This window comes from Tasmannia lanceolata, unplaced genomic scaffold, assembly GCF_043159265.1.
Source record: "Tasmannia lanceolata isolate RefF3 unplaced genomic scaffold, GAP_Taslan_0.1 ptg000006l, whole genome shotgun sequence".
NCBI classification, from domain to species: Eukaryota; Viridiplantae; Streptophyta; class Magnoliopsida; order Canellales; family Winteraceae; genus Tasmannia; species Tasmannia lanceolata.
The window spans coordinates 33,703,841-33,848,019 of NW_027518683.1; the positions used below are offsets into that span (position 1 = coordinate 33,703,841).

Below are 144,179 nucleotides of genomic sequence, written 5' to 3' on the forward strand. Positions count from 1 at the left end.
TTCTTGGATGATTTACATTAAGCACGAGGAGAGTTTTTATAGAACACTCATAAAAATAGAAAGGAGATCAACATAAGTATAGAAGAAAATAATCCTAATCCAATCTACTTTCCTAATCTCTTTTGGTTGCCTCTTCTAATCCACATGTCTAATTTATCCACGTGCCTCATTTAGCTTACTTACTCAATCTACCTCCAAGATGATCCAACGGTGAGATCTTATCCCAATCCAACCGTTGAATCCCACATATTCTAACATGTATAGTTTTCTGCTATAAGAGATCTAATTATCTAAAGCAAGGGCTATAAGATAAATGAGGAATGATAAAATGAAGGGCGCCCTTGCCAAAACAAGCTACAAGGTTGCCTCCATTGGTCCATCTCCACAAAGTGGGCACAGAGGATCCACAAGATGCAATTATTGCCCCGCCATTTCATAATTTTCTATGCCCACTTTATGAAGATGGACCAATGGAGGTGTCCTTGTAGCTTCTTTTTGCAAGGCGCCCTTCATTTTATCATTCCTCAAGATAAAGAGGCCGTTTCACATCCGTCACGACTGAGTGCATGGTCAAGAAATCTTTTTTTTTTTTTGTGAAGGGATCTTCTTTTGTAATCTCAGCCCTTGACAAAAAGTGAAACGCTGATTTGTATGCAAACACACGGTCCTAAATCTGAGATTTTATATGGTGTAAGCCCTTATTCGTATTTTTCAAAAAGTACTGTTTGGACCACACTAGAGGATGATCCAAACCGTCCATGTGATGGACCATAATGTAAATAGGTTGTGCCCCAAAATTCATTTCCATAGGATGATCCTAGCCGTCCGATCTATAAAGTTTGATAATATGGAGTTCTTCTGTAGATCGGTGGGTTGGGATCATCCTATAGAATGATTTTTGGGGCACAACCTATTTACGTTATGGTCCATCACATGGACGGTTTGGATCATCCTCTAGTGTGGTCGGTACAGAACTCTTTGAAAAATACGGGACTATAGGGCGCCACCCACTTAGGTGGCGCCCTACCGAAGGTATTTTTTTATTGGTAGCTGTTGTTAAACATATTTCTATCGATTTTGGTCAAAGAAGTAGAAACAGAACACACGACTCTTCTCCTAATGCCTAGTTTTACCGTTGCCTGCGGAAGACTGGAAGCAAGGAGAGAAAAAATGAGAAAGGAAAACAGGGAGTCGGGTCGTCATCTAAATGAGACTTTTTCAGCCACGAAAAGCACTAGGAAAGTAGGCTGGTATATGATAAGGGTTAAAGAGGAGAGTTTTAGATCTAAACCGTTCATTTTTTGGGCCCCTGAGATTTTATACGGTGTAAGTCCTTATATTCCTGTATTTTTTCAAAAGATACTGTTGGGCATATCATAGGATGATCCAAACCAGTCCATGCGATGGAACACACTGTAAATAGGTTGTGCCCCAAAAATCATTTCCATAGGATAATCCCCTCTGATCTATGACATTGTAGGATGATCCAAATCATCCATGTTGTGGAACACAGCGTAAATAGGTTGTGCCCCAAAAATCAATTCTATAGATTTTTTGAAAAATAAGGGACTACAAGGGCTTACAGCATATAATTTCTCTGCTTATAGATGTTAGAGGAATTAGGTCAAGCAAGAGGTTGCTTGAAGCATTACACCCAATATATCTAATTTGGAATACCAAGTTTGTTGCCTCCAGCCCTTATATATAGAGATACACTAGGGTTAATGACTGGTTAATGGACTCTAGCCCATGTAAGCCCACTACACCAGTCCATTATCTTATTGGGCTTATATTAGAACATACATGGGTTATATCATATACCCAACAATAGATAGGCCGTGACCCAAAATATGCATAATAGTGGGCCCTACATTTCTACATTTCATTGATTGGGACCGTCCATATGATGAGAGCTTCATTGTTTTTCAAGCGGACCATAAATGAGACAATATTAATATCCAAATAAATCCACTTCTTTGCATATGTGCCGTCGACAAGTAGGTACTATCTGACACGTATTTATTGGCTCATATAAACCAAAATACCTGATAAAATCAGATGATAATAACAATGGTTTTTATTATCTAACTGATAATAGAATAATTAGTGAGATTAAACACTTTTAAAACTTTTTAGCAAAACTTCCTGCCCGTTTTTGTAGGTTTGCCATATAACACTTAAATACCTTTTACAACCAATAAACACCATTTTTAAAGAAAAAGTTTGAAACGTGTTTAAAACGTATTAAATGCACTTTTTTGACCAAATTCCCAATTTCACCCAGTCAATATTACGTAACAGGAAAAAAATTTAAACGTACTTTTTTATGTTTTCTGTACCATTTTTTGGGCTATCACGTTTTGCTGACTATGGTCTAGACTAGCACATCTTCCACGATAAGGACCAGGCAAACAAACAACTTTTGGGTCCGAGGAAAGGGCTTTGTATGTAATCTTGTAAATCGTTCGGTGACCTACATAATCTTTTCTCGGTGAAACTCAAACAAAAAAAACAAAGACGTGATGAATCAAGGTCAAGTCAATGGGCCCCCTTGTAATTACTAATCGAATACAATGGATCTTATCAGATCACACAACCGTGGCACAGAGTGTGGCCCCCAAAGAGGCTGTTAGGAAAAAGCTAACAGCAAGACTTCTTAGCACCTACCAAAGAAAAGAGAAGAGAAAATATAAGATATAACAATCAATCTTCTCTTCACTTTAGCCAGAAATCAAGAGTTAAATTATTTATAAAAGTGTATTCATTTTCCTTCAATTCAATGTATACTCTTTTCCTCATGTTTGTTTTGTTAGTGCTCACCAAATTCAAGAACAGGTGAGATAATTACTCAGATCAAACACCCCCCTCACCTAATAATCCAAAAACAGAAGAACCCTGCCTTCCTATACACTCACTAATCAACAAAAAATAAACAACAAAAAATAGACATAATAATCAAATCCAATTCCATGTTTGATCTTGTATTTTGATGATTTTCTGTTAGTTTAATGAATCAAATCAATCTGAAACAAGAGACAGAGTAGCACTGGATATAGAAATGCTACCATGACTATCATCACAGAGTGCAAGGGCTCTCTCTAGATTGGCAACGATGTCAGTCATGGTAGGCCTATCCTTCCCCTCCAAATTCACACAATGCACGGCCGTGTAAGCCATTAGCTCCACAGCCTCTGCCTCATTCAAACCAGGCAAACCAACCCTCCTGTCCAGCACTCCCGCCAACTCCCCTGCTAAAATCTTCGGCACTGCATAGTCCACCACGCTAGTGGGCCCTCCTCCCTCCTCTTCCTCACTCTTGAAGATAGCTCTCTTCCCTGTCAATACCTCCAAAAGAACCACTCCTAGCCCATAAACATCGCTCTTCGCAGTCAAATGATGCAGCCCATAGTACTCTGGATCCATATACCCAACAGTTCCTGCCGCCTTTACCTCCACTAACCCACCCTCTAATTCAGGCCCCATCAAAGATAGGCCGAAATCCGATACCCTCGCAGTCCAATTGGAGTCAAGTAGAATGTTGGATGATTTGATATCCCTATGAATTATGGGTGGAACTGCATAATTGTGCAGGTATTCTATCCCTCTCGCCGCATCCAGCGAGATTTTGATCCTCATCTTCCACGAATTCAATACTCCGCCACTTCCCCCACTGCTATTATTGCTCTCCTTCAAGTGTAGATGATCATAGAGTGCTCCGTTCTTCATGAATTCATAGACTAAAAGCCTTTCTTCCCTTTCTTCACAAAACCCAACTAGTCCCACCAAGTGTTTGTGGTGGAGCCGAGAGAGAAAGGCCAATTCAGACTGAAACGCATTCTCTTTCTCCTGGAATTTCTTCGTCCTCTGCCCTGTATCCCCCCTCTTAATCGCCACCTCTCGCCCATCCGAAAGCTTTCCCTTATATACAGTCCCAAAGCTCCCCGAGCCAATCTTGGTTTCCACTGAGAAGTTGTTTGTGGCAGCAGCAAGTTCTGATAGGGTGAACTCTTCAGCCCTGTCCGCGTGTTTAGACGAGGTTCCGCTCCTCTGTCTCCTCATTGCTCGGGAGCTCTGGCGTCGGATTGTGGAAGATCTCGAAATCACGCCGAAAGGAGTACCAGTTGGGGTTGCCATTCCAGAATTTTCTACAGCAGCAGTGATAGTTGGCTGAACAGAATTGTGAACTTTCTTATGTCTACAAATTCCAGACCATAACCAATATATAACACTGCAAATTCCCAAAAAAGCTCCCACTGATCCCACAATGGCAAACGCAAGGAGTCCCCTGTTCATCCGATTGCGTCCCGGCGGAGAAGGAGATGCTGGTGGTGATGGAACTGGTTGCAATGGTGGTGGTGATTGTTGAGTGCCATTACCATTACCATTAACACACTGTCTACAAATAATACCAGAACCAGAACACAGATTTGCAGAATCAGGATAAATCCCACAACTACACTCACTTTGAGCATCAATACATGGCCCAGGAGCAATCTTTGGAAGAGAAAGAACAGTCCCCGGATTAAAAACACTCAATCCCCAGCACATAAGTGTCAAATTCCTAGTCATCAATCCACAACTAAAATTCCCACCTGCCACAATAGATTCAAAGTTCGTATCATTCTCCAGACTACCCAAAACCCCTCCTCCTCCCCAGCAAACCAAAGTCCCATCAGACTGTCTAATCGCGCAACTCCGGTTCACCTCCAAAGCCAGACCGGAGAACTCGAAAGCAGGACCGGACGGCGAATTACACTGCCCAGAATCATTCCTCCCTCTACAAACCACAAACCCAGAAGTATTAACCCCACACACGTGCAAATCACCTGCTACTAGGGTTAACATAGAATCATTCCTAAACAAATTCTCTATTCGTTGCCCAATCCCATCCCTCCCCCAACAATGAACGTTACTACTATTTCTACCAATCCCACAAGAAAACCCTCTACCGGAGGTAACTGACTGGAGCCGTACGGTCTCCGTAAAATTAATTCCTCCTCTCCAACACCTAACAATCCCTGTACCGTTCTCAAGAGCGCATATATGGTCATCCCCCACGCTGAGATTGGACAAAATGATGGATCCGTTATAGATCCGTTTAGGCTGAAAGGATCCGGTATCCCAACAAAGAAGAGGGGATCCACCGGACCTTAGACCGCAAAAGAAATTCCGGCCGCCGGAGATTGAGTCAAAGGATACGTTTGGGGAAATCGGTATCCGTACGCCTCGCCGGACGCATTCAATGCTTTGAGGGATTTTGCCGGCGAGTATACCGCAGACGGTCGCGGAGCCATAGCTGACGGCGACCGTACCGCCGGAGCCAAGACCGTGTACGACCGCCGGTAAGAAAAGGATGAAGAAAAAAGTAATTATCGTCATCTGAATTGGGGTTTTAGAGTCGCCCTTTTTTCCTTCATTATTATTCTCATTGGATTGTTATTATTGGGAAGGAGGGGGAAAAGGGAGGTGGTGGAGATAACAAATGCAGAGGCGAACAGAGAAAGAAAGAGGCAGGAGGAACGCGTGGATTCAAATAGAAAAAGAAAATGGGGTTTGGTACTGTTGTTGGTGCATTTAAAAGTTTTAGTAACGAAAGAAGAAAAGAGTAATAAAATTAGAAACACGAGGAAGGAGAGGAGGGGGCGGTCAAGGAGTCAGAAATTCAGAGGAGCCTCGTCTTCCTTGAATTTCAGTCTTCTGTTTCTAATCTCGGCGGCTACGGAAATAATAATTAAAAAATAAATAAAAAAAAGCCAAGCGCCGGATTCTTATTTTTCTTGCTTTCTTTAGTAGTCAACAAACCGTGTATCTAAATTACCCCGTCAATTTCAAGGAAGCTTCTGAATGTTTTGTCTAACTTTTGAATCTCTTTTTGAGATTTAATATGGGCAGTTAAGTAAATAGAGAGAAGGTGTTCGAGGAGAAATTCACCACCTTCTTTTGTTAAAAGCGATCACAATTAAAAGCTTTTGGCCAATTTCAAACCGAAGCTTCTGCTTGATTACCAAAATTCAATGTGGGGTAATCAAGGGTGAGTTCGGTCACCAAGAAGTAGATCATAGTCACTTCGGAAAATCTCATTGTTCTGATGTACTACAGTGTGAAAAAAATCGGAATTGCAAAAAATTGAGCCTAGCGGGGCATTTTACTAAACTACATGAAACATGGGTTTCAGGATTTCTCATTCGCTGCACCAAATAATGCCGGCGGAGACTAGGGGCACTGCTGGCACAAGGCTTAGGACCATGCAGCCAACCTCCGATCTAGGTCCTGCCTAGGCCACAACCCCCATCCCCCCCCCACACCCCCCCCAAAAAAAAATAAAAAATAAAAACAGACCCCGGTGGACTTGAACCTACGACCTTGCTCTGATGCCAATTGTAGGATCGCATCGCTTACCAACTCTCCCAAAAGCAATTGATGATGGGAAAGGCACTACCATTATCTTTATTAAGAATCCAGATCAGGGGGCATTGCTAGCACAAGGCCTAGGACCACGCGGCCAACCTCCAATCTGGGTCCAGTACCTGCCTAGGCTAACAGTTCAATTGGTCAAGAGGGACAAAGTCCTTACATGATAATCCAGTAGGGCTAGGGTCAAAGGAGTGACAAGTTAAATGTTACTTGATGGAAGGTGGGGTGACGACCACCTGGATGCAAGGAGGGCATGCAAGTAATGAAGACTGAGATAGGCAGTTTTCAAAAATTCCCTCCTTAAGAATGTAGGGTAATGGGGATCGATTACCTACATAAAGCTATATAAGGAGACGTTGGCCTCCGATTACCCACATAATCAAAATCAAACATGTCTTACCATTTATCTTTTTACCATTTACTTATCTGTATAGTCTTTTACTTTTCATAGCTGTAGAAACCCGGATTAAGAAAGCAATGAATTTATCTTCCCAGGTGAGACTTTTTCTTTAACTATCCTTCGCACTAGGGTTTGCTTCCGTTGTTTTGTTGGTTAGTTGGATCGGACGGCTTGTTGATCCAAAAAGTCATTTGCATTTTACGTGCATCGGCGGCATCGTTCACGTTTTGCGTGCGTCAATGTTCTACCCGGCAAGTTATTCATATTCTGCGTGTGTCAACATCCCCACCTTTGACGTCACGCTTGTACTATAAATCCTTTTCCATCCGTGTCGACATCCCCAAGAAAGAAGTGCCGTTCCCCTCTTTTCCTCAGTCGCCTGAAATCCAATATGAGGAGATGGAAATGTTTCAGTCGCCGTTGAGTTTCCGATCTTGCCTGACATGAGGACGCCTGCGCATCACTCACACACACCCGACACCCAACCACGTTGGTGCCTTAACCGACCGAGGCATTTTAGACCGGACAATATGGAACAATTGTACAAACATATTAATAATCACTTGCATTTATAAAAGTTTAAATATTCAAATGTACATAGTGTTTGGTTGTTAATGACTAGTAAGACATAGGTGTCTATAACTAAAAAGTTATCAAACCTAATATAAATTCTTTGCCCAAGCATAGCATAGGCATTATTACTAGACGTAGGAATAACTCAAAACCCCATCTAAAGATACTGGGGTTGATCCTCTACCTCAATGGTAAAGGCTTTGCCTTTCGATCTTGAGGTTGGAATTAAAGTTCTATCCCAGGTTACCTAAAATAAAAGATACTGAAACTGGATGCCTTTCAATCGTGTGCCATAAAGAAAAAGCACTACCTTTATTCGAATATACACGGAAAAACACCTTTTTCTACTATGAGAATTTTAATAATGAAAAACATAACCTTCACCTAATCATTGATCGAAATATCATGAAAACATTCTTCATCGCTGTCAATCACTTACCCAAGGAGTCGTTTGGATGCACCAAAAAGTGGAAAATTAAAGGCAAAAGTGCAGATTTTTTTATTTCCAAGCTTTATTTGGTTGTCATATTATATACCTTTGCCATTCACATGGCCATCCTGTGGACTGTAAGTTTTCTAAATGTAACCCATTTCGCACTTTTCAACTTTCCTCTCAAATCTAGAAAAGAAGAGAAAGTAAAGAACCAGGAATCCACATTCCTTTCTTTTGTTTTTTTCAACCACTGTATTACGAGCGTCCAAACATAGGAACTCCCTCCACTCACTAATAACTATACCCCACATGTTGTGGGGAATAAGGAAAAAATGTGTATAGGCAAAAGTCAGGGTAAAAATGTGTTTGGTTGCCATTTTGTTAGTAGAAAGTATATTAGCCTCATGTGTCAATATCAAAAGACTTACTTTCAGATGTGGATATTATTATTATTATTATGGGATTTGCTAGCATCCATCTCATAGCATCCATCGCAGATGGTCCGTTGCATGTCACATGAGCCACCTCATGAATGAAGACAAAAGCTGAGCCTGTGTGGCTGGTCTGACATGCAACAGACCATCTACGATGGATGCTATGCGATGGATGCTAGCAAATTCCTATTATTATTAGTAGAAGATATTTTCAAGGAGATGATTTTTTCGCCCGTGTAGGATAATGTGCCCCCCTTTTAACTTGAATTGTGGGCGGACTTTAACGCTTTTCGACATTAAATCACGTTAAAAGTGGGGCGCATTATACTAGTTGAGGTGAAAAAATTATCGCCCTATTTTTAATTTTGATTTTTAATCTCTCTAGGAGATATCAACATGCAATCCTAACCGTTGAACATATAGAGCATCATTGGATGACCCAAGTGGTCTTGGTCCCATGCCAAATAGACATTAATCACGAAAATCAACAGTTACAGTTTCTCTTGCCCTTTCCTATTCAAGATGCAACCTCGGCCGAAATAGAATACCATCGACAAGTAAAATGAGGTGGATTGGAAAAGCCGTAAAATGAAAACCAAATAACTCATGGGAAAGAAAACGACACCATACTACTTTCCAAGAAATCATATGGTCAATTCCCGTGAAGGTGAAGGTGAAGGTGGTACGATGGAAGTACCATCTCTGATATTTGATCAAACAGCAGCCTCTTAATAAGTGTGCTGCTGTTGGATCAAATATCGAGGGTGGTACCGATTTGACGGTACTTGATGGTCTGACATCATATAAAAACTACTACTTAACAAATTTTTTACGCATTTCTGTGTCAAATATAGTTAGTGAAACTTCATTTTAAACCGCATTTGTTTAGAAGAAGAATGTATTTTGCCATTTAATACATCGTTTAAATCTTTTATAACAAAAACCTCTGTTTCTACCAAAACATTTAAAACACATTTTAAATGTATTAAACGTAGTTTTTGAGGAACTTTACACTTTTGTCATCAGTATATGTGGTAAATGACAAAATTTTAAACGTATTGGTTCAGTGAAAGACCTAAAATGTGGGCCCGGGCGGGGTATGATGCAGATTTTCATACCAAATATTGTCTAAGGGTGAACTCCTACTATATCTCTGCCATTGCTCTCTACTAAGGTAAGGCTGATTAGAAGCTCTCCCGCTCCAAAGGTGAGGATTTGACTTTAGATTGTTTCAGTGATAACTATATAAGGTTCTACCCTCAGCACTAAACTAAGGTTGACCCCTACTCTTCCAAGTTTCGCATCTTGACCTAATTCTTTTCGTTTATTTGACTGTTTTTACTATGTTTTTATGAGTTTTTATATGGTGTAAGGCCTTACTACCCCCTTGATATTTGATCCAACATCAGCTCACTTTTTGATAAGCTGTTGTTGGATCAAATATCAAGGTTGGTACTTCCACCGTACAAGGGCCTTATTGTTGTAAGGCCTTGCACCATATAATTTCTCTGTTTTTATAAACCAATACCATACTAAACCACAAATTTTCCAAGGGAAATGTTGTCAGCACTACTATATTTTGATGATGGCACTCCTCACTTTATTAAGAGTACGGTATGGCCCGCACCACAGGATGATCCAAACCGTCCATTAGATGGGCCACAGCCTAAATAGGTTGTGCCCCAAAAATCATTTCCATAGGTTGATCCTAACCCTCCGATCTGTATCATCCTATGGTGCGGGCCATACCGTACTTTTAATAAAGTAAGGAATGCCATCATCAAAATACAGTAGTGCTGATAACATTTCCCATTTTCCAACGATGTCCTGTTTTTTTTGTTTTTTTATGTACCGTGTTTTGTTAACTATGGTAGCAACCAAATGCACACCAAAGGAAATATTTTATTTTTCCTTAATAAACTTTAAGGAATGATATATGCAAGGGACCCATAAAGAACCAGAAAAGAGCCCTTCATTGGATTCACGTCTTTAAGTGTGCAACCGAATTTACTTTTTCAACCGATTTTAAAAGGTTGCACTTAATGACATGGATCCAATCAAAGGCCCTTTTCCAGATCTTTATGCAAAGGCGCCCTTGCATCTATCATTCCTCATAAATTTTTCAGTGAAAATATTTCCTGGGAATAAAAAAATGGGATTAGGCTTCATGAATTGCTTCTTTTCAAGGGTTTTTCATGATAAAGTCTTACAAAAAAAAAAAAAAAAAATCGTTACCAAAATAGAAGAGTTATCAAAGATTCAGTTTCATGGAATCTAATTTTTTAAGAAAAATATTTCAGCAAAGCCATACATGCCCTAAATGTTAGTTTATTAATTTACTTATTTTGGATTTATAGAATGGATTGTGATTGCCAAACCGATTATTGGACTCAAAATTACGCTTAATTTTGAGTCGAATAATCAGTTAGTGATAATTTTGAGTCAAATAATCAGTTAGCGATAATTTGGAGTTGAGTAATCAGTTGGGGAGAGGCAATCTGTTCTCAAAATCCAAAACAAACATGGCCTAAATATTACATGGTTGAAATTATCTTAAGAGAGCGACTAACAAAGAGGAACTCCATTTTGGTTAAAAAAAACCGAAGGGGTTAATTTGTTGAAGTATAAATGATTGACTAACCCCGAATAAAGCTTTTGGAGTAGTTGGTGGTTTCACATGGTATCCTCAGGGCAAATACTAGATTCTATACCCAACAAATCTTAAAAATCTAGGTGTACGGCCAACACAAAAGAGGGGCCACATGTACTTATATATCCGTCCAAACCAAAAAACAAGGCCACATGAGGGGAGCGTTGAAGTAAAAGTAAAATAAGTGATTAAATAACACCAACTCTAGAGTTGGTGCTACTTAATCATTTATACTTCAAAATTATGATAGCAATAGCACCACGTACAACCAAAGCAGGCCGGGTATCTCAACCCGGAGAGTAAGGCGATGGAGGAAAGTCCACTGATAGCTTTGGCATTTGAGAGAAAAATTTAACCCTTTAAAAAGGGTAGAGCCACATTTTGAAAGCGATTTTAAGCATGCTTACACTATCTACGTACCAAAAGTTCTTACTCCATTTTCACTTGAGCAGATGTAAACCTGTATCTTTTACTTGCAGTTTTCTCTCCATCTAGAATTTTGTAGACTATGGTAGAAAGACATGGATTCCCACAAGTCAATTTATTCTTTCCACCACATAATCTTGACACTCATCTTAGGTCTAATGACAGCTTCCTCAACAATTATTTTCCTTCTAAACAATATGCAGTTATGAACCCACTTCCACAAACATCGGCGGAAGGGAAGGGAAGGCTATTATTCAGTCAATCAACCCAAATAAATAAAATAATGTTCAATCAATCCAATTAAACAAAATAATGTTTTGTGTCATTTCTAGTTTCTCTAGAGCTTTCTAAAATTATCAGAAACTTGGAAATCTTTTTCTTAGTCGTTTTTCTTCAACCTTGTTCATCCAATCGGAAAGCCAGAAGAGACCCTTATAACCATAATGCACGACTGTGATTATGGCTCCTACTATGAGAATAAGGACAAGGCATCTCCAAATGGCTGCTCTAATTACCTGTGCAAGTGAAGCATTAGCAATAATCATTAGCAATAATCATTAGAATAAAATGAGGTACTATATACTACACAATGCTGCTTCAGTGCTTCAGAGTCATAAATCTCCGAGTTTTTCAAAATGTCACGATTTTATTGCACCATTTTGATAAAATGACAACCCAAAATAATCCAGAGATTTAAAAAAATATGGCAATATTTTCATTTTTATCATTTTATCTTGAAAAATATCTATTTTCATTTTTATCATTTATCTTGAAAAATATCATGATAATTTACCAATATTTTACTTTATATTTTCTTAAATTATATATTTTTATGTTTTTATAAACACTCTGGTTTTCTAGTCTTTTCCAATATAAAATCCGAGGGTAACAATTTTTTTTTAAAAATCTCCCGAGATACACTTACTGACAAAATCTCAAGTTAAAAGAAACGAACCTGCAGTTTTGAAATCTGCCTGGATTCTTTTTGTACCCGCTCGCGTTTCTTTCTTCGCTTAGGCATGTCTCCAGCATCGGTCTCCTTACCCTTAGGAAAAGTAGAAGAAAGGTACGTTTTAGCTAGTATGTCTACTACCAATACCAAATCCTATCGTAGTGTATGCCAGCATGATCATGTCAATGTTTACGAATACAACAAGTGCAGATATATCAGAATAGCACACATATGGATAGAACTACATCGAAATATAGCTCTATAAAATTGCACACAAGCCCCATAAATTAATTGTACATCATCAGACCATAGAGTAAATAGTTCTATAAAATTGTACACAAATTCCATAAATTAATTGTAGATGACCAGAACATACAGTAAAGATTCTTTGATGGTGCTTTGATGTCGCACATGTATTGTTGACATTATGGGATATCTAATACGATGTAAGAGAATGCTAACTACAAATATTTATATAAACGAATAATAGTGCCCCTAATGATTAAGGTGTGTCCAACACTAGCCCGCAATGCATGAATAGTCATACAAATGTTTCAAAAATGAACTTTAAACACTCTTTTCAAGCAACCTTGTAGAAGACATCTGTAAAGTAATCTTTAGTTTTACATGCACTATCATAATTAATTTGTCCATCCATTTCCTTCTCTCTTGCATAAGGATCACTCATTTATGCTTGTTGCATTCATGAAAAGTCATATTAGTTGTTTAAACAAAGAATATAAAGTTAGAATAGAGAATTATACAACGAAGATAAAAAGGTAGATGGGAGAGAGGCCACAAAGTTCCTGTGGGAGGCTTCTATTTAATAATAATGAAATACACACATTACATCATATATCAATGGAACGAAAAATAACATATATGCCCTTCAGCAAGTTGCACCATTTGTCGTGTTATGGGGTGCATGGAATGGATGAAATGAAAGATCTTTGATGGTAGTCATAAGGCAGTAGTTTGTCAACATTGGATACAAAGTAGCCTGCCATTAAGTGGGTAGTGGTAAGGAAAAAAAATATGAAATCTTACAGTTGGGGTGGGGGCAGGAAATTGATTGCGCATGCAGTGTTCATATGGCAGAATTTTAGCTAGGTGGAATCCCACTCCACTAAACTTCATCAAGCTAAACTTTAACGGAAGCTTTTAAGGTAATTGGGCCCAATTGGCTTTTTTTTTTTTGGCCAAAGGCAGATCAAGGTGTGTATTCCAGGCCCATCGGTGTCAGAGATCCAAATGCAGAAACAGATGGGAACTACTTACTAGCTTTTGCATATTCAAGGTGGATCTTTTGATATCTTTAATGGTGAAGTCAAATATTTGAATGTATTAATTGAGCAAAGAGATCAAGCTTGGGACCAGTGAGACTAGAAATCAGCTCGCTACTTCTACCACATTTTGAGGAGCACCAAAGATGTGACATTTTATCAAAAAGATTGGATTAATGGAACATTGTCGTGGGCACTCTGCCCCTATGGTAGTTCTGTTGATACTTGTAGCCTTTTGGCCTCTTCTGCCTTCTTTTTCCGATAAGGCCATCTGGGCATCTTCTTGTTTCTCTTTCTTTTTATAGCATCGATGATCATTATCTTTTGAAAAAAAACAAGTATCACAAAAGACATGGCTTAATGTATCATGACATCTTCTGAATGGGGTGCAGGAACAGAATACGGTGGAAGCCAAGATTACCAAGTCATGACACGACAATCATTTTGAATACTTGTAAGAAAGGCATGTAGATCTACCATATAAGTACAAATCCTCTTCAAAGCTCAACGGCTGAAATTCAGTAAAAATAAATGAAACAAATGAAGACTTACGAGCACTAAAGTAGCAGACACTCGGTAGAAAATGTCTGGGGAAAAATAGAAACCATTACCTCTACCACGTTAGTTTTCCGCAAGTGTATCTCTGAATCAACAACCTTTAATTTACTAGCACAACCTGAATTGCATGGAATAAGTCCAAGCCCAAACTGGGTTTTCGAGATATCTTTGGGATCGCGACCAGCATTGCAGTATGCAGCTTGAACATCTTTACATGGCCACTCCTTTTTCAGGTTTTGGCATGCACAACGTACAGTAACCTTGCAAGATAAAGATAACAAAAATAAATATAGATACATGAAATGAAGAATTTCTTTTGAAACTTTTAAGTTTTATAAAACAATCGGATATAGAACCCTGATTAACAAGAAATTATAATGCAATGGAATTCTTATTCATAGGCATCATCGCAATGCCACACTGTATGTCGGAACTTCAAATTACTCACGCCAATAGCACCTCTAGATACAGGCCCAGCTATTTACGTTCTACCTGCTAGAACTATGAATCGCTAGAAGAAAAAGATAAAGGAGGAAGAAGTGGAGAAGTCATGCAATAAATGGAGAGAAACAGTGAGTACTTCCCATATTGGGAATCCTCAATGATGAAATTACAAAAATACCATTACAGAGGGAAAAGGACAGCGAGATAAAATAATTAATGAAAAAAACAATGAGGCAAGGGGATGAGCCCATCTCTTACGTCACTTATTTGACTACATGTGATGAGGCTCGTCAAATATTATTTGCAATCTATAAAAGAGGAGAGAATTCGTGGGATTCCATTAATAAAAGCTATAAACTTTGAGAGAAGTGGGTTTTCATTAAGAAAAACAACAAACTTCTCAGTACTTTCTCCCCTCCTCTCCTCTCTATTTTCTTCGTTCTACACTACATGGTAACAAAGCAAAAGAACTAAACCTGATCTTCTCTTTGTTTTTTCGCTGCTTCTCCTTTCTATTCCTCCACCTTTTTTTTAAAGAAAATCTTCACAAGTTGCAATCTATGCAAAATTCTCCTCTAGGGTTTTTTTTTTTTTTGAAAGAGTAACAGATTTCATTCCTCATAAAACAAGGGTTACAACGAAGGGGACAAGTTGTCCACAAAAGCAAAATACAAATTAAACATCGCCGCACCAAGCAAAGCTGCAGCCAAAAATATAAATCCCAAAGCCAAATGATTTTCAAGAGCACCAGGGTATTAACCGACGCCCTCCTGTAGAAGATGAAGGATTACATCCATCGAAGCCAAATCGACACCATCCTTGGCCAATTGATCCGCCTTCTCATTGGCCGACCTTCTCATATGTTGAATTTTAGGACAAATTAAACACATCAAATCCCGAATCTCTGCGATGGTATTTTCAAGCTTCCAAAGTCCTCTACTTTTGCGCGACGCCCACGGTAACGCATTTGACGAATCACCTTCAATAATGAGAGGACCCAGGTTATGCTTAGAAAACCATCTTAAACCTAAAAGTAGAGCTTTTGCTTCAGCTTCATTAGCATCACAAAAGCCAGCCGGACCCGAGTATGACATCAAAACTACACCATTGGCATTGTGAATCAAACCCCCAATGCCGGCAAGACCCGGGTTACCAATAGAGCTTATATCAAAATTCAACTTGACCCAACCCACCTGAGGAGCCTTCCACAGGAGAAATTCTCACTATAATTTTTTTCCCATAACACCGCATGCCAATTTCTTAAAATTTCCCCCACACTATAAATAATACCAACCTTTGCCCTAGTCCAAGATATTGTTGCAAGCTTGATGTCAAGAGCAATTTGGTTTCACCTTTTCTCCTTATCTTCAAATATCCTATTATTGCGCTCATTCCAAATATTCCATATTAGAACATAATGAATTAGCTTCCACATTTATTGTCCCGTGCAACCAAAAGGTCCGCTAGCCCAGTGAAGTAAACCATGTCAATGTTCTTTGGAAATACCCATGCCAAACCAAAAGGTTTTATCGCATCCATCCAGAGACTATAGGAGAAAGGGCAATGCAATTGTTAGCCCAAGGGTTCTCATGGGTTCAACTAATCACCTTTACCTTATTGTTTTGATGCTAGAAAACTCAAATTGATTACCTTTATGGACTAATGTGTTGCCTTGGAGTGTTGTGCCTTAGACAAGAACTTCACATGTCATATCGCCATTAGCACATTAGCACAATAAAACACAACATATGGCTTGAGGGTCAACATGTACAAAGGAACTAAGTGAGCTTGCACACATTGGAGGCATCATGCCAAGAGGTGCTTGAAGTTGAACAAAGTGTGGTGACCTTCTCATGTCCCAAAGTGAAGAATCCATTCAAGAGGGAGAGTTGCATGGACCAAGCATTCAAAAAAGTTCACCTACAAGTTCAAGAGCATAAAGAAGATATTTGAAACCAAGACAATCAAGGGAGTTCAAGCACCTTGTATTTTCTAGATTGTATTGAAGATCTCATTTATGTGGTTTTGCATTTCAAAGCATTTTTAAACCATCTCCAAAACCAACTTTGGACCCAATTGTTTTTCGTGAAAAATCTTTTAAAAAAATCTCAAATATCTTCAAAACAAAAGGATATATTCTAAGGACCCATAGTCCAAGGACCCATACCCAGTTTTCAAGTTTAAAATTGAAAAGACAATGAATTAGCACTTGAATAGTGAATTCCAGACCTTTAATCCTAGCTTATCTCATCCTAAACATTTTCGAACATTTTTGAAAATATTTTTAACAGAAATATCTCATCATTTCCGTTCAATCGAGTATAAGAACGTCAAAATCGATAAGAAGAGAGAGAGAGAGAGAGAGAGAGAGAGAAATTTTACAAAATTGGCTGAAAATCTGTTTTTTATGAAATTCCAGCCCTATGGTGGGGGGCTACCGCCCCACCGCACCGCTACCACCCTTGGGCGAAAAACTAGCCATTGGAGCATAACGACTAGTTATTTTTTGATCGTTTTTGTTCTTTTCTTGCCTAAACTACCCCCAAACGGTCATGAATCATTGTGGGCTATAAATATGTTGTTTTATCATGGATTAAAGGACTTTTGGAACCATTGAAAATCATAGCTTTAACCTTCAAATCCATTAGTTTTCTTCAAATGCTTTGAACTTGCACATCTATTTGAAGATGATCTCCATAGGGCTATATTATTGTAATCTTTTGGAGAGTTTGTGAGCTATCATCTTTGTATCAAGCCTAATCAAGAGGTTAAGTAAGTTCTGCATTCGTCTTCTTCATTATAATCGAGGGTCTATGATTCCGCCCGTTAAGAAAGGTGAATCAGGAGTTGCGAAAATGAGTTATTCCCTTAGAGGCGGTTTGCAAAGAGGGTTAATCTCCTTGAGGCGGTTTGCAAAGAGGATTTGTTCCCTTGGAGGCACCGACTTTAGTGGAGATCCACCATAGTAAAGTAAATCCCAAGGAGACAAAACTTGGGTAGTGAAGTAGGTCCTTGCGGTTGAAGGGTTGAACCACTCTATATCGTTGTGTCATCTCCTACCTCTTACTCTCTCTTTCATTTGGTGATTGGTAATATCTCTTCCTTTACTTTCTACTAAGCATATTTGAACAAGGGTTAGAATAATCTATGATTAATCACACACACCCTTTCTTATTTAGGTAAATTTTTTTAAACTACCCAATTCACCCCCTCTTGGGGTGCCCTTTGGGATTTCAATTGGTATCAGAGCCCAAGGCTCTTACATAGGTTTTCACTTGAAAATCTTGAAGAGAAAAGATCTAAAAACCTAATGGATTCTAGATTTCCATATTTTGATGGAACCGACTATGGATCTTGGTCGATCCATATGAGGTCTTATCTTAAGGGTCTAGATAATGATTTGTTAAAAGTGATTGAAAATGGATTCACATTATGCAAATCTAAAAGAATTAACGAATATGATAAAAGACTATTTCCCTTAAACTCTGAAGCTATGAATGCAATATGTTGTGCTTTACCTCCATGCTTATTTGATACAATCTCTACTTGTAAGAATGCAAAAGAAATATGGACCTCACTTGAAAATAATTTCAAAGTAACATGTCTTATGGCTTTAGAAGTTAATAAAGATAATGATGATGAGAGGGAAGATCCACCCATTGATGAACTTTTAAGCAGGATTGAAACACTAAATGAAGCTTGAGAAGTTAAAGTTTCTAAGAATCAAAACCTAAAGGATTCACTCACCTCACTCTAAAAAATATGAAGAATCAGAAAAGGATTATCAAAAGTTACTAAATGAAGAAATGAAGTTGATTGAAATAACAAAAAATTAGAAAAAGAAATAGAACTAAAGTTGAATTCATCTCATGAATTAAATGTATTAAAGGAAGAGATCAACAAGATCAAAACTAAAAATGAAGAGTTGTTTTTTAAATCATCAACTACAAGAAGAAAATAAAAACAAGTGTGATCATAAATCTTGTAGTTCTAGATTAGGACACCATAAATCTAGATGTAGGTTTAGATTGTGAAATTTTACAAGTTTGTGTGGGTTAGAAAAGATACTCTATAGAACAAACTTAGTTAGACCCAAGTTGGTTTGGGTTCCAAAACCCCTCACTTGAATCTTAATCATAATTGTATTTTTGATTTAGGGGTTTGTGCTTAAATGTTAAATCATTTGAAAATTGATTGCTAGATACAACTTACAAATCTTGATTGATCATCTTGTATCTAGGTTGTGCATGCATAGGTATATCTTTTATAATTTTGTATGCTAGATGCTATATTTTTAAAGTAGATTGATCTCTTTGCATCTAGTTATTTGTGCCTCATTGCTCATATTTTCAAGATGAATTATAGATACAAATATGCAAATCATGCTTGATCTTTAAATATCTATAATGTAGTGTTCATACCATTTGTGACATGAGACACTATCTTTGATTAATCTTATAAACTCGTGTCATTGTACTTAGAAGATTACTCACTTATAATGGTATGACCATGTACTTAGGTCTACGTATTTTGTATCTCACTTGAAAGTTATTCATGCACATAGTACCCTTATTGACCCATAGGATCAGCCTAGTTGGTTGAAGATAGCTTTCTAAGTTTAGATATCTTTGAAACTTGAATCCAAATAGGTTAGATTTAGTGTTTGCTAGGCCCTAGGATGTTCACCTAGTTTATCATACTTTGTCTAGGAAAACCGAAACAAATGTAGAATTTGGAAATTAAGCTCCTAATAAATCACTTTTAAAATTCTTAAAGAACTGAATATTTTTTAGGTAAAATAAGAGAATCTAGATAAAGAAGATGAAAACTGTAAACATGTAAATTGAAATCTACTCTTCTTAAAAAAATCTAGATAAACAAAGTTGAGTCTTAATAATTTTTATAACATTTGGTTAAAATCCTAAAGAAATTCATAAGCTAAAATGAATTGATTCATTTTCCCAAGGACTAACTCTCTAATGATCACTTTTCAAGATCCTTGGATTTTAAGAACTTCCCTTTAAACTTGGAGTATAATTATTAAGGGAAGCTGCAAATGTATCCTTAAGCTTGAAAGAAAATCACTTGTTGTAAAGAACCGTAAGATGAAATTTGAATGTATTAAATATATGTGAAGTGCTAAGATTGTTTGACCATCTTACACCCTTCTCAACTAGTATAAGTGCACTAGAGCAAGGAAAACATGATAAATTTAGATAAGTGTGCATATTAGAATCAAATACATTGTCACTATGGAGTGTCTTATGTCAAATCATTAAATTCCATATGGCTTTGATAAGTTCACAAGATTAATTGAACTTGAAAGATATAAACAACTGTGAACTTCAAACTTAGGAGGGTTCATTAATTGCAATGATCATTAAAATCCCCTTAATGAATGGCATGTGATTTAAAGTGATATATATACACATTATGCCTATATGTGTGATTTGAATCTCAAAACACTCAAACTTGTATCTCAAAAAGGCCTAAATTGTGCTTAAAATTGAGATATGTGCATAATTAGCTTGTAATGAAATGTGTTGTGTTGACAAAGTTTAATCCATCAAAACACATGGAACATCTTAATAAGGGATAAGAAAATGAAAATGGAAACAAGAATTCCCTAAAAGATGAAAACTAGTTTGCTTCTTTATGAAAATTGAATACAACTAGTTGTCTTAGAGTTGCTTGTCCTAGGATAGTATGCATTACCAAACTTACTTGTCTTGTGCCTATCCTTGATGTGTTTATAACTTTCTATTCATATAACACTCTATGTATATTATATCACCCCTTGTATGGTATTAGCTGCATGGTAAAGATGTTAAAACTTAATGTTAAAAGCTGCTCAAATCGGTGCTCATGCCTTCTTATGAAGGAAAGGTACCATCACCCTAATTAAGACATCTAACTAATTGGCTAAATGACAGCATCTAAACCATAGGCAGTCTAATGTGCTTTAACTTGTTATGTGTGTCTATATATCTATATATGCAATTATTCAAGGGGAGCATGTCTTGCTAGGTTATCCCATCATTTCATTTGATTACCCCTAGCAAAAATTGTAGCCTAAGGGTTGTTCTTCAACTAATCACTTAATAAACCCTTGGTAACTCTGTGTTGGACAGCCCTTTGGATTCATACACTGTATGAATTTCTAACAAACGGGAAGCTACGTGTCATATCCATCCAATATGGGCTTATCATATGAGTTATTCTATGTAGATATAGCATATATGATAAGTACCCTCATTTGGAGCCTCATTGCTCCATCTGTGTTGTAGTTGGGCTTGTCTTTGTATTCTCACTCAGAGATTATCTCTCAATTCTGACAAAAGCCCTTAGGATGAGCCTCAGTTTCAAATCTTTCTTAGTCTTTGGACTTATCATTGGATGACCCCAATGAGAAGTACCTCGTTCCATGTGCCTTATCCTGTAAAGCTACTAGAATTCCCTTCATAGGATCATGTGTTACAAGAATTATTTCATTTCCTATGAATTGACTCTCTTATCATGTGCTTTTAAAGCTATTTGGATAAATCACCATAATAAGATTCATTGGGTGAGAGCATTCACAGTCATATCCTTAGCAATTTTGCTTTGTCATGCCTTGCCTCATAGGTGTTACCTAAGGCCAATGACGAATACTTAGGGGGAGAGCCAAACTGTCTTATTCTCACGTTTATATGAACCATAATGATATGCTTACATTGTCCATTCCAACATTGCCCCACTAGCTGTGCTTAAAATTGCAAATCTTAACAAAAAACTGCTTATTAGGACTGTGTTGGATTTTATCTGTTAAATCTTTTATGATAAGCATTAGGAGAGCTTGAAATGTCATACCATTTGTATTTTCATGGGCCACAGGATTAGTTTGCAGTATCTTGATCCCCTTTGCCCGTGCCCAATCATTATAGAATGAGATGTAATATCAAACATAGGAATGCTTTGCACTGTTCATTCTATCTCTATGTTTCTCGATTCTAATCATGTGTATTTCAAGTTGATTATTCTATATTCATGATAAGTTTCCTAGTAGAACTTTCAATGTCATCTTTTCATTCACTTTCCTTGTTATGCCATGCTTTTATTGATCTATGCGTATGCATAACAAGAACTTAGGAGGAATGCTTAGTTGTAAAATCTTTTGTGTTTATATGCTTCATAGGATTGTATTTGGAATGCTTATAGTGATAAACACCCTTAAGTTGTGCTTAAACTGTAAATCTCCACATACCAAAAAAAAGGGTGATTGCTTAAGTTTTCATGGTTGCCTTACTCTTATCATGTATTTTTCACCTTGAGCATCTTATATGCATAATAAGTAGATGGGGGGAGTGCTCCTTGCACATCTTGGCATCCTATCTTGAACTTTCCTGTTAAAACCTTCCTTTTTGCTACTTCCAAAAAGGGAAGAATTTTGGAATTGATTAGGCAATCCATATTCTATATGCCTTTCTTGCTTTATATTGACATATTATACTTGTGCATATAGTGAGGAATAAAATTTCATTATTTATATTTGATGCTTATTTGTCTATTATTTTGATATCGCCTCCTAATCAATTTGATTTGCCATAATAAAAAAGGGGGAGGTTGTTAGCTCAAGGGTTCCCATGGGTTCAACTAATCACCTTTACCTTATTGTTTTGATGCTAGCAAACTCAAATTGATTAGTCTTTATGAGCTAATGTGTTGCCTTGGAGTGTTGTGCCTTAGACAAGAACTTCACATGTCATATTGCCATTAGCACATTACAACAATACAACACAACACATGGCTTGAAGATCAACATGCACAAAGGAACTAAGTGAGCTTGCACACATTGGAGGCATCATCCTTGGAAGATGTCCAAGCATAGAGCTCAAGTTGAGGATCCCACAAGCAAGCCTAGCATATGCCAAGAGGAGCTTGAAGTTGAAGAAAGTGTTGGTGACCTTCTCATGTCTCAAAGTGAAGAATCCATTCAAGAGGGGGAGTTACATGGACTAAGCATTCAAAAGAGTTCGCCTACAAGTTCAAGAGCATAAAGAAGATGTTTGAAGCCAAGACAATCAAGGGAGTTCAAGAACCTTACATTTTCTATATTGTATTGGAGATCGCATTCATGTGATTTTGCATTTCAATGCATTTTTCAAACCATCTTCAAAACCACCTTTGGACCCAATTGTTTTTCATGGAAAATCTTTTTAAAAGGTCTCAAATATCTTCAAAACAAAAGGATATAGTCCAAGGACCAATAGCCCTAGTGTTAGGTTAAGTTTAAAATTGAAAAGATATTGTATTAGCACTTGAATAGTGAATTCTAGACCTTTAATCTTAGCTTATCCGGTCCTAAACATTTTCAAATATTTTTGAAAATATTTTTAACAGAAATATCTCAACATTTCCGTTCAAATCGAGTATAAGAACGTCAAAATCCAATAAGAAATATGAATTTTACAAAAACGGCAGAAAATATGTTTTTTTATGAAATTCTAGCAGCCCTATGGCGGGCAACTGCCCCTGGGAGAAAAACTAGCCATTGGGGCATAACGACTAGTTGATTTTTACCCGTTTTTGTTCTTTTCTTACCCAAACTACCCCCAAACGGTCATGAATCATTGTCGGCTATAAATATGTTGGTTTATCATGGATTAAAAGACTTTTGGAACCATTGAAAATCATCTTTTAACCTTTAAATCCATTAGTTTTTTTCAAATGCTTTGAACATGCACATCTATTTGAAGAAGATCTGCAAAGGGCTTTATTATTCTCTTTTGGAGAGTTTGTGAGCTATCATCTTTGTACCAAGCCTAATTAAGAGGCTAAATAAGTTCTTCATTCATCTTCTTCATTGTAATCGAGGGTCTACAATTCAGCCCGTTAAGAAAGGTGAATCAGGAGTTGCAAAGAGGAGTTATTCCCTTATAGGTGGTTTGCAAAGAGGGTTAATCTCTTTGGAGGCGGTTTGTAGAGAGAGTTTGCTCCCTTGGAGGCGGTAGAGGTTGGTAAGGCTTGGGATCCGGCTTTAGTGGAGACCCACCATAGTGAAGAAAATCCCACGGAGACAAAACTTGAGTAGTGGAGTAGGTCCTTGTGGTTGAAGGGCCGAACCACTCTATATCGTTGTGTGGTCTCCTACCTCTTACTCTCTCTTTCATTTGGTGATTGGTGATATCTCCTCCTTCACTTTCTACTAAGCATATTTGAACAAGGGTTAGAATAATCTAGGATTAATCTCACACACCCTTTCTTATTTAGGTAAAAAAATTTAAATTACCCATTTCACCCCCCCTTGGGTTGCCCTTTGGGATTTCAGCAATAATAGGTGATTCAAGGATTCCTCCTCCCTTCTACAAAGTATTCACCAACTTGCAACTTTGAATTTTCTTTTCTTGATGTGATCACATGTTTTGATGCATCTATGAAAAAACGTCAACGCAAAAGCCACTACCCTCGGAGGGGCAATGGATTTCATATTCTTGCTCGGCTTGAGGCTTCCATACATCCATCATTCAACCTGTAGAAAAAAGATTTAACCGAGAAACCACCTTGAGGATCATGTGTCCACACTCTATGGTCACTAAAACGGGGAACAACAACAAGAATTTAAGAGACCAAGAATAGAAGAGAAACTGACATTTTCCTCATCTTTAAGGTGTCTCCTAAGCCTAATATACCTCTAGGGTTTCTTCTGGTTGTGCAATAACCTTATTTGTTTGCTGCGATAGATGTTGATGTGAAAGTTTTTAAAGGAGTTCCTTCTCCTTTTCATGGGCATCAATGTTGCTACCCTATGTTGATGGAAGGATGATTCATGTGGTGTGCTCCTCAGATTTGGTGTCCGTGTTGTGTGTGGACATATCTTTGTGGTGTTATGTGTCCATTCATATTATGTGTTAGAGCCTCACTTTGTTGAGACATCCTGTTAGTTGTGGCGTCTTGCAAGTTTGTGTGAGGATTGTCGTGTAGACTATTGCAAGTGTATGCACTGCTGCAAATAAGGTTATTTATTGATTTTGGTTATACAATTCCTTTCTAGATATTGGATTTCTAAGATCCCATCTATCATGGAGAGTAAGGGTAAAGGTAAAAGCAGGGTTAGTGAATCCTTCAGATTTCTACCATGTTTACTTCCATTAAGCCGAATGGATGTAATTATATCCTATGGTATATGTTTGTACAAGTTTTCCTTATTGCTAGAGGAAAGAATGCTAAGATCATGACTTGTAGGTGGGTACGGGGAGTGGATTCAAACCAAAGCAGGATGCTAGTGGGTACGGCTAGTGGATTCAAAAGAATGCTAAGATCATGATTTGTAGGTGGAACAATATGGATCCAACAATTAGTGTTAATTTTATATTGAAGGCATTACAAGAGAGATAGAGAATACACAGAGTAATGCATTATGGGGTAAAAATAGTAGTATCAGGACCTAGCAACTACTTTTGGAGTTTGTTTTTGTTGCGGCAAGATGAGAGCCTCAAAGAGTATCACGCATCGCTATAAAGAAGTGCAACCTTACGTAGATCTGGACATGGTACTCATGGTGTCGTAGTGGTAGAGGTCGTGGTGGTGTGGCAAAGATTTAGGCATGGTTTTAAATTTCGACCGACGGGACTGACACGAAAGGGGTACGAAACCGAAATTTCCGAAATTACGAAATTTCGGCCGAAATTTCGGCGAAATAAAAGCTTAATTTTTATTATTTTATTACTTTACCAAATTTCAACCGAAATTACCGAAATTTCGGTTGGAAAAAACAGTATTTTGTGGGCCAGTACCCAATTTCGACCGAAATTTCGTGATTTCGGCGGAAATTTCAGTTTCTGGAAACACCGAAATTTCGGCCGAAATCAAAATTTAAAACCTTGGATTTAGGGGGAGGTCATGGTCGAGACTACAGACCTCAGAAGTGTACTCACTGTGACTGTGAGGGCCATATTCTAAATACTTGCTACAATTTACGTGGTTAACCAACACGGGCTAATCATGCATCGTATACTGGTGATGGAGGTACAGCTCAAATTTTCCTAGATCCTCCACAACAGCATGTTGCCACTTTGATGTGACTACCATATCCACAGATGAGTACTCCAAGTTAATGAAGGCACTAGTCTGGTACTTCCTCCAACTCTATTGCTACTCTTGCTCACTTGGGTAAAGATTGTCTTGTGTCTAAGATTCCTCAAGTCATTGCTTCTAGAGACTAAGATCAAATGACTGGCACTCCAGGTGTGTTTTCTTCTGTTGATCACTCTGTTTCTTCTCAACATGTTACTCTTGTCGATGGCACTACCGTTAAAGGGTTCGAATTAGGTATTAGCCATGATAATCCATCCCTTTTCTTGCCTTTCGTGATGTTCCCAAATTTCCTTTTTATTTGATGTTTGTTTATTGGATGGTCCGGCACAGACTACAACACTTTTGGGTACTCTCTCTCTCTCTCTCTCTCTCTCTCTCTCTCTCTCTCTCTCTCTCCACATCCCAGTTATTGTCAACTTGGCCATCCTTAAAGAGTTCAAAGAGTCGTGTTCCTTCTTTGACTCGTGTCAGTTTTATATTGTGAAAGAATTTGCACACAGATAAATAACCAAGAAATGACATTTTTATATATTTAATCGTATAATAATAGGGTAAATATATTTCCAAAGGAAATGTTACAACTTGGGAGTTTTTTTTTTTTTTTTTGAATGGTAAACTATGGAAGTTAGGTTCTATTTTTTTTATACATAAGAGTTATCATTTAATTTAATTTATTTTTGTTAGACGCTTTTTAATAGTTTTTTTAGCTGATGTTAAACCGTTATGGACGATTGTCAAGCTTATATGATGGCTTCTAAGTGTATATTTATTATAGCATTTTCTGAAGGTTACTCTTAAATTTCCATCATTTGCATAAGTTTCCATACACTTCCGTAATTGCATAGGACATGTTTCTGGTTCCATAGAAATCGATATGCATAAAGGAACAGACATTTAAAAAATTGTTCCTTTGTTTCTTTGTTTTTTTTAATGGTAACATTGTTGCTTTGTGTTTTAATGGTAACACACAAGGTTAGATCGAATTAAAAATGAAGACACAAGTAAAAAGGTGAGGGTGGCACCAATTGAGGAGAAGACGAGAGAGCACCGCTTAAGATGGTTTGGACATATCCAACGTAGGCCTTTGGATTCTCCAGTGAGAAGAAGTGACTTGTGCCAAGTTGATGGAGTAAAAAGAGTTAGGGGAAGACCGAGAATAACTTGGGTAGAAACAGTGAGGAAAGACTTGAGGGCTAGGAACATAACAGAGAACATGACCTTGGATAAGAGAGAATGGAAGAAAATGATCCATGTAGATGAACCAAACTAGTGTCAAGATTAGACTTAGTCATTTTGAGCCGGGTAGATCCTTTCACCTTCTTCATGAAAATTTTCTAAAGGATTCATTAGCCGACCCCAACTAGTTTGGGACAAAGGCTTAGTTGAGTTGAGTAGAATGGTAACATTGTTGCTTTGTTACCTCCTCCTGTTAAGCCTTATTATTCTTCTGCAGCTCATACTACTACATCTCCTACTAAATATATCTAAGTCACCACTTCAAGTTTATGGTCGTCGCGGGAAGAGCACTTCCGACGATGAGCCAGCCGCTCAATCTTCTTTTCAATCAAGATATCATCCTCCTTTGCCATCGGTACATGATCTTGTCTTCTTGTCCTTCATCCTCATCTTTGTTTTTCTCCATTTATATTTGTTGTGTCTCATGTCTTTTGTCTTCCTCTCCAAAGTGCCCACCAAGTGTTTGATAAAATGCCTCAAAGAGGTTTTGTGCCTTGAAAGCCTTCTTTTCGTTTCAAGTTGAAGGCCTTCGGCCTCAACTTGAGTGGGAGTGTTGTCTTGTATTGTTTTCTTGTTGTCTTGCATTGTTTCTTGTGGTTTTTTTTTGACGTCATCTCTTTCTTTACATTATCTTATATGTATTGTTTTCTATGTCTTTTATATAGTTCTTCAAGACGCACAAGAAGTGTTTGCTCAAATGTTTAAGAGAGGTGTAGTGCCTTGCTTCTCTTCGTTTCTCTATCTTCTTCAAGGCGCACACCAAGTGTTCGATGAAATGTTCGAGAGAGGTGTGGTGCCTTGTTCGTCTTCATTTTTTTTTCCCGTTACAAGTTGAAGGTATTTGACCTTCAACTTGAGGGGGAGTGTTCTCCTGTTGTTCTCATGTGGTTCCTTATGTCTTTTCTTAGTGGAGTGTTGCTATATTGTTATGTTGTCTTCTTGAGGGAGTGTTGGTATGTTGTTATGTTGTCTTTTCTTGAGGGAGAGTGTTATCGTCTTCTCTTTATGTTATTCGTTCATCCCCTTGGTGATTATTATCGTCTTTCTTGTTTTCATGTCTTGTTTTCACGTCTCTTCGTGTTGTCTGGCTTCATGCCTTATCTCTTCGTTTGTCTTGATATTGTTCTCCTTGTCTTGTCATCTCCGGGCTTATGCAGTTTCACTCGAGGGGGGGTGTTGTTGTGCTCCCTAGTTAGTCTTTGTCTTCTCGGCTTTATGCCTTATCCCCACTTTTCCGAGTGATGGCTTCCATATCCATCATTGGTCGGCTCTCTTATAGGCGACGGTCTTTTCCCGTCGACCATTCTTTTCCGGGCGATGGTGTCTCCATCGTTGGTCGGCTCCTTTTTAGGCAACGATGTTCATGCCGTCGACCTTGTCTCGAGACGATGGTTTCCCATCGATGGTTGGTTATCTTCTCCCTCCTTTTCCAGGCGATGGCTTCCATATCCATCGTTGGTCAGCTCTCTTACAGGCGACAGTCTTTTCTTGTCGACCTCTCTTTTCCAGACAATGGTTTCTCCATCGTTGGTCGGCTCTTTTCAGGCAACGATGTTCATGCCGTTGACCTAGTCTCCAGACGATGGTGTCCCCATCATTGGTTGGTTTATCTTTTCCCTCCTTTTCTTCTTGTCTTCAGGCGACGATGTTCATACCGTCAACCTTATCACCAGACGATGGTTTCCCCATCGTTGGTTGGTTATCTTTCTCCTTCTTTTCTTCTTATCTCTAGGCGACGGTTTCCCGTCGACCTTGTCTCTGATGGTTTCCCAATCGGTGGTTATCTTCTCTTGGCGTTGTACTACTTCGCCGATGTTCGTTGTGCGTGCCTTTGGTGTGCCTTTTTCTCGATGGATCGCTACTATTTCCCTGCAGAGGTGCTTCTGTTCGATCCTTCGTGGTTTGCAGCTTTATTCGTCAGGCTCTCATTCAGGGGGAGGTTGTTTTGTTCACTCTCGTCATAGTGCTGCTTCAGGCGGAGCTGTTCCTTTTTAGTGGACGCTGATCTCGTCTATTGTACTCTCATAGTGACCATTATCTTTTATTATGCTTTCATTATATATTCACCACACCAGCTTGAGGAGTGTTATACCAAGCTGGATGTGTGTATGAGCTTATTGCACGTTTTGTTATCTTTAGTTGTTTGTTGTAGTTTCTTTGTAGCAAGCTGGAGTTCCATAGTAAATACACTCCAGCTTGAGGGGGAGTGTTGAAGAGTATGTAAGGGTAGTTTAGGTATTACTTGTAGGAGTGAGGGTATTATAGTCTTTGTACTCACATTGCCCTAGATGGCCTATATATACATCATTTTTACATGAGGAGCTCCCTAGTGGAGACTCTCCATCTCTCTACTCCTCTTTTTCTTCCTCTCTCTAAGCCTAATCCCATTTCCAACACTCAATTTGCTTTGCTTGATAATTTGTCTCCTTCATTTCGTAATTGTGTTGCTTCACATCTTCTCTATCCTTTAATTCTGCCTCGGTGCCATTTCCGTTCCTCTAATTTTGTTCATTTTTTGAACAAAACGCTAGAATCAGGCAGAATCGGAATAAGATGTCGATTCCAACACCTGATTTCGACAATCCAAACGCACCCTTAGTGGCATCTAGGTGGGTTTATACAATAAAATATTTACATGATAGATCCATGGAATGATTTAAGGCATATCGGTGACCGAGGGATACACTCAAACATATGGTGTTGATTATTTAGATACATTTTCTCTTCCTGCAAAGATTTGGTCCATACGAGTTGTAATGTCTGTGGCAGGCTGGCAGCTAATCAGAGTTGGCCTCATTACCAACTTGATATTAAGAATGACTTCTTGCATGGTGATATGCAAGAAAAAAAAGTGTATAAGGAGCAACTACCTAGTTTTGCTCTTGTGGGGAGTCAAGGAAAGTGTGCATATTGAAGAAATCTATTTATGGTCTTAATCAACCACCCCATAAATGGTGTGGTGAGTTTAGCAAAGTTATGATGAGGTTTGGATTAAAGAGGTATCAAATTGATCATTTAGTGCTCAGCAAAAACACTAAGATTACATAAAATTGTGTCGGCGGTTTACACCAATGATACTGTGATCACGGGTAGTGACAACAAAGATATTGAGTAGGGGTGCAACTCGGGTCGATTTTTTGGAGTTCAGGTTGAGCTTTTACCTTAAAATCGGGTCGGGTTCAAGTTGATTCCAATTCATTTTTTACCAAAAGCCCAACCCGACCCCACTCAAGTTGCACCCCTAATATTGAGGACTTCCAAGGATTTCTTCATCGACACTTCTAAACTAAGGATCTCATGAAATATCGAGTATTGAGGTGGCTTGATCAATTCTTAGTATTAATGTTTCCCAAAGGAAGTAGGTACTAGATTTGCTTCAAGAGACAAATCTCTTCGAGGGAAGACCAGTAGACATGCCTAAGGATCCAAATAACGAGCTCTTGGTTGATTAAGGAGAACCATTTGAGGATCCTGAAAGAGACATGGGCTTGGTTGGTAGACACATCTAGTTAACCATTACAGGAAAGGATAACACATCCGTAGTTAGTGTGGTAAGCCAGTGTCCATGTGTTCCACATTGGGAAGCTGTGATTGCATGTTGAGATACCTTAAAGGTGCTCCATTTTTTTTTTTTTCTGAACCCACTATTTGCGCTGAGTCCGCGGGCGGACCTGAAAACTTTATTAATATTTAAAAGGGAATTACACAGGACTCAGAAAGCACCGAGACTCTTGGTCTTGGGAGAAAAGTCTAATAAAAAAAACCAACAACAAAATAAGCAACACAACAAAGGAAAAACAATGATCGTGAGGTCGGGGATACCCAATCTATCGGCTCTGTTCACTCCTCTACTTTCTCTAGGAAGGACACTCCAATTTCGATACTTCTTATTTTCCCGAATCTTACATGCCTCACTAGCCAAGGCATCTATTGTGTAGTTCGGTTCCCTATAAATGTGGCGAATGAACAGGGAGATTTCTTGCACTGGCTTCTTGATCTCAAACTTAAAGTACCTTATCTTCCACGGAATTTGAGATTTAGAGTGTACCATAACAACAATTGTCTCGTTATCCGATTCAATGGTGATATGTTGCATATCCAGGTCTTTTCAAATTCTGAGGACATCTAAAAGAGCTCTACATTCAGCTTGAGTATTCAATCTATTTCCGTAGAAGTGGGGAAGGCTATAACTAAAGCATTTTCTTCTCTAATTAACCTTCCCCTCCTGATCGCCTCGGGTTCCTCTTTTCTGCTCCATCTATGTTGACTTTCAAGGTTCATGGGCTAGGGAGATTCCAGAAGACCGTTGAGATTCCACACCCCTCTGTAGCTATGCTTTCAAGACTATACCAGAGTAAAATCTACCATACCTCCCTATTTGTCTCAACTTTAGATTTTGCTTTCCTAGAGTATGATCTGATCCAGCTATTAACCTTCCATTCCAGAACCTTTTTTTTTTTAAAGGTTCCATTCCAGAACCTTGGGATGGGTATTCTTTCCATGCATCCTTTTATTGCACTGTTCTAGCCATATCTCCCAAAGAGAGGAGCTATGATTTGTTGACACGGACATGTGTCGCAAGGATTAAAACATAGTATCGACACCGACTAAAACAATGTATATATAATCATGATTTGTGGGCACAGATTCGTGAGTCGAGTTCCGCAATCTAATCAATGATTGCACGGTCTTTAAAACAATATCAAAAAGTTATTAGGGATGGCAACGTCCAACGCAGAGGAAGATATGGCTACGTCCAATATCATAATATTAGGTTATGGCCTTAACTATAGCAGAACTCACTTGGTTGGGGGCACCTCTTGTGAAGACTTCATTTGAGATCACATACACATGTTCCCTACTTCAATAATTGGAGTACCACGCATCTGTCTCAAATCACAATGTAATCAACTATCACTTTCTTCACGAGAACCTTTAAGATGGTGAAATTCATCCTATTTTCATTATTAGTCTAGATCAGCTTGCAGACATCTTCATAAAGGTCTTGCTTTGAACCATCACAAGAACATAGTAGACAAGGTGACCATCTTCTAAGGAACACGTTATCTTGAGGGGAGTGTTAGAATTGGTCATGGTTATTTTAATCATTATGCTATTTATGTGTATGTGTATATCAGTATACATCGCATTTTCAATGAAAAATTGGGGGTTATCTCCTCCCATACGAACTCCATTCTCTGTCCTTCAATCCCTATACAAATCTAGATATTGCTTACATGCCGATTCCACTGGGAAAAATCTTTTACCAACTTTATGGATGGGATTCATGAATCAAGACAAAACTAGGAAAGAGGAGAAACCGTGAAGGATTAATCATCATCTTCACCCTCAATTTGGAACTTTAATAAGCACTCGGTGTGTAATCACATACATTGACATCAGATTAGAAGCACATAATAAGATCAAAACATAAGAAGTATTACCTTTTTACAACACTTCTCAGGTGATGGGCATCCCCCGGGATGGCATGTCTCAGGGCATAGGTGGGCACAGTTTGGTAGCTTCCTGCAAATATAGCATGCTAGCTATAAATTTCCATTAAAAAGTAGAAAAATCATACCATACCAAGTTACCAACATGAGCAACATATAAAGATCATTTTTTTTAAATGGAGCAAAATATAAACTCATTACAACCACTACAGTACAAAACACTATGTATGCAATCTCTATAAGAATCCTACAAGTGCACTAAATGCAAAGCAAGCAATTTCAGCAAATCAACAAATACATCATACACAAGGAACCTTCGATAGTTCTGATACTCAAACTAAATGCATAGACATTAATAAAAAGAAATTAAAGAAATAGACTGTGAATTGCATTTGGGAACTTAATGCGGAAAAGAGTACCTAGACGAGAATAACAGTGTCTGCATTGAACGTGCAACAATCACTTATTTTATTCTGTGTGCGTGTGAGACCGTGTGTGTATAACCATGTAATCTTGTGTTTTTTGCTTTGTGTGTTAGTGTTTCTTGCATCTCATTTTGTTGTTGGATTCACATCGGGTAAGATGTTGTGTAGGGGAGATCAGAGATTTTCGTATTATCAACATGTAGGTTATGCCAATATTTGACATTTGAGGAGTGTTATGGTCATGAGAAATTATGGCATATAAAGTATAAACAAATTGGAGGGGTTAGTTGTCAATTGACATTGTTATTTATACACTAAAGCTATCAAGGTATCAGGATCACATAAGCACCTTTGGGTTTTGAAATTTGATTCGCTATGCTTTTTAGTATAATACAAACATGATCAAGGAATATAAAAGCGCGTGGGTAATCAACAAACAAACCCCCATACTCCTTTCTCACACTGCTACCTCATCCCATGAACAAAACCTATGACATGGGTAATTTGTTTCACATGACAATGCCTTCCTCCAAACATTTTCCAAAGAAGATTGTCCATCATCCGTTTATGCTTTGAGAGATGTGATTAAAGGTAGGATCAAGAGCACTAAGAATCACCCTAATCTCCAATATGATATTAGCAAACATCTAAGGACCTTGGCTCAAGTTCGAAGCCCACAAAATATTGTTTGATGAATATTCTTTGACAAACAAACCCGAGAAGTGATCTCCGAACTGTCCATGCTCACCGAGGGACACATCTTCCACCTAGAAAGCATCCTTAATGCCAATATGGCCAGAGAGAATGCTTTTATCACCTCTCCACATAGTCTCATCACACCCACCAATGCAGTAAATCCCAAATCACAAAATGAGCTAATGCCAAAATTGAATTTCAAATTGTTAGGCAGCAATCCATCTAACAACTGTCCATGCTCATCGAGGGACAAATCTTCCACCTAGAAAGCATCCTTGATGCCAATATGGCCAGAGAGAAGGCTTTTACCACCTCTCCACAGAGTCTCATCACACCCACGAATGCAGCAAGTCCCAAATCACAAAATGAGCTAATGTCAAAAATGAATTTCAAATTGTTAGGCAACAATCCATCTAACAACAATTTTTCCACAGATGACTCGACAACCAGCACTTACCAATTCTCAAGCATGCAACCCAATCCTAGCATAAAAAACTCTTTCCCATACTGAGCCAATAGTACCAAAGAAACCTTAATCAACAATTAGGTCCCAACAGAAGAATGGTCGCCAAAGAATATTTTCTTTCTCTTGGTCCAAAGTCCAAACACAACAAAAAAGAAAGGGAAATGTGTAAATTCCAAAGTAGACAGCCATTGTCACTAATAGAATACTAGCAAAGATATTGGTGGCACTAGTCGTGAACACCCTCGCAATGTCAAAGCGCTTGAAAATAGTCACATGGATCAAGTGGACGACCCTAAGACGGACAAGATGATTGTTTGACTCCTCCGCCTTTCTACAAATACCACGCCTCGGGCCTTTTTCCATCTTCATTCCCCTCCCAAAGGATTTCTTTATTAAAGTTTCCCCAACCTTTGGCAATCGAGCCAGGTATTTTGTAAAGTAAGAAACATAAAACATACATGGAGATTGGAATGTGAGGCATTAATGGTTGCGATCCTTTGAAAAAGAGACTTTTTTCTAAAAAGATAGCTTCTCCTCCCCACCAGCCTCCAAGTGACCAAAGGAAGCTTACCAATACTGTAACGACCCGACTTCCGCAAACCGGATCGCTACAAGACGACAAACCTGAAACCTGAAACCTGAAAATTTTTGAACCTCTATAAAAGCACATAATTTTTTTTAAAACCACACATAAATCAAACCATACTAATTCCCTTTCCATTAAAATATCCAAGTAAAAATCACCAACCAACTAATTCATCCACATTTTTGTTCCAAATTCAAGTATTAAACCCAAACTCAATACTTGACAAAAGTATCAAACTAACTACTGATAAAACTGTCAAATTTCCAAAAGGCAGGAAGTTGACGAGACCATCGCCTCCCTTCATACTTCCCTTCCCATTCGTTTTCAAGGAGCGCATTTAGATATACTCATTAGCGAACGCTAGTCCTATAGTGAAACTGGATTAGAAGCAGGTTGACAGAATACCAACATACATAAAGTCCAAATACAAATAACGGATCTAGGCATAAATACCAGTGACAAAAAACATAGAGAATAGCTGACAGAATAATTTTCAGAAATCTACTAGTTAGAAACAAAATTCAAAACAGAAGCCAAAACGAATCCAAAGCACAGAAAAATGACAGAATAGGCAAAGTCGGTTCGATTTCTCGAATTTTCATATTATCTTTCCCACCTATTACACTTTGGCTATCTTTCAAGCTTTTTCTTGTATCGGCTCTTCCCACCTTACACTTTGCCTATCTTTCAAATTTTTCGTGTTTGGCTCTTTGATGATCGTCCCTTCTTCTGTACTTTGGTTATCTTTCAAGCTTTTTCGTAATTCAGAAAGACGTAACATCTTATTCATTTTTTAGAAATATATTTCGTGGATTTAATAAAGACAGGAGCAACATGATTTCAGAAATCAATCAAGAACTTGATACTCAATAGCAGAACGAGTCATAGAAACCGGATCTAAAATATGATGAACCGATTCCAACTAAGTAACAAAATTGCATCATCACCATCCCATGTACTGAAATTCATATAGTCGAGTTAGCTATCACATGCCTTATCAAATCTGTGATGTGTGAGAGAATTTAAAGGGCCTCTGAGTGAGAAGGGGGGTAATGATAAGCCTAGAAATATAGAAATCAAACACTAAGTTTTTCATTTATTTTATAATTCAAGACATATCCAACGGTAGGTCATGGAAACCACTTAGATCTATGAGCTCTTACCCCAAAACATGGTATTACAAGGAATAGGATACCTACTTGCAAGGGCCGGAAGCTAAGAAGAGATCGTCAATCCTACTTTGTCCACTTCTACCTCTCTCAAATGGCCACAATCCTCCCTTTCTTCTTCTTCTTTTTCCTTTCTATTCTTTTTTTTCCTCCTCTCACTGGGCGTGTGAGAGAGGGAGAGTGACATTTTCTCTTCTTAAAAGCCACTATGGCTTTATTTTTATAGTTTCCTTTTTTTTTGTTGAGCAATTCATATCCCTTTTTTTTATTGAGGTTTCCTATTGGTTGATAACTTTTTCAAGGTTACTTTTAGATCTCATTAATTAATAGGTTTTTTCTATTTAATTGCTTTAGTTATATCACATAAGATAAGTGGGCCTACCAAAAAAGTGCAGGATTTCGACCACAAGGAAAATCGTGCACTCCATGATGAGTTGGAAGTTTTAACTTCCCTATTAATTCTCTAATCTCCCTTATCTAAAATCTTAGATTTAGATATTAATTTAAATGATTCTCTTTTGATATGGGCACCCCAAAAAATACATATGCCAAAAAGGCACGCCTACTTAAGTAGGAGTCGTGCACTGCTATAAAAGCTGGGAAGAAGAAATCTCTTCCCCTAAATTTTAGGGATTTGCATTTTTATCCTTTATTTTATGCATATATATACCCAACTTACCCATTTTTATGTTATTAAGTGGAAATAATTTCTTATCATTATGGTTTTTCATACATTAATACGCCCCTAAGTGGGCCCTACTTAACTTTAGTTTAAGTTTTCTAATTAATTTTAATTCCGTAATTAAGGTGGTCATTAGATTCTACCCCCCTTACAGAAATTTCGTCCCCAAATTCCTCCTTCTATATCTCATATAAAGCAGTAAGTCAACAACCATAATGAACATGATATAATAATATGTACATACCTCCCAATCATTGTCACTGACATAATCGCCATCCACGTACTTGTCCACTACGTTTCCAAATACCGATATTCTTCTGCATTTACTAGTCACATCCTCTTCAGAATACAGTGGTGTTTGATCGTCAATTGAATTAGAGGATATACTTATAATTTCCTGCTCTTGTTTCACGGGTTCTTCCTCTGGATCCTCTTCCAATTTTTCTTCCGGGTTCTCCTCAGGATCTTCCTCTAAGTCTTATCTTTGATTCCAAATGGGGTTCTTGCTTGATCACTTGGTCGGATTCTTCCGAATCATTGATGATAATTTCAACTCGTCTGGCTCTCTCTCTTCTTTCTTGCTCTTGCTCCCTGTTCAGCAAGCATTTCTTAGCAGTACTCTTTCTAGTTGTATGAATTATTTGAGTCATCCTAAGGATCCAAAAGTCACAACAATCTGTCAGTATGGCATACATATAATCCAAATAAATCCAGGAAAAGAAAAACATCACCATCATGCCAGCATGCACAAAATATATTCAAAGATATCATCAAATTTTATAATTTAAGGATTTTCTCAGTCAAATAATATGTATGTGAGTATTTCTTTTTCTTTCATTCTTTCTCCTTTTTTTAAAAATAGTTGCATACATATAAAAGGTTCCATCAAATATCTTCCGAAAAACAATTGAGGACTTGTCCAAGATCTTCTCGATCAATTCTCGAATCCTCTATCTACTCGTAATATATGTCCACTTTATTGACATCTTCCAAACAACTTTCAAACTATCCATGTCTCTCATAAAGTGTCCTATACTCGCTCTCTATCCTTAAAATGATGATTGTGTTCCTAGTTTTCAATCCACTCATACTCTCTAAAGACATTTCTCTGCATGCCTTCACTAGGTCGGTTGTCGATTATCCTTGTCACCTTCCGATCCTTCCAGAAATAGTACTAATTCTAATAACTTTACCTTCACTTCTAAAAAAATAAGGAGAAAGAATGAAAGAAAAAAAATACACATACATATAATTTTGACTGAGAAAATCCTTGAATTATAAAATTTGATGACAACTTTGGATATATTTTGTGCATGCTGGCATGATGGTGATGTTTTTCTTTTCTTGGATTTAGTTGGATTATATGTATATCATACTGACAGATTGCTGTGACTTTTGGATCCTTACGAATGGCTCGAATAATTCATACAGCTAGAAAGATTACTGATAAGAAATGCGTGTTGAACAGGGAGCAAAAACGGGAAAGAAGAGAGAGGGTCAGACGAGTTGATATTATCATCAGTGATTCGGAAGACTCCGACCAAGTGATCGAGCAAGAACCCCATTTGGAACCAAAGATAGACTTAGAGGAAAATCCCGAGGAGGAACCGGAAGAACAACCGAAAGAAGATCCGAGGATGATCCAGAAGAACCAGTGAAACAAGAGCAGAAAATTATAAGTATATCCTCTTATTCAATTGGCGATCACACGCCACTGTATTATGAGGAGGTGACTTGTAAACGCAGAAGAATATCGGTATTTGGAAACTTACTGGACAAGTACGTGGATGACGATTATGTCAGTGACAGTGACTGAGAGATATGTACATATTATTATGCCATGTTCATTATGGTTGTTGACTTACTGCTTTATACGTGATATGTAAGGAGGAATTTCGGGAAGGAAATTCCTTTAAGGGGGGTAGAATGTAACGACCACCTAAATTACGGAATTAAAATTAAGTAGAAAACTTAAACTAAAGTTAAGTAGGTCCCACTTAGGGACGTATTAATGTATGCAAAACCATAATGAGAAGAAATTATTTCCACTTAACATAAAAAGGGTAAGCTAGAAATATATACATAAAATAGAGGGTAAAAATGGAAATCCCCAAAATTTAGGGGAATAGATTTCTTCCCAAGTTTTATAGCAGTGCACGACTTCTACTTAAGTAGGTGGGGTGCCCATATCAAAAGAGAATCACTTAAATTAATATATAAATCTAAGATTTTAGATAAGGGAGATTAAAGAATTAATAGGGAAGTTAAAACTTCCAACTCATCATAGAGTACACGATTTTCCTTGGGGAAATCGTGCACTTGCTTGGTGGGCCTTACTTATCTTACGTGATATAACTAAAGCAATTAAATAGAAGAAACCTATTAATTAATGAGACTAAAGATAACCTTGAAAAAGTTATCAACCAATAGGAAGCCACAATCAAAAGAGGGATAAGAATTGCTTAACAAATAAAAAGCAAACTATAAAAAAAGCCACGAGAATACGTCAGACTCACCCTCTATCTCACGCCCAACTTTCTCTCTCTTACACGCCCAGTGAGAGGAGGAAAAAATAAATAAAACAAAAGAGAAAAGAAAACGACGAAGAAGAAAAGGAGGAGGATTGTGGCCATTCGAGAGAGGTAGAAGTGGAGAATATAGGACTTGGCGATCTCTCGTGCCTTCTGGCCCTTGCAAGTAGGTATGTTATTCCTTATATTACCATGTTTTGGGGTAAGATCCCATGGATCTAAATGGCTTCCATGACATACCGTTGGATAGGTCTTGAATTATAAAATAAACGAAAAACTTAGTATTTGATTTCCGTGTTTCCAGGCTTGTCATTACTCCTCTCACTTAGAGGTCCTTCAAATTCTCGAACACATCACAGGTTTGATAAGGCACGTGATAGGTAGCTCGAGTATATGAATTTCAGTACATGTGATGGAGATGATGCAATTTTATTACTTATTTGGAATTTGTTCCTCATATTTTAGAACCGATATATATATATATATATATATATATAGAGGAAAATGATTGTGAGCTTGAAGCTCATATAGCTTATATGAGCTTGAGGGCCCAAACACATGGGTCCCACATTGTTTGTGGTGATCCAAACCATTCATTTGCAAGGCCCCATCATAGATAGGGTGTGTACCAAAAATCGGCTCCATTGGATCATCCTAACCCCTCCAAAAGTGGAGGGCAAAAATGGGCAGATTTGTGGCAAACGGTGTCTGTCCATTTTGCCCTCCACTTTTGGATGGGTTAGGATGATCCTATGGAGCCAATTTTTTGTACACACCCTATCTATGTAAGGGCCTTTCAAATGAATGGTTTGGATCATCCTAACAATGTGGGCCCACATGTGTTTGGGCCCTCAAGCTCATATAAGCTATATGAGCTTCAAGCTCACAATCATTTTCCTCATATATATATATATATATATATATGACCCGTTCTGCTCCTTAGTATCAACTTCTTGATGGATTTCTGAAATCATGTTGCTCCTGTCTTCATTAAATCCACAAAATATATTTCTAAAAGATGAATAAGATGTTACGTCCTTCCGAAGTACGAAAAAGTTGAAAGATAGGCAAAGTACAGAAAAAGGGACGATCTGTGATCAAAGAGCCAAACTCGAAAAAGCTTGAAAGATAGCCAAAGTGTAGGGGTGGTAAGAGCCGATACACGAAAAAGCTTAAAGATAGCCTAAGTGTAAAAGGTGGGAAAGATAAAATGAAAATCCGAAAAACCGAACCGACTTTGCCTATTCCGTTGTTTTTTCTGTGCATTGGATTCGTTTTGCTTCTATTTTGAATTCTGTTTCTAATCGGTAGATTTCTGAAAATTATTCTGTCAGCTATTCTCTATGTTTTTTGTCACTTATATTTCTGCCTAGATCCGTAATTTGTATTTGGACTTTATGTATGTTGGTTTTCTGTCAACCTGCACCTAATCCAGTTTCTCTACAGGACTAGAAGACATGAGTATGAGCGCATTCGCTAATGAGGATATCTAAAGGCGCTCCTTGAAAACGGATGGGAAGGGAATAGTGAAGGGAGGCGACGATCTCGTCAACTTTATGTCTTTTAGAAATTTGACAGTTTTATCAGTAGTTAGTTTGATACTTTAGTCAAGTTTTGAGTTTGGGTTTAATAGTTGAATTTGGAACACAGTTATTGGCTGAGCTTTTATTGAACCAGACCCAAATACATAACACGAATTAGACGACCCTGCAAAATGTGATGGTTGCAAATCAAACCACCCTGCAGGCCATCGTAGCCATTCTGGCACCGTGCAACGAACCAGCGGCACGAGTTGAAGCACTCCCAATGCACCGACAATTCCAAGATTACCATTCTCCTGACTTTGACGGAAGAGGAGACACATTGGAGGCAGAACGATGGCTGGTGGCTGTGGAACAAATTTTCTCGGTATTAGAGTGCACTGATGCACAGAAGATTCGCCTCGCCTCTTTCTTGTTTAAGAGTGAAGCCGGTATCTGGTGGCGGACGGTGGAGAGAGCCTACACTAAAATATGAAATGAAACGTGGGAGCAGTTTAAAGAACGTTTCAATGAACAGTATTTCCCCGATCATGTCAAAGATCGTCTTGCTGAAGAATTCGCAAGCCTAAAGCATGGTAACTTGACAGTGGCCCAATATGGAGCAAAATTCTGAGAATTACTTCGTTATGCACCTGGATATGCACATACGGAACGGGACTGGGCCAACAGATTTCTTGATGGCCATTGTCCCTCGATTATGACCCAGATTCTAAACTTTGATACCACAATTGTAATGACCCGACTTCTGCAAGCCGGATCGCTACAAGACAACAAACCTAAAACCTAAAAAATTTTGAACTTGTATAAAAGCATATAATTTTTTTTAAACTATACATAAGTCAAATCATACTAATTCCATTTCCATTCAAATATCCAAGTAAAAATCACCAACCAATTAATCCATCCACATTTGTGTTCCAAATTCAACTATTAAACCCAAACTCAAAACTTGACTAAAGTATCAAACTAACTACTGATAAAACTGTCAAATTTCTAAAACACATGAAGTTGACGAGACCGTCACCTCCCTTCATTATTCCCTTCCCATCAGTTTACAAGGAGCGCCTTTAGATATCCTCATTAGCGAACTCGCTCATACTCATGCCTTCTAGTCTTGTAGACAGGTTGATTGAACGCGCTCATAGTAGCGAGTCAATTATTGAAATGGTAAATTTTTCATTAACTCAGGTGGGCACAAGAGTTTTGATTGACTTGGTAGAGAAAACTAGGATTCATAAGAGAACTTGGCCAGGGTAAACAGGAATCAAACCAAGCGAATCAACTAATGAATCAGACAGCTTTTAAATACCGGCCTTCACTCCTCCACATGATTAAGAACAAGAGTAACCACCTCATCAACCAAACTGAAGAGGAAAGGCAACAAAGGATCTCCTTCTCGAATCCCCCATCACTTTTGAAAAAATAATTTAGCTTCCATTAATAAGAACAAAAAAGAAAGATGAAAAAATATACCCCAAAATAAATATCCACTTCACCCCAAACCCATCCTCACCACTACTTCAGAAATTCTGAATCCATGTGATTTGTTTTTACTAAATGAATCTTCTATCAACTATGTTGTCTTCCTTCACCATGTTCCAACTCAAAACATCCATTAGCAATATATATTCCTTCAAGAAGTTACATCCCTTCAAGAATTTGCACTCCTACCTTCTATAAAGCACCATGGGATGGACAAACAATAAAGGAACAAAAATATAGAGCTAGAACAAAAGAATTAGACCAAATTTTATGCATGTTCTTAACAAGGTTTGAAATTTCGGTTTCAGTTTTGGCCTCAGCCAAAAACGAAATTTGGTGGCAATTTCGGTTTCAAGTGGAAATTTCGGTGAAAATCTCATAATTTCGGCCAAAATTTTTAAATTTCGGTTTTGGTTTTAAATTTCAGTCCTGGCCGAAATTTAAAACCATGAATCTTAAGCTAATTACTAGAACAAAAAAAATCCTTACCTCCACTGCCCAATCCTTAGGAATAAGAGTAAAGTAATTAGCGCTTTCCCTGATGAACCCTCACGCAATTCACTAATAATACATGACTTCAATAACTTTTGATAGAAAGCCATTGAAAAAATGTCAAGGTTAGAAGCTTTATCCCTCTCCATAGTAAAAACTGGCCTTTTAATCTCTTCCTCCTTGAAGTCTCATTCCAACCAATCCGCTTTATCCATGCAAGAACCTCGAACCCCAATTGGAATGAGAATAATCATCTCTTAGATAGATCTTAGTAAAAAAATCAAAATCACCGTAAATTCTAACATATATGGGCACATCATAGTACAAAGAGGACTTATGATAAGTTGAAGGCATCCCAAATTGGCTACTGATTGAAAGAAGTGGGCATCTATTTGCTCATTCTTTACATAGAATGTTTCTTGACAGGTTTGTGATCTAGGAATAGGTTTGGGAAGATCTAGACAGTAAATGGTGTTCGAGAGTGGATCAAGAAAGTTGGAAAGAATTGGTAATGAGTAATGACTCTATCTTTGACTAATCAATAATGAGTAATGACTCTAGCTGAGGCAAAGATAAAACACCGGGAAGACTAATCAATCTTCCTCAGTCAAAAGTCAAAACAAGAAAAGAACACATCAAAGATTTGGAATATACTTTGAAGAAGGTTCTCAGCTAAGGCTTGACGATGAACCCAGGCTGGCGGTTTTCATGAACAGCACTAGAGGGTGAGGCTCGGCTGCAACCTTCTACGGAAATCGATCAAACCAATCAGTTTCAGTTCAGTTAAGTGGCAAAAGGAAATCAAGCTTGTATTCAACAAGCGACTAGAAGCTGAGAACAAAGGGTGGATTTCTCTGTGAAAACCCACGATTAGTTCACCATAAAACCAAGAATATTTGAAGTAAACAAGAGACGGTTTTTTCATACTCTGAGCTGCCGTGGAAAGCCTTGCACATAAATGTATTTGTTAATCTACATGGTGGAGTGTGTGTGCGTGTATGTGTGTGTGTGTGTGTGTGTGTGTGTGTGAGAGAGAGAGAGAGAGAGAGAGAACAATTGGGTTTCTCTCTCCCCACACGATTTATTCATGTATCATTAAGAGGGGGTATATTGACAAGTATACCCTTATTACAATCAGTATTAACGAGAACACCTTATTCCTTCTAACACTCCCCCTCAAGCTGGAATGCATATATCGTACATTCCAAGCTTGTTACAAGAATCCTTCAATTTTGCACACCCTAACGGTTTGGTGAACGTGTCTGCAAGTTGTTATGTAGATCGAGTGAACACAGTACTGATTTCACCACTTTGAATCCGATGACGAATGAAGTGATAGTCTACCTCAATATGATGCTTGGTTCGCTCATGGAATACAGGATTTGTTGCAATATGAATGGTTGCCTTATTATCACAATACAACCGTGCTGGAGACGTCGAAGGGAATCCAATCTCTGATAAGGAGCGAAGCCAAATTAGCTCCCCACTTGTATAAGACATAGCCCTATACTCAGCTTCTGCACTTGACTTAGAAACAACATCTTGCTTTTTACTTCTCCATGACACCAAATTACCTCCTCCAAATGTGCAGTATCCAGTGGTTGATCTTTTGTCTGCAGAAGATCCTGCCCAGTCTTGCATCACTGAATCCTTCTACCTTTTCATGCCCATGTCTTCTAAAGCACAAGCCTTTACCTGGAGTTCCTTTCAAGTATTTGATTATTTGAATGACAGTCGCCCAATGGGAGGTACGTGGAGAACTCATGAAGCAACTAACCATACCCATTGCAAATGATATATCCGGTCGAGTGATAGTCTGATAGATTAACTTGCCAACCAATCTTCGGTATCTACCTGGATCAGTCAGCAGCTCACCTTGATCAGGAAGAATTTTAACATTTGGATCCATAGGGGTAGCTGCAGGTCTCACCCCCATTGATCCAGTCTCTTCTAGAATGTCCAACAAATACTTCCTTTGAGACAAAGAAAGACCATGATGTGAGCGTGCAACCTCAATACTCAAGAAGTATCTGAGATGACCCAAATCTTTCGTAGAGAATGCCCTCTGAAGAAATGATTTCAAATTCTGCATACCAAATCTATCATCCCCTGTAATCACAATGTCATCAACATATACAATCAGAAGAATATATCCAGCTGTTGATTTGTGACTAAACACAGAATGATCAACAGCGCACTGCTTCAATCCAAACCGCAAAACGGCAGTATTGAACCTCCCAAACCATGCTCTCGGCGATTGCTTCAGACCATATCTCGCCTTCTGAAGCCGGCACACTGAGGAGCACATCTCCCCCTGAGCAACATACCCAGGAGGTTGCTCCATATAAACCTCCTCAGAAAGATCATCGTGAAGGAAGGCGTTCTTTACATCCAGTTGATATAGAAGCCAACCACGATTAACAGCAAGAGCAATGAAAATCCGTACCGAAGGAATTTTAGCGACAGACGAAAAAGTCTCCTGATAGTCAACACCAACATCTGAGTATACTCTTTAGCAACAAGCCGATCATTGGGGCATTCTAGAGACCCATCTGGAAAATACTTAATTGCAAATACCCAACGACTCCCAATAGGTCGGGCTCCAGAAGGGAGAGGAACCAACTGCCACGTTTTATTGGAATGAAGCGCAGCCATCTCTGCATCCATGGCAGCTCGCCACCCAGGATGATTTAGGGCATCTAAAACAGACTTAGGCAAAGTAATCGAGGACATGGCAAAAATAAAGGAACGAAAGGATGGTGAAAGATTCTTGTAGGAAACAAAATTTGAAATGGGATGTGCAATAGTACAAGACCTAGTTTGTGCAGCAATGGGTGAATCTGACAAAGGACAGCAATTACCTGAAGAAGGAGAAGGACAACCCAACTGTGGAGGAGGATCAGTTTCCGGAGAGGAAGCCTCATTTCTTGCTGTGGTCGAAGATGTCGCCCCAGTTGTAGGAAGAACTACCTTTCGAGGTCCCCAAGTATACGTTTGAACTTCAGAGGTGCAGTATTTCCTTGTACAGGATCTGGTGCAGAATCAGAAATAGTAGGAAACAGATGTGGGGAGGAGGAGGACCCATAATGAGAGGAACTGTCATATTCGGTAAATCCATGGATGAAGGAGAAGAAGATTCCGTCGAAAATGGTTGATCTTCAAAGAAAGTCCAATCTGCAGAGACAAATATCCTCCTAAGACGAGGACTATAACACTTATAATCTTTCTGGGTACGAGAGTCACCCAAAACAATACACTTCTCTGCCCGAGGCTCCAATTTGTCAAGGCCATGAGACAAATTCTGAACAAAACACATACAGCCAAAGATTCGAGATACTAAGGGAAACGGATCTCCTAAAGGGTACAGGATGGAAAACGGAATTTTCCTAGATAAAACAGAAGAAGGAAGACGGTTCCCAAGGTAACAAGCTGTAAGAACCGCATCACCTCAATGAATCTTCGGAATTTTCATCTGAAACATAATGTTGCGCGTCATATCAAGAAGATAGCGAATCTTCCTTTCAGCAACACCATTATGTTGCGATGTGTATGCACATGATGACTGATGTATAATACCACGAGATGCAAGAAAATCAGTGAATCCATTTTCTACAGAAAAATACTCCTTAGCATTATCAGTACGTTAAGACTGAATAGAACATTTAAACTGATTTACTATTTCAAAATAGAAACTGCGAAAGGCATTAAAAACTTAAGAGCGATCCTTCAATAAAAACAACCAAGTGGCACGAGAATAATCATTAACAAATATTATAAAATATTTAATAGATTTTTTACCAAGAAGTAGCATTGTGGGGATGGTGTGGCGACAGGGGGACTGGTATTGCCCATCTTGTGGTTATTGCAACTTTAAATAGAGAAGCAAATGTCGATGGTGTCAGAAGCAAGGAAGAGGGAAAGAAAATAAGAAGCTAGAAAGAAACACAGCGACACCATGGAGGCGACAAGCAGACTGGTATTGCTCATCCTACAATTACTTAAACTTTAAATGGGGGCGTAGGTGTCGATGGTGCACCTGGATAAAGAGCGATGCTTCTCTTCTCCCGGGAAGCCCTCGAATCTTGTGGATTCGAGAACCGTGGGCAAGGAAGGAGGTTGCTGCCCTGATTCCGGACTAATTACCCCCTTGGTAGAAGGAGGATTACCGTCCTTATCCATTTCGGGCCCGGAGGTGATTACGAGATCTAATATCCTAAATGCATGTTTGATAGAAAAAAGGAGAGATTCATCGGGTTCCATCCAGGATCTTTGGCTCCAGGCGAAAAGTTGTTAGGACATCCCTACCCTTTCTTGTCCTTGTCTTTTATCAATGGATGAAGTTTTATTCATGTTTGAATAGGAGGAAATGGCCTCTGGAGTGTTGGCTAAGAAAGATGAGGCCGACGGAAGTACCCTACTCTCCCTCTCCACTTGGAATCACGAGTACGTCCAGGGTTCAGAGGTGCTTTGGGTCAACATATATGGCATCCCACTGCAAGTTTGGGCTACCTCAACAGTTGAAGCCTTGAGAAATCTTTTTGGACCGGTCTTAGAAGTGAGAATGGAAGGCAACCACAAACAATGTATGTGCTTCGTATCAGTCAAAATTTTTGCACCAAGATTGAAATTGAATCTCCCTTCTGTCAATTTATGAATTGCTGGTAGCTGTTATTCTGTGGGGCTCTGAATTCAGGAGGCAAGGGATGATTACCTGGAAACCAACCCTGCTCAGAATCCTCCCCTTGTCGTGGCACCCCTCCCTCTGTCAAAAGTTTTGGAGTTTTCAGCTAGTTTACCGATGGATCAAAACTCTATAGGCTCGGACCCTATCCAAAAGCCCCAGTGTAGGAGATCCTTTGGCCCGTTGGAGTCTAGCACCGAGACTTCAAAATTCAAACTCCCTGGAACCTAGGCGGGAAAAATGTGGGATGCCACTCCCAAAAATATGCATCCCCCATCATCTCTTACTGGCAGATCGGGCCTGGCAGGGAGTATTCTCAGGCATCAAAAAGGTGTTTTTGGTCTTCCCTGGTATCGAGGTCTGCCACCTAAGACCTTTTCCGCCTCTGGGTGAAGATCTGAGTCTTCCTCTATCCTCTGACCTGGTTGAGACAGGTGGTGCATGGTTCTGTCTTCTGTCAGAATCAAGGAAGAAAAAGTGAAAATTGCCTTGGCGTCTAAAATCTTCTTGATCTGGGATTATTGTTCAAATCTTTTTCGGGTAGACGAATAAGTCTTTTGATGAGACGGCTTATTAATTTATTCAACTACTTTTTATGGTTCTTGGATCAGGTGGAGTGGCGACCACACTAGAATTTAATGATATCAGATACACCCATAATGAGCTTTTGGGGGTATGTATGGACACTTGGCTTCTGGCTCCTGGCCAGGGTCTTTGGGAAGCAGTTATGAAGTGAATAGATTAAAGATATACGTCCGTTTGTCCTTTGGCATTCTTAGCAAAAACCAGAGAAAGAGAGAAAAAATAGAAAAAGCAAGAAGAAAATAAAAAGGCTAGCACTCGAAATGGAAAACCCAGATCAATCCCAGTCTCAATCTAGGAAGAGATCTCTTGATGTCGTAGAACTGGAAGATCTGCTCAGAAGACTCCAGGCCTTGGTATATAGTGAAGATGATGCCTCTAAAGCAAATCCAACTCCAAGAGAGAAAATTCAATCCTTCCTTAAGAGTCAATGGAAACTATTTAAGGAGGCAGCAGCTGATAGACCAGCGAATTTCTTCGCCCTCATAGGTACCCATAATGTAAAAGAAACCCACTCTCCGATGCATAAGCATCCTTTCTTTCTCAAATTTTTGGAAGATGAAAAAGAGAAAAGCTTCTTCGGTGGGAAGAAGACAAGGCGTCAGGGATAAAGAGGGTGGAAGAGCTGATTAGTCGGAAAATGAATCCTGGTGAAAAGACCTCGTCTGAGGAATTTGTTGTCACTGAGATTGAGCAGCTCTTCTTAGAACTGGAAAAGTGTTCATATTAAAAAACAAGGTCTGTCACTTTTTGTTGGGGTAGTGAGGACTTTTATTATAAGTAATAGGGCCTTTTGGATGCCTCTTCAAGGTAATGATAAAGGTAGTCGGAAGGTTTTGCTGTGATGGAAGTTGGGTGGATATGGTTGGTCAAACTCTTCTGCGACTTTTTGTTGTCAGACCCGAGCATGGTTTGTTGCGGGAAGTAAAGCCTCGGATTTTTTTTTCTTTTTTTCTTTTTTCTTACCTTCTGGGTCAGGGTTCGTCCTGACCAGCTTTCTTTGATACTGTGTAATATCTAGTGGGTCTCCTGGTCCCCAAAATAATTATTTTAGCATCAATGAAAATTTGTCATCTTTCAAAAAAAAATATTTAAACCCATTTATTGTAGTTCTAGAAGGACCCCAAACATCTGAATGTATCAACTCAAAAGAACGAGAAACACAACTACTAACTCGAGAAGGGAAAGACAAACGATGGTGTTTTCCCAACTCACATGACTCGCAATGAAATGACTCAACAGACTCTGCAATAAAAGAAGTTTTCCGAAGAGTATCAACAGGAGGATGTCCCAAACGACAATGCCACTATAGACATCCACAGAACTCCGAAGGGCGACACCAGCTCCTACGTGATCAAGATAATAGAGGCCATCAATCTCACGGCCCAATCCAATCCTCATCCAAGTCTTCATGTCATGAAAAACACAATAGGAAGAGAAAAATGAAACAGAACAATTTAGAGATTTTGTTAGTTGGCTAACTAACAACAAATTAACAGGAAAGGATGGTACATAAAGAACAGATGACAACTCAAATCCCGATGAGGTGGAAACTACCCCCATTCCAGACACAGGGGAGGTAGTTCCATCAGCTAAAGTGACAGTACGAGGGCAAGTAGAAGGAACTGATTGGAAGGAAGAGAGAATGGTAGGATTATCAGTCATATGGTAGGATGCTCCTGAATCAATGAGCCATGATCCAAAAGATGTACCAGAGAGAAAACATGAGAGGCTACCTTTGTGTGCAAACGTGACAGTTGGCCGCTTTCCTTTATCCCTTAGATGCACAAGCTAATCATATTCTGTGCGAGTGATGACCATAGTGTCGGGAGTCACAGATGGGGTGGCGGATGAGGGAAGACTGTCTGATGCAGCAGTCGAAGCACTCGCAGGTCTGTAGGGACGAAGTTCAGGGTGTAAATCATAACAATACCCAACACTATGACCATCCATCCGGCAGTGAGTGTAGTAACGGGACCCACGTCCACGGCCACCACGGCCACGGCCACGGCCAAACCTACCACGACTACGTCCAAAACGACCACCACCCCGACCACGATCAGACCCAGCATATGTCACATGAGCATACCCATCTGTCATAAGATCACTACGTTGAACAACCCTCATACGCTAAACCCTAGAGAAGACATTAGCAAGTGTGGGAAGCAAACCAAAGGAGCTAGAACCGACAATCTGTTGTCTAAGCTGTAAATAGTTAGGCCCCAATGAATCCAAAAAGCGAACAACTCGTTACTCCTGTCGTTTTTTAAGGACGACAGGGTCAACAATGAATGGCATTAATAAATCAAGCTCCTGTCATAGGGCAAGATAGTCACTACAATGGGCTCCCACAGGCTTGTCGCCTTGCTGAAGGTTAAACCAGTCTGTCAATTGATCACAGATACGTGTCAAGTTATCTGCCCCAGAGTACATCACAACCGTTTGCTCCCAAATTTCTTTCCAAGACCAAAGATACATTAGAGAAGTAGCAATCATGGATTCCATACAACTCCAGAGAAAAGAACGAATCACAGCATCGTCTTCACGCCACTGAGCATATGCTGAATCAGTGGTAGCCGGAGGTTTGTTCTCTTAAAACCTGATTTTCCGACGCCCAAGTAAATAGTTAGAGACAGTCATCTTCCACGGCGGATAGTTAGTCCCGTCTAGCTTTATGGACGTCATCTGAAGTGGAGGCTCCACATGTGAATAACTAGATTGGCCAGTGTATAACCCAGAACGAACCTCATTACTCGTAGTCAGAGTTGGTGGCCGAGAAGTTTCCTCCACATATTCCATAATAAATTCAAGCAAACACTAATAAAACCACTAAAAAATTTGTCCAAGATGAATAGGACAGCACTTCAATCACAACTACCAGCAAGGCTACCAACTACAGTCACCAGCAAAGTCAACAACACCACAAACACGACAAACAAGGTCACCAACAACCCACAACAGCGTCACGACCACCAACCAACAACACAGGCACCAACACCACAACAGCTTGATCGACGACAAAATCAACCACAATAACATCAACAACAACAATCAGCCATGGGGTTAGAATCCATATACCAACCCGTCCATCAATAACACCGCCAACATACTCGCACAACAACATCAATATTCAATGCCGGGACAAGAAACAGTGTAAAAGCACCACCCAACCATTGACAAAGCAAGAATAAACTAGTAACCAATGTCCCAAAACTAACCACGGAACAAACAAAGAGAGGAAGAAAGAGTTAGATCATAAATTTTTTTTTGTTTTAGGTAGGGCAGGTTTACATGAATGAAAGCTAGGGTAGTTTATGCCAAAGGGAACTAAAGAATTAGGGTTAGAAAACTGACAGATCGTAGAAGAAAAGAAAAGAAAGAAGGGGAGGGGGGGGGGGGGGGTTGTGACGGGTTAGGGTTGAGGGTGAAGATGGAGAGGGAAAAGGTATTAGGGTTAGGGTTTAATAAAAAAACCCAAAAAACTGTCTTTTTTTTTAGGGTTAAAAAAAGAGGAAAGAAGGATGAATAGCACCTTGTAGGAGTGCATGATCTTCAACCTGTTCGCTCTGATACCATGTTAATCTACATGGTGGAGTGTGTGTGTGTGTGTGAGAGAGAGAGAGGGAGAGAGACAGAGAGAGAATGCGTTAAAGGGGAGAGAACAATTGGTTTCTTTCTCTCCCCACACGATTTATTTATGTATCATTAAGAGGGGGTATATTGACAAGTATACCCTTATTACAATCAGTATTAATGAGAACACCCTTATTCCTTCTAAGGGTATTTATAGAGTTTTGGTAACCAAATTTCTTTCTCTAACATGGGTTTCCAAGCTTAACTCAAATTAGGAGGAGAACAAACTTCTACGTGAAACTCTCCCAACTTTTGTAAACTTCCATCTTCCAAGATACTTCCAAACTCTGGGACTTTTCAAGATTACTTGCTTGTTCAATATCCTAACGTCACACGACTAAAAGAAATCTACTAAAAGTGAACCATCAACGGCTCCTTTATTTCAACATAAAATAATGAAAAATAAACTAAATCTAAACTCTTCTCTCTGCACAAGGAATCATCTTGGACCGTTGATCTTTAATCCTATGCGATCTCCTAATAACCTTGGATGATCGATCTTCCAGAGAATCTCCAGCAAGCTCATCCACCCGATCTCCAATCTGAGCCTTCTAATCATCCATCGGTTGATCATTAATCAAGGAATTCCAATCATTGGATGCACCTCCATCACATATCCTAATAACCTAAAATATTATTTTTCAGAGCATATGGCCATGATAAATGATTCCCATAAGTAGGTTGTGCAAAATTAAATAAACATCTAGACTCTATTCTAATAAAATACAGTGGCCTTCCAAAACAAATGATTTTTCCCTTTACTTTTTCAGAAGCCTGTCTTCCGAACATCAAGGACAATGCCAGAAAATGCCCAATTACAACTTCACATACCTACATTTCAACGTCGGGAACTATCCTAACATCCACCCAAATTCTTCCCAAACCTAGCAAACATATGCTTCCGCCATCACCAGCTCGTCTTCTAGGCTGTTAGTAATTATATCCTTCTCCACAAGCTTTAAATTATCGATAGGTGCAAATCAAAATCGAGTTGAAAGATTGAATTGCAAAAGAACCTAGATGGAGGTGTTTGAATTATAAAGGATGATACTGCTGCTGGGAAAGAATAGAAGGTTGGGGTTCTAGACTGACGGGTATTAGCAGAAAACAAACAAGCGTTTCACTTCAGAGGCAGTTTTCATGAAGGAGATGGTGAACGAGTCGGAAGGATTCATTTGGAGATGAGAGATCATCACATGGTGTGACATCCTTCACCATAATAAATGGGATCTGCTTTGCATTTAGCCAAAGTACTGTACAAGTGTGTGTGTGTGTGTGTGTGTGTACACTGTAAAGCTCCCACACGTAATAAGATATATAAATTTTTATATAAGTTTTTGCAAACTTCTACCTATTTATATATGTAAGCACAATGTAAAGACATATACATATATACACAGGCATAATTATGTACAAGATTAAACCCTTTGGCATTTTGGTAGATGTGCATTTTGTATCAAGCCATATGATTTTGACTTGATCTAAATTAGCTCTAGAAACAAGTACTATCATAAAACATAACAACAGATAAAAAAGCACATAATATATTATATAGAAATTGATTTACATAATTTATTAGAATATATTATAGTGATATTATTAGATAACAAAGAAAAGGGTCAAAACTCAATCTCCACAGAAGGGTTAGAAAGTAGAGACCTACCATTTCTGCATTTCAAGCCAGCTCCAATAACTCAAAATTTCAACCATATGCCCTACTCTCTTGTTACACATGGTAGATGCACAAATTTGTTGAACCCGTGTAAAGTAATATGCAAATCCATGAGTTGAATGAAACATATGCAAGCTTCCAGTCCCAAACGAAGGATTCTTATAAGTGAGACCATGTGCTAGAAAGAATGATTCTCACTTCACAGCACCAATTTCATTTATAATTTGAATATGCACTCTCTGTATCAGATATGACTTAAACTGCCATTTACTCCCTCCACCATTTGACTGAAATGTGGATGAACAATGTCGCCAAAAATAAAAGAACTTTACCCGCATCAAGAGAAAAGAAAATTACATTACAGAGTAACAAAGGTCTTCATTGTAGCATGAGTCCATGACGTGCTAGTCCTACTAACATCTCTTTATTGTATAATACATTAATTCATGAAGAAAGGACTAAATGACTCAAATGAGGATATCACAAAATGGAATCCATTGCAATGCAAATAAAGAAGGGAAACCCATGACTTACCTATGGCAGGATCCGCCACATGAACGAACACGGTGCGTCTCCATTTCAGGCAAGTTGTTGTAGTATGTGCACTCAAAAACATTGACCAATGAACCACAATGGCAGGAGCGCTTAATAAGTACTTTGCATGGAAAACAATTTCCAGCATGACAAGGCAATGGGCAAGGATGTGGGCACGCAGGCTTTCTCTCCTGATCATAAAACAGAAGTGATAAAGTACAACGAATAATTTGCATCAAGTTAATGAACTTGGAAAGTAGTATTTTTCTCTTGAAAGACGAAATAATTCTCGTAAAAAATATTCAATCACTGTTTAAAGTAGTATTTTTCAAGCGATGAAAGGTAGATATAACGACTATCAAAGATCATAATTAATAGTCTCATCATGAAGAGAACTGTAAGAGTGAAACAAATCAAATAAAGTCAAACCTTTTGGCAAGGAAGCATACACTCATCACAGGACTCTGTGAACCCAACATTTTCGGAATCAAGTGGAAAACTTTGACTTCTTTCAGGCGTATCCAAGGTTATGGAACAATTCTTAACAACATGGCAAGGTTTCATACAATAATGATTGCCACACTGAAGAAGATTTCCACATAAGTTATGACAGGAAAATGTTGCTCTATCTGAGCAAACCATCTGAAAACAAATATGACAGTACTTGTAAGGGTAAAGAAATAGAAAATCTATAAAAGTTAATAAAATTTCAAAAATAAAACAAAAAACGTATTTATTTTTTTCAAATGCTGGAATATTTGTCACAGAAAAATCAATAACCAACCAGTCGTTCTGCTCCAATGTGTTTCCCAAAGCACGACCTCGAAACAATTTCTTGGCAAGGAGGACATGATGATCCTGGCTTACCTATGAGCTGCTTATTTGATTTCATTGTTTTTGGTTTCAATGTGAATTCTGGGTTAGGAGCAGGCTTAGGACCATGGCACCTGAAGGGAAGTTCAAAATAAAAGACAAAAAAGCATAAATTTGAAACAAAAAATTAGACACCAACATAACCAATGAGATTTATGAATTGAAATATAATAGTGATTATCAAACCTCTGTTTACATCTATGCCCACATGGAAGTTCCTCATCGCATATTAGCTGACAAGGTATGCAAGCTCCGTAATGGCATCTATGTGGCTAGCAGATGAGACGAGATAAGTATTATTGGTGCAAGATGGAAGCCTTCTAATCTGACATGCTAAAATTACTATAATAGAAAGAAAGCCTTTTTACCGCCACATATGATAGTTAAATCAATGAAATGGATTAAAATTATAAGAACAAAAGCCACTAAACAAGAACAAGTTAAGAGATAAGAGAAAATGTAGCTTGCATGTAATCAATACCAGATTCACAAGGAGCCTACTTTCCACATGCATATCATTGGATATGAGTGATTTTAGTTACCAAAACCGTAATAATAAATCACGAATATCATTAATAAGAACATCACCGAAGGAGAGAGAGTTGCATATATAATACAAAGCATGACAGCTAGAGTTGGAATGTACAAACCTTCTACCCAAGTGCAGTCAATATAAAGAAGAGCTGTGTCAAAGCAAGGTGCAACAATTTGACAAGTTTGAGGATGATAACAACTCAAGGGAGAGATCTCTTCCATGAGAGAGAGAGAGAGAGAGAGAGAGAGAGAGAGAGAGAGAGAGGCAGGAGAGGGGGTAGGGGTGTTACCGAAGCCATTCGAAAATAAAAATATAAAAATACTCATTTCAGAAAGAACGAACACGCAAAGTGGAGTAGGGAGGGGCAGATAAGGGGTGGGGATGTTACCGAAGCCATTTGAAAAAAAAAAAAAAAAATTAACAAAAAAACTCATTTCAGAAAGAAAGAAGATGCAAAGTGGAGAAGTAGAGATAGGGCCCAAGTGGAGTCATACAATTGATAAAAATCTAATACTGCTGAAGTCAGCAGGGTAGCCACACATGTGAAAACAAAGCAGAAATGACCCTTTCCATATTTTTGTGGTGGAATTTATGGTTATTTTTTCAAGACATTTCGAGATTATTAAAATGGATTGGTATTGATATGGATTGGTATTAAAATGGATTGGTGGATCCGTATTGATTTTTTGAAGAGTCTGACAACGGAAAGACTATAGCAAAGTAAGAAGTTCTAGGGCTAGCTTTTCCATAATTTTAGTTGTATACACCAAAGTGGACAACTTTTATGATATTGGGCAATTCTGGTTTGCTATATCCTTTTTGCATCTATTGGGCTCTTCTGGTTTACTATATCGTTTCGGCATCTATCATCCATTTACTTGTTATTTCTTTTCCAGTTTGTCTATTGCGATATATATTTCATTTTTTTTCTGTTTGCTGCTGAATAAAAGATACCAAAAGTTGCAAATACTAGAAGGCTAGGACTTTTCTACAGGAATTTTCACATCTGAAATTTCAATCCAGAAAATGGATTTAAGCATCGCATCTGATTTTCCTGGCCCTGAACTTCAATTCAGATTTGTCAATCTTTTCTTGAGATTAAGTGATTTTACTGCTCATAGTTTAATGAACTTTTCTCTAGGTTCGTGTTCTTTCACTAATTTACAGCATATTGAAACCATCTCATAAAACTTCCTGATCACAGGGTTGTCTCACTTTGCAGCTTCAGTTATCAGACCAATTCTGTTAATTCTAAGAAATCAGAAAATACAAGACATTATTACATTTTGGATTTTGTACTGGGTGGCACTGGAAGACCTTAGGCCTATCTTCCAATATATTACACGATACGCTACAATATGCCACAAGATGAGATGAGAGACACAAGATATCTTGTCATGTGCAATAAGAGCAGAAATGGGGCTTCTGAAACCCCTTGCTCCAGCCTTTTTTGGCATTTTAGGCCTTCTCGAAACCTCATCAAATATGGTTGAGGACCCTTTTTCCAGGTTAGCGTATAAAACAAGGAGTGAAGCATCAATGGACAGATTGAGGCCTCAGAATTAAGGATTTAGGCTTTTTGTTTTGAGGTTTCCACTTAATACTTTTTCTTTCAAATGATTTACATATTTTTTTCTAAATAGATGCAGATTATTTTTCTTTGGGTAATTTAAGATAGATGTATGCATGTCTCTGCCAGATCAATCATTTTTTTTCTTTTATTTCAAATTTGCATTTTTTTTATTACCTTGTTTTCAAATGGTCTGCTATATTACCCGTTAGACACAAATAACAATGCTTTCCGAAATATTTATTGCTAGAGGGATGCACCTCCGTGCTGCTGGATCTACTTGTTTCACACATTTATTATTTTTAATATTTTATGCTTTTCTTTACAAATCATTTGTAATGTTTCTTGCTAGATACATATATGCGGCTGTTTTTAGTGCTCTTCTAGGGCTCTGCATCTATGGACATGTGATAGCGCTCATTTTTTTTCTAATGAATTTGCATTTTATCTATTCTGATATCTTATTTTTAAGATCTTTTTTTTAATCAAAGGATGTGCTACATGTGTTGGTAACATATAGTTAGAAATTTATGTGCTTATATTTTATTGGCAGTGGTTTTCGATTTTTTTTCTATTTTTCTGGTTTTTAAATAACATGTGAGCACATCATTGATGGATGCGTTTGGAATTCAAATATGCATCTATGGCATTTTTAGTAATTTTTAATTACATTTTTATTATTCCACTATTGTTTTTATCTTTATCCTTTTGTTAATATGCTAGATCAGAAATAATCATCATACATACACGGGTTGCCACAAGATTCATTAATTTCTGATGCAGATTAGTCTTTTGGTTGTAATGCATAGTGATGATTTTTCCTGGACCAAACTGTTCTCATGGAGGCAGGCAAAAAAAAACCATTTCCTTCGGTGTGACTTAGGGAGAATATGCATATATGGTCCGATGGCCTTTACAAGTAACTCTTGATAAATCACTTGGATCCTGCTTTTCTCTATGGCTCATTCAAAAGACAAAATCGCAATTCGCCCAGCTCTTACATTTCTATTGTGGTGGTACATTTTATTTTTTTTTTGAAAAGCGACACATATATATTATAATTCAAACTGAAGATTACAGAAGATATGGACCAGCAGTCCCTTGCATATTTACAACGTCGGAGACGCCAAAAAAACAAAAAAAAACCTTGTTATATATCATTCGTCAGGGACCATCCTTCAAAACCCAAAACAAGTTACCACTAAAACACTATCCATAAGAATCCTGAGATAGTAAAAAATAAAAACCTCTTAAAGAGACTCCCCTTAAGACAACATTTCTGTAAGTTCGATAGGAGCCCCACAATCTCAGAGGCAAATACCCCCTCATCAAGACTAATGGCCGAGAGTTCCTCATCCGAAGGTTCTTTGATTCTTTCTCTCCATATGCCCTCTTCCTATTAATCATAGCCTCCGATTTTTGGATCCCCACCTCTTTATCTTGTTTCCACTGAAGAAGTCTCGAGGTCTTTTCCTCCGCCATCACCTTGATAAAGAAATGATGCTTATGCATGGGTGAATGAGTTTCTTTAAGGTTGAGCGACCCAATCACCTTCTATCATAAAGGGCTATTAATGGCGCCGTAGTAGCCATTTTCAGTCATCCCAATACATGTAAATCTTTTCGGCTTCCCATAATATATTAAGGTCCCAAAAAATGAATATTTTAATCATATCTTGTAGATTTCCTTGGGGGTTCATTCAAAGACAGATATCTCGATCATTCCTTTCATTAAATGAGGATAATCATGCCTCCAATTGATAGCATCATTGCATTGCCAGTATCAGGATAAAAGATATTATCTTCCCAGCCGCTATCCCCTAATCCCATGCCAAAGACTTGGGAAACCCCCTCATCCATAGACGACACATACCTTGGGTAGCATGGAGGCTCCATCATAGCTCTCATTATTTACCTTTAAAGCTTCAACCCCGTCTGATGTGAATTTGAAAGGGATGCCCGTTTTGTCCATGGATAATCTTCCACAAGAAGACCCCACAAGGGAACCAAATATATCCCTTCTGGATCCTTGCTTCCCTGGGAGCACAGATTTCAACTTTCGAAATTCCGGAAAGGCTTCATGAATGGATAATCCAGAAGTTCCAGGCCTGATGGTTCCCAGATCGTTCCTCAGCTTCGCAAATCTACTCTTTCGTGTCTTTTGACGCGTAGATCTGACAAGGCTAGAAGATTGTTTACGATGATTCCCCTTCAATCTGGACCCTCTCTTCGTAGGATCTGATAACATGCGTAGGGAGCAATCTAGACTAGTAAGGTTATTTGACAATCCCAAGGCACTGTCGCCATTCAGAGGAGGGGACAGAAAGGAGGGAGACGCTATACCTTGCAGGTCACCCTAACGCTTCTACCAAGGGATGAAATTTAAAATTTGAATTCATGGGCCCCATAGGGTCAACGGTCTCCCTAGCCTGGATTTCCGAGGATTGTGATAGCGTCGTCACCAGCACCGCCGAGAGTTTTCCGGATTCTGAGTCCAGATCTTCTAAGAGTCAAACTCTGGGAGGGGAGGAGCCTTTTCCAGATTGAGGAAGCAAATTCTGATTATCGGTATCAGAACCCAACTAACGTCTATTGCTCTGAACTTCAACTCCGACGGTGTAACACTGGGCCAATATTTGAACCTGAATAAGGGGTGGAGGTACCTTCCACTGTGGAGCGAGACTTTTAGCAGACACGAATGCCATACATTGGTCGTGGCCCCCTTCCATTTTCACATCCAAGACTCGACCAATTAAATTACCTAATGCATCAACTGTGGATAAGGCCCATACATGAAGAGGAATGCCATAAAAGTTAACCCATCGCACCTCCACACCTTAAACATACTCTGTACTCTAGGTAGAGAGAGAATTCAATTGGCTATCCCACGCCTCATTTCCTTTGGCCAAGATCATGGCGGCTCCTCCTCCGACTCAAACATAAACATAACTTCATCCTTTGATAAATCGCAAGGATAGGAAAGAGGGAGGATATTCCAGGATCTCTTAGCCCACTGCCAAAGCTCATTAAGGGATCCAGACGTGTTCTTCTTCTTCCCAATTAGGCAGCTTTTGAGGGTATCCAATCTCGTTTCCACCTCCTTGCCCGAGATAATTAAGGACGGAGTACCTCCCTCGACCAGTGAAGAGATCATCCCCGAGTCAGGCCATCGATAAGCTTCCTTATTAACATTTTCCAATGAGGCTTGCGGGTTGGTCTTTTTCTCACCAGAAGAGAGAGTACCCTCCAATCTATCCAAATTACAACTCCGGCATTTGTCCCCCCATTTGAAATTGAGGTAGTTACAGGATGAGCAATTCCAATCCCCAGGTCTCCAGATTAATTCTTTCCTATTACTTCTTTTCCAGAACCTCCTTCGTGGATATGGATTTGTAACTCCAGATAGGTGATCTCAATTGTTTTGCTTACACCATCGACAGCAACGCCGCCATTTGAAGTTCCAATAAGCACAGGCTAAGCAAAACCAATCCACCCCTTCTTTCTTCATCCGAAATTATTACCACTTGATACGCGGATATTAGAATCATGGATTTCGTCAAAATCCTAGATGGAAACCAGAGAAGAAGGATACTGTTGTTGGTACATATTAAGCCAGGGGGATTATATGGTCATTATTTATCAATCATTTTATTCCCCCAACCTGCACTATTTCTAAGATTAATAATTGTGACTAGGACTCCATTTCAAAAAAAAAATTTGTGACTAGGACTACAAAACAGATGGAGACATGATAAAGCCATGATGAAAGAAGAGAATATAGACAGGGCTCCAATAGAAGGAGAACTTTCTCAGGATCCAAATCTTGCGAGTTTCAATGACAACATGGAAAATAGGTACCAATATAGTGTATCATTTTTTCAATAACTTTATCTTGAAGATTTAGATGATGTCATATTTCTTTGAGAGCTTAGCTCTTGTACCCTTCTCATGAATCTAGAAAGATTAGTTGAGATGAATTGCCATACGACTGGTTCAAATTGTAACTTTTTGGTTCTCATTAGTTAATAAGTTGATGTTATATTTCAAATTTATTTAACAAGTTGAGGGGCTGCTAATAATTGTACACATTTTCACATGGTCCATATTTCATGATTTAATGATTCTGATACATTATCTTGTTTTGTATGAAACGTAATATCTTATTCTGTAAGGTGCGCGAAATTATGATTGGTTGTAGAAAATGTACTACTTTACTCTCTTCTTGAATTATTATGGCGTGTAATATCTTATTTTGTATGGTATGTAGCACATATGATTGGTTGTAGAAAATTTACTTAACTCTCTTCCTGAATGATGGTCACTGATTCTATACATAATACATCATACACTTTCCTCATCATGAATAATGATACTTAATATATGACCTGGAAGACATTTAACATCATCATACTAATATTGACAGCTGTCAAACTTGAGTAATTACACAATACAAAATTAGCAAAAAAGGTCAATACTATAAAAGAAAACATATCATATATCAGTTTGAGAAGGTAAAGTGGTAAAGCAACAGATGTATCATACATAGATGTCAAAAACTAAGACAAACACTTTACTGTGAAGATTTATGAGATATTATCTTTTCTAATGATTTCATAAGGTTTTTTCTTACTTTTTAAGGTTTTTCTTACTTTTTCTGATTTTATTCTAACAATAAACACTTGATTGATTTACCCACCAAAATAAATAAATAAATAAACACTTGATTTTGAAGATATATGATTTATTACCTTTTCTAATGAAACCATAAGGTTTTTCTTACTATATTTTCATTTTTTTTCATAACTTTGTGGCATTCATACGTACTGTCAGACATGAATCATGTATTGAGGTTACATATCAAAATTTAGACTATCAAATACAGATTGGAGATATGAGATTTTAACCTTGATCTTCACGTATATCTGGAAATTTTAAAAACACAAATTTCTAATAACAATTTTAGAAACTATATTAAAGTTTTACAGTAAGAGTTTAAAGTTGGAGCAGTTAAGAAAGTGATGTACCTTGCATCTTGATCCATGCCTGCATAATGAAGGAATACAGCATGGTTTAGGACACCTAGGTGGTTTTTGCCCTTTTTCAGTCCCGCAAGGGACCTGACATGAAATGGATGAAAATGATGTAAAAACCAGAGCACCAATAATGACTCCATACTAGAAAATATGAAAATGACATCAGCATTCACTTGTTTTGATAATAGCTTTGCTCTCTTATTTTGCACTTTTTCATTGGTCATTGATAGCTTCCTGGGAACCGCAAGAAGCTCCAAAAGCCAACTAGAAAAGAGTAAAACAGGGGAAGCAGTGCATTTATCAGAACAAGGGAGTTTGAACATCATAAAAATGAGTACATTAAACATAAAATTATAATTCCCCATGGAACTGAGTAATATTTAAGTTGTTGAATAAATGCAGCCACCTGTAAATGCTGTAGGCAATGCAACAAGAACAATAAAGCATAAGCAACAAAAACCATTCAATTACACAAAGCAATCACATTTAGCATATGATGTCCTAGCAAGAATGGAAATATTGTATCGAGGCCAATGTCGCGTAAAAACATCTTTTTCTTTCCTAGGGAATGATGTCATCGCTCTTTCTCTCTCTTCCCTCTCTCTCCTCCCTTCCCATATTTGGTAATGACACCCCTAAATTTTGGCGGGAATTTTACGAATTGTAGGGAAAAAAAAACCTAGCAAATCTCGTTGACTTCACTGTTTTGATTAAAAACTCCCTAGGATAACAATTTTACTGGCAACCAATCGAAGCATAATGGTTTAACATCGAACACCCAGTGGCAGGCATTGTCATGTATACATGATAATCTAGTATATACCACATTTCACATGAAATTTACATAAATATTTATACATAATACATACACCAAATTTCACATGCAAACTATATAAATAAAAAAATATAACACATACTGATATAGTATACTAATAACACTTATTTTTTGGTTTCGGCCTGTGATGTGATCTGAGTTTGATGACTTGACATCTTTGAGGGACATTTTATTTATAGTTTCTATTTTCTTTGGTAGACACTTTCTATTTTGGTAATTTTGCTATTTTGGAGCCTAGACGTGGGGGTTGTCCACATCACCTAGGGCCCTCACCACCTCATACTCCACTTTCTTGCATACTTGGACGATATTAGCCCTAAGTAGTATTTAGTTGTAACTTAAGTAAGGGTATTTAAGTCATTTATCAATGATTTGTGACTTAAAAACTCGTTTATCCTATTGGTTATTGATAGGGCCGAGTCACTTAAGGCAAATCTCACCTATAAATATCTTTTTACTTCAATAATTGAAGCATTATTGAATAAAAACGTGAATAGCAGCACAAGGTAAGGGTTTCTTCCTTCTTCCTCCTATCTTTCTCCCTTCTCCTCTCTTCACTGCATCCATCATCTTTCTTCTCTTTCTTAGCCCCTCCTATCGTCTTTCTTTTCTTTCCCCTTCTCATATCCCATCTTCTATCGTTCCACCTCCCTTCTTTTCCCTTCTTATATCTTACATCTATTTTCTCCCTTTCTTCTTCACTCTTCCCAATTGGATTTATAAGCCGTTCTCTTTTTCTTCTATGTGATCTCCTTTCCCTCTTTTCTTGATCTTGATCTTTTCTAGAACTTTATCTTCTTTTGATTCATTGATCTTGATCTCTTTTCTTGATCTGGATCCATCTTCTTGATCTTGATCCCTTTCATTGCTGCCTTATACATATTTCCTCATTGATTTCATTGTTCAGGCTGCAAACGAGGACATTTTCTTAGTCTAGTTCCATCCATCGCGAGTTGCGGTTATCTTGGACCGTTTTCGGACCTTCCCGGCTTCTCCACTACCCTCTTGGACTGCATACAAGATTCGAGGTCGATGTGCTGACTTGTCTGGGTGAGATCCTTCCTAACACCATTTCAACCAAGGTTTTAAATTTCGGTTTCGGTGTCGGTTTCGGCCACCACTGAAACCGAAACGTTTCAGTTTCGGACCGAAATTTCAGCCGAAATCATGTAAAAACATGAATATGATTTTTTTTTTTTAATTTCGACCAAAATGTCTAAAATTTTGGTGTCAATTTCGGTGGAAATTATAACATTTCGGTGTACATTTTTAAAATTTCGGTGAAATCTTGTAAAGAAATGACTTCATGTGAATTTCGTTTCGGTTTGTGCCACAACCAAAATATTTCGGCCGAAACGTTTCGTTTCGGCCGAAATTTAAAACCATGATTTCAACAATATTAAACCCTATTTTGAGCCACTGATACTCTTAGGACTGTTATCTTTGCATACACCTTATCCGTGAGCATATCTTATCCGGTTTGGGGGTTACTTTGGGCCTAAGATTTCTCTTTTTCTTTATTTTCAATTGTATCCAAACCATACATTTATTGCTGCCCATATTTATCTTTATTGCTCTCTTTTGCTGTGGCTTGTTATGGAAAATTTCATGTTTGGACAGATTTAAGATCATTGATGAAAATTCTCTAAAGACCAACTCCAAAGTAAAACCCTAAAGGCGATTTGACTAACTTTTCTAACTCTTAATCTAAATTTGGGACTAGTTGTGCTATTTCATGTGAAGATTAACCCATCAAGATCCAAAAGTTCTCCAAAATAACCCATAAACCCCCGGGTTTGCACTGGCCTGCATTTCAGTGTGTATGAAAAAGAAAACATTTTGATTGTTTCAAGTGAGTTCGGTGGAAATATAAAATCATACTAAATTGTTATCATCTTTCTTTTCTGTCTAGGGTCAAACAATGAGTTTTGATCGTTGATCAATGCTCAGAAAACCATATCTGAGCTCCAAAGCAGGCGATAACTTTCGGCCACGCAACACCAATGTTATTCATCGCATTTCGGATATCCACAACACTGCCCTCGGTCAAATTGTCGTCCCCACCGATGGAAATGATCATCTTGTCAAACCGTTGGTTCCTGATTTAGATTTCGTTCTCAGCTCTGTCTCTAGGTTAACTTCACTTCATACCTCTGGATACTAGATAGAACATGGCTGTAGGTTGAGGCCTCTCCTCTCAACGATAATGTTGATGAGGTATTGGCTCTAGGTTAACTTCATCTACAAAGTTGGCGACTGTAGCTGCAAGGATCAAAACCATGGTGCCAACCCCAACATCGCTATTACCATCCGGAGGAAGTGCTTGGATATTAGCTAAGGATGCGTTTGGATCACCGGAATTGGGAATCAGTATCGGTATCACATTCCAATCCAATTCCAATTCCCCCGTAAACAAATAATGATTCCAATTCTAGTGTTTGGGTAAGCGTTGGAATTTATCTAAGGAATCAATCATGATTCCCATTCCAGCGTTTGGTAGGGTCCAGACCAACGCCGGAATGGAATCAAATTTTCAAAAATGGGTCTTGGTGCTACCTCTATCTCTGTAATGTGTTCAATGTTAAAATGAGAACTACAATTCCCATGTTTATTTTGATCGGCGAAATGTAAGATGTATGGGGAAAGAGCAAATTTCCTATGAATTATATCATGCAAAAAAGTTTATAATACAATTCCTCAATGACCATTAAACTTTAAAAGATACCACAATGGTCATATTCAAAGACACAACAATGTTTCGTATTCAAACTTTACTCAAGCATGAAATACATCTAATAACAGCCGATCCTGATTCCAAATTTTGGCAATCCAAATGCCACATTAAAGCATTTAATAGATGGCACTTCTCTTATGAAAAAGAGGGACTACAAAATTACTCTTTTCTGTATGTACAGGGAAATGACATTCACACCACTTTTTCGTACTTTCTCACCTCACTGTTTTTTGGGGAAAAATAATGACATGCCCAAAGCTAGAAGGTGGGAATGGAGGTTGCAAGCCTTCGCACCAGTGATGCTCGGATCCGTAATATGGAGAGAGAGAGAGAGAGAGAGAGAGAGAGAGAGAGAGAGAGAGAGACCCATATTCAAAGAGACATAGACCCCTCTCTTTGTTTCGAACAAAAACAGAGGAGCCATACAAAAAAAAAAGCAAACAAAAACGGAGAGAGAGTGGGGCTTCTTCAACCCTATGAAAAACACCCACATAAACCCACTGAAATAGAGAGAGATTCACAAGAACCCCTATGAAAAACCCCCTTTGTACTGATTTGCAGAGAGAGAGAGAGAGAGAGAGAGATTGGAGCTTCTTCAACCCCATGAAAAACACCCACATAAACCCACAAAAATAGAGAGAGATTCACAAGAACCCCTATGAAAACCCCCTTTGTGCTGATTTGCAGAGTGATTGAGAGAGAGATGCATACGTTCCACCTTTGTGCAGATTTGGAGAGCCGAAGTGGAGAGAACGCCGCTGATTTGCAGAGCTGGATAGGAGAGGAGATGAGAGAGAGGTTACAGGAAATATCTAATAATAGAAGATGAAATCGAGATGAGATTTGCGCCTTTTTTTTCTCCCGATTCCGGGAATCAGAATACCACCCTCTTGGGCGGGTATCAAAACGTGGCTAATATTCCAATGTTTATTCTGCTGGGATTCAAATCTCGTTTCCCATTCCAATTAGAAAATGAAGCCAAACGGCGGAATCACCCAAATCAGTACAGACACCAATTCTGAATCCTGATTCCGGCGATCCAAACGCACCCTAAGGGGATTCCGCCAACGTCATAGCTTGGGCTACAAGCAGGTGCTCCGTTCCATGGAGACTCGCCCAATACTTGGACGAGATTCGTGACCTGGTTCGAATCATCCACCTGACATTGACACATCTGCGGAGGAGCACAAATGAAATGGCGGATGGGCTTGCTAAGCAGGGGGGCCTGTTTCCCGACACTCGGGTGTGTTATGATGAACCACGGGAGGGAACGTGATACGGTTTTTATATTTTCTTCCATTTAACCGTTGGATTGTATTTGGGAACATCTTGTCCCCATTTATTGTAATCTTACGATTATTTGGAATGAAATTATCTTTCAAAAAAAATGAATAGGGGGTCTAAATAGCTTTTCATGGCCATCGTCTCACACTCATGTGTTGGACACAGTAAAGGAGGTGGGGTTACGCGAGATTCAACTTGAACCGCTTTCGTAAATTTTTTTGGGGTGAAACATAGGGATGAGAAGTGTTGTTATCAATGGAACCCCACAAATGGGGGTTTATGTATCCCAAGTCAACATCTTAGCTCCTATTAGTTCGGTTGACCCAAGGGCTTAAAAGATGCTATGCCAATGTTTAGGATCAAACTAGGGTTCTAAGGCATTTTGGCCCAATACGTATGTATATAATATATATAGGGAAATAATTTCAGCACAAACATATTTTGATACATGTGCTCACTTGCTTGTCTTTTAGCATTTAAAGAGCTGTAAAAAGGTTATTACGATTCCCAAAAAGCACTTTCAATCCAAGAAAATACTAAACGACAAGCAAGGTGAGAGCATGTATCAAAACATGGTTGTGCTGAAATCATTTCCCTATATATATATAGGAAAAGTGAGTATGAGTGGCGCCTCATATAAGCTTATATGAGGTGATGGCTAGAAACACGGTGGGCCCACATTTTTGGGGTGATCCAAACCATTCATTTGATAGGCCCTGACATAGATAGGGTGTGCCCAAAAAATCAACTCCATAGGATCATTCCAACCCTTCGAACTGGGGGGTGAAAATGGGCAGTTATAAATTTGCCCAGATTTTTCCATTTTTCACCTCCACAGTTCGAAGGGTTGGGATGATCCTATGCGGCTGATTTTTTGGGCACACCCTATCTATGTCAGGGCCTATCAAATGAATGGTTTGGATCACCCAAAAAATGTAGGCCCACGTGTTTCTAGCCATCACCTCATATAAGCTTATATGAGGGGCCGCTCACAAACACCTTTCCCATATATATATATATATATATATATATATATATATATATATATATATGAGTTTTAATGAGAACTTGGTAGAGAATTGAACAAACTCACAAACAATTTAATGGATCTTCACATACAATGTAAGAGAAGGATAAGATGATGATAGATTTGATCATAGAATCACCAAAGTAGGGCAAAACCCAAAAACCCAACAGAGAAAACTCATTGTACTTAAAAAGTAAATTAAAACTCATATATCGGCCCAAAACACATTAAAACCCTATTTTAATCCTAAAAATTGGTATAGGATGAATTTATGCCATTACATAAATCTAAATAGAGGCTAATCCCTATCATAGAGCACCCCAAAATACAAAAAGAAAATGTATTACATATAGCTGTCCTAAAATCACTATTCACGTTTTCATTACAAAGCCCACCAAAACCTACTATTTCTTTGCCAAACAATTAAATAAAAATCATAAAAATTATCATAAATCATTGAAACTATGTTTGCAATTTTCTTGACAAATAGAGCCCTGTAGGGCCCACTGTAGACACGTACTTTCTCTTTGACAAATAATTAAATAAAAATCATATCTTTGACAAATAATTAAATAAAAATCATAAAAATGATCATAAATCATTAAAACTAAGTTTGTAAATTTCTTGACAAATAAAGCTCTGTAGGGCCCACTGTAGACATCAGCCCGGTCTTTGGATCTCAATTGATCCTGTTCTTCTCTTGGATCATCTTTGCTAAATTATGGGCTTGCTCATGAATCATCTCAATCTACATGTTGATGGATCATCTTTTGTGAACCTAGGACCTGTTGTGCTGACCAACATTGTCCAAGATGACTTGGAGGCAAATAGATCAACCTTTTATAGTTCGATAGATTTTGTTAAGCATTCACCAAAATCAAAGGCCTAAGCTTTAATTCAAGGGGTAACACTTTCTTTCTTCCAAATTTCAAGGATCCATTATGATTGAGGGAGACTCTTTGAATGTCATTACTTGGATTAGAAGAAAAAATAGACTTTCCTAGTAGATTGGTGGAATAGATCAACAAGATTTTAGAACTACACAACCCATATACTGTTTCTTTTCAGCATATTCATTGCAAGTCCAAGTCCAAAGCAAATTCGTTGGCCAAGGAGGGATCAATGAAGATGGATTTAGAATCTTGTAGCATTTCCATTGTAGTTCTTATTATCCCGAGGGTGTTTTTTCAAATTTTTGTAGCCTTTGATGTTGTTGAGCTGTTTATTCGCATCAGCTCAGCCGTCCGTTTTGTTTTCACCTATTCTTAACAAAATTGTCATTATAAAAAAATTTCAATTAAATATGATTTATAATGCCCTAAAGCAACCAGAGAAAAGCTAAGATCCAAAGTTTAAAAAATAGAATATACAAGACAAAATCGCACCTCAAAGTGTGTTTCTCCACATAAACATGCAATGGACACCATCACTGGACAAGGAGCACAGGCGCCTCTGCAAAAAACTCATTTTTTAGTCATATAGAGAAGATATCAAAAGCAACGACTGTTGATGTGTCATGCCACAGGATCATTAGTAAAATTTTAATCTGATTCACACACATCGTTCACTTTAAAAAAAAAAACAAAAAACAGTTATAAAATCTGAACAAAGTTTATGATCTCTGGCTCCAAGAGAATACAACATCATACCATGAAGGACAAAATTGTATTAGAGGAACTAAACTACTTGACAGATTACGAACATTTTAATACCGGGTTCTCACAATTGTACACTTACTTTCACACCATAACAAATCCACTATCTCACCCTTCCGTACAAAGTATCTGCAATATAACAAATCACTTAGGTAAGATGGTCTTTCCTTTTTTTCCCATTACCATGATGTGGGGACCAAAGTTGCTAGTGCGGGAAGCGAAAGCAGGAAGCAAAGGCTCCCTGGAAAGGTGGGAAGCAGGAAGCAGGAAGCAGGAAGCGGGAAGTGTGATGAGTCGGGGAAGCGAAGGGCAAGCTTGAAAGCGTGACAGCGTTAAATAATTTTAAAAAAAAATGACACTTTTATAAAAATAATAAATGCAAATCTAAATATTCAGCTCTCAAACCATTAATCAAAATTTCAAAATTCAAATATCAAAGTTATTACATAATTTCTCAAATCTTACCAAATACAAAGGTATCAAATACAAATCTAAGCTTCAATTCCTACTCCTGACTCAGTATAAAAATAACAGTTCGAAGACTAATGGTTTTAGGCTTTAGGATGCTAATTTACTTCATGACAAGAACAAGCACTTTAATCTAATTCAAATTACTTGTTTCAGTCAACAGATACATTAACAAAATTACATACCTACCTACTACCTTCATCTAGAGGTAAAATTTTTGTTTTCAGTCTCGTATTCAATTGCTCTTTAACCTATTTCTAAGGTTTAAAATTTCAGTTTCGATTTCAGATATGGCCGAAACCGAAATTTCAGCCGAAATAATGAAATTTCGCTGAAATTCATTAAAAAGGAAAAAAAACATGAAAATCCCAAATTTTTACTGAAATTTCAGAAATTTCAGCCGAAATTTAGGTAAAAATTGAAATTTCAAAAAAATAAAAAGTAAAAAATGCCGAAATTTCTGCCGGCTGAAATTATAGAAATTCTGAAATTTCGGCCGAAATATGGGCAAACACAGAAATTGGTAGTTTTGGTGTAGGCCCCACCCGGCATTTCGGCCGGAATTTAAAACCATGCCTATTTTATTAGATCTTCTTGCTTGCTTTCGTTTTTAGCTTGTAGTTTTAGAGTTTAGTCTTTTCTTCTTGTTTGTATTATGTTGTAATCAGATTTCTATGATCTTCTTGTTTGTATTCTGTTGTAATCAGATCTCTAAATGCTAGTTGTATTCGAATTGAAAGAACATCTGAAAGAAAACAACAAGCAGCAATGCAAATTTCGAACTCGAGCAAAAAATGGAAGATAGTAATTCAAAATTGACAAAAATAGCTTATGGCGACAATTTATTTTTTGAAACTTTCGACAATAGCAATTCTAATTGCAAACAAACATGAATTAGGTGAACTTGATGAAGCCGGAATCAAAGAACTTGAGCGATTCAATTTTTGAATTCAAGCATATTTTTGAAGAAAATGCTTCAAAAATGACATAAGATGGGTAAAGAAATTGGCAGAAATTGTGAGCTTCTATAACGTATGGGGACTAGAGAGTTCCAGATGAATTCACTACCAATGGTGATTGATCAATCCGTATTGTGGTCCAAAACAAGGATCAAATGCAAATTGCACAATCAAGAAGGAGATCGATCGAAATTTCAAGCTTCGGATCACGGAGAAATGAGAATTACTTCCGGATCTGGCTCTGATACCAAATTTGATGTACACTTTTAGGGAAGAATTCTTGAAATCCAAGTCTTTCTATCCGGGTCTTGGAAGTTTATGATCGAAGCTGAAGTTTTCTTCAAAATGAGTAGAAAGAAAATGCGCAAGAAATTACAGAAATTGAGCAGAAATTCAAGAAAAATGTAGGAATTCAAGAAAAAGATGAGAAAAATGATAGAATTTGCAATTATATTGAATCCAAAAACAAAATACAGCATGGGAAGAAACGTAGCTCAGTTGCAACAACGAATTAAGAAGTGGAGGAAGGCCTTGCAAATCCAGAATTCCTTCTCAAACTTCCATCAATGTCCTTCTCTTACAAGATAACCAGGGAATTTTTCCTCTTCCAGACGTTTTTCTCCCTTAATAATGTTTACAATCAAAAAGCTCCTAAATGAGAGCAACTCTCCCTTATTTATAGAGGATTCCCTCCCTTTACATTCAAATCCCTACTACATAGCCACTCCTTCACTCACTTATTATTAGAAATATGCCCCCTACATGTATACCCTACAAGTACATGGAATTAACAAGAGTTGACAGCATGGTTATTTATGAAACTACCACCTATGTTAACTAAGACCTCGTATACTTTGGCGCAATCCGGACCTCATCATTAAGGCCATTGACATATGCTGTGAATGAAAGAAACGACTTAGCCTCCACAACATGGATGGTCCTTTCAAAAAACATGGACCAACCAGTATTTCGTCCAGTTTTGTTTAACGACGAGATCCCACAACTACGACCAATCATTCCTCATCTTCCCACCTTCAACTCACTCTGAATGTTAAACGACGGTTTCCACAAGCTATTCGAATAGGCACGGTTGGTCTAATACAACTACAGCAACAACGCCGCCGGCATTGGATAAGCCCTATTTCAAGACTTGAAGAACTCTTTCACAACCCAGTCGTAAAAGAGAAGCGATTGAAGGAGAAGATGGAAACCCGAATTCAACCATGGCAACCACTTGTCGTTGGCGGCACACAATTACCATCTTATCTATCTTCCCTTCGCAGCTCCAATAAGAACTACGGGGAACCCTTGCTCCGATCCACGATTTCTTTCTTGTACTGGGTTTCTAAATGTAGAGGCAAGGTAAGCCATATTCCATCTCCCGTGTTGAGGAGTCATATAGAAACTGGTGCTATTGCGGCTACACCTCCCGATTTGTCAGGTATACTGCGAAGAATGGCATGGATCGGTAGGAAATACCATTCCGGCACAATATGAGGCGGGGGTGGGCATCGGATTAGCAGGTATATACTTGCTTGTCGGGATGCGCCGAAACATTAGGAGCATAAAAATTCCAAATGGAAGAAAAGAATCTCGTCTTAGGCGGTGTGAATCCATAAATGAGAGTAGCGGTCGCAAATCGAACTGTTTTTAGGCTTGACCCTAGCTCCACTCCACTTTATCTTTAGGAAGTTGGCTTTCGGTGCCTATTCCATTTATCAAAGGGAGATTCTTTTTTGTTTCCTTTGAAAGCGGCATTCTCCCTAGGCATGTACGACACAAAAGGGCCTAAAAAAACAAGACTATCCCAACTCATGGGTGGCTCGAGATAATCTACTTGGGGAACATGATGGGAAGGAAAGATGGGTCTCCGTCCGTCATGCGAGTCCTTTCCCTACCGACTGCCCACCTCTTAGCAACCCAAGCACAGAACGAGGGATTTGCCCAGGACGAGTAAGAGCAGAGCGCATTGAGCCAAGCCAAGTCCCTTCCTTATTGTGGGGGAGTCATGTGATGGAGACAACGAAAATGGTGTCGATCTGAACTTACCACCGGAGCCTGAGCCTCCCCTGCCCCACCAGTGTATTCGTTGAGAAGGGCTATTCTGGTTCTAGAAAAGGCTTGGTTAAGCCAAATGTTGATTAAAGTGATATTACATCATGCCTGAGATATGCCTATGAGAACTAGGGATGAGGCTCTTAAAGCTCTGGTGCAGAATTGCCAATAAGAGGTAGCTGGTTCTCCCCAAAATGCAATGAGGCGCAACAATGACTGGACATCTAGAGGTAAAGCACTGTTTCGGTGCGAACCGCGAGAGAGGTACCAAATCGAGGCAAACTCTGAATACTAGATATGACCCCAAAATAACAGGGGTCAAGGTCGGCTAGTGAGACGATGGGGGCTAAGCTATTCGGCTAGCTCTCGAATCGATAGACCACCGATTTCCTTCTCTAGGTGACATTCCTCTCATTTCCGAATCAAAAAAGATTCCTGGATTCGGCTATCTAATTCTGAAAACTTGAAAATATTTTTTTTAACTTTTCTCATTTTTTTTCGAGTTCTTTAAAAATGGGTTTTAGATAATAGTAGATAGAAACAACGTCTGTAAGGAGTCCTATTGAAACCAAGAAATATAGGCATGCCTCCCATGCCGGGCCGGAACATTCATGAATCGGCCTTCAATACATTAGTCCTCCCTTCCCCGTCTTAACGGATGGATTTTCATCTTTCATTCCCTTTTGTACCCTTCAAAATAATAGGCGACTGGTCGAGATCCCACTGATACCTAGAAGTTGCCTTGCCAAGCTACATGAAACAGATTTATGAAAGTCCACGGAAAGATTATAGCTAACTACCCGAAGTCATATGACGTAGATTTAGAGCCAGACCAACTACTCCAATAGCACTCATCGGTAAATTGGTTACTGGTACAAATAACATAAAGAAACGTAACCAACGTTTATTGGAAAAAGCAACCCCAAAGATTTGGGACCAAAAGCGGTTAGCAGTGACCATCGAATACGTCTCTTCAGCTTGAGTTGGGTTAAAAGCACGGAATGTATTTGCACCATCACCATCTTCGAATAACATAAATTAGATAAAGCATTTTCATCCTGAAGAATATTTGATGGAGTGAAACGAGTGAGCTACAATTCCCTAACCTAGCTCTAGACCTGATGCCCTATTATGTAAGGGGAGGCCAGCGAGCGAAGCCCTGGTGAACAGCGACCGTAACTATAACGGTCCTAAGGTAGCAAAATTCCTTGTCGGGTAAGTTCCGACCCGCACGAAAGGAAACATGGATGTGATGTCCTTTCAAAAAACATGGATGTGATGTCCTCTCCTTAGATCATGGTGTGATGCCTTGGTTAAGCCTAGAGGTGTGATGCCCTAGGTTACCTTGGTGTGATTCTTTGGTAGTTCCATCTACTTCTATCTTTTCTTCATGGTATTCTTCAATCTTTTCTCATATTCGCTTCTTATCCTTATATTTACTTCTCTGCTTTTTAATTTCTATAATTTTATAGTTCTTATGAGATAGAGTTTTTTATTCTGAACATAATGAAGGCTGGAAAAGCAACTTCAAAACCCTAGATCGATTTGATTGGAGTGAATTTCCACTTCAGAAAAAAATCAGACTATTACTTTTCTAGCATAAAATTCCTTTCAATGGTATAGAATAATCACCAAACATATAGAGGGAAAAAGCTCGGCTTTTTACAGCAGATCCTTCAATTTAAGAAAAGAAGTCGGATTCCGGCCAAAACGCATGACTTGTGTGGGTTCCAAGCTTCTATATGTTGCACAAAGGGAGGGAAAAATCTAATGGGCTCTCATTGCGTTGATGGCTCAGATTTCAACTACCATGAAAAATTGCATGAATAGGAACTGAAATCCAATGAGAGGGAGACCACTACTAGTCGCTTTTTAAAAAAATATTTGTTTTGACTCGCCAGAGTGGATGAAAAAATATTTGCTTCAATCTTTGACTTAACCAATTCAACTTGGTTTTACCTTGGCCAAGTTCTTGTCGCCCAAGTCGACTTGGTTTTACCTTGGCCAAGTTCTTGTCCGAGTACAAGTTTTTGAACACTAATACTTCTTTGATTACCATGAAGGGATGCAGAATCTATTAGCCTTGCACTCGATGAATGTTTTGACTGTTAATATGGTAATTCTGATCGTCCAAATCATCAAGGGATACATTTGGCTTCCTATGTAGTTTTCAGCACTAGTCAGTTGGGGCATTCTTCATTACAATGTGAAGAGATAAGTCACCTGAAGTGCCTTGATGTCTCCACTCTTTGATATAGCATTATTTGAAAAAATCAAATACCTATAACAATTAATGTTTCCTGTGGCTAGGAAAGATTGGTCCAATATGGTGTAGAAGATTCAGTCCATGATTGTCCAGACTCAATTTCTAGTACTCTTCAAAGTCCCAAGACCCAAATAAATGTATTTAGCATTTTCCAAGCATATATGCTGATGGAATAAGAGTGGATTCCATAGCACCCAATAGGCTTTTCATAGCCCATATTTGTAGCAAGAAAAAATAGACATTTCTTTCAAGCACAGGATAATGTGATGTCTCCATTGTATGAACTTGGAATTGGATAACCTCTGAAAAATCCCCCACGTTAAAACTGAAAATTGTTAAACACATCAAAATTATTCTACAAAGTGAGATATTTGATCGGCCTCAACCACAGATCTCCTATGATCCAAGAAATTTAACTTCATATTATAAAGTTGCTTGCATGGTAACTAATGCCCCTAAAATGCAACTGGCAATAATGCCTATAGCTCAGAAGGGAGAACCTGAATTTTGACGGGAGCAGCAAGGTCACCATGGTGGACAATGCTCAGGCTTGGGAAATCGGAATAGGGGGATTATATTGGGATGCTTATGGTAGGGTCTTGTTGGCATTTGCAGTCCTTGCAGTGATAGTCATGTAATAGGGGCAGAGGTTGGCATCTTGGACTGGGATAAAACATTTGGAGTCATCACTAATTAAAAGTTTGGGTCAAAGGCAATTCTATTACTACAATTTTATGGCTCAAAGACGAGAATAATCCCTCATAGCTGGCGAGAAGAAATATTTATGAAATGATAGATTAATTGTCTATTTGTTTTGAGAACTCCTTTTTCCCATATCCATCAATAAGGAAATGATAGGGAGACTCTTTAGTCTTAATCTAATTTTGGTCAAAAATGTGCTGAAATCAGGGTGTGGTACGAGATGGCTGGGTTGTGGTTTGGTTCAGTTTTGTTTCATTTAGCTGTGTTGTCCAGCCTCTTCTCATTTTAATAAAATTTTAGTTGTTCGAAAGTTATATCGATAGCCCAGACAAATCCAATTAAGCAGGAACAATGAAACATTAGTTTTCAGTATCCAAATAAATCCCATATTTAAAGTCAGAAACGAATCTCCAAGTTTGAGTAGCTACTAGCTACCCATACAATTGAAAGCCATTAACATAAAAGATAATCTAAGATGTGACTTTAGATTCCCAGGCAACCAACTTAGCAAGAGTCGATTACATTGACAATTAGAACCTTAAATATAAACAAGGCTTGCCAAAAACTTCATGGGTAAACATAACTAACCCCTTGCGTATGGATCATATCACCCTTCCTACGACAAATCTGAAATTGTGGCTATAATGAAATTATTGGAAAAATTCATAAAAAATGAAATTATTGGATAACATACCTGTGGCATGGCGATGGGCATTTATGGTTATTACACCGGAGCTTCCTACCACAAACCTGAAATTCAGACAAGTTAGTTGGCATGTCATATTACTAACACATTACTCAAAGCACGGGGTGAATAGTGACATACACCTCTGAGCAAGGTGGGCAGTCCCCACCACAGCAGCGACGTTTACAAGCATGGCGGCCGCAGTCTCTCGCTCGTTGACATTTTCTATCACAGACCAAATCTTGATAACAAGGAACCTATAGCAGAGTCAGCATACAATTGTGTATTTTGAGCTTGCAAATAGCTCACCGCTACTATGGACTCAAAACAGCATCATGTTCATACTTGAGAATTGTACAATTTTGATAACTCAGTGGAAAACAACTACGAAAGTAAGACTCATAGACAATCATAGATTAAGGTCCCATGTACCCGAAGTCCATCCCTCCTTTTATTCTTTTTTTTTCTTTTTTAAATTATTAAATCAAATATAACTAGTCATAGCAAAGCAAAGATAAAATCGCACCAGAAGGATAAGAGACCAGATAACCTGGCATTCCTTGCCAATACAAAATTTAAATTTCACACAGACAAAACAGCCAAGTTTACTAAAGACTTAGCTTTTGCATTGTCCTCTATAGGAACACAATACACACAAAAAATTGAGTATCCAGGTTCATTTCGAAATATCTAAATTTTTAACAGAATTTCCATTGGGTGGGAACTCCTTCAATTTTATCTGATAGACAGAGATGAATCACCACCGTATTTTTTCTGGCCGGATATCCTAGAGAAATCTAAATTGAGGCCATGCAGTCCTCACCTCTGACTATCATTATGGATTAATATGGAAAGAGCCTCTAATATCATAAAAACAATAACTTAAAATTGTTTACCGACGAATACTTCAATAACTTTTGGGGCTTCCCGTGGACATTTAGAGGTTCTATAAAGCAAATGGAGGCAAGAGAATGTCACAAATCTGACTCCAAAAGGCAGATACAAGCTCCCCAAGCTTGGTTTGAGAATTTCAGCAGTGCTCCGGCAGCTTGGTTTGTTTGGATTGAGAATATTTTGATAGGATTGTTTCCTTCTACAACTCATACTTAGTTCATTCTACTGGTATATGTTGGTGATATGATCATAATTGATGGTGATTGTTGTTAAATCTGTTGATGGAGCACAAGTACGCAGTTCATATGGATGAAAAAAGAAGAATAAGTGAGAAAAAAAGAAGAGAATAGAGGAAAAATAAAGGGAGGTGAAAGACAAATCGTGGGAGCATCAATTTCCTCCCACGTACCATCTCTTCCATTATATAAGTGACAAACAGTAATTACAATGATGGGTCATATCAACTAAAAAGTAAAGAGTTAAAGTAAATGCTCAATGGAATACACCTAAATTGAAGTTAACACCCTGAAACATAATTAGATGGGGCGTTTAAAAGGGGAACCATAACACTTAAACGTAACCAATGTTTGGGTTTTAGTTGAACCATAACCAATTTAGGTTCTCCCTTCGAACCATAATGCGAACCATAACGCTGAAACATAACCAATGTTTGGGTTTTAAGTTGTTTAAAAGTCTCTAAAAGTTGTGGCAAAGTATATATGTTGTAAGGGAAAGGGCCATCAACTTTAGTAATAAAATATAGTTGAGGCTCTAATAATTAATATAGTTGGTGGCCACATTTTATATAAGGAATTACAGAGTATTAATTATCATCGAAGGGGAGAAGAGCAGCAGGCAGGCAAAGCAAGGGAAGAGATATGGATTGCACCGAAAGCAATGCCCTTCGGAGCGGATTGCTTGGGCTAAGTTAAAGTTGCTAATCTCTTTTTCTTGCATTCTCTTCTTCGGCAGACACAACTCCCACATCATTTGTTGTCTCGCATCCATCGGGATGAGTGTTGCGTCTGCCTCCATGGTTTGAGACTCTTCCCAGGGTCTGGAGGTAGCTCACAAATGTCTCCATTAACAGTTTCAGTCGTCACAGAGGTCGTCATTCCTTAGCCCTCATTGCTTGTTAGGCATTTGTCATTTCTTCTATTTCATTTCCATAGTGATTCACTCAGTATCAATTATCAGATAGGTGTTGTACATCACCCCATTCCCCTCAGCCGTAGATGGCACTTTATTTGTCCAACTTTGTGTCCTTCCCCTGCCCACGTTTCTAGTTCACCAAGTTTTATCCCCGACTGTCTGGCAAGAAGAAAACCCAACAAACTCCTATTGCAATCGTCGGGCGGGAGTCTCCCTACTTGCATTTGCTATTGGTGTCATGCCACTACTGTGCCAGAGTCCATGGTCATTGCGAATCTCAGACCAAGAGACTAAAGAACGTTTCTTATGTACCTACATATAGTATGTACTTACGTATAGTATGTACTTTAAACAACATTCTTGTTCACCTGTATGTACTATGAACAATGTTTTATAAGAAGGTACTCTTATATATTAATATGAATAGATTTTTGTATTAAGTAATAAAAAAAAGAGTATAAATTATCAGAATAGGAACAATGCTGATTTATGGTCTGAGCAATAAGATATAAGAGATCATAAATATATGGAATGGAGCATTGATTATTAAAGACCCAACTGTATTGAATAATTGTTTGATTTTGTTTGCCCTAGTGAAAATTGTGGGGAACTCCCAAACCTTCAAGGTGAGATGCCTTGAATGGTGAGACGCCTTGGAACCCTTGGTGAGACACCTTGGGGAAGTCAGTGAGATGCTAACACATCAATCTTTCTATCCTTTATCCATCTAGTTTAGTTACTTTTTGTTTTGTTCTCATTGTCGTGAATTTGTTATATTCTTTTCTTAGTTTTATGTTTCTATCCATTGCTCCTACACTCCATTCCTCCCTTTGTTTGGAAGTGAGACGTTATTTTAGATGTATTTTGTATGTTGTGAGACGCTATGTTCTATTATTTCTTCCTCCTAGATTTAATGTATAGAATTGTCTCTATCCCTTTATCCTCGTTTAGGTATTTATCATTTTGTTCCCATAGTCGTAAATCTATAATTTCCGTTGTTAGTTTTCATTTAGGCATGTTGAGACGTTACAACATTAGCAAACTTACGAATGTTTCGGTTTCGAGCCGAAATCGTGGAAAAATATGATTATGATTTCGTTTATTTGTTAAATTTTGACCAAATTGTCTACCAGTTAGGTGTCAATTTCAAAGATTTCGGTTGAAATTTCGGCTATTTCGGTTGAAATTTCACAAATTTCGGTGGAAATTATAACATTTCTGTGTACATTTTTAAAATTTCGGTGGACATTTTGTAAAAAGTCCAAAAGTGAAATTTAAACCGAAATTTCGGCCACAATTCGGCAAAATTTTGGAATTTCAGTGAAATTTCGATAAAATTTGAGCAAAATCTTGTAAAGAAACAACTTCATGTGAATTTCGTTCCGGTTTGTGCCGAAACTGAAATATTTCGGCCGAAAACCATGCTTACATCCATGTAGGAAATCTCCATCTCCTCATTTTCACCCATCCTATTTGCCGATCGCACATCTCGTCCTTGCTTTTCTCTAACAGGTTTTTGTTGGGACTCCCGTGCACTGTTTTATTGCCTCTTTAACACTTACTGCCAAATGCCAGCAAACCTTCCCCACGTGTCCCATTCTGTTTAAACATATGGTTGCGCAAGGCATCTCCTCTAAAAGATTGGCTTATAGCTGCCATTACCAGATCGCCTCCCCTTTTGGATGAAAAGGTGATATCTTCCCTCTTCTCCCTTCTTCTACTCTACTTCTTCCTCTATTATTCTTCTATTTTTTATTTTTTTTTTGAATGATCTCTATTATTCTACTATTCTTTCTTCTCCTCTTTCTTCTTCCACTTCTTCTCCTTCCTTTCTTCTCTTCTCCTTTTCTCCTCTATTCTTCTTTCCTCTTCTTTTTTCTGTCTTTCCTCTTCTTTCCCGCTTTACTCCATTCTCAGTTTCCTCACCTGGACCGTTGCACAGATGGACCGCTGTCAATGACTACTGGTTGTAACTCCCCTTCCTACGTACTTGCCCCAACGCCCCCTTGCTTTCTTCACCCGACTGCCCTTTTTCATCCCTTATCACCCCTCTACTCCCTAACTGCATCCCTGCAGATCCTTGCTGCCCAAGGACTTTCGTCCAGCCTCTTCGAAGTTCGGACCATAGACAACACCCAATAGTCATGTCTCCTTTTTTTTTTAAAAATGACATTGCATTAATTAGAAAGAAGCCAAGAATGGACAAGATGTCCCCTAGACGTGCATCCTTAGTACATCATTAGTTACCGAATACAGGATTCAGAAAAAGATAAATTCACAAACATGGACTCTCTCAGCACCCCTTCCTTTGCTAAGGTATCTACTATTTCATTTGTCGTCCGTCTTCTATGCTCAATTCGCGGCTTTAATAGTTGTACCAGATCCAAGATTTCGACTATCAAGTCCTGAAGGCGCCAAGGCCCTTTCGATTTTCTTGAAGCCCAACTGATCACATTAGAAGAATCTCCTTCTATAATTAAGCGACTCAGCGCGTGTTCATTAGCCCATCGCAATCCAAAGAGAAGCACCCTTAATTCATCTTCGTTTGCATTGCACTCTCCTATCGGACCAGAATAGGTCATCAGTGTTGTAGCTTTGTCATCGCTTATGATTCCTCCAATCCCAGCCTTGCCAGGGTTGCCAATCGAGCTCCCATCGAAGTTAAGATTAAGCCACCCTAGCGGAGGTGGCTTCCATTTTGGTTTTGGTTTAGCTAAAGCAGATCTATCCCACAGGATTGAACGCCAATTTTGCTGGATATCACTAACAGTGTAAGGAATTGCACGTTTTGACTTCACCCTAGAACAAATTTCTATGTTAATATCTGAAGCCAATCGATTATAAGACCTACTCTCCTCTTCAAAGATACGCCTATTCATTTCTTTCCAGATATTCCAGACAATACCAAACGGAGTAGCTTTCCATAGAAGTCTGCCTATCTCCCCAAATGGACCAGGATTCCAATGGAGGAGCACCTTCCTAATTGAACGAGGTCTTACCCAGAACATTCCAAACGCTTGCATTGCCTTATCCCAGAGATGCGATGAGAAGGGCAGATGGTAAAGCGTTTCTTCAGCTTGCAAACAAAGAACACATCTACTTACCATCTGGATCTTACGTTGTTGAAGCCAGTCACAGGTATTGATTCCTCTGTGAGCCACCATCCAGGCAAAGGCAACAATCCTTGGCGGAGCCACAGAATTCCAAATTCTACTAACTGAAGATTTTCTATCTTTATTGATCTCAACGAAGAAAGATTTTGCCGAGAAGATCCCATCCGGCTCTTTAGACTATACTTTCTCATCTTCTTTACGACTTGAACAGTATGCTGACTGCAAAGAACTTAGAAGCTCCTGAAGATCGATAACCTCCGCTTCCTTCAGGTCCCTCCTCAATCTAATATCACAAAAGCCCCGGCCAAGAGAATTTAGTCTTTCCAGGTTTTCCGCCACTGTCGCTTCTGGACTCAAGGCCACACGGAATAGTCTTGGATAGAGGTCTCTAAGTGGTTTTTCCCCAATCCATAGGTCCAGCCAAAATCTAACGTGGTCGCCTCTACCAACTTTGAAACGAACCAAAGGCTCGAATATTTCTTTGACCGAGCAGATTGATCTCCAAATTCCTGAACCCTTTCCTGCCCTTGGTGGAATAGCTCGCCATTCTCCCCAATCCAACCCATATTTCGCCCCCACTACTTTATGCCACAAGGATGATTTTTCATTACCGAACCTCCATAGCCATTTACCTAATAGCAACTGATTTCGTCCTTTTTATCTTCCAAATTCCTAGCTCTCCATTCTTTTTTAGCTTAGACACAGTCTTCCACTTCAGTAGGTGTTTCAGCTTTTTACTGTGACCATTGCCTTCCCAGAGGAAGTCGCGCTGCAATTTTTCAATTCTTTTGTGCTATTTTTACTGGTATTTTGAAGAGGGACATAAAATATACTGGCATGTTGGCCAAAGCGGCCTTAATCAGCGTTATCCGTCCACCTAATGAGATGTATTTTCTCTTCCACGATGCAAGTTTTTGCTCTATTCTTACTATCACCGGGTCCCATTGAGCTGCTGAAGGGATCCCAAAGCCAAGGGGCAGCCCCAAATATGTCATTGGGAAGGATCCTGCATCGCATCCTATCAAGGCCGCGTACCTCTGAATTGCTACATGTTCCACATTGATACCTGCTAGTTTGCTTTTCATAAAATTGATTCGCAGACCAGAAGCAAGTCCAAACCATCGAAAGAGATATCTGATATTATCCACCACTTCCTCCTCATTTTCGATGAATACCAATGTATCGTCCACGAATTGGAGGTGGGTAATTTCTTCCCCATTTGATCCCGCCCACAATCCACGAATTGCTAGCCTTTAGTAGCATCAGATTTAGGGTTTCCACCACCATTATGAATAGATAGGGGGCTAAGGGATCACCTTGACGAAGACCTCTTGAGCTTCTGAAATAGCCTTCCCCAGAGCCATTGATGAGGATAGAGAATTGGTTCTCTACTACTACTGCCTTTGACCATTTCCTCCACCTAGACCCGAAACCCATATGAGTCTCAATGACATCTAGGACTTCCCATTCCACATGATCATATGCGTTTTCTATGTCACCTTTAAGAATAAGGCCTTCCTTCTTTTCACGCTTGACAAAGTCAATTACTTCGTTGGCTATCAGTACTCCATCTAAGATATGTCTGGAATCAACAAAAGCACCTTGAAACTGGGATATTACTGAAGCCATCACCGGTTTTAATCTTATTGCCAGAATTTTCGATTCTATTTTCGCTATGCTGTGAATAGGCTTATTGGGGGAAAATCTTTGATTCCTGTAACAACTTTTTTCTTTGGGATGAGGGCTATGAAGGTTGACTTTGCTGCCTCATTGATTATTCCTCTGTTTTGGAATTCCCAGATGAAGACCATAAAGTCCACTCTTATTATGTCCCAATACTTTTGAAAGAAAATCATAGGGAACCCATCAAGACCAGGAGCTTTATCTTTTTGAGTACAAGGTAGTATAATATTGAATTATTTTCTCTTTGATTTCTTCTGCACTCTCCACTAGGCAATTTCCTTCTTGAATACAATTGATTGAATTGGTTCTCCTTCTAATATTTGCCATTCAATGGAAGAATTTTGAGTTTTGATCTCCTTCTTTTAGCCACACTGCCCGTGATTTCTGTCTCCATCTTATTTCATCTCTTCGCAGGATTTCCTCATGCTCTGCCATTAGCTGTGTACGAGTAAGTTTCTCTTCGACTGTTAGATCTCTCTTCGACTGTTAGATCTCCGGTTTCATCCTTTCAGGGTGGTCAAGGTTTCTTCCTTCTTTTTAAGCGAGTTATCATTGAAGATTTTTGCCATTCTTTGACTTTTGCTTTCACTCCTTTCAGTTTTTTACAAATCACAAAACTTTTCCAGCCTTCCACATGAGTTTCTTCCCACCATTGCTTCAATAACCCTTCGAATTCCAGGGATTCGCATAAATCCATTGCAAATTTGAATGTATGAGGCTAGGGGTGTAAACGAGCCGAGCCGAGCCGAGCTTGGCCAGGCTCGGCTCGGCTCGTTAAGCTCAAAGGCTCGGCGCGGGCTCGGCTCGGCTCGGTCAGGCTCGGCCAGGCTCGCGAGCTTTATCGAGCTTGGGTTTATCGAGCTTGGTTATAAAGTTTTCGCACGGGAAAGGTTTCTAGCAAAAGCAAATAAGGAAAAAAAGTCATCATTACAAACCAAAAAGTAAATTAGCTGAATTTGTAAAGTTTGAAATTACCAAGAAAATGCAGTAAGTTATGACAATTAAGAAAAAAATACTAAAAAATGTTAAAAGTTATGACAATTACGGGAAAAAATTAATCCGATTATTCACAGCCGTTTGATACGAGTACGTTTTTGCAGTGATGTTTACATGAAATAAGCACCCTCATTACGTTTTTGCAGGTGAGGTTTACATGACGAGCCTTAACGAGCCGAGCCTGGCCTAACTCGGGCTCGGCTCGTTAAGGATTCGAGCCGAGCTCGAGCCGAGCTTTTTTCGAGCCGAGCTCGAGCGAGCTTCCGAGCCCGAGCCAAAATTGACACCCTTATATGAGGCCCTCCTGCAAAAGTGGACATTTCGACGAGGATGGGGTTATGATCAGATAGAGGTTTAGGTATAGCTCGCTGACAATTTTTTGGAAAATTCTCCTCCCAATCCTACGTAATAAGTATTCTGTCCAGGTGACTCATGATCGGACGAGATTGATTATTGGACCAGGTATACGGTATACCTCGCACCTTCTAGGGGTAAATCTATTAGTTCACTATCAAGGATGAAGTTGGATAGGTTCCTCATACTTGTTGTGATTCTTCCTTGTCGGTTCTTTTCTTCAGGGAAACGGATAGTATTGAAGTCACCTCCGACTATCCAAGCACCTTGCCATTGATTGCGAATGGCCTTTAATTCCCGCCACAGGTCCCTTCTCTCCCTAGCCCTCACCGGGCCAAAGATCATTGTTAACAGGCATTTTCCCCCCAGGTAGCCGAACCAAATAGGATGGAAACTGCGAAGCTGCCGACGTAAGAGTGTTCCCTTACAGTTAAGCCTTCCTTCCAAATCACAATTATTCCCCCTGTTGTTCCCATCACGTCTTTCGAAACCCATTCCCTGTGATTAAGACCCCATAGCTTGTTAATAACATTTTCTGATACCCCCATGATTTTTTATTCCATTATCGCCACTAAATCTAACTTTCAATGGTGGAAAAAGTCTTTGATCGCTTGCTTCTTCTTTTCCAGAAGCCCAGCTTCATTACAGAATGTTATTGTTCTCCCTATCAACACCAGCCCTCCCTACTACTGCCCCGAACAGATCCCCCAAGAGATTCCAGCACTAACGATCCCAGCTTCTTCTGGCCTCTCTTTTTAAACAATCTCACCCTGAACCTGCCCTGGGTGGTACAAGGATTCTTCTGCTAACTTCGAATCCTCCTTTGCTATCTCGATGATATCTTTCTCAGCATCCCTTTCCCTTTTTTTTGTCTATTCTGGCCTTGGATTTTGTGGTCCTTCCAGGCGAATGAGCCCTTATTTTGACTCCATACCCCCCTTTGTGCGGCCCATCTTCAAAAAAAACGCATCATATGGCCAAACTTAGCTTTCAGCCCCATGCCCTTGAGTCTCCAGACATGGGACCCACTTAACCCATGCTTCCTTATTCTAGGGTTTTTAGACTGTTTTATCACCTCAGGTGACGAGCAAGTTGAACTAGAAGCACTAGCCAAAACATCCTCATTACCATCTAAGCCATTGGGGGGCCACATCCGCTTGACCAATGATACACCTTTGTCTCGAGATTGCTTCTGATTCCCAAGATCCCCTTAGTAGAGAGGGTCCACCAGCACCCATTGGATCATCCAGCTTGATTTGACTTTCATGGGTTTGAATTTTGAAATTTGAATTTTGCCCACCCTCGAAATCTGGGCCCAACGGCTTGGTAGTCCTATTGGCTTGATGGATGGCTGAGATCTTCTGAAGCAATTGTTGATCTAACGGCCTAGATCTACTTCCTGATTTTTCAACGGCAACTCCTTCTCTTGTCTTTCGCCGGAGATTCATCTGCGCCAGACCAGTGGTTTCCCCAGATTTGTGATCTGGGTTCTGCTGCTAATTGGCTCGCTCAAATATGCAAATTGCTCAATCGACATCCTGAAATGAAAGAACAAAAATTGATTCATGAAGGAGCAGATCAGTGACCCGCTTTCTTGGCTGACGAGAGGGAAAGAGGCGAGAGGCCGGAAGAGACAATTCAATTGTTGAAGCCAGTAGATGAATCCCCTGCGTGTGTGCCTCTACAAGCTAAAAAAAGAGTTTATTCTTGCGTGCGAGCAGAAAACTCATACCAAAAACCCTTTAAACGCCCTTACATGATAGGGGGGGCTTTGAAGCATTCTTTCCTTTCCACCAAGGCAGTAGGATTTCAATTCGTTACTGAAAAAAGACTAAAGGCTGGAGAGGCATCACTAGCAACCTTTTTGTCTACAGCGGTAGAGCAAAGAGGAAAGAGAGGGGTGGGCTTTCTCTCGCTTTTGGCATAGTGGGCCTCCCACGCAGGGCTCGAATATTTTCCCTCTGTTCCCAGTGCTCCATCCATCCGGTGTTGCCATCAAAATCGGAATCGGCTCCCATACGTCGAATCACGGACCTCCTCGGATCCAGGAGATAGAGGAATAGAAAGGAATTGGCCATTGCCTTGTTGATTCCAATCGAGGTTAGTGAGATAGGTATCTGCCCCCGCCTCAACCCTACTCGATTCTGAGCCTATTACGAGGCACCAAACCAGACATGGAATATGAAACCTAAACCCGAGGGATGGTCGATTGAATCATTTATGGGGTGTGCATTCGTCAATCTTTAAGATACCATAACAGAATATTCGGAGGACTCTTCCGACCAGACAAAAAATCTGTAATTGTCAGCGCAGGATTTGAAAAAGGAATCGATCATGATTTTGAACCTGTTCTTTCAATGACCCCTCTTAACTGATACAGGAGATAAAATGCATGAAGTGGGACCGGTTTTAGAACCAAAACCAGCAACTAGTACAGAGATGCCTCCGATTGCGATCGATCCATGGGGACAGGCATAGATGGTTGGGTTGGTACTGGCAAGGCTGGTTCATTTGCAGGGAAACAAACCTTCCCCTAGCGTGCTGGCGTGTTTGCGTGCGAGTGTCGTGAAACGGAGGCTTAGCCGACTGATCTTTTAACAACTAATGTAACTAAAAACGACACTTAGTCATAAGCAAAGCAAGCTCCTCGTCATCTTTTGCGAGTTGGATCCATCCTTACCATTGTGCGGACGTAGACGATTTCATGGCTGGGTATGGAATGGCAGAGCTGGTTGGACTGGTACGGAGACGTTTTGTCGACCTAAACACTCAAACGCCGAAGTACGATGTGGTAAGGTCCGTTAGCTACTCTTGTTTCAGCTGGGGAATCCTCTTTTTCAACAGTACTAATCTTTTCACAATTAAACCCTATGGTAAACCATTTATTGCTAACTTTCAAGTGAACGGAAGATCTTCTCAGGTTCCATTCGCTCGTAAAGACTTTAGCATATGCGAAACTCATATCGTTCTCATGATTTCCTTTCATTTTCACCTCTATTACTGAACCGAAAATGCTACCCAGAGCTTCCACCGTTGAAGTTGCCCACACATGGAGCAGGATTCCATGGAATTCAATCCGCCAAGCTTGAGCTCCTTGTTTGTAGTTCTGGTTCTATTCATTCAAAGACAGGAGGAATTGACCATAAGCCTGACCACCTTGATTAAGAACTTTCCTTGCCAAGTCTTGAGATTCGAACATAAAAAGGACTTCTTTCTTATTCAACGTACACGAGCATGGAAGGTCGGGAATGTCCCAGAACCATTTTGCCCAGGACCACAGTTCTTCTAGATCAGTCCCTTCAGTTTTCAATCTTCCAATAAGACAAGCACTAAGGAGGTGACTTCTTTCCCAGTAATGGCGATTTCAGGCGTAGATCCATAATCCATTATTTTTATAGACCCAGTGTGTCCGGCCATGACTTCATTGCCTCCTTGATCCTAGGATTTGACAATTTTTTCTCCTTATGACATTGGCGACAAACCATTCGCTTCCTAAAGTTATGGTAAGCTCAGCCCTTGCAACACCAATCTCCTGGAAGGAAAGATTGATCCCCAGCAGGGGGCAGGCCTTTTTTCAATGCCATCTATCTCTCCATACAGGAGATAAGAAGGAGCAAGAAGGGCTTGGGCCCTCAGATTCAATCCTAGCTCCAACCAAAAGGACAGTGATTGGGAGGACGAGGACTGCTTACGAGGGTCAAGAAGGGCTTGGGCCCTAGCGCCCACGAACAGGATCGCAGGAACTAGAAGGGCTTGGGCCCTAAAAATGAAGAAGGGAGGCGCCGGCAATTCTTTAGGTGAACATTCAAGGGATCAATGGAGGACCCTTCTTCTCTGATTTCCCCCCAAGGTGAAAAACAAGTTCTCCCAAACCCTCTTCTCCCCCAAAATCCCTTGTTTATTTATGCCATAAATTTCTCGACTATGTAGAAATTCTTGTCTTACTATCTATGTGTCAATGGAAGTCGAAGAGAGATTTCGGATTGCCCTTGCATAATCCTTGTCATACCCTTCTTCCTCAGGCTGAAACCTCACTGGTTGCAGCCCTCTCATCTCCCTTATTTACTCTCTTTGCTTGCTCCGTGACCCTCCTTTCCTTTTGTGACTCATCTTGCTGGTTAGGGGTGTTAGATCTCTGACTTTCCGCTAATCAGGTATCTTTTGCTGCAGTTTCATATCCAAGTTCCGGCCTTACTATCCAGGTGTTGCACGGAAATACTCCACTCATATATTTTCACTCTGATTTGATATATCATTGAAAGTTGATATCTTGGACTGATCAGAGCTTCCAGGCTTCTCCACCACCCTCTTGGGCCTCCGGTACACGAGATTCGAGGATAATGTGCTGACTTGCGCGGGATTCTTCCTACCCCAATTTTAGCCATATTAGGCCCTCTCTTGACTTACCAAGACCCTTCGGACTGTTATCTTTGCATATGCTTTATTCCCGAGCTATTTTGTCAAGATTGGTAGTTATTTAGAGCCCTAGATTTTTCCTTTTCTTTACTTTCAAATCGTATCAATACCAAATATTTATTGCTGCCCACATTTATTTCTGTTGCTATCTTTTGGTGTAGATTGTTATGGAAAATTTCATCCTTGGATAGGTTTAGGAGCATTGATGAAACTTCTTTAAGGACTAACCCAAAAGTAAAACCCTAAAGGCGATTTGATTAGGTTTTCAAACACTTAATCTAACATCGGGACTGGTAAGTGGTTGGGAATGTGTCAATCTTACACCTTCTCTGGCTAGGATTAGCGAGCACTTTGGATTAGTGCCACCAGGACGACCAATACCTCAGAGGCCACTACTCCCACCCACTCGACCTGCCACAAGTGAGACCAGCAGTTGAGAATTAAATTTTGACGACTACTCAGAGGACCGGTTGGACCTGACATGTTTAAGCCTTACGAGGAGCCGAGGCGGTTCCACGACGGACCCCGAACGCAATTTGAAGACTCATGAAAGCCTTAGAGCATTCACGTGATTTTGGTATCAGGGTAGATGTTAAGGATTTTAAGGTTCAGAGCAACGCTGAAGAATTCCTCAATCGGCTCAATAGTGTCGACAAAAGTTGGTGACCATGAAATTGAAGGGGGCTGCCCTTGTTTGATAGAAACAAACACAAGCCACGAGAGTTCAAAGAGGTAACCCAAAATAGAGAGTTGGGCTAAAATGAAGGGGAGATGAAAAATAAATACCGTCAAACTGACTTTAAGGTCAATCTCTACTAGAGACTATTAGGCCTTGGATAAGGTGTGAAATCCGTGAGAGAAGACACAGATGAACTCCACCTTCTAACAACCTGTAATGGCCACCTTCTAACAACTTGTAATGGCATTATTGAGGATGATGAACAGGCTACTACTCGATGCTATTGCTCGATGCTACTGCCCAATACTATTGCTCAATTCATTCATGGGATTCGATATCAAATAAAAGAGTTAGAATCCCTTTATACTCTGCTCAAGGTGGATGACACCTTTTGACCGCAACTGAAAGCCGAGAAACAGTCCCAGTGATCTCAGAGGCAAGACGATGAACCAAACCCTCCTGACTCATCCAATAGAGGGCTCCCAGTCAGTCAACAATTCCCTACTCTTCTACCTAAGAGTACAGTCGCGTGACCATCTATTGGTGAACCAAGGCGGGCAGTGGACTTTTAGGGCTAAAACCACATACCACTACATTCAAATACCAAGGTTTTAAATTTTGGTTTTGTTACCGGTTTCAAGCCCCACAAAAATCAAAATTTCGAAATTTCGCTCGAATCCTGTGACTTAATAAAAACTATATTTTATTTGTTAACGAAACCCCTGATGATCGAAATTTCGGGATAATTATAAAATAATTAAAAAAACTAAAATAATGGTCGAAATTCCTAAAATTTCGACCGAAATTTCGTACGAAATAATTACCTATTTCGGGTAAGTGCCATTTCGGTTTCGGTCTCCACCGAAACCCAAAATTTCGGACCGAAATTTAAAACCATGTCAAATACTCAAATGTGGTGAACCAGGTTATAGGTCATCTGACAGTCCATGTATAACATTCAATCTTCATAACACTTTAGCAGAACAAGTCAATGAAGAGGATGAAAATGATCTTAAAGACGAAGTAGACCCCCTCGATCGTAGTGCTCAACTTGAGGAATGGAGCACAAAGAGGTTATCCTTGACAGAAACCATGAACAGGCCGTAGTTGTCATCATAGGGTCATGATGTCTCCACAACGTGTCAGAACCTGAACGATGTTTGTGAAGCAACATCTTCCATATCATGTGTACATATGGAGGGAAGCTTTGCACCATCATTATTAATAGTGGATGTACGGAAAACTTGGTCTCCTAGTTGATGGTCGACAGATTAAAGTTGAAGAAAGAAATGATTCATTGACCGCACAACATCGCACGGTTCAAAGGAGGAGCCAAAGTGCCCGTTACATTGCGCTTTCTTGTGAACTTTTCCATTTGAAACGTTTACAAAGAAGCAGTTTGGTGCGATGTGGCTCCTCTCGAGGTGTGTCATATCTTGCTGGATCACCCTTGGTAGTATGATCGAAAGACCACCCACGATGGGGAGAAAAATATGTACTCCTTTGTGAAAGATAGGCATTCACATAAAGTTAAATCCTGTGAAGGATCCTCCTAGGTCATCTAGGGATGTGTCGACACCCCATGCTATGGTGAAAAGGGGTGTTACACCCAAGCGTAAGGAGTTGGCATATTCCTTAATCCATCCAAGTTTAAGTACGCTTGCAAAGAAACAAAGAAAGTTTTATTCCTCATCGATAAAGAAGCATCTAGAAGTCCCAGTGTACTTCCCCATATATAGTCATTGTTGGAGTTAAGTGACCTCATTCCTCACGATCTACCTTATGGACTCCCTCCACATCCAGCACTATAGATCTAGCTTACCACATTCACCACACTACCATATGAGCCCTACCGAGCACGAGCTACATCAACAAGTCTAAGACTTGTTGGAGAAGTGATATATCTAAGATAGCACAAGTCAATGCGCAGTTCTTGCCCTCTTAAGAAAGATGGGACTGGAAAATTGTCATTGGTAGCCGTTCCATGAAGTCATCAACAAGATAACCATCAAGTAAAGGTTTCCCATACGTAGGCTTAATGACACATTAGACATGTTGAGTGGTGCCTACTTGCTCTCCAAAATTGATCTTAAAAGTGGGTATCATCATATTAGAAAAAGGTCTGGTGATGAATGGAAGACCGCCTTCAAGACTCGTGAGGGTCTATATGAGTGGCTGCTTATTCTCCTTGAGGATATCTCGAATTCTCTTGTTTTCAACATTGCCGACCTATAACTATTTCACGAAGAAACATATAGCCGGATGACATTGCCACCTTACTATTCAAAGAAAGCTCTTGCACAAAAGACCAAATCTATGATATTATAGACATCGGAAAGAAAGACACCCGTTGCGGATCACATCAACATTGCCTTGTTTGTTGGCAAGATCGATCGTTGACCGGCTGGACCTAGGTTGATGAAGCTGAATTACCTGGATTGATGAAGCTAAGTTGAGCAGACTCCGACAGGATCGATTCCAGTGCGTTATAGAGTAAAGATAGAGTCGAGTTCTTCCTGAATTCTTCCCACTCAGGTAGAACTGATGTGATTTATCCTTGATCACCCATCATTTTAGAGACTTTCTATTTCTTTTGCTAGTTTCTATTTTGGTGACTTAGGCCAATTTCCAAATTCTGTATACTTTCTATTTTAGTTTGTTACTATTTTAGAACCTAGATGTGGGGCTTGTCCACATCACGTCATCATGGTTCATTCTCATAGCTTGACCATATTACCCTTAAGTGAGTAGTTTTCTTTTGTCATTCAGTAGGGGTATCTAAGCCATTATGTAATAAAAGTTAAATCTTACTGCCTATTAAGGTAGACCCACCCTTTCATTAAAACCTCTATATAAAGAGGCCCAAGGAGAGAGGAGCCAAAACTTTGGTCGTGCCCCCCGCCGCCCCCCACCCCACCACCACTCACGATTTTCATGAATAGGAGAGAATCTCCTTGCCGCAAGGGGCGATTTCTCGTCCCCCTTTTTGACCCAAGGTGATATCTTTCCTCTTCTTCCTTTATTCTTCTCCTCTAATTCTTCCTCCTCTTCTTCCCCTTCCTTTCTTCTTATCCCCTTCTCTCCTCTTTCTTCTTCCCTCTTCTTTCTCCCCTACTCTATTCTCAGTTTCTTCACCTAGACTGCAGTCCCCAGTCGTGACTCCCCTTCTTCCCCTTCCTTTTCCCATCAACCCCTTTCTTCACCTTCCTTCTTTCATCGTTTACCACCCCTCTCCCTAACTACATCCCTGCAGATCCTTGCTACCCAAGGACTGTCGGCCAGCCTGCTATGTCCATAGACCACACCCAACAGTCCCTTCTCCTCCTTCCACGCTCTCTTGCATCATCTTTGTCATACCCTCCTTCCTTAGGCTGAAACTATACCGGTTACAGCCCTCTCATCTCCCTTCTTTACTCTTTGCTTGTTTACTTCCCCTCCTTTCTTTTTGTGACTCATCTTGCTGGTTAGGGATGTTACATCTCTTATTTTCCCCTAATCTGGTATCTTTTGCTATCTTTTGCTGCAGTTTCATAGCCCACTTACAACATTAATGTTTGGGTGTTGCAAGGGCATACTCCACTCATTTACTTTAACTCAGGATTGATATATCGCTAACTGCTGATATCTTGGAACTGATCGAAGCTTCCGGGCTTCTCCACCACCCTATTGGGCCTCCAGTACATGAGATTCGAGGATGATGTGCTGGCTTACCTGGGTGTGGTCCTTCCTACCACTATTTTAGCCATATTAAACCCTCGCTTGAGTTACTAATACGCGTAGGACTGTTATCTTTGCATACATTCTCTAGATATGTAGTTATTTTAGGCCCTAGATTTGTCCTTTTCTTTACTTTCATATCATATCCAGACTACTATATTTATTACCGCCCACATTTATTTATTGTCGCCCACATTTATTTATTGCCGCCCACATTTATCTCTGTTGCTACCTTTTTGGTATGGATGTTGTGGAAAATTTCATCCTTGGACAGATTTGGGAGCTTTGATGAAACTTATTTAAGTAATAACTTTAAAGTAAAACTCTAAAGGTGAATTGATTAGCTTTTCGAACACTTAATTTGAAATTTGGACTGGTCGTGCTATTTTATATGAAAATTAACCCAATAAGCTACAAAAGGTTAACCAGAATAACCTGTGAATCCTTAGGTTTGCACCATTAATTGTGGAGGGGCACTCAACATAATCAATGCCTAGACGAGAAACATCCTTCATCGTGGCGAATTGTGCATATGACTGACAAAATCCTTTATCGAGTGACGGGTAATCCAACCATATTCCAGTATGTGAGGAGGTCGGCAAACAATGACGCAGATCGATTAACGCGAATGGGTGTTGGAAGCCATAGCTTAACTATTTACGATTTTCTCCCTCCTTAAGGGGAGTATCTTTTGATGCATCTAGATCTCTATGCTTTTTGTTTTTCTTTGTGCTATACCATCTTTGTTCTTTACCGTCTCTTCAAAAAGAAATTAATATGGAGATGCACGTATCATATGATTGTCCATTAATTTGAGATGTTTATAATAATGATGATGATGATGCCAAGGAGGGAAAAGAAGTATCATTTGAAGAAGCCATACCAATTTGTGACGACCATGTTGAAGTTGAAGATGAAAAAAATTGTACGGGGATTTTAATGAAATGTTCGAGGTAAGAGACATTTTAATGCTACGAACTACTTTTGACGAAGAGTTGCTCAATACCACGCCGGAGAAAACTTTTAGAACTTTGTGCCGAGTTTCTCAAAATGCAAATGCGGGTCAAAAGACGGCCAAAGCAAAACCTAATCGACTCAGAGCGACACGGCCAAGTACTCAGTTGATGTGGCGAGTAATCGGTGAATGCAACCACGTACTTGGTTAACACGATCAAGTACTCGGGAGAGTCAAAGGAGATTTGATTGACTTTGTAAGAAAAATTCTCTAACCATTGTGATAGCATTAAGACTTTTAGGAAGCAAATTCTGAGATTAGGACATTGGACTCGATGGAACCCAATTACGATGAATCCGCAAACCATATCCATGATATACGAAAACATGAAAAGGAAAGATCCATCACAAATCAAAGAAAGCCCACAAGAATGAGGAGAACTTAACATGCAAAAGTGAGAAATTCACACCAAACAAAGAAATCACTCCAATATTTTGCAATCATCTAAAAAGCCTAACATTTCCTACAAAACAAGTTCAATTACTCTCCTAAACCTTAAACCAAACTCTAATCACCAACAACCACATCATGTGATTCTAGCCCTTGAAGGATAAGATTTTCCTTATGGCTCAAAAAGTAAGAGAATTCAAATAAGATAGGAGGAAAAAATATTTTGAATGGCTTAAAAGAGTTTTGGGTGAGAAGCTAGCTAAATAGTTGCGGCTTTGTATCTTACATTGAGTAAAGATTGAAACTACGACCTTAGCCTCAAGGTTAGAAACAAAGCCTCAACCACTCAGTCGTATGCCCAACTCCAACTCAAATAAGATAGGAGAAAACCATGACATGACTTCTCCATATTGGAGAAAACTAGTCACTTTCAAAACTAAAAATCATGACATGACTACTCCATATTGGACAAAAGTAATCATTTCCAAAACTGACACTTTTCTTACACGTACTTCATAACTGAAAAAACAAAAGAATTAAAGAAGGATAGCCAACATGTCATATGCTTGCTTCTCCTTCAACCATTTTAAACCTAAATATAATCAAAAATCAAATAACACAGTATCTCTAAAAAAGTTAAAAACAAAAAGAAACTTTGTAGCTCCCAACCCCACTAAAGAATGTAGGTCTAGACCAATTTCATGAAGTCCAAATTTGGCCTCACGAACTCCATCTCCCCTCTACTCTTTCCTATTTTACTTCTTTTTTTCTGCTTCTCTATTTCATCTCCGATTGCTTGGGTAGCCCTACAAGTTGGACATATCATCAAAATGCTATCCGGGTCTTTTTAAGATCAATGAAGCCATCTTTGGATTTTCCCAAATGTTGCATTGCAGCCAAGTCGATGAACCATTTTTTTTCCTTCGTGATTAGATACCATCATGCCGATGATCATCATAATAACGTTAGGCCTTCAATTTTGGTGAAGTCATTGTTATTGGGGCACTTTGGAGTTAAATTGACCATGTTTTCCACATGAATGACAACTTCCTTTGGATCATTTTTATTTTTTTTGAATGGTAACTTTCTTTGGATCATACATACAGTTCTTTTGATAATTTCAAGTTTTCCACTTCCACATATATACTTATGAAATTCCATTTTTATACCAAAACTAGTTTAGTAATGGCAATACAAAAATGCCATGATTAATGTTCAAGAATTTTTTTTTTGAGAATTAAAAAAAAAATTCTTGAACATTAATCATGGCATTTTTAACTACTAAGAATCTCAAAAAACTAAATGTTCTTCAGAAATAATAATTGTATCTAACCAAACACAAATGTGAAGGATATCTACACATATTTCACAATCCAACAGACGATCTCCCGCCATGGCAGATCACTATGCACGAATAATCATAAATTCAGCACACTAAGACACTATTAACCATGAATGGGGGTAAACTTATCAAAATGGATTTACATCAAGAATTGTTGTCTTCCAAATTGGCAACAAGGAATCACAATCGAGCCAATGCTCCATGTCAGCCAACATATGTCAGACTCTTGGCTTCAATAAAGCAGAGCAACAAAACATTGCGTAAAGTTAAACAATTAATTCATGGTAGATCATGAAAGAAAAGAAAGTTCACTCCAATACCCATTACTTATCATCAAAGATGGATTCAAGCTAACATCTGAGAAGCCCATAAAAAGCAGCACTAATCTTCTAACCTTTCTAAGAACTAGAAACAAGTCCAATTCACTAGCAAACACTTCAACTCTTACCTCTTTCTTCAAGCTCCCACACCGGCAAGACTTAGCGACAACAATTCTACATGTCTCGACGCAAGGACCACGGTGGCAACGCTCCGGGCATCTGTGGAGCCCGCAACTCAGCATTTTCTCACAAGTCGAGCCGCACGTGGGCACAGCAACATCACAAGACACCCCCTTGTGTTCAACCTTTCCACAAGGACAATATCTCTTCCCTTTAAGAGGACACTCCCCACAAATACCAGAATGGCATCCCTTACCACAAACATGCTTCCCACAACTAAGCATTCTACCACACTCCCTCTCACAATGGAATTCGCAATTATAACATTCCCTCTCCTCATTAGTCCTCCCACATTGACAGCTATAAACCCCCTTCTCTCTACAAGGAGGACAAGGCCCTTCATGGCATTTCTGCGAACAATGATGAATGCCACAAGCTAAGAATTTCGAACAGGTACCGGTACAGGAAAAACTCTTTGCCCCACATCTTCGTACATCCTGGACAGACCCACAAAAGCAATGGCTCTTGACGAGTTTCGGGCAGGGCGGGCAGGGGCCAGGATGGCACAAGAGCAGGCATTCATGACCGCAATTGGAGGACAAAGGGCGGCCACAGATCTCTCCACACGAATGGGGAAGGATCCAAGGGTCAGATCTAGGCTTTTCGACCTTTCCACAGAAGCAGAAATAGAGACGGGGAATTAGGGTTTTGGGGTAGTGGAGTCTACACTTAGGGCAGTGCCAATTGTCGGATACAGAAGGGCGGGATATGCGAGTTGCGGAGGCGAGATTGGAGGCTTGGCGGGCCCAGCTTTGGATGCAGAGGAGGTGGAAGATGGCGTGACAGCCGGAGGAGCAGGACCAGACTGGGTGGGAAGGGCGGATTCTTTCGAGACAGATGAGGCAGGAGAGGGCGCCTGGGGTTTGGATAGAGGCGAGGAAGGATCGGATTTTGGAGAGGTCGGGAGAAGAGTGGCCTGAGATTTGGATGAAGGCTTGGAAGATAGTGTCGTCGAGGTTGATTTCGGATCTTTTTCTTGTTTCTACTCCGTTGTGGTTCTCGTCCGAAGAGTATTCGTCTTCGTCTGAGCAGGAAGAAGATGGAGAAGATGGGGAATTGTTTGGTTTTGTCGTTGGCAATGGAGGGAATGAAGGAGGAACAGAGGAAGAGGCCATTCCTTTTCTTTGGGTTTTTAAGTTCTAGTCGAATGAGATTGATGCGAATACGGTTTATTAAGTACTCTGTGGTTACCGATCAAAAAATAATAATCTGCGGTCTTTTGTTTGGGAATCGCTAGCGCCCATCGTAAAAATCTCAGGTCACACCACCACTCGTGAATGGAGACAAAAGTCATTCACGAGGTGGCTGGTCCGACATGACTAGGGGTGTTCAATCAGTTATAACTGAACCGAAATAACCGAAATTTGATAAACGAAATAATTTTGGTTATCAAGTTTCGGAAATCGAAATCGAACCGAATTTTACGAAAACCGAACCGATTAAAAATTCGGTAATTCAGTTATAGTGATAGAAAAAGACAAAAATATATATATATTTGGACAGTTTGATTAAAGAGCTATGATCAATCTATCGAAACGGTTTTTTAGGCACAACCTATTGAAGTTGTGATCAATCAAATGGACAGTTTGGATTATCCTACGGAGTGCCCATACACTATTTTTTGAAAAAATAATGTTTATTTTTTGTTAATTTCGGTTATTCGGTTAACTGGATTTTTTTCCTGAGATAACCGAAACCGAATAACCGAATTAACCAAAAATAACAACCGAAACCGAACCGAATTAGCAAAAAACCGAACCGACTGAATCAATTCGGTTTGGTTTGGTTCGGTTATTCAGTTAAAACCAAATAATGAACACCCCTAGTCATGAGACAGACCAGCTGCGAAATGCCTTTTGCGATGGACCCTAGCAAATCCCCTTATGTTTTTATCACTTGCTTATAATTCATCTTTTTGTCTGCTATTAACTCGTTAGGTGATGTATTTGTATCTAGTCAGGACTTAAGAGATGGATTTGTGTAGGCTTCGTATTCTGTGTTTAGTAAAGAGATTGAGTTAGGACTCTTATTTAAGTGGGAAGTGACGATTAAATGAGGCAGAGATGATATTTTCACTCCCCTTACATTACGTGCACGGTCCCTTTATAGCATGATTTGACGTCAAAAAGCGTTAAAGTTGCCCACTTTTCACGTCAAATCACGCTATAAGGGAGCATGCGCCTAATGCAGGGGGGAGTGCATCGCCCTAAATGAGGCCGTGATTTTCTATCTGGAAGTTGGTGTGTGTGTGAGTGTGTGGTGGTGTGGGGGGGGGGGGGGAAGGGGGCATCAAATTTCATCAGATCTGTGGCCTGGTGGCTCCCGCACAAGGCGAGGAGGACCCCTTGGCTAGTCCCTATGCCCTCATAGAGTTGGGTATCCGGCTAAACAAAGACCCCTCAGAGCCGAAGGCCCCAATCCAGGTGATTCTTCGTAAGTCCCGCTCTCCTGCAAGCGTGCTCCTCATGAATTCAACTACTTCAAGAACCACATCCATCGCCCCAGGAGACCGCACAATGTCTTGTCACTCTCCACTACTATCATTTCCAGTGGTTGTAAGAAGATACAGCTTCCATCGTACAAGATCCTATATCTGTCAGCTGCCAAGTTGTCATCACCTGAGACAACACAAATTGCACGTCTTCTCACATCACTTTCCCATAATCATACATGCATGGCCTGCGGCTATAGCGATTAACACAGTGTCATGTCACTATGATATCACGTCCAAGAACACGGAACTTCGCCTATAAAAGGAAACCACTCCATGTCTGGGGCTTTTAGACCCTCTAAGAAAAATCAAATTAATGTAGGTCTTTTAGAAAAATCGAAGGTCTTTCAGGAAGTTGAAGTCATTAGGTGTCCTTGAAAAATTCAAAATCAGTAAGTTACTTGAAAAAATCGAATTCAGTAGCTCTCTTAGGAAAATTTGAAATCATTAGGGCTCTTTTAAAAATTCAAATTCATTAGGTCTCTTTAGGAATTTCAAAGTCAGTAGTGAAATCCTAATGGGCAACCCAAGAGGGGGGTGAATTGGGCAATTAAAAATTTAAGCTAATATCAAGGGAGTGTAAGATTATAAGTTATATTACTTAACCCTTGTTCAAAGTAATCCAAAACAAAGAAAAGAATAAATGTTACCAATCACCAATAGAAAAATGAAGAAGAAGAGTGAAGAGAATAAGAGACCACACGGCGATTTATAATGGTTCGGTCCCTTAACCTCAAGGAGCTACTCCACTCTCCAAGTTTCGTTTTCCATGGGAATTTCTCCGCTAAAATGGATCTCCGCTAAAGCCGGATCCCAAGCCATTACAATCTTCACCTCAACACTTCAAGGGAACAACCCTTCTCACTAAAAATCCGGATTCACCTTTCTTCAACGAGCCGAATTGAAGACCCTCTTGAATACAAACAATGAAGCATGGTTTTAAATTTTGACCAAAATTTTGGATTTTGGATCGAAATTTCGGATTTCGGTCGAGACCAACACTGAAATCACAAAAACCTGAAATAGTATTTTAGTTTGTCCGAAATTTCAGAATTTCGGTCGAAATTTTGTTTTTTCCGAAATTTCATTTGAAATTCTTAAATTTCACCCTAAAACCTGTTTTTTTTAATGAATTTAATATTTCACCAAAATCTCAACCAAAAATTTCAAAATTGAATAAAATAATATTTTATCATTTAGCCGGATTTCAGCTGAAATTTTGAAATTTAGGTCGAAATTTCGATTTCGGTGGGCTCCAAAATCAGTACTGAAACCAAAATTTAAAACCATGCAATGAAGAACACTCTTTTAGCTTCTTGAAGGTCGATACAACTCTTAACCTCACAAATCTCTCCAAATACAAAATACAATGAAGCCTAATGGAGATCTTCTTCAAAAGGATGTGCAAAATCAAGCTCTTTGAAGACATCAATGCGATTTGAAAGTTTCAGCTCAAATGAGATTTTTCAATAGGTCCAAAAGTTGTTAAATGTTGAAATCTCTCTCTCTCTCTCTCTCTCTCTCTCTCTCTCTCTCTCTCTCTCTCTCTCTCACACACACACACACACACAACCTAATGTGATTCATAACCGTTTGGAGGTAGTTTGGGCATAAAATAAAATAAAACGGTCAAAAGAAAAACTAGCCGTTTGAGCCCCAATGGCTCTTTTTCCACGCAACTACAGAGGGTTGGTCGACCGCTCCTGGTTCGCTGAACCTTTTTATTTTTGAATCCCGACAACTTGCATTCGACACGGTTATGGCAGTCTCCCGCCACTACCCCAATACGTGGTCGACTGAACCGCAGCGGTCGCTCACTCTTACCATACTGGATGGGTTCTGGATTTTCCAGAACTCGATTCTACAAGCCTTCTGTTCGTGCACTGGATTTTAGCATCCCATACCGAGGGCGCCCGGGCTGCCCTGGTCGACCGGCCTTGCGTTCGGAAAGGTTTTGCTTTTGAAATTTCTAGGGCTTTGGGCCATGGTCTTTGGACTTTTGTACAAGGTTTGAAAACATGTCTTGAAACTTGTAAGTGATGTTTTCAATGAAATACCATTAGGTCTCAAGGGTGGTTTAAAATGGTTTGAAAAATACTTTGGAAAAAAGATCTCTAATACAATTTATAAAATGTAAATTACCTAGCTCCTTGATTGCATTGGCTTCAACATCTTCTTTGGGCTTTGGGCTTGTAGGTGAAAACTTGATGTAGCTTTGGTCCATGTGACTTCTCTTCTTGAATGTTCTTCACTTTAATTGATTGAGAAGGTCACCAACAATTGTTCATCTTCAAGCTCCTCTTGGCATTTTGTAAGGCATCTTCAACTTGAGCCATTGATTTGAACATCTTCCAAGGATGATGTTTGCTAGATGTGATGACATTGGATTGACATGTGACTTTTCTGTCTAAGGCATAATACTACAAAGCAACACATTAGTCCATAAAGACTAATCAATTTGGGTTTGCTAGCATCAAAACATCAAGGCAAAGGTGATTAGTTGAACGCATGGGGAACCTTGGACTGACAAGTATGTTTCTTAAGAATTCAAAAATCATTAATTCAATAGAAATCCAAAATTCGTAAATTCTTCGAATTCTCAAAATTCTTAAAACTCGAAATCTTTAATTGTTTAGAAAATTTGAAAATTAAATACTACACACATAGATACATAAAGATCTATTAAGGGAAGATCAATTATATCTACGTACTTACATGTATTGATATGATCATTAAGGATAATGACTAGATACATGATTTTTAATCAAGATTAAGTACATATTATATCTAGTATAGTAATTTGGCATAGATACATAAATGTCACTCAAGAGAAGCACAATGTATCTAATAACTCCCCCTCCCCTTTTTAATGATTTTAACATTGAGGCACATACTAACTAGATACAAGTCAATGAACAAGGTCCATGGTATCTAGCATGCAAGATCTAAAGATATAACATTTAAGCACAAACCCCTAAATCTAAGATATAATCATGATTAAGATTCAAGGGTTTTATAACCCAAACTAACTTGGGTCCAACCAAGTTTGTCCTATTCAATGAATCTTTTCTAATCCTTACAAACTTGCAAGATTTTACAAATCTAAATCTACAGTTAGACTTGTAATGTCCATATCCACCACAATAATCACAAGATAAAGAACTAGTGAATGATGGACAGACAGAACTACAAGAATGTTTATGAGTACGAACATATTTAACCTTTTCTTCTTGTAGACTTTGGTTTTCCATAAAGAGTTTTTCATCACCAGTTTCATCTCCTATCTTATCTTCAAACCGATCCATTTGGAGGGATGAGCTAGCCCTAAGTTCTTCTTCATCTTCACTTAGTAACTTGAAATTTTCATTCAATTCAATGTTCTTCATTTCTAAATTTTTGTTTAATTCAAGCAGTTTGTTTTCCTTTATTTTGAGCTACTTTATGTCTTTTCTAATTTCTTTATTTTGCTTAGGATATAGTCAATGAACTTCTTGATTACAAGGTCCTTTTTGTTTCTTTCCATCAACTCTTTATACAATTCATCATACACCTTGTTCATATGACTTTTCGTTCTTAGGGGCATTCCCTCTTGGAGTGTATGCCTTGAAAAGCCAGTACAATGACATTTATTAATTAATAAAGGTTTATTTCATGACATGAATGGGTATTTACATTTATGAATGTGTGTGATGTGCTTCTTTATTCACATGTTCATCCTTAGGTAGAATAGTAGAAATGTCATGCTCAAAAGATTCACAAATCCAAGGGAGCAAGGAGATATGGCATCTCGGTTCTATGCAAGCCTTAATAGTTCCTAGTTAGGAAAGAGACTGGACATCTCTTTCTGTATAAAACTAGCACAAGTCTTGCCAACATGCACATGTCGTGAGGTGACTTATTTCGGTCGTCAGGGTAGTGGACCATAAGCAAGAAGAGTGGGTGCGACAATTGGATCACGCAACCGAACCAGATCAAATAAAGAACAACTTGTGGACAAGAAATTATAAAGTTGTTCTTCCAGACTGGACCCTTCACATGTCCTTAGACCTGAGGGATCTTCGTCTGTAGGCTCGTTCTAGGGTCTTAGTCTATCTCATAGTGATTCTAGTTAAGAGTCACATTCGGAGAGAGCTATATCCTAGAGCAAACTGAAATCCAAGTAGTGACTTGGTTTGGCAACCTAGAGAGGGGGTGAATAGGATGTTTATAAAACTTTTACCTTTTGAAAGTTTTTACTAATTTCACCCTAGTTTTATCCCTTGGTTAATTAAGTTGAATTAGTTAAGCTTAACCAATTTTCACAAATGTATATAAGCTTAAAAAACCCTTGTTTAAACAACCAACTTAATTAGGAGATTTAGTGGGCTAATTAACAATGTAAAGATATTCACGTTTGATGGCAATGCTAACTCACTCAATTCTAAATAATAAGACAAGCACAAATAAGAGAGTGATAGAGGGAGTGAGAAATCGAGAAATACCAACGCAAGCGACACAAGGATTTATAGTGGTTCGGCCAACGGCCTACTCCACTCTTCTCAAGGTCGCACTTGAGGATTTCCACTATTGAGACCTCCACGACGCCCGGCTCCAAGGCTTTTACACTCCAAGGGAATTAAATAAGGATGCCTTCCACCTTTACAATGACTCTCCTTCTCCGCCGAATTCTAAGCGCTTCACCAAAGGGAATTAAACACGAATGCCCTTGCCACCGATCGAATGAAGAAGAAGATAAAAGTTTTGCCTCTATGTAGGCTACAATACAAGTTGAAGCTCCAAGGATGCTCTCAAGAATAAACAAGTTTAAGCCTAAATCAATCTCAAATGATTTTCTCAAATCAAGGCACAAGGGATTGGTGAAAACAATTAACCCAAAAATGGTTGCAAATAAGTTTCTAGGGTTTGTTAAGGTTGGAACATGTTCATCAAGTCTCTTGAACCCATACAATGGGTATATATAAGTTCCCAACACAATATTACCGTTTTAGGGGCAAAACAGTAATTTTCAGGTCAAACAGTCAACTAGCCGTTGGGCCTCCAACCGCTATAAATTTTTGAGTTCGTAGTGTTCTCGGAGTTCTGAGAATTCTCGGAGTTCCGAGAAATATCCTCGGAGCGTGATGTTATGCTCCTGGACCATTTCTCGGAGTTCCGAGAAAATGGACAGAGCATGACATTATGCTCCTGGACCATTTCTCGGAGTTCCGAGAGAACTCTCAGAGTTCCGAACTCGGAGCTCCGAGAAGCCTATGAAGAGCAAAATATTCCTATTTTTAGAGCTGTTTTGTTTTAGGCTTTTGGAACTCAAATTTATCATGTTAAATGGAATGTCATGAGGGTTCCACAATGATGGAACACCACATGGTTATTCACTAATCAAATTAGGCTCAAAGGGTGTGTTGTAGTCTCTTTGGAAAATATGATTTTTCACTAGTTTTAGGGGTTTAAAACAATGTGCCTTGACAAGAGGAAATGCAAGAGAGATAGGAATACATTCTACCCTTTCTATCACTCTCTTGAACTCTTGTCTTGAGCTAGGATCTTCTATGGTTGAGCTTCCATGCTTGACATCTTCAAGTTGTGGTACAAGCTCCTTGGTCCTTTGCATTAGGTTCTTGATCCTCCAGCTTTGGCCTTCATGAACTTCTCTGTATGTTCAATGCTTGATATGGATGATGTTGAGCTTCTCCTTGGTGGATCCTCCAAGGTGTGATTTGTCCAGGAATGCTCTATCTCCTTTGTCCATTGGTTGGTTCATCTTCAAGCATAGGCCAACACGGTGTGTGCAAGTATGATTTGACTGTGAATTACCTGTCTATAGCACAACACTCAAGGCAAACAATTAGTCCATAAAAGACTAATCAATTTGCATTTGTTAATCATCAAAACAAGGTGATTGAGTGAACCCATGGAGAACCCTTGGGCTAACACAAACCCTTGAGACCAATAGTGATACTCAACAAGGGATTCTTCGTCCTAAAATTTAGGGATTGACATCTATAATTTTGTCAGACTGGTAGGCCTATTAAATAGCCTGGCCAGGTGGATTTGAAAAAATGTTTATTGGAAAGTTTTATGAAACATTGAATTATTTTCAAAGGATTTTATAAATGCATTTGGAGGCTAAACATCGCTTCACCAAAAGGGTATACCAAGAGTGGGCCAAAGGGGTAAAATGGTATCCACCTCCCGTATGACTCAACTCAGTAGATGTAGTTACGAAGAAAGGACTTGCACATACGTGATGTGATTGGGGGTAAGATGATCTGACCGTCATCTTCAGGGTTACGTCTCGATGGAGGCCACTGACCTAATGCGAGTGTAGTTTAACTACAGGGCGAGATTAAAGTGGGGCCCACCATAAGGATTCTGCAGGATCAACCGTCGGATTCCTACGACGATCCCACTCATAAATCGAATGACCTTATAGCATCCAAACATATTAGGATTCTGCTTTTTATGTAATTGCACGGACGGATATGATCTATTAGATTAATGTGGATATTAATTAAGTATATATATATATATACGTGTGTGTGTGTGTGTTGATATATGTATATACACATGTCTTTGTTAAGTAAGTAACAAGAGACAGTAAAAGAATTTTTCGAAGACAAATTGGAGCCGAAATAACTCCTATTGGATGTGAGTTATTAATTAATTAAATTATTAATTAATTATTTAATTATTATACATTATTATGTATTATTAATTTGATTATAAGTATAATAATGTGTAATCCAAATGAGGATAGTAATTCCCAAACTGATTTTGCAAAAGTTGCAGAATTGGAAAGGAATTGGGAATTGGGATATGACTACACATTTGGATAAGGTTTGTGGGGCCCACAACATTCCCAAATCAGTTGGAGAGCTGGGAAAAAGAGTCACAATTGCTCAAAGACTTCGAGTTGCACTCAAACTCCTTGTTGGATAAGAATTGCTAAATTGTAGGATCTACAAAGCAAGCAATTTATTTCCAACACCTACTCTTATGAGATAAGGCCACAATGGCTGGTGAGAGACATACATACACGTTCTCTCATGTATCTTGAGTGTCCCCACACATCCTTAGATGTTTGGAAGAGTCCCATTCACTCAAGGAGTCTCAATTCAAGTTGGTTTGTCGATTGGATAGGAATTAGGAGAGAGAAACAAGGATTTATAAGACCATAACTCTATTTTCCATAAATGAGAGAGGGCTGAATGAATTTTCATTTGAGGAATACTCCAAAATTCGTTCTCCCTTGCTCCTCCTTGGAAAATCATTTTCCATCTCTCTCTTCTAATTGAAATAATTTAAACGAAAAAGGCTTCCAATCAATTTCTCTACTCTCTACAACAAAGGTACTGATTAGATTAGACCTTAAAGAGTTGAATAAGAGTTATTCGCATCCATAATAGTCCGAGCAAAGAAAAAGAATCCATCGGTTCAACTTGCGGGGTTCGCAGCGTTCAGAACGATCGCAACCGTTCGAGGAGTAGATCAAGCAGTCTGGTTCCTTGATTTCATCTTCAAAGAGGTATTTCTTTATGTTTGATTAACATAATTAAGTAATCTATACTCTATGATCTGGGGCAATTACAAGATCGAAAAGAAAATTTTAAAGTTCTATGTGATTTTTATTCCTCTGCGTATATCGATCTTGCCGGAAGGGGATAACCTTTCTTCAAGTGGTATAAGAGCAACTAGGGCTCAGATTAGAGGATTAAATTAACCAAAGATAGATCATGCGGTATATCCGCTGTGAGTATGTACGTTCTATCCCGCATATCCGAGGTTGTTATTCTATAGTATTAATTAATCAACATATGGACTGTTGTGTAAAGATCTGTAATTTTGATCTACTCAATATGATTTTTGATCTGATCAACCTTGAAGGTTAAAACGTAGACTCGAATACGAGTCCAACGCATCAAGTATCATCAAACTCTGAAGAGCGGATTGGGAGATATGATTTTTAGAAGTTATGCCAAAAGTGCAGTCTTTTACTGATTTTTATTTTGGGAATTACTTGTTTTATTTCAGAATGGCCCCAAAGTTGTGAGAAACATTTATAGCCCATGATTAAAATTTTCAAACATTATTTGGGTGTATTCTAAGCATAATCAGTAACTAATATGGTAGTCTGAATAATTTTTCTCTCACTTAAAATATTTGAAAATTATGTTATTTTGATAGGGTTCCCGAAAACCACTATTTTGAGCTTTTCTCGCTCAAACGATTTCATTTTAACGTGAAATTTTTTGTGGTGACTTTTGACATATTAAGAATTGATTATATCATGTTTATTTAGATGTCAGTAGTTTTATGGCTAAATTAAAAATTATTTAATTTAATTTCAGCAAGATTTGATCTCTATTAGTAAAAATTGGGCAAAAAGGATTATCAACCTCTCTCCATGCATGAGATGCATATGGATAATATTTGTGGATGTTTGTTATTTATTTTTATGGTTTGATACTGTTGGAATGTATCAATTAAAAAACCCTAATGTAATAATTAATGATTTTATTGGTTTATGTACTTCCTCTGGGCAGTTGTGCGGAGAGCTGGTTTCCCAAGGAGAATTTCTTTTGATGTACATATTATTTAGGATAGCGTAGGACACTAGGGTAGTTTATTTTCATATTGCATCAGAATTAATGAAGAAAGAAAATCGCTCTTGAGGTGGCCAATCGAAGAATCAAAGAGAACTTGGACATGATGATGCTTCAAGAAGGCTATAGATGATGGCGGACCTCGATTCTATCATTTCAATGGAGGGCGGACGCATTCTTCGTGTTTTTTACTGATCTAAAATACTTCATATGATGAAGTATATCATTACCAATACCTTTGAAAAATCGCCTTGAGGTCGGCGAATTTTTCCTATTACGAATAGCGAATAGTTACCCAAAATTCACCATTAATTTTGGTAATATGGAATTATGGGGACTAACTAACTCTAAAATTGTTAGATAATTCTTAAAAGGTTAGTGGGAGAATCCCTATAAATCCAAGATGCCAAAATTAAGCTTATGGATGTGGTTGTTTTACTTTTCGTGGTTTGAATGTGTGAAGGATGATTTCTTTTTCTTTTTCTTATGTATGTATTTCCATTTGATGTTTTGTTTTAGATGCATGCATAGCAATAAGTTTTTTCCACTTAAAAGAAACCCTCTTTATAAAATATTAAGTTGCAAATGTGGATTTAAATAGAAATGATTAATCTCCGTGGCCTTCTATAGCCATCTATTTGGTGGCTAGTTTAGAGACCAAGACGGTCATATGTCAAAGCAGAAGCTGATCTTGATTTTTTATCTAAAGTAACTAATAGATTCCTATAAGGATAAGGGATATTTGTGAAATACATTAGTCATATACCAAAGCAGAAGCTAATATATTTTGTAAAATGATTCTGTGGCAATGAGTATTAGCTTAACCAAGCAAAGAGTATTGATGCCCAAAGGATAGATACACTGCGATGCTTGGAGGCCAAAATCAAATTGGAATTCATATTTATAATATGATGGATTAGATAATGTAGACACCCCATTTTGCTCTACCTTAATCGATAAAGAAATTAGGGTTTGTTTTCCGTCGGTTTTCCAATGTCTTTCCTTCCCGCATCCGTTTGTTACATTTCTAAATATTTTTGGTCGTTTCCGTCGTGTTTCGTATTTTCCCGCTAAATGTTGAGAAGGATTATTCAGAAAAATCTAAACCAGAGAGAATTGGGACCCGTTTGGTGGGCCCGCATTGGGTGCTTCGATTAAATTTGGATCGAGAAAGTTGGACCCATTTGGTGGGGCCGCATGATGCATTTTGATTAAATTTGGACTCGTTTGGTGGGCCCGCATTGAACATTTGTTTAAAATCGAATCAACCGAGGGCCCACATTGTGGGGCCCGCGTTGTGGGGCCTCTTGTGAGGCCTCTTATGAAGAGCAATGATGGTAGCTCTCCACTAAGACAACATGATGGGCCCTCCACTAAGAGCAATAATGATGGACTCTCCACTAAGAAACATGATGGGCCCTCCACTAAGAGCAATAATGATGGACTCTCCACTAAGACAACATGATGGGCCCTCCACTAAGAGCAATAATGATGGACTCTCCACTAAGAAACATGATGGGCCCTCCACTAAGAGCAATAATGATGGACTCTCCACTAAGAAACATGATGGGCCCTCCACTAAGAGCAATAATGATGGACTCTCCACTAAGAAACATGATGGGCCCTCCACTAAGAACAATAATGATGGATTCTCCACTAAGAGGGACAACATGATGAGCTCTCCACCAACATATCTCTCTCTCTCTCTTTCTCTCCCTATATATATCTCCCTTCCCATCCATAAGAAAAGAGGGAGGAAAAAAAAAAGAAATTTATCTTCCATTATCTCTTTCTCTTCCATTATCTCTTCTAATCACTCCCTCCAATCCCTTTCCTCAATATATTCTTCCATCCCTCTTCCTAATATTCTTCTTCCATTATCTCTTCACTCCCTCAATCACTCCCTCTAAACACTCCAGAGAAAGCGAAAGACGGCGGAGCGGATCGGCGGCGGCAGGATTTTTTATATTTTTTTGGATTGGGCAGAGATCTTCACCACAGGTAGGTGCATTGTTCTCAAAATATTTCTGTATTTTTCCGAATTTTTCTGATTTTTTCCGCAAATTGTGTTTTAAAAATGGAAAACTCTTCAAAAAACATCTTTTGACGAAGAAAAATTAAATTATATACCAAACAGATTCTAAAATTAATGAAATTTCGTGGGAAAATAATATGTTACTGATTCATTTTACCATGAATTTGTAAAGATTTTTGGAGTTTATTTGGTATATTATTTAATATTTTCTTTGAAACTTATCAGATTTTAGGAGAATTTTTACTAACATCAGATCATCATTAAAATTCATAAAATATTTACAGTCGTCTTATCTTCCCTATTACTTGTTACTGTAAAATTTTCGTGTGATTTGGATCTGTTTTAATATGGGATGTAGTGTTAATTTATAATCTGGTCTGGAAATTGTAAAATCCGAAATTGGTAGTAAATAATTTCTAAAATTCATGAAAATCTCACTGCATGCTATTTTGATTCATATAGTATTTCTGTAGAAATTGCATAGAATTTAGAGTTATATTTCTACTAGTTTATGTGTTAATTGTGCAATCTGGACATTTAATGGTTTAATCAAGATTAAATGTGAATTTAATGTAAAAATATGCAAAACTCATCCTGTAAGCTACATACATTTTCATCTTGCTGCTGTAGAAATTTCAAATCATTTCGAATTTATTTGCAACAATTTCACTTGTAAAACCGCTCATATGCTTAAAATTGATAAAATCCATGGAAAATTCGAAATTAATTGAAAATCATATAAAAATTCCTAAAGAACTTTAAAATTCTGTCACATGTTCACTCCTTAATCCATTGAAACAGAAATTTTAGGATCTTTAGATTTTCCTGGAAAAATGGCCCGTGCATCCATAATCGTATCCCAATTGCAACTTGATCTTTGACAATTTGAATATTTAAGTTATAGCATGTTGTTGGCTCCGAGGTTAGTGTCCACGGAAATCCTGAGATTCTGCCAGGCAATAAGATGCTATAACCTAAGTATTAAATTGCACAAGGAAAGAGCGCACGATTCCCTCCTTTGGATGCCATTCAAGGCCGAAATTTGTGAACCCTAGAACCATTGGTAATCCTTAAATGTCTAGAAACTGAAAATCTTCGAAATCTGAAACTCATTAACCTCGAGAACTTAAATCGATTTATCTTGTGTCTTTCGGAACCATTGGATTATGGTTTCCAATCTAAGAACCATTAGAGCCCAATTTAGGAACACTGGTGTCGTGCCGTGTCCTAGGTTTTAGGGAGTCCTAGAGTTAGGAGTCCAGCCTCATCACGGACGCTTGCTATGAATAGCAACCGTACCATAGGTCTAGTTACACTAGTCACCCAATCCTTCCCTAGGACAAGCCTAGTAAACTAGGATGTAGGCAAACCTGCATTAGTCTAAGGGACAACTTGCATTCAGATAAGAATCATATAGCATCTTAGATGAAATCCTAAGATAATAAAATCCTCAACTTGAATTAAATAATTCCTCTTAAAACTGTTGAAACAGTCAAATCCGTCTAAGTCGGTGTCCTAGTTGAGTTAGGCATATGTAGCTTAGCTTAGGTGCACCGAACTACGTCGACTCTGATCCCAGTGAGGCTTGGGTACGTAGGCAGCTTGGATGTCTGATGGCATACCACCCGCGAGTCGGCACCACAACAAATTGTGGTGTTTTGTATATTAATTTTCTTGTAAATGCTTAATCAAATCACTTAGGATTTTTCATGAAATTAGAATTTTAGGAGAACTTTCACCTAGATTGAATCCAGACAAATTAAGAAATCAAGATACACATCTAGGATTCACATTGAAATTAAATTCTAGGATGCATGTCACTTAGTTCGCACATTAACATAGAGTTGAATGAGCCATTTAAAATAAATTTAAAAGAGTTAACTTTTGGAATCGAAGACCGATTATCGGGCAGGAATGGTGCATGTGGCGGATAACTCCCCATACCTTCCATTCTCGTAACCAGGTAGCGAGTCTAGATTTCTGGTTAATTACGGGTCCTAGATCCCACATCTAGGTGGCGACTCTGTCAGTCTCTTTCGTGTGAAATTCGGATTGCCTTAGTGATCCCAAGTCCACAGGAAAGACGAATTCAAATCAACAAATAAAATGCACACGCCAATCGCGTGGGAACGAGAGACCAAGAGAGAGCGCGCGGCGGCTCGCGCCCCGCCCCTCTCGCGGGATCATGTCCCACAGTCTGGCGACTCTGCTGGGGACCACCTAACTTCATTAAAATTTCAAAAGATAATTCATTTGAATTTAATTTAACTGGCTCATAAAAACTCTATACTTGTTAGATTAGTTTGTCTTGTTTTATTTTCTCATCACATTTTACTCAAACTTAATCTAACAAAACCTGAAGGCATCATAGATTGCGCGAACTTATTGCACACACTTACATCACTTGCATCTAAACCTTTGCATCTCACATGCACACACGTCCTATTTTAGGAACCCGGAGTGTTATCTAGCATGGTTGACTGGGATTTCATCACCTGGTGCCTCTGTGCTAGAGAAGCATTCCACCCTTAGCCTAGTACCTTTATGGTGCGTAAACGGATCTCTTGTTCACGTACTGATACGCCGGACACTGGTACAGTATATCGAACATGGATTCGCGCTAAGGGGACTCTTGGCCTTACCCCTAGATTAACCCACACATGCATGTAGTATACGAACACATGTGCATCACGTGTGTGAGCCTAGTTTAGGATATCCTACCCATTTGTATCTAGATTAGGCCGTAGTCCATCTTCCAATGGCTACGATCGGTCCTAGGTACACAAACAAAGTCATGAGTCGAGATCCTCTCTCCACTCCGCTAGATTAGGATTAGGGTTGATGCCTTCAGGTAACACTGTTAAAATGTGCGAAGACTAAAAACTTTTTCTTTGGGGTTAGGATATAAATCCCATCATTTCCAAAGATCTCATAGGATTAGTCATTCATGATCTATCCGTTGAAAATAGTCCTATGCAATCTCACATTTTGATCATGTGTTTATCATTCGTCTCTTGTGGGATTCGATTGTGTCTTTATTGGCAGAAATTGTGTCTCAATCATTTGATCGTGCAATCTTGATGATCCAATCTTGCCTGTATCCTTGGTCTCTTCCTCCTCTAAGGGCAACCTTTTTCAAGAATATTTCTGCTAAATCCTTCAGAGTTTACTCTCATAATCCTTGAACTAAGGGCATTCCCCTATGCGAATCTGTCATCATTGTCATGTCTTGGTCCTTTAGGATTCATTCTATTGTCCCAACTACTTGTGAGCCAGCTTTCGCCGAGCCTCCGAAGCTAGACAGTTGCAGCAGTTAAAGTTTTAGTCATTTACTATTTTATGTTGAGTCAGTCACCATGGTCAGTACAATTGTTGAGTCCGGTCTTACAATTCAAGGTCAATGCCTAGTCCAGGCAAGTTATCTTTTGATTTTTCTATTTTAGGGTCGTGAATCCTGAGCATGTTCAGAATAGGTTGTCAAATGTAAGAACTTTCTCTTTAAATGAAATTGGAAGTCCCAATAATTCACTTGTGTCCGTTTCTTAAGTGTGCTTCTGATCTTAAAATAAGACTCCCTCCTCAAATGAGGACAAAATTGACGAAACTCCACTTGAGTCACAACGATTACTTGAACAAGAGGAGGAGCGCCAATCTCAGCCTTTCAAAGATGAAATTGAAGTGGTAAACACTGGCACTGAAACCTTGATCCAGTAAATGCCGATTGAAAATACATTACCCTCTAAAGAGTGTGAAGAGTTGGTAAACCCATTTTGAGGATAAAAAGATGGTCCGGTAAGCGTTACCATTAATGCCAAGAGAAAGACCCAGATAGAAGGTTCAAGAAAGAATGAAGTGAATATCATATGCTATGCAAGGGGCATGGAGTGGAAACAACTTTCATATTTCCAATCAATAACCTTGGTTCTCAAACTCATAGCATGAAGCCAACAAATTCAAGATAAGAAGTTCAAGAGCAAGCATTGAAAAGTGATTATCGGATATCAAGAGTTACAAATCCATAGATGGAGGATGTCAAAGAACAAGTTTCGCTCTATGAAAGTCGAAATCACGTATTAGAATCTTGAAAGAAGAAGATCAATTATCTCTTACCTGGAAATGCCGTCAAACTCCGAAAAAAAAAAGAAAAAAAAATAATAAAAAATAAATAATCAGTACCAGAGGGACTCTAGTAAGCTAGATCGACTCCCAATCTGAACATCGAAAGGCCTCCTTTGGCCGAATAAATCCCAAAATCAGAACCCAACGTCAAAAGAATACTGGTTTGCAAACCCTTCGAGCCTAAATGAAATTTTCTTGAAAACCCATCAAACTAGGGGCATTCGCCCCGAACTACGCGAGACCTGATCCCTACACTGGGGTACGTAGGCAGCTCGGTTAAACTGAGTTCGGTCAATTCAAAAAAGAAAAGCAATTCAATCAATCCAAAAAAAAAAAGAAATTCAATCCTTTCAGAAAAAAAAAAAAGGGGACAAGTTCCTAAAGAAGAAAAGTCAATTATTCCAGAAAGAAGAAAAAAAAAGAAAAATCAATAAACTTTCGAACAATTTATCTTCAAACTAGGGGCATTCGCCCTGAACTATACACGACCTGATTCCTACCTTGGGATATGTAGGCAACCTATTCACAGGTTCGGTCGAAATCTTTGTTGAACCTTAAGCCATTCTTTGAAAAGCCCTATCCTACCTATAAAGTCCTTCCGGTGTTCAGAACTAATGATCTAGGTCCCGAAAAAAAAAAAAAAAATGATGATGAATAAAAAAAAATGGAGTTTGAAGATCTGCTAAACTGAAAACCTGAAAGGGCGGTTTAGGCAAAATTTAAGATCATTCCCCTGTTAAGTTGAAAACCCGAAAGGGCGGCTTAGGCAAAAGCTAAGGGGATAGCCTGCTGAATCGAAAACCTAGAAAGACGGTTCAGGCAAAAGTTAAGGCTACCACGGTCCGCCAAGTTAAAAACCCTGAAGAGGTGACTTGGTCACGGTAAGAGAATCATTATAAGAAGGCTACAGCCAGTATCAAGACTGAAGATCAACTGAAGTTCAAGCAAATTTATAAGAAGGTTACAGCCGGTATCAGGACTGAAGATCAATTGAAGTTCAAACAAATTCAAGTGACATCCTCAAAACTGGGGGCATTGGAGCTAAGCAATCCTAGGAGTTGTAATTAAATCATTGAGGCATTACTGTTTTAAGGAAAAAGTCCAGTGTTTACCAATTGAAAAAAATATTCCTTGAAAGGATAGACTTACCAAATAAAACGTTAACTAAGTCAGAAGCATTACTGTGTCTGTCAGTGTAGTTAATCAATCGTTGTTATTCTATGTTCACTCCTTTAGAGCTCCTCAATCCTTTGAGTAGTGCCTTTTATCTAAGTTTTCTATTTAAAAAGAGTCAATCGTCGTCCTTGTGTCCAAAATGATGCAACTGTCTCGGTGAAGGAGGCCCGGCCTCGTCAGCTCCCTGCGATTGTACCTGAAAAAGTTCGAGAATCTAGTCAAACAGCTATATTTCAAAGATGATCAACCCAGAAGAATTCAGAAGTAGAAACATCAGAAAGCCCAGCTTCCGTAAAAAGATCATACCCCAGGAAGGCATCTTAAGCTTGGAAGAGCCTCAGATGCAATGATGGTCGAGCCAATTTCTCAGAAAGATGAACCGTTAAAATTCAGAATTTCCTTCCAGTAAGTTAAATACTTTCCTGGTCAAGAAATGTTTATCTAAACACCTATCAAGAGGCAAGTCCCACTTTTCCATGATTATATCCAAGAGAGCCGTTGTTCTAGATTACCAATTTCAAGTGTCTTGTTCAAGGTTTCAGTCATCCAAATCCCCAAAGACAAGACCAGCAGTCTCTTTGAGAAAAATCTTATTGAAGTTTCATAAAAGTGTTTCTAATCCATTCTTGTTAGTAATGGTTCTTCGGTTTGCCGTTTCATCATTCGTCAAAGTCCTAGTTTCCGATATCTTTGTCAGGCACGATCTATAACATCCTCGATTTCATTAAGTTCAAAAAAATCAAAAATTCATCAAATCCAATCCTATGTCAAATTCAAGTTCATGAAAAATCTCTAAATTCTTCGTTATTGAATTCATCAATCAAAGCTATCTTGTTTCTTTGAGCCTGTTTGTGAACGGTGCCTCTTTTCTCGAGTCCATTTGTAAATGGTCTCGTCTTCTCCTTGAACCCGTTTGTGAACGGTGTCTCATTTTTCTGAGTCCATTTACGGTCTCATGTCCTCCTTGAGCCCGTTTGTGGACGGTGCCTTATTTCTGAAAAATCAAAAATTCATCAAATCCAATCCTATGTCAAATTCAAGTTCATGAAAAAACTCTAAATTCTTCGTTGTTGAATTCATCAATCAAAGCTATCTTGTTTCTTTGAGCCTGTTTGTGAACGGTGCCTCTTTTCTCGAGTCCATTTGTAAATGGTCTCGTCTTCTCCTTGAGCCCGTTTGTGAACGGTACCTCATTTTCTGAGTCCATTTGTGAATGGTCTCTTATTCTCCTTGAACCCGTTTGTGAACGGTGCCTCGTTTCTCGAGTCCATTTGTGAATGGTCTCGTCTTCTCCTTAAGCCCGTTTGTGAACGGTGCCTCGTTTCTCGAGTCCATTTGTGAATGGTCTCGTCTTCTCCTTGAGCCCGTTTGTGAACGGTACCTCATTTTCTGAGTCCATTTGTGAATGGTCTCATGTTCTCCTTGAGCCCGTTTGTGAAAGGTGCCTCGTTTCTCGAGTCCATTTGTGAATGGTCTTGTCTTCTCCTTAAGCCCGTTTGTGAACGGTACCTCATTTTCTGAGTCTATTTGTGAATGGTCTCATGTTCTCCTAGAGCCCGTTTGTGAACGGTGCCTCGTTTCTCGAGTCCATTTGTGAATGGTCTCGTCTTCTCCTTAAGCCCGTTTGTGAACGGTACCTCATTTTCTGAGTCTATTTGTGAATGGTCTCATGTTTTCCTTGAGCCCGTTTGTGAACGGTGCCTCGTTTCTCGAATCCATTTGTGAATGGTCTCGTCTTCTCCTTGAGCCCGTTGATGAACGGTACCTCATTTTCTGAGCCCATTTGTGAATGGTCTTTTTATTCTCCTTGAGCCCGTTTGTGAACGGTACCTCATTTTCTGAGTCTATTTGTGAATGGTCTCATGTTTTCCTTGAGCCCGTTTGTGAACGGTGCCTCGTTTCTCGAATCCATTTGTGAATGGTCTCGTCTTCTCCTTGAGCCCGTTGGTGAACGGTACCTCATTTTCTGAGCCCATTTGTGAATGGTCTTTTATTCTCCTTGAGCCCATTTGTGAATGGTACCTCATTTTCTGAGTCCATTTGTGAATGGTCTCATGTTCTCCTTGAGCCCGTTTGTGAACGGTGCCTCGTTTCTCGAGTCCATTTGTGAATGGTCATGTGTTCTCTTTAAGCCCGTTTGTAAACGGTACCTCATTTTCGAGTCCATTTGTGAATGGTCTCGTCTTCTCCTTGAGCCCGTTTGTGAACGGTACCTCATTTTCTGAATCCATTTGTGAATGGTCTCTTATCCTCCTTGAGCCCGCTTGTGAAAGATGTCTCATTTTCTTTTTAAAAAAAAAAAAAAAAAAAAAAAAAAACCGCTTGAGAACGATCTTTGTTCTTTCTGTTCGGAATCCATTCGAAAGTGGTATCTCATTCTCTCGTTGCCCGTTTGTGAACGGCACCGCATCAGGATTTCTTATTATGTTCTAATTCTAGGATTTCATTTAGGGCCTTGCATTAGGTAGTAAATGTTTGCGTCTAAGTTCCGTTTGTGTAGAGTCTTTTGTCGATTAAAGCTACGCAAAATGGCTCTGTCATTTTGACTTTGGTATTCGATGACTACGTCATCTCTACCAAAGAGGGGCATCTGTAGACACCCCATTTTGCTCTACCTTAATCGATAAAGAAATTAGGGTTTGTTTTCCGTCGGTTTTCCAATGTCTTTCCTTCCCGCATCCGTTTGTTACATTTCTAAATATTTTTGGTCGTTTCCGTCGTGTTTCGTATTTTCCCGCTAAATGTTGAGAAGGATTATTCAGAAAAATCTAAACCAGAGAGAATTGGGACCCGTTTGGTGGGCCCGCATTGGGTGCTTCGATTAAATTTGGATCGAGAAAGTTGGACCCATTTGGTGGGGCCGCATGATGCATTTTGATTAAATTTGGACTCGTTTGGTGGGCCCGCATTGAACATTTGTTTAAAATCGAATCAACCGAGGGCCCACATTGTGGGGCCCGCGTTGTGGGGCCTCTTGTGAGGCCTCTTATGAAGAGCAATGATGGTAGCTCTCCACTAAGACAACATGATGGGCCCTCCACTAAGAGCAATAATGATGGACTCTCCACTAAGAAACATGATGGGCCCTCCACTAAGAGCAATAATGATGGACTCTCCACTAAGACAACATGATGGGCCCTCCACTAAGAGCAATAATGATGGACTCTCCACTAAGAAACATGATGGGCCCTCCACTAAGAGCAATAATGATGGACTCTCCACTAAGAAACATGATGGGCCCTCCACTAAGAGCAATAATGATGGACTCTCCACTAAGAAACATGATGGGCCCTCCACTAAGAACAATAATGATGGATTCTCCACTAAGAGGGACAACATGATGAGCTCTCCACCAACATATCTCTCTCTCTCTCTTTCTCTCCCTATATATATCTCCCTTCCCATCCATAAGAAAAGAGGGAGGAAAAAAAAAAGAAATTTATCTTCCATTATCTCTTTCTCTTCCATTATCTCTTCTAATCACTCCCTCCAATCCCTTTCCTCAATATATTCTTCCATCCCTCTTCCTAATATTCTTCTTCCATTATCTCTTCACTCCCTCAATCACTCCCTCTAAACACTCCAGAGAAAGCGAAAGACGGCGGAGCGGATCGGCGGCGGCAGGATTTTTTATATTTTTTTGGATTGGGCAGAGATCTTCACCACAGGTAGGTGCATTGTTCTCAAAATATTTCTGTATTTTTCCGAATTTTTCTGATTTTTTCCGCAAATTGTGTTTTAAAAATGGAAAACTCTTCAAAAAACATCTTTTGACGAAGAAAAATTAAATTATATACCAAACAGATTCTAAAATTAATGAAATTTCGTGGGAAAATAATATGTTACTGATTCATTTTACCATGAATTTGTAAAGATTTTTGGAGTTTATTTGGTATATTATTTAATATTTTCTTTGAAACTTATCAGATTTTAGGAGAATTTTTACTAACATCAGATCATCATTAAAATTCATAAAATATTTACAGTCGTCTTATCTTCCCTATTACTTGTTACTGTAAAATTTTCGTGTGATTTGGATCTGTTTTAATATGGGATGTAGTGTTAATTTATAATCTGGTCTGGAAATTGTAAAATCCGAAATTGGTAGTAAATAATTTCTAAAATTCATGAAAATCTCACTGCATGCTATTTTGATTCATATAGTATTTCTGTAGAAATTGCATAGAATTTAGAGTTATATTTCTACTAGTTTATGTGTTAATTGTGCAATCTGGACATTTAATGGTTTAATCAAGATTAAATGTGAATTTAATGTAAAAATATGCAAAACTCATCCTGTAAGCTACATACATTTTCATCTTGCTGCTGTAGAAATTTCAAATCATTTCGAATTTATTTGCAACAATTTCACTTGTAAAACCGCTCATATGCTTAAAATTGATAAAATCCATGGAAAATTCGAAATTAATTGAAAATCATATAAAAATTCCTAAAGAACTTTAAAATTCTGTCACATGTTCACTCCTTAATCCATTGAAACAGAAATTTTAGGATCTTTAGATTTTCCTGGAAAAATGGCCCGTGCATCCATAATCGTATCCCAATTGCAACTTGATCTTTGACAATTTGAATATTTAAGTTATAGCATGTTGTTGGCTCCGAGGTTAGTGTCCACGGAAATCCTGAGATTCTGCCAGGCAATAAGATGCTATAACCTAAGTATTAAATTGCACAAGGAAAGAGCGCACGATTCCCTCCTTTGGATGCCATTCAAGGCCGAAATTTGTGAACCCTAGAACCATTGGTAATCCTTAAATGTCTAGAAACTGAAAATCTTCGAAATCTGAAACTCATTAACCTCGAGAACTTAAATCGATTTATCTTGTGTCTTTCGGAACCATTGGATTATGGTTTCCAATCTAAGAACCATTAGAGCCCAATTTAGGAACACTGGTGTCGTGCCGTGTCCTAGGTTTTAGGGAGTCCTAGAGTTAGGAGTCCAGCCTCATCACGGACGCTTGCTATGAATAGCAACCGTACCATAGGTCTAGTTACACTAGTCACCCAATCCTTCCCTAGGACAAGCCTAGTAAACTAGGATGTAGGCAAACCTGCATTAGTCTAAGGGACAACTTGCATTCAGATAAGAATCATATAGCATCTTAGATGAAATCCTAAGATAATAAAATCCTCAACTTGAATTAAATAATTCCTCTTAAAACTGTTGAAACAGTCAAATCCGTCTAAGTCGGTGTCCTAGTTGAGTTAGGCATATGTAGCTTAGCTTAGGTGCACCGAACTACGTCGACTCTGATCCCAGTGAGGCTTGGGTACGTAGGCAGCTTGGATGTCTGATGGCATACCACCCGCGAGTCGGCACCACAACAAATTGTGGTGTTTTGTATATTAATTTTCTTGTAAATGCTTAATCAAATCACTTAGGATTTTTCATGAAATTAGAATTTTAGGAGAACTTTCACCTAGATTGAATCCAGACAAATTAAGAAATCAAGATACACATCTAGGATTCACATTGAAATTAAATTCTAGGATGCATGTCACTTAGTTCGCACATTAACATAGAGTTGAATGAGCCATTTAAAATAAATTTAAAAGAGTTAACTTTTGGAATCGAAGACCGATTATCGGGCAGGAATGGTGCATGTGGCGGATAACTCCCCATACCTTCCATTCTCGTAACCAGGTAGCGAGTCTAGATTTCTGGTTAATTACGGGTCCTAGATCCCACATCTAGGTGGCGACTCTGTCAGTCTCTTTCGTGTGGAATTCGGATTGCCTTAGTGATCCCAAGTCCACAGGAAAGACGAATTCAAATCAACAAATAAAATGCACACGCCAATCGCGTGGGAACGAGAGACCAAGAGAGAGCGCGCGGCGGCTCGCGCCCCGCCCCTCTCGCGGGATCATGTCCCACAGATAAATCCACTCGTACTCATCAAAGTTGTGTTGATGAGCATCCGATGCCCATTGGAGAAATTATGTTATTTCTCTTCTTTTATGTGTTTGAGGGGCACATAAATGAGACAAACAATGTGCAGTACCATCACAGATCAAAACCCAAATCTAATAGTTATATGTCATGATAAAATCTAAAATGGTTAGTCTTGCTTATTTTATGCCTCCTTTCCTTTGCATTAGATAAGGCATCCTTCAGTCCATTAGCTAGGATCCTTGAAGACAACAAGCTTACTGGTCCAAACTATGTGGACTAGAGGAGGAACTTAACCCTAGTGCTCACAGCAGTGAAAGTTTATTGGGTCTTGACTTCTGAGACACCTGAGTTGCCTGGTCTGGATGCTCCCCAGGATGTCAGGGACAGAGCCACAAAATAGCATGAAGATAATGAAATAGCTAAGTGCTATATCCTTGGGTTGATGTCGAACGTGTTGCAACAACAACATCTCGGAATGGCTTTGTCTATGGTGGAAGGAACCTTAGTTAAAGATCACAATCTTAGGGACTTGTTATGGAGTTGTTTGGAGAACAAAATCTCAGTGCCAGACAAATAGCGATTAAGGGCCTAGTTTCCACTAAAATGGTGGAAGGAACCCCAGTTAGAGATCACATGTTGAGATGATGGGTTATGTAAATGAGATCAAAGTTTTAGGAGCCATATTAGATTGAGAGTCACAAGTCGACATGGTGTTAGCATCCCTACCACCATTCAATGACTTTGTCATGAATTACCATATGTACAAACTGTCAATAACGTTGACAGAGTTGTTGAATCATCTTTAATCTACTGCAGATCTTCAGAAAAAGAATAAGAAATCATCTTTCTTAGTTGATGCTAATGTAGTCTCCACTCCCAACCCGAAAGGCAAGGGAAAAAGAAAGGGAAAAGGTCAGGGTTCTAAGAAAAACATTTCCAAGGTCAAGAACTAGAAAACTTTCATGAAGAATCAACCAATACCAATGATGCTTGCTTCCATTGTGGAAAGGTTGACTGAGTGCGAACTCTAACTATAGGTTAGAACGGATGGAATGGTTGCAGTCCAAGCTATAGGTGATCTACTACTAGCATTTTCAGGTGTATATTTATGTTTAAATAATTGTCTTTATGTACCTTCCATTAGAATGATTTCGATTTCAGTATCTAGACTATTGATTGATGGTTATTCAATAACTTTTAATAAAAGTAGTATTTTTATCAAATATGGTAATTTATTGATCACAAAAGGTACATTAGTTGACAGATTATTTATAGTAAATGCCTTAGAAAATGTAAGTAACATTGGGGATATTCTGATTCAGAATATTCTAAACCTCAAAAGGGCAAGGAATACGACCAATCCCACACATCTATGGCATCTTCGATTAGGCCATATTAACCAAGATATGATTACAAGATTGGTAAAAGATGGTCAATTGGATTCTATCCAAGTGGAATCTTTTCCAACTTGTGAACCATGTCTTCAAGGTAAAATGACCAAAATTTCCTTCAAGGGCAAAAGTGGAAGATCCCAAGATTTGTTGGAGAATACAGAGTGATGTATGTGGACCCATTTCCCATCAGGCAAGAGGAGGGCTGATATACTTCGTGACTTTTATCGATGATCATTCAAGGTACGGATATTTGTACCTTATGCGACGTAAGTCTGAGACATTTGAAAAATTCAAAGAGTTCAAGAATGAAGTAGAGAATCAGTTAAATAAAAGAATAAAGACTCTAATAGAGGTGGAGAGTATCTCTCGGATGAGTTTAGAGATTACTTAAAGGAAAATGGAATCATCTCTCAATGGACCCCACCTGCAACACCAGAATTGAATGGTGTTTCAGAACGTAGAAATATGACTTTGTTGGACATGGTTCGGTCTATGATGAGTTTTGCAGAAGCACCTCTGTTTCTATGGGGATATGCCTTAGAAACTATGGGGATATGCCTTAGAAATGGCGCTCTATGTCTTAAATCGTGTCTCAACTAAATCAGTACCATCTACTCCATATGAGATATGGACAGGCAGAAAATCCTCATTGAATCATATGAGGATATGGGGGTGTTCCGCACATGTTAAAAAGATAAGTGCTGATAAGTTAGAGACAAGAGCCAAAATGTTTATTTTCATTGGATATCCTAAGAAAATAAAGGGTTATATATTCTATAACCCAAGCGAGCAAAATTATTTTGTAAATAGGAATGCGCTATTTTTGGAAGAAGATTTCATCCAAGATACTGTCAAGAGTGACATGATTGCCTTGGAAGAGCAACCTGAAACTCCAAGGGAAAGAGAAGACACTGAGCAAGACCCCACTATACCTATACAAACACTCCGACGTAGTAGAAGGGTGATCACACAACCTGATAGATTAGTCTACCTGGGTGAAAAAATATGATATGATTTCAGATAAAAATGATAATGATCCCTTTAACTACAAAGAAGCGATGTTAGACATCGATGAGGGAAAATGGATGGAAGGTATGAAATCTTAAATGGATTCCATGTACACTAACGGGGTCTGGACTTTAGTTGATCCACCAGAGGGCATTAAGCCCATTGGATGCAAATGGATCTTCAAGAGGAAGAAAGACCCTGGCGGTAAGGTAGAGACCTACAAAGCACGGTTAGTGGCGAAGGGATATAGTCAAAAGGCTGGAATTGAATATGAGGAAACCTTCTCACCAGTAGTCATGCTATAGTCTTTTATGAATCTATTAGCTATCTCAGCACACTATGACTACGAGATAGGCAGATGGATGTCAAAACTGCTTTCTTAGATGGAAACATTTGAGAGGATATCTATATGATCCAGCCAGAAGGTTTCAGAAGCTGCCGGAGAAGGAAGTAAGAAAGTGTACATGTTGCAAAAATCCATTTATAGATTAAAGTAAGCATCCCACAGTTGGAATCTTCGTTTTGATTAAGCAGTCAAAGAGTTTGGCTATACTCAAAACATAGATGAGGCTTGTGTTTTCAAAATGGTCAGTGGAAGCGCTGTGGCATTTCTTATTTTGTATGTAGATGACATTCTACCCATTGGGAATGATGCTAAAATGTTGTCTAATACAAAAGTATAGCTATCTAGTACCTTTGCTATGAAGGATTTGGGTGAAGCGTCTTATATTCTTGGCCTTAAATTTTTTAGAGACAGTAGAACTATGACATTTGGACTATCACAGGAAGCTTACATAGATAAGATATTGGCCAAGTATCATATGGAAGATTCTAAGAAACGGTTAATACCTTTTAGGCATGGAATCAAGTTCTCTAAGAAGATGTCTCCTAAGACATTTGAAGAGAAAGAAGAAATGAACAGGGGGTTCCCTACACTTCGGCAGTGGGAAGCTTGATGTATGCCATGTTGTGTACAATGCCAGGTATTTGTTTCTTTGTAAGTGTGGTTAATATATATCAATCAAACCCAGGTCCAGAGCATTGGGCGTCAGTTAAGCATATCTGTAAGTACCTCAGAAGAACTAAACATTACTGTTTAGTACATGCAGGAGACAAATTAGTCGTTTCTGGATACACCGATGCTGATTTTCAGTCGGATGTCGATGACATGAAATCCTCATAAGGTTTGCCTTCACCTTAGCTAATGGAGCAGTTTCATGGAGGAGTTGCAAGCAAAACACCACGGCCGACTCCATGACTGAGGTGGAATACATCGCTGCAAGTGATGCGGCGAAAGAGGCGGTATGGCTGCGAAAGTTTATAGACAAACTTAGAGTCATGCCCCCCTCTGTTGAGAGACTTATTATGCTGTATTGTGATAACAGCGGGGCGATCGCTCAAGCAAAGGAACCATGGTCTCATTTAAAGTCAAATCACGTCCCTCGAAAATATCATGTGATACGACAAATTATCGACAGAGGGGATCTGGCCATAGCTAAAGTAGCTTCAATAGACAACGTGGTAGATACTTTGACCAAGTCCCTTAGTCAAAAGGTATTTGACAAGCATCTGGAGGGAATGGGTCTAAGATACATGCATGACTAGCTTTGAGGGCAAGTGGGAGATTGTTAGAGTATATGCCCTGAAAAGCAAGTATAATGACATTTATTAATTAATAAAGGTTTATTTCATGACATGAATGGGTATTTACACTTGTGAATGTGTGTGATGTGCTTGTTTATTGACACATGTTCGTCCTTAAGTAGCATAGTAGAAATGCCATGTTCAAAAGATTCACAGATCCAAGGGAGCAAGGAGATATGACATCTCTGTTCTATGCAAGCTTTAATAGTTCCTATTTGGGAAAGAGACTGGACATCTCTTTCTGTATACAACTAGCACCAGTCTTGCCTACATGCACGTGTCGTGAGGTGACTTATCTCTGTCATCTGGGTAGTGGACCATAAGCAAGAAGAGTGGGTGCGACGATTGGATCGCGCAACCGAACTGGTTCAAATAAAGAACAACTTGTGGATAAGAAAATATAAAGTTGTTCTTCCAGACTGGACCCTTCACATGTTCTTAGACTTGAGGGATCTTATTGGTCTGTTGGCCTGTTCTAGGGTCTTAGTCTATCTCATAGTGATTCTAGTTAAGAGTCACATTCGGATAGAGCTATATCCTAGAGCAAACTCTCGAGACCAATAGTGATACTCAACAAGGGATTCTTCCCCTTAAAATGTAGGGATTGACATCTACAATTTTGTCAGAGCGGTATTCCTATTAAATAGCCTGGCCAGGCGGATTTGATAAAATGTTTATCGAAAAGTTTTATGAAACATTGAATTGTTTTCAAAGGATTTTACAAATGCATTTGGACGTCGAACACCACTTGACTAAAATGGTAGACTAAGAGTGGGACAAGTGGGTAAAATGGTATCCACCTCCCGTATGACTCAACTCAGTAGATGTAGTTACGAAGAAAGAACTTGAACATACATGATGTGATTAGGGATAAGATGATCTGATGGTCATCTTCAGGGTTACGTCTCGATGGAGGCCACTGACCTAATGCAAGTGTAGTTTAACTGCAGAGCGAGATCGCAGTGGGCCCCACCATAAGGGTTTTGCAGGATCGACCGTCGGATCCCTGTGACGATCCCACTATAACTCGAATAACCCGATAACATCTAAACGAATCAGGGTTCCGCATTTTATATAATTGCACAGATGGATATGATCCGTTAGATTAATGTGGATATTAATTAAGTATATATATATGTGTGTGTGTGTGTGTGTGTGTTGATATATGTATATATACATGTTTTTGTTAAGTAAGTAACAAGAGACAGTAAGAGAATTTTTTGAAGACAAATTGGAGCCAAAATAACTCTCATTAGATGTGAGTTATTAATTAATTAAATTGTTAATTAATTAATTAATTATTATATATTATTATATATTATTAATTTGATTAATAATAAGCATAATAATGTGTAATCCAAATGAGGATAGTAATTCCCAAACCGGTTTTGCAAAAGTTGCGGAATTGAAAATTGGGATATGACTACATATTTGGATAAGGTTTGTGGGGCCTACAACACTCCCAAATCAATCGGAGAGCTGGGGAAAAGAGTCCCAATTGTTCAAAGACTCTGAGTTGCACTCAAACTCCTTGTTGGATAAGAATTACTAAATTATTGGATCTACAAAGCAAGCAATTTGTTTCCAACACCAACTCTTATGAGATAAGGCCACAAGGGCAGAAGAGAGGCATCCATACACATTTTTCCATGTATCCTGAGTATCTCCACACAGCCTTGGAGGTTTGGGAGAGTCCCATTTACTTGAGGAGTCTCAATTCAAGTTGGTTTCTCAATTGGATAGGAATTGGGAGAGAGAAACAAGAATTTATGAAACCAAAACTCTATTTTCTATAAATGAGAGAGGGCTGAATGAATTTTCATATGAGGAATACTCCAAAATCCATTCTCCCTTGCTCCCCCTTTGGAAAAATAGTTTTCCATCTTGCTCTCTCTCTCTCTCTCTATCTCTTCCAATTGAAATAGTTTCAAAGAAAAAGGCTTTCAATCAATTTCTCTATTATCTACAGCAAAGATACTGATTAGATCAGACCTTAAAGAGTTGAATAAGAGTTATTCACATCCACAATAGTCCGAGCAAAGAAAAGAATCCATTGGTTCAACTTGCGGGGTTCACGGCGTTCAGAACGATCGCAACCGTTCGAGGAGTAGATCAAGCAGCGTGGTTCCTTGATTTCTTCTTGAATGAGGTATTTATTTATGTTTGATTAACATAATTAAATAATCTAGACTCTAAGATCTTGGGCAATTGCAAGATCGAAAAGAAAATTTTAAAGTTCTATGCGATTTTTATTCCGCTACGCATAGCGATCTTGCCGGAAGGGGATAACCTTCCTTCATTCTCTTCTTTAGTTAATGCACTTAAACATCTATTATTTTTATAGATATTTTCAAATGTATTCCACAAATCTTTTGCACTTTTACATGATGATATGTTTTCATATATATATATATATATATATATATATATATATATATTTGGAGTTGATGCACAACATAAGGTAATTAATGCTTTTGTATGCAATATGAATTGTTTGGTGTCTGTTTCATTTAGTTTTCTAGAACTAGGAAAAATAACCCATTTTCCAATCGTTTGCCAAACACTAAACTCTTGACTCTTGAGGAATGTCTTCATACAGATCGACCAAGATCGGTAATCCAAACCATCTAAAGTAGGGAGTCTAGAATAGATCTTTATCTTCAAGTTTTTCAATAGAAAGCCTATGTAATAGCTTGTGCTCTGATACCAATTGAAATCCCAAAGGGCAACCCAAGAAGAGGAATTTGAAAATTTAAGCCTAACATCAAGGGAGTGTAAGATTATAAGTTATATTACATAACCCTTGCTCAAATTAATCCAAAACAAAGAAAAGAATAGATGCTACCAATCACTAATAGAGAAATGAAGAAGAAGAGTGAAGAGAATTGGAGACCACATGACAATTTATAATGGTTCGGTCTCTTAACCTCAAGGACCTACTCCACTCCCCAAGTTTCGTCTTCCTTGGGAATTTCTCCACTAAAATGGATCTCCACTAAATCCGGATCCCAAGCCGTTACAATCTTCACCTCAACACTTCAAGGGAACAAACCCTTCTCACTACAAAGCCGGATTCACCTTTCTTGACGAATGTTAGACCCTCTTGAGTACAAACAATGAGGAGCACTCTTTTAGCCCCTTGAAGGCTAGAAACAACTTGTAAGCTCACAAATCTCTCCAAATACAAAACACGATGAAGCTTAGTGGAGATCTTCTTCAAAATAATATGCAAAATTAAGCTCTTTGAATAAATCAATGGGATTTGAAAGTTTTAGCTCAAATGAGATTTTTATTAGGTCCAAAAGTTGTTAAATGTTGAAATATATCACATTTATAGCCAAATGTGATTCATGACCGTTTGGGGGTAGTTTGGGCATAAAACAAAGTAAAACGGTCAAAATTAAAACTAGTCGTTTAAGCCCCATTGGCTCTTTTTCCACATAGAATCGGTCACCCGAGGAGGGTCGGTTGACCGCACCTAGTGCGTTGACCGTTTTTATTTTTAATCCCGATGACTCGCGTTCGACTGGGTTATGGCGGTCGCCCGCCACTATCCCAGTACGCGGTCGACTGAACCACGACGGTCACCCGCTCTTACCATGCTTTATGGGTTCTTGATTTTTCAGAAACCGATCCGCGGTCAACCGGACTTACCCCGGTTGCTCACCCCATGCTTCTGGCCGGGTGCCGGATTTCCAGCACCCATACCGCGGTCTCCTGGATTGCTCCGGCCAACTGGCCCTGTGTTGAAAAACGGATTTACTTTTAAGATTTCTAGGGCTTCGGGCCATGATGTTTGGACTTTTGTACAAGGTTTGAAAACAAGTTTTGAGAATTGTAAGTGATGTTTTAAATGGAATACCATTAGGTCTCAAGGGAGGTTTTGAAAATGGTTTTAAAAACACTTTGAATTGCAAAACCACTTAAAAAAGATCTCCAATACAATCTATAAAATGTAAACTACTTGCTCCTTGATTGCATTGGGTTCAAAATCTTCTTTGGGCTCTTTAGTCTTGTAGATGAACACTTGACGTAGCTTTGGTCCATGTGACTTCTCTTCTTGACTGTTCTTCACTATGATTGATTGAGAAGGTCACCACCACTTGTTCATCTTCAAGCTTCTCTTAGCATTTCGTAAGGCATGCTTGTGGGATCTTCAACTTGATCTTTTGAGTTGAACATTTTCAAAGGATGATGCCTCCAATGTATGTACATGCTCGATTGGTTCTTTGTGTATGTTTATCCTCAAGCCATGTGCTGTGTTGTATTGTGCTAGGTGTGCTAACTTTGGATTGCCATGTGACTTTCCTGTCTAAGGCACAATACTACAAGGCAACACATTAGTCCATAAAAAATAATCAATTTGGGTTTACTAGCATCAAAACATCAAGAAAAAGGTGATTAGTTGAACCCATGGGCAACCTTGGGCTAACAAGTAGGTTTCTTAAGAATTCGAAAATCATTAATTCATTAGAAATTCAAAATTCTTAATTTCTCTGAATTCTCAAGATCCTTAATACTCGAAATCTTTAATTGTTTAGAAAATTCAAAAATTCTTTAAGAAAATTTGTAATTTTAGGACTCTTTCTCAACTCAACTCAACAAAGGCTTTGTCCCAAACTAGTTGGGGCAGCTAAATGAATCATTTAGAAAAAATTCATGAAGAAATTTAGGACTCTTTAGAAATTCTAGTTCATTAAAAAATCCAAAAATCTTAAATCCTTAAAGAATTCGAAAATTCGTTAAGATCCTTTAAAATCCCTATTAGAGCCTTTGAAGAACCTAAATTCCCAACTCTAGAATCCTAGTTGAACCCAAATCCCCAATTCTAGAATCCTAGTTGAACCAAATTCTCAATGCTAGAATCATGGTGAGCTTTGTTCAAGGATAAATTATGAAGGGTTTATGAGATTCGGTTTAGGAGGTGTAGATTGGTGGTGTAAGCTTCTCAATCCATCATGCAAATTGGGATGTTTTTTAAGTTTTCTTTAAAAAGGAGAAGATTCTTTGTACTCAGGCTTCCAAAGATGAGGGCTTTAGAAGGCTTTTTGGCAAAGATCATAAAAAAATTTTGATTATGGTTTTTGCAGAACACGAATATCTATTCTATCCTCGGGTCCTATCTTTTTGTTTCTATTGCATTTACAAACTATATGTTTGGTAAAATGGTCTCCCGTCTTTCTCTTTCTTTATATTTGCATTTTCAAGATATATGTTGGGAGAAATGGCTCACTGAGAGACGTCGCCCCACTTGAATGCTATACGGTAGTGAATTGCGATGGCATGGACATGGACAAGCCTCAAGTCGTCCCACCATGTGTGTGTGAGTATATCTTTACGTTTGCAAGCTATATGTTTGATGAAATGCGTGAAACAGAAACATCCACTTGAATGCTGTAGATAAGGATATTCTAGAAATTGACAGACACCCTCCAATTCTATGTAGGCACAAGTTTAGATTTTCATGCTTTTCTCATATTAAGTGTTTTCATTCTAAGCCCATTATTCTGCAATTACTGGTTTCCAATGACAAGTTTTTGGGTGTGATAACATATGTTTGTGTTTTTCTCATTCCTTTTATAGGTTTGTGTTTATGAAATCTTCACCAATCTTTCATTGGTTGGTGATATAGGATTTGATTTAGAATTTCTTTAGCATTTCTTGCTTATACATGTTTTTTTTATGCTTCTTAGCATTTCTCATTCCTTTTAGGGTTGTCAATGGATCCAATTAGTAGGATTGAAATCTCAGTTGTTGTGTAAGAACCTATATCACCCTAAGTTATAAAATCCGTTTCGTTCTGGTTGGAATGATACGAAATTCCAGTTCTGGTCTGGAATTCGGAACAGTTTGGGCATATTTTCTGTTCTGGTCAGAACTCCAATCATTTCGCCGGGAATTATGGTGGAGACAGGAATTTCGGACGAAACGGGCGGAATGCCCTGTTTCGTCCGGAATTCCCGAGTTTTTTTATTCTTTTATTTTTTTTTCATATCATTGTTTCCTCCTGCTGGTTCTCTTTTCTTATTCCTTTTTCTTCTTAATATTTACATGTAAAGTCATTTAAGTAAATATATTTCTTATTTATTTAAGTAAATGTCTTTACTATAAATCTTAAGTAAATGTCTTTACTATTTACTTAAGTAAATATTACTATCTCTTCTTACCATTTACTTAAATTTACAGTAAAGACATTTACTTAAATAAATAGTAAAGACATTTACTTAAGATTTACATGTAAATAAGGGAATACCACCCATTTGGATCTATTAAAAATAGTTTCAAGATCTAATCTAAAAGGATAAAAAGTCAACTGTCTAATTCTAGTACAAAATCTTAACTTTCAAACGATGGGGTATTTTTCGATTTTAAAAATTCATAAATTCTATCATGGTCAAACATTATTAAATCCCAAAAGTTTGGTTAAAAAATATGTTAATTCAGCCTCTAAAATTCTTTCATCCTGTCGGGCACTTGGTCTACACACTGGTCAACACTTACATTTCAGCTGATAATGATTTTCCTTTAAGTAAATGTTGGATATTTTACATATTTTGTTCATTTAATTGTTTCTTATAATTTTCTAAAAATTTCTATTTTTTAAAGATTTTTTTTCATTTTTTAACTATTAAAACAAATTCCCTGGTCGTAGCAGAATGAAAAGTTTCGAACGAAACACCAAAACGTTCCATTCTAGTCACCAAAACGAAACAAAGAACAAAACGGAATTTAAAACTTAGATATCACCATTTCAACTTCTCTTTTTATTAATCATTTAATTTTCTTTCTTATGCCTTGCATCGCTTGTCGATTCTTACTAGTATGTGTGTGTGTATGCTTGTGATGAAAGACTATTGAGCTCATGATATCAATGTTTATTCTATTTATTTTCTCTATTATACCATGAAATCTATTTTTGTTCATAAATGTCATATCAGATGTGGCAAAATTTGACGTTTAGGGATCATCTAGGATTAGATGAGAGGTAGTTCGGTTTGATTAGGCAATAGTTTGGATAATGTCTATTTTTTCCTAATCTTATCTTTGTCTCTTTCTGTGTGTTTATTTGTAATTGCTTTATTTAAGCATCTATTACATATTAATGAAAATAATCCGAGATTAGTAAAAATCACAAAATTTATCATGGTTTTGGAACAACTGATCTAGCGGTGACCACAATCCTAGCAACGACGCTTTCTGGCGGACGCCCGATCTAGTCTTCCGTTGGCTACCTTTGATCTCCGATCACGTTCCTACCACTAGTACAAAACCAAAACATCCTTCTCTCAAAACCTGGCGATTACCCAGTCATTGTTTTCTTTTCGTGTAATTTTCAAGAGAACTCTTGGGATAGGAGAGCATATTTCTACTTTGTTGACTAGCTACATAGGCTCATTGGGTTGAAGAGATAAGCTTTTGACATGAGAGGTCTGAATCACATGACAAAGACTCATGGGTCTAAAGTGGTTGATATTTGTGGAATTGCCATTTTATGTAATCCGGGTCTATCAGTCGAGTATTCCTCTATGCAGAAGGGTGGTGGCTTCCTCTCCTCAATTTAACAAGCAAGTGAGTGGCTTTCGCTCCTGCCTCTTCGTATCAAAGTTGAATAATTGTGGTTGATTTCCTTAAGCAAACTACTATATCCTAATTTGACTACTAGAAGTACATAAAGATTTCCTTGGTTGGTTCCATGGATTGAAGGGAACAACAAATTCCTTATTCGCTATTTGAAAACAGATTTCTGGATTGAAGGGCGCAACAAATTCCTTAATTATTCATTATTTGACAACATATTTCCTTATTAGAGCCGTCTGGGATTTTTGTTTCTAATCAACTTCTTGGTGATCAAGTCTAGTATGTAAATTGCAGATGTAGGGTCAACGGATCCACTTTGGATCGGATCCACCTGTCTTGGTCACAATCCACTCAAATTCTTCATTGGTTGGAAGATTTTCAGATCTTACTTTTTGCCTCTAGCGTATGTTCCATTTTGATTCGGACCAGTCCATTGGAGTGTCTTATGTCCTACTTACATTGTACACAGTTAAGCCATAAGGATTCAGCTCAACAAACAACATCGAACAACCACCTATTAGATGATAAAAACTGGTCCCTTCTAGCGACTAGGAGTAGATCTAAAATTATATTAAAAATCAAATATCTCCAAATAGATTTGGGTGGAGAGTATCAAAATTGGAAATTATTTTTTGAGAAGCATAGAATTGATCATCGAATATCATGAAGACGTACCCATGGAAAAATGGGTATGCCAAACGTAAACATAGACACATTAATATTATTCCGACATACCCATGACCAAAGTGTGTATATGCCAAACTTAAGCATCGACTCATTGTCCCTAGGAAGGAGAAATGGGATATAGGGAAATGAAACTAGGTTTTGCCTTGCCCGTGTTTTTTGTACCTAGAGACTTTACTGGAGTTCATTGAAAATCGACAGTATATTTGTACCAGCAGACTATCTCGATAAGAAAATGCCTTTTACATGATAATTTAGAACATGTAGTGTTTATGATCAAGTCCCTAGTTTTATGGATACTCACATCCCTTCTCATGTTTGTTATCCCTTGTCTTTGCATGGGTCCAACGACTTAGCTCACATGTACTGGCATACAGGTTGACTAAGACAGATACAACACTCTTTATATATAGCATTAGTGTATAACTTTCTATCTCCTCATTTATGTCGATGATATCCTCAAGCCATTTAGACTCTAATTCACACAATAGGCCACATATTTTCTATTAAAGATCTAGGCTCCCTCCAATTTTTCCTAGGAATTGAAGTTGTTTCTAATTCAAATGGTATCTTGTTATCTCAACAAAAATATATTGTGGATTAATTGAAGCACACCACCATGGATGGGCAGAACTAGTATCCAATATGATTGTTACATCATCAAAATTGGAATTGTAGAATAGGCCAAAATCACTAGATAGGATGTTGGTAAAGTCTACAAATTTTTCATGCATCATCTTTCGATTGAACAGTGGTCTACCATAAAGCAAATATTACAATATCTTAAGCATATTCTCTTTAATGAATTTCAAATATGAAAGACTGGATACTTATCATTATCTACTTATTCAAAAATTGATTTGGTAGGATACCTAGATTTTTTTTGAATGATCAAGATTTCATTAAAAGAGACCGAGATGGTGAAAAGTACAAAAGAGAAAGAACACAAGAAGAATATACAAGAAGACAAGAGAAAAGCCACAAGACAACCGTCAATGAGGGAGGAAATCAAACTACTCCAAAGCCTCCAAATTCACCCCAACTCTAGCAAGCTTATCAGCCTCAAATTTGTCGACTCCTAATGTGGCGATAGGATATGCAAGAAGATCCCACGATATCCATTATTTTGTTTAAAAGATCCGCGAAGCGCCACGGAAAAATATTGGTAGGGTACGTAGATTATAAACAATATATGCCAAATGTTGGGTATATCTCAACCTTAACCTTATATCATGGAATTCCGGAAGGCAAAAAAACTATGGCATGGTCAAATATTGAATCTGAATACCGATCATTATTCAATGTTTAGACAAAGCTAACATGGACTCACACCCTCTAGGAACTAGGCATTTGTCTGCCATCACTATCGGTGTAATACTGTTACAATATAGGGGCCACATACCTTACAAAAATCCAATGCTTGATGCCCAGACAGAACATATTGAAGTTTATTTTCATCTTGCACTAGACAAAGTGGCCAAAAAGGAACTTGAATGCGTGAGTTATACTGAATACTCGGTTAATTATAGACCACTTCTCATTGCCTTGATCAGGCCATTTGATTGTTGAGGGCATGTTAAGGATAATGGTAAGAATTGATTGTCATATCATATGATCTAGCTATTTTAAATTTGATGGTCAAAAGAGTTTAAATAACTCTTCAACTTGTCTCTTTTACAGTTTTGATTGTTATTGTAAACATAATATAAATACAATGCACGTCTCTTCACCCAATCTTCAAGTGAGAGATTTTCACCATTTTGAATATCCAGTTTAGATTCAAATTTATCAAATTTATTTGCAAAAAATTGTTAGGGCGGGAAATGCTTCAATGAAGCTAAGGATGTGCTAAGTGTCAAATCTCTTCCCTCTTAACATGATTAGAAGAAAATGGAATGTTCATGTTCTCCCATCTACTCAGTTATGGTAGTCGCTTCTAGCGAGAAGCCAGTCAGACTCCTGCCTTTCCAACAACCAGTTCCTCAAAAATTTGCCCTATCTCAAGGTCCGGGTCTCCCCTGACAGTTACTACCCTGTTATTAAGAATGAACGTCAGCTTTTGATGGAGGGTAGATGGGACAACTCCGACCTTATGCAGCCAAGGGCGACCAAGTAACAATAGAAAGGATGCCTTGATATCAAGAACTTGAAACTCTACTTCAAACTCCTTGCCACCTATCTGAATTTCCGTAACTAGAGGTCCGATGACATCACGAGGGCTGCCATCATACGCTAAAATGCCTTGTTCAAAAGGGACGAAATTCTCTGGCCCAAATCCTAGGGTAGTCGCTGTGCTCAATGGACAAACATTCAATGCAGACCCTTTATCCACTAGTACTTCAAGTAATTTCTTTTTGTTACATATCACCGTAATCCTAAGAGGTTTAGTGTGATCCCGACCCTCAGGAGGTAGATCATCATCGGTGAAGGACAAAGTCTTAGAAACCCTAGCCATGGCGACTAAACTAACCAGCTCATCCTGAGTTGTTTCAACTGATACCTGTGCAACGTTCAATTCTCTAAGCACAACCTTTCTATGCTTAGCGGATGACATAAGCAGTCTCCAAATTGAAATATCTGCCTTAGTCTTTTTTAATTGCTTTAACAAGTTCTTATCTTCTTCTTCTAAATTCAGTCTAACTTGCCTCTGATTTTCTGAATTTCTCATAGCCTCCGCGGGATTGTCAGCGCTTAACTTAGGAGGTTTAAAAAGACACCCTCCTCTCGTGACGGGACGAAGTTCGTCACATTGGTCATCCAAAAATAGCAAATCTCTTCATCCATTTTCAAAACATATGGAGTTTTGTTGGCTTTTTCCTCCTCATAGTCGTCTATACTCAAGACATATGAGGTTTTCTTTTCCTTCTCTATATCTTCACATCGGAGTACATAAGGTCTGGAGGACGACTCTGCAAAATCACTGTCATTCGTTGGAAGGATATTAGGTTTTTTTTTTTTCAACTCTTCAATCTCCTCATCGTCAAACCTCAGGACATATGGTTTATCGGATGTTACAGCACAAATAAGAATTGAAGGGTCAAGAAGAAGTTCTTCAACGAAGATGGCATTGGTTGAAGGCAGAGGAACATCATGATGGTTTGGAAGGGGATTCTGGGTGACATTTGGCTTTTCAACCGTTAGATCTCCCTTCTCAATCGTATTCTGGATTGTATGTTTTAAGGCCAAGCACCTTTCAGTCAGGTGACATGAATTTCGATGATACTCGCAATAATGGTCTAATCTCCAGTATTTGGGTAATGGATCAGGCACAAGTTTAATATCTGGGAGCCTTATCTTGTTATCCCTTATCAGTTTCTTCAAGATGATAGGCAAGGGATAAGGAAGTGGATCGAAGTGTCTAGGAGCCTTCTTCTCTACTGGTTTTTCCACTTTAGTTATAGTCTTAGTCGTCGGTGTAACATAATTCACATTGTTCACCTCTTTCTGTATGACCATTGGCCTCTTGCCTTCTTTGATATCAACTGGTAACGGTGTAGCATTCAAACCTTTTGCTATGGCATCTTCAATTTTGGTCCCAGTTTTGATGAGATGGTCGAAGCTAGGATAATGTTGAGGGGCCATGGAGTGAAAATATGATGGCGACAGAATTTTAATCACCAATTTAATCTGATCCTCCTTAGACAATCTCTGGCTTAACTGGGCAGACTTCCTTCTTCATCTTCTAATGAAGGAGGTAAAGGTCTCCTGAGGACCTTGTTTCAACTATTTTAAATCCCTCTTGGTAACTTCTATGGCTTCTTCCATCGAGAACCGCTTTACAAATCTATTTGAAAATCCTTCAAAGTCCTAACTTCTTCAGGTTTCAACCTTAAAAACCATTTCTTGGCTATTCCTACGAGGGACATAGGGAATAGCTGAGCCATATGTTCACGGTTAAGGCCGTACTATTGTGATAGAGTGATAAACCATCTCACATGATTTATAGGGCACCCAGTTCCATCATACTTGTCGTAGTCAGGGGTTTTGAACTTGGGCGGCAGAGTAACACCAGGGTACATTAGGAACTCGGAGATGTCGAACTTCTTTGGCCCCTGGAATTTAATATTCTCAATGTCTCGAGCTATCTTCTCATGCATGTCAAACATCTCTTTTTCCTTGTTTAGTTTCAGAGCACAGTACTCCTTGGCATATTTCTCGTCATCCAGATCAATCTCTACAGGAGAGATGGTGGCCCTGTTGAGATTAGGAAATGCAGCTGGAGGAGGTTGAATCATGGGCTCTCTAGAAGTAGAGGCTTTGTCATTGATTTGAACTTTCATATGAGTCATCTCCTCTTTTATGCTTGTTATCTCTCGGGTAAGGTCCTTCATCATCTCTTGCAGGTTTACTAAGATATTAGTTGAGTCAGCCATTGGACTAACTTATGGTGAATTAGGTAATTCAGACAAAAGCAGTAAGGGTACTCGAGGTGTGACTGGAGAGTCAAAGTGACGAATAAGTCTAGATACCGGAGAAAGTCTAGACCAAGTGGGTTTAGATTGGATATCTCTTTTTGGAGCGATGATTGCTTAACTTAAGAATCCTGAATTGGAAGTAAAAAACTAGGTTAAATCAATGATAATTGAGATAAACAAAATATTTTGTACAAATAGAGACAAGTGAAAACACAAACACACTTTTATTGATAACATTTGAATGGATTACAAGAATAGCAACTGATAGAATGAAAGATAACATGTCATATCAGTGAAAATCTGAACATAAAAAATGTTTATGACATATGACAGATAAAAACTCTCAATCCTTCTTTTCCTCCAATCTCGCCTTCTTTGATTTTCGCTTTTCCATGTCTTTAGCCAACCACTGACAATAGCCCTCGGACACCTCCCAAGGAGTTTTGGCTCGCAGAGGCCACGATGATTCCATCGATTTATGATCCCAACCTTCCATTATATCCCTGGAAATGAAGTGGTTATATTTTATAGGAGGACGAATTGGTGTTGTAAGATGGACCTCATCTTGGAGACCTCCATATTGATGAAAGATACGGTCGAGAATATAGAAGGAGGTTTTATCCAAGCCTAAGAATTGCACATATCCGCATGCTTTGATCTGGGTTACTGCAGTATTATAGACAGGGAACCACCAAGTAATTTGGTTAGCTTGACGAGAGGCAAACCAATCAATCCATTATTCATTTTCACTATAGGAGAAGGTTTTACGTTCCCAACTATCAAACTTGGATAAGGTATAGTCTTTGTTCTGTGAAGGCACATAGATTTGGAGTTTTAAACAGAGCCAAACGTACAAAAGGACTGGAGAACCAGTGAAAGAAGTACTGACTCCATTGGCAACGTTATACAATCCATTGAAGGTTTCTGCAAGAATAGTAGGGATTGGGTTACTCCCTTTGGAAATTTGATACACAAAGTCCAACATCAAAGGAGAGGCATAATGGATGTCCTTGGCAAGCAACCACCTAGAGTCGACACATAATACTAGGGCATGACGACGACTGGTTTGGAACTCAATGGTAAATTTTCTTGGTTCAACGAAGACTTTCACCAGTTGAGAGATAGACACACCCTTATCCCCTAAAAAGGTTTTGATAGGTGCAACAATAGGGGGATCAATTTCTTGAAGTATGGTGATAACCTAGCTTAGTGTCAATCTTGACCAGAGAACCAAAGCGGACATGGTCCATCAAAAAACACCATCCGTCAAACGTGGGGCACACTTCTTGCATGCCAAATCGAAATAAATGGACATCAGGCTGCCAAAATGTGGCGGCTGCCTTAAGGAGACCCCAATCTATCTTATGGGAGGCTAGATAGCGAAAGTTTGAAATGTCATGACCAGCGGAGTTGACAAGAAGATGACGACCCCTATGATCAATAATCCACTTCTTCAATACGTCATTAGACATGATAAATCACCTGATAATAAAATAAGGAAAATATGATGAGAATAAGGTCAACCCTAAATACGGAGTTATAAAGAATATCGTTGGAAATAAATCATACACTCAAAAGGATACGGGCAAGATCAAACTTTTCCATCAATGATCTCAATAAGATCCAAGGGTAGATAAATTGATGGTAAATGACATGGATCAAATCTATGATCAAAAGGACAGAGAATAGACCATAGCCATGATAATGACAAAGTAGGGCCATTGACCAGATCTAAATCTGAATGATGGATTAATATACATGATTCAATCAGACACGGAAGCCTCACTAATGAGTAGGCCCTAAGCCAATAATCACTGAATATAAGATCGGGTTTGTAATCAAAAGATCAAAAGATAGACCATGACTATGATTGTGGCAAGTAGAAGCCACTAACCAGATCTAGATCTGAAATAAATGATTGATTTAATTGTTTGAATTAGATAAGAAAACCTCACTAAGGAGTAGGCCCTAATCTAATAATCAATATATATATATATATATATATATATACACACACACACACACACACACATACATCTGTACATCCTAACCAGGGCACCATCCCTAGTCTAATCTAACGGAGTCAAGAAGGTCTTGACTCATGACTGATTGATGAGTGTACTAGGACCGTATTTGTAGCCAGACGTGGTGAACTACCCTAATCTATAAATAGGACAAGAACCCTAACTCTAGGCTCACATGTGTAAGCAATACATGTCCGTTCTTATATACAAATAAAATGATGCAATATATAGAGAGGGGTAAGGCTGAAGTCCTCCTGGTCGGGTGCATAGTTACTTGTATACTGTGACTGTCGTCCAATATACGAACTATGTCCGTTTTACACATGAAGTGTCCAAGAGTTTAGTGTACTATGGGTGCGGTGATGCCTGAGTGAGAACGGGTATATTTTTCGTGGCTCCTGCTGATAATACTCAGAATAGGTCATCTGATATCACATCCACAACAAACCATATGAAGAAAATAACACAAAACAAATAATATATACAAGGGATGAGAATGAGTGTGTGAGCCCTTGTTTTATTATGCACTTACTTGGTGCTCCTGGATTTTAACGATAACGTTCTCATTTTTCTTGATTTTGGTCCAAATTTCTTCAAAATTAATAAAATTGGCATTTTTTACAGAGTTAGGCAATTTCAAAAGATCCCTAGCAGAGTCGCCAGCTTGTGGACCCACAATCTCGGACGGCGGAGGACGGATCCCCTCTCATCCTTTGATCTCCACATGAGAAGGAGAGCTCTACCAAGGACCTCTCGAAATGGTGCCCTCACAACATGAGTTGTGGCGGTATATGCGATACCTCTTGATTCAGAGTCAAAGCTCGGAGTCAAGACGTACCTAAATATGAAGAAGAGTCTTTATCCATGGATTAAGGCCATGGAACCCATAAAATATACTCTGTTGCAATGGATAACCAGAGAAGAAAGGGTCTGTGCCTGGTTACGATTGGGGAAGGTGTTAGGCACCCAACTCGCCCGAGCGCGCTCGGTCTCTTATGCCATTTTTTTTTGAAGAATTTTGGGCAAAAATCATATGACGGGAACCAGGATCCCAGAGAAGACATCTACCTAAGCATGAATGACCCGGGGATGGGCAATATAATACAAAAGAAAAAAAAAATATCCATGCCTAAGGGGAGTTGATATCAGTACCATTTGTCATTGGAATGAACACTAGAATCCGCCATCTCCTCCTCTTAAAATAAAAATACATATTCAATGTTGAAGTACATACATCAATATCATGAGGAAGCGGAGAGGACTAGTGTTGATCCAATAACAAATAATCCTGTTACCTGTCTCCACACATCACATCTATGAAAGCAGTAAATATACGCATGCACAGCTGCAACTAAGCAGGTAATGACAGATATAATGAGATAAGAAAAGCAGGAAAGCAGTAAAGAACTATAATTAAGCAGATAAATAAGATAAGCAAGTAGATAAATGCTACAACTAAGTATGTGAGTAAGCAGGTTAACAAAACAGCAAAAAGGTAAATATGCTACAATTAAGTATATGATCAAAACAAATAAGACAAGTAAAGCTATCACTAAGCATGTAATCAAAGTAAAAGAGCAGGTTGAACCATAGCCAAGTATGTGTATGTATGTAAGAAGTAAACACGCTATCATACTCCTATACAAGAGGTAATGAAAAACACTCAAAATAAGTAAGTAAACGCACTAACATGCACCTATGTAATAAATGAGGACAGATACTAGACCACAAACTCCTAATCTCTAAAATAATAAAAAATGTGCAACATTATGATTTGGACCTGGATGGCCGTCCTCCAAGCTGCCTACGTATCCAAGCCTCTTTTTGGAATCAAGATCATCATAGTTAGGTGATCTATTCTAAGTTACAATGCATATTTGTGCCTAGACCACTAATCTAGACTTGACCTAAAAGATTGGACTAGTTATTAAAAGCTTCATGTAGGTGATTAATTAAGATTGAAGTGGATTGTGAATTTTATAACACCCTATATGCCCTAACTAAATGCAAGTTTTACCCTAAACTAATGCAGGTAGGCTCTACATCCTATATGTCACTAGGCTATATCCTAAGGAAAAGATGAGCTGACTAAGTGAATCCTATTCTAGCCATCAGTTGACACCATGTCAAGGTGACCGCACAGAGGCTCCTAACTCTAGGACAGACTCATAACTCTAAAACTCTCTATACATCTAGGACAGACTCATAATCTAAAGGAAGATTTTTTTGAAAAGATTTGCAAAATTTTGGTTAAAAGACTTTTTGAAAGGTTTAAATGATTTTATTTGAAAATTTTGACTGGACTTGGGATGAGGATCCCAAGCTGCCTACATACCTCGTGGAAGAGGATCAAGCCAACGTAGTTCGGAAACAGTTTTCCAAATACATTTCTAGTGTCTTTTAACTTTTTCAATGTTTTTGTATTTTTCAAAGTGTTTTCAGATGTTTTTGGTATTAAAAAAAAATGTTTTCACCCTTTTAGCCAAAGGGAACCTATATGACCACACCCCGTGATCCACAGCCTGGCGGAGTGTCAACGCTAAAGGGTATAATCCCTAGAGCTAAAGGGTAACCATAAACAAGTGAACTAGTGTCCCACTATGAATGTAATGATCCCAAGAAGATATGACTTTAACAAGACTAAGCTAGTCTCGATGGAAGAGAGGAGACCTAACTAAAGGACAGACTCCTAATGCTAAAGGACAAACTCCTAACTAGAGGACAAACTCCTAAACTAGTAGCCCTAAGAGGGTTGTACTAATAAGAAAAAGCATGTCTCCTAGAAGAAGAGGAGAATAAACAAATGTGCTAGTGAGTCTGGGGAAGTCTCCTAGATACAGAGATGAGCTCCAAGTAACCTTATCATTGCCCTTGCAATGATAAATAGGGGTGACTAAATAGACTAAATTAGTCTTTAACCAGAGGGGTGTTCTAACCAAAGGACTTGGATAATCTCCTAAAGGGGTAACTCATAAATGAGACAAAGAATGCCTCCTAAAAGGGAAACAACTTTCTCAAATGAGACAAAAACTTGTCTTCTAAAAATAAATAACTCACTAATGAGACAAAGGGGAGGCTCCGGATAGCTCCATCATAGCCCTTTGCAATGATAAGAAAAAATAACCTACAAGAAACCTTGATTGACATCAAAGGTCAAAGAAGAAATACTAACACAATTTACAAATACAATTCCTAAAGAGAAACTCTAATGACAAATACTCCAATACATTAACTCTTTGAAAGAGAAACTTTAATGACAAACACTCCAAAACATTAACTCTGTCACCTACTTATCATTAATAAGTTGATGATCAACCTAAAAAAATCATTACATCCTCATAAACATTGAATCCATTTACATGTTTTAAAGAGTAATAGTCAGTTACAGGTCAACCTTATTCGGAATAACCTATTCTATATACAATAAATTCAGCTTCACTAATTATGACTGAAGATCCATTTTAAATTTTTTGTTAAATAAATGAACCAATTACAGAATGTTATTAAAAAGAATGATATTAATCATACATTGTATTATTATCAAAATGAACTAATATTGAACCAATCAGAAACAATTCTTGCAAATTTAAATTATTTTATTCAAATTGTCCAACTGCATAATATTGATCAAAGGAATACAAGCAAGCATTATGTCCTTTCCATCATACAGTTGTATTAATCAAAGATAATAAACAAAAATTGTACCACTATCATCTTGAAATAGTACTAACTGAAACTGCAGGTGCAAATTCTGTGCTAAACAAATCAACTCTACCCTATATGGATAATAAAGTGCCAAATAGATTTTGAACTATTGCTGAAGCTATACAAGTTCCTCAATCAAAGATAAAGCATTAAAAATTTTGTAGTATGATTTCTACATAGCATTGCAAGTTACAACAAAACATGTCAATCTTATACTTTTGCTAAAACTTATAGATAACATGAAACACGCCAATCTTTTGCTATTAACAAAAGCTTTGGATACCCGCAGGTTTCATTTAATTAGTTCCAAAGATCAACAGATTGCATTCAATTTATCCAAATTTTAGAATCAACTAACTTTAATGTATACAAAAGATGCACTTTGCAAGCACAGTTGTAATAATTTATAAATTAAAATATTCTAATAGCATTTCCAGCTTAATTTGCTATCTTGAGACTAATATAATCTATGCAATTGAAGCTAAACTACCAGACCAAATTACAGAACCAAGAAGTTCATGACTAACATAAGATTGAATCAAGTTTCAACAAAGCCATAAGATCAACTATAGAATTTTAATAAAATAATAAGACCTACTTATATATTGAAAGGAATTTTCATAGAAATCATTAGAACCATTATAAACCTGAAAAATTTTCTACTATCTTAGCCTAAACAATTCAGAAGACAAATCTATAAAAGAAACACAACATTCTGATTTGAAAATTTTAAAATTACGTATTGTTGAACATCAACTAACCGTTAATATAATACTTGTGTTAATCAACGACTAATAAATAGATTGTAGTACCCTTATCTAAACCAGATTATACTAAGTAAATAACAACACAATTCACACAAACTTAAGAAAGATGTATGTTCATTGAATTGAAACAGCCAAAACTTCACAACAATAAAAATCATTCTTTTATATGAAAAAAACTTTTTAATAGTCACTC

The 144,179-nt window shown here is 38.6% G+C and overlaps 2 protein-coding genes across 3 annotated transcripts; both read right to left on the minus strand.

Moving 5' to 3' along the window:
• Positions 1 to 2,884: 2,884 nt before the first annotated feature.
• Positions 2,885 to 5,835, minus strand: CCR3 (CRINKLY4 related 3). The gene has a single exon (XM_077383072.1). The coding sequence runs from the start codon at positions 5,377 to 5,379 to the stop codon at positions 3,019 to 3,021; it is 2,361 nt and encodes a 786-aa protein (XP_077239187.1). The 5' UTR covers positions 5,380 to 5,835; the 3' UTR covers positions 2,885 to 3,018.
• A 5,576-nt stretch (positions 5,836 to 11,411) lies between these two features.
• Positions 11,412 to 97,579, minus strand: NFXL2 (NF-X1-type zinc finger protein NFXL2). 2 transcript variants are annotated; one of them, XM_077383073.1, is made up of 13 exons: positions 96,381 to 97,579; positions 76,325 to 76,438; positions 76,191 to 76,246; positions 68,777 to 68,843; positions 61,503 to 61,595; positions 54,561 to 54,646; positions 54,286 to 54,448; positions 53,931 to 54,143; positions 53,502 to 53,692; positions 32,321 to 32,402; positions 14,177 to 14,383; positions 12,286 to 12,375; positions 11,412 to 11,845 (listed from the first exon to the last, which is right to left on the minus strand). In XM_077383073.1, the coding sequence occupies exons 1-13, from the start codon at positions 97,545 to 97,547 to the stop codon at positions 11,687 to 11,689; spliced, it is 2,688 nt and encodes an 895-aa protein (XP_077239188.1). In that variant the 5' UTR covers positions 97,548 to 97,579; the 3' UTR covers positions 11,412 to 11,686. The 2 variants fall into 2 exon arrangements, with proteins under 2 accessions (XP_077239188.1, XP_077239189.1); XM_077383074.1 differs by lacking the exon at positions 76,325 to 76,438.
• Positions 97,580 to 144,179: the final 46,600 nt, after the last annotated feature.

Coding starts and splice junctions, on each gene's coding strand:
- CCR3 (XM_077383072.1), bottom strand. CDS start 5,379: ATGACGATAATTACTTTTTTCTTCATCCTTTTCTTACCGGCGGTCGTA.
- NFXL2 (XM_077383073.1), bottom strand. CDS start 97,547: ATGGCCTCTTCCTCTGTTCCTCCTTCATTCCCTCCATTGCCAACGACA. Junction 54,449..54,560: donor GGGCATAGATGTAAACAGAG/GTTTGATAATCA, acceptor ACTTCCCTTCAG/GTGCCATGGTCCTAAGCCTG. Junction 54,144..54,285: donor ACATTGGAGCAGAACGACTG/GTTGGTTATTGA, acceptor ATTTGTTTTCAG/ATGGTTTGCTCAGATAGAGC.